Below are 142,383 nucleotides of genomic sequence, written 5' to 3' on the forward strand. Positions count from 1 at the left end.
GTCCTCCAGCTTGCTGTTATTTCCATTAATGTCATCCAAGATGTTGCTGAAGTGGCTGGTAAGAATTTCTAGAACAAAGTGCCATTTTGTTTTGGCTACCTCTCTTTTTCCTGTTGTAACTATATAGGCACGAACCTGCCTTTGTGCAGACGGGCACTACCTGAGTAGGGACCAAGACGCAGGGAGCCAGGACGACTGAACTGCTGGGAGACTGAGGTGCAAAGAGCACGTAAGGGCTGCGTGTCTTTGTTTAAATGGCAGTGGGGTCAGTCAGTTGCTGCTGAGCTGCTGCACTCACAGCTACACTCACAGCCAGGCACTTCACCTTAGTAGTCAGCCTCTGTAAAAGCAAAAGCTGAGCTCAAAGCTCTTTGCTCTTAACAGCACTATGGGCTGGAGGCACCCCAGGCCTCCACGCAGCCCCGTACGCAGCCACTCCTCCCCTGCTGCGGAGGTGTAAGTTCTTCTTGAGAGGTATTTTTTCCCCCTATAAATTTCCCAGCTCAGTCACCTTCTGCCTGGGCAGGTCTGTACATCCCACACCCAAACTCCACCACCCTTTCTCCAGTTCTCCGGCTTTTTTCATGGTCACAGGATTTTAAACTTTGCATCAGGCCCAGTCCTACTGTGAACAGCTGTAGCAGACTGAAGATGCCATGTACATGCTGTCTGTTGTTACAGACAGAGCTGAGAGGATTTTTTTCCCCTGAGGATGTGTAACTTTGCCCAGAGCTGCAGCTTTGGACAGTGTGAAAACACCAGCCCTGGGAAGGGAAGGCTGGCTGCCCGACAGGCTGCTTTTGTGCTCAAATTGGGAAACCTGATCCTACACCCTGGTGATGGTGACAGCAGAGGACTCTTCTGCCACTCTTCTTCTGCCACTCGGCCACATGGACTTAAGGCAAGACAGTTTGTTTGGTACAGCAAGGCTGGGAAATCCCAGTAACGTGCCAGAAGTTCCTGCCAGATGCTGCACTTCACTGAAACAGGATGCTGTCCTGCTCTAGTCCCTTTGCATTTGGGTGCAGACACTGACAATACTCCACAAAACTGCATGACAAGGTGGTTTTATTTTGGTTCATTAGGATAATCACTAGTAGCATTCTAAATAGTCTTGCATGAACACGGTACATTTAGGGCTGGCATCCTAGTTAAGTTTTTCCATAGTTTCCATTCCAGCATGTTCTTCTGCCAGCAGCGGGAGCTTTGTACTATGGATAGGGCAAAGCTCCTCTGTCTAGTAATTTTAACACACAAATTGCATTAAGTTTATATTGTAGAGAGCATGTGACACGAGTGGCACCTTTACCTACACAGATATGCTGGAACAGGGCACTGCGTGAGAGAGATTCTTAAAATCTACCTCTGCTTCCCTCCCCCTTCACCTCAAACTGCTCAGGCAATCATCGTTTAGCTGGAGGTGTGTGTTTGATTAGCAGACATCGTGTACTGTGATACAGCCAGAACTTCACACCCTCCCCACTCCACCCCCCAAAGTACTCCAGCTGAAGAATCAAGATGTTGCAATTCTTGTTGCGCTTTCTGAAGCAGCACAGACTGGCTCCCTGGAAGCATTTATAAGTACATGCAGGGCTGCAGAAAGCATGCTCTTAATAGCTCCGAAAAAAGCAAAGTAGCTTTGTGCAGCCGCTGGGCAGCCTCATGTAAGTGACACTTCCTGCCACTCCTTCCAAAACAGCGGTTCGCCAGGCAAGAGCCGGCTACAAAGAAAATCGCAGCTGAGTCCAAACTTTCTCAAGAGCACCCGTCTCTGCTGCTTGACATGTCGCAGGTCACAGCCTGAAGAAAAGGTCTTAGTGCTTAAACCCCAAAACTGCAAGAGAAGGGCACAGTATTAACTACACATTGAAAGGAACTCCCTTTGTCAACCCCCATCGGCATTTTTCAGCCAGTATGAGCTAGAAGCTAATTCAACCGCAGGCCAAAACAAACTCGAAGGGGAGAAAGCATGCGAACACCAAAAATTACCTCATGCTGATTAGTTACTTTTCTGCTGTAGCATTCAGCAACACTTTGCTGCCAATTATTTTGGCTTACACAATCAATAAAAATTACTTACGATCATTCAGATCACTTCGTACTTCAAGTACCTCGGGATAATGCTACAGGCAACCCTGAAGCTATTCCTACCTGCCCAAGGTTCCTCCAGCCTGGGTGTAGTACTTGTTATAATCCAAGCGCAGCAGCAGTTGAGCTAAGTCGGAGTTTATCTGATGGTTGCGAACGCTAGAGAGAATCTTGAAGAGCAGTGACGACTGACGACTGAATCCCTGTAAGTCAGAAGAAGTCAGTTGTCAGTTTTGGGCACTCAAGAGCACAAGCCAGCCAGCCTTTCATCTGTGTTCCTGCCTAAACAATCCTTTAACAGCCTAAAGAAAATAACTGCTGCAAAGAAGTGATGCTTGTGGTCCAGTGTGAGGTAAGCTGTCAGCCGCAAGCATTACTAGGTGTTCGGTATCCAAAAGGAGGGGGACCACCCCGACAGGTAGCCACCCCCTTCCTGTTCCAATAGGGTTATTTCTGCGTATCTGCCCCTATTCCTCCTCTCTGTGCACACAGAGTTTTCTACTCGGGAAGAGCTAATTAATTAAAATCATTGCAAGCACTTGCATAGGAGGTCTTGGCTCAAACTTGCTCTGGTTCTGCAGCTGCTAAAGCCAAGACGGCTGCTCCGGCAAATGCTTGCATGGAAACAGTCACCTTCACCAAAATGCTGAGTTGCGCAGCTCCCCGCTCATCTAGTGGGCCCAGGTTCTGACTGACCAGGGAACAAAAACTATGGCAGAGATCCAGGATTTCATTTAAGCAGTGGAAAACCTGCAGAGGATAAAAAGTACAAGATGGCTGTTTAAACAGAGTCCAAACCCAGAGAAAGGTGTTGTTAGTACCTGAAAAGTTGAGGCGTTCATAATGAAGATGTTGCTGATAACATTTCCCAATCAGGATGTTAAGGCACCTGTAGCATTTTTATAAGGTTTTCTACAGAGAAAGGACGTAAATGTTATGCTGCACCCCACCTCCAGCCTTTTGCAGATATTACTGGGGAAGCAGTGATTGGCATAAGCCACCCACCCAGGCAGACGTCGAACGCTGGCTCCCCTACGCAACCAGCAGGCCCTTCGGCACTGAGGGGGAAGAATAAAGCACAGCACGAGCTGGGGGTCAAGGCCTCGGTTTCGCTGTTCTCAAAAACTTGGGATTTCTTTTGTATCAGTTGGTGAAGGTAACTTGCTTTCGAGAGTTGTTAAGCAAGCCCAGATGCCTCAGACATAACTACTGGCACACTTAAAAGTTCCAGAGTGGGTAATGAGCATTCTGCCACCTTTATGCTACAGCCTTGGAGACTGAGGAAAATAACGGAACAGCCAAGACGTGCGGTATCACTGCGTCTCATCGATACCAACCTTCTTCGGGAATATTTTTGTGAAGCTCCATGGTTAATAAAAATACTGGCAACACTGTAACATATTTTTTACTAAAACAACAATAAGAAAAGATCCTTAAAGTCCACTCAGGAATATCTCAGCTATTTTTATTCTCTAAGGTACAAGAGGGAATTTTTCCTAATCTAATGCTTTTCCGAATGAGTCCCTCAGGAATACAGTTCCCAGTACTACGCTAATTAGTAGTTCTTTAATAAATTGCCTGTGAGAAAAACAGCAACAAAATTTAAGATAATAAGCTTAACTGAACACTGGAATAATCTTGATTTAAAACTGGCAGGAACGCAGCATCCACACTCACTGACTGTATATTAAATGATCTTAATTCAATTATCTCTTCTAGTTTATACCTGCTTTATTCCTAGAATTGTGATTTCTGCTCTGCAGGAGATTATCACCGATCTGTTTTAGAAGAGACGGTTTGTCCTAGCTGTTGAAAAAGGTGTGTTTCTCAGGGTGGCTTGGAGAATTTGTAGAAAGAGATGAAACCAAGACCTACTTACGGGTTTTAGGAGGATGAAAGACTGAGCCAACAGATTACTTAAGAAATGATCATGAGCCAATCGTATACTCTCAAAATCCCGCGTGGCATTTATCTGCTGCAGAAGTTGTGAGAACTGAGATTCCAGTACATCCACCTGATGGATACGTAAAGAAATTTCATTACTGTCTTGAGGAATGGGAGTACTTCCAAACAGCCAGAAGTTTTGTGTAAGAAACTTTCCTTATTGCTACTCTTCCATTAAAGGTGGAAGATCACCTTCTGTCTGCCTGCTGAATGGGGAATTATATACAACAGTAGTACATAACGTGGGGTAGCGGGGACAATTTTTGATGCTTAAGTATTAAGTAGAAAGAGAAATAGTCGCTTTCTTTAACTACTGAAAAAGCATATAGCTAGCACATAAACAAAGGTCTTTGCCTGTAGCCATAGTCACCTCTGAATTTTACACTGGGAGCTACTATCTGGAGTCTGAGGGCAGAGGCCACAGTGCAAAAGCTCAGCCAGGTCACTGCAGCATCCCAGAAGCCAGGCCCCCGGTCCCGCTGCTATGGCTACAGTGACCCCGCATTCTCACAAACCCACGCTACTAGTAACTAACCGGTGTTTAAACTTGAAAAGTATTTTTTACTTCAAATGGTCAGAATATGGCTTCAGTTCTTAAAAACACCCCAAAAACCAAAACCCCAAACAACTTGTCACTTAACTCAAACTGGAATTGACTTAAAGCGACAAGGGAAGAAGCCAGGATGGGATCTTAATGCTGCTACTTCAGAGATGACTATGGCTTCTCACTAATGTTTCGTAGCACTAGAGACACAAAACTCCTGCATTTCCAGTAACACTCACTGATTCACAAGCCCCAAAACTTAATTGTAGCACTAAGCCTGGGAACTCAGAGAAAGTTCTAGACTCATTCCAAAGAAAATCCTGATTTCCTTAAAGCACAAAGAATCTCAGCCCTGAAAGACAGGACTTGGAGTGCTCCCTCCATGCACTTCTGCTGGTTCCTGATAACTGATACACTTCACCTTTCTCTATAATCCTGACCTGCAGATAATACTGAAGATTGTCCACAAGGAAGGCCATGTGGTCCCTCAGACGCCACTTGATGGCATCCGTTCTGTTCGATTTCAGGTGTTTGCGTTGCATCTGGAGAGCCCAGCAGTGCTGCAGCTCAGCCTGGACTCGTCGCACACTCAGCAGGTATTTGAACACAACATTGTACCTACAGTCAAAAAACCACAAAGCTGTTTAAGATTAAAACCTTCCTTGGGTGCACATACTGGAAAACCTTAACAACCCAAGACGGGAAAAAGGGAGAGGAGACGGCAGCCTGCCAACAGGTAGGGTAGGTCAGGTGGTGGCCTATCTCAGGGTAACATATTTCTGCTTGTAACTGACCTAAAAAATAAAAAGTTAATTTCACCACAAGGAGGGAAGAGCTGACAATGTTTTGTCAGAATAGCACTGTTCCTAAATAGCGCCGGTCTGTCAGCATCCTGCAGGTCTAACTGTCATCACAAGCGCCCTCAGTATCAGTAAGTGTGAAGAGTCATTTTAAAGTTCAAGGGGCAAGAAGTAGGGCTCTACCTTTCTCTCCATAGAGAGGAAAAAAAACCCCAACACACTAGTGAGTGCCTGCGGTCAGGGAGCCTACAGATAAATATACAGAGACCATACCTAGTACTTACTTCTCCAGAACAGCAGGAGTGAAGAGAATATGCAGTGGCCATTGAACCTTGTAAGAAAGGCCCAGAGCTGCCCACCCAGATGCAGGGGCTTCACGTGGGGATAACTCTCGGGAAGGCCCGTCACGAGTCTGGGATGCATCTGAAAACAAACGAGGTGCTGAGTTAAGTCGTCTTCTCAGTCAAGACAACCACAGCAAAGAAGAAAAGGGGGAAAAACAGAGTAAGAAGAGCCAATGCAGGCTAGACCATCGCATAAGGCTGCAAAGGGACAATGGTAATTTTTCTTGAACTTCAGAGAAGGGTGAGCAATAGGACATGAAAACAAGGTCATCACCTCCCCTCTTAACTCACTACTAAATACGCAAGTAGATACCTTTATGCTCCTTTCCATGATACTCAATGGTTAAGTGAAGCAGAGGAAGAAGGTTGTCATCATCTAACAGCACCTTATGAGCAGACTGCTGAAATGCAACGTTGACATCTGACAACGAGAGAGCACAGATATCAGGACAAGATGCTGCAGCTAGTGCTGATCTTATACCCATTAATTATTTATGTTTGGCCATAAAAGACAACCCCGACATGCTATTTACACTCGTTTCATTTCATTGCAGTTTCAAATATGGAGAGAAACCTGCCACCTGAAAGTTCCTGAGGTGTTATTTTCACCCACTCTGTGAGACATGCTAATTCACAAGCACTGCTCTTTCAAAACTGACGACAACATCTAGAGGATGACAGAGCTTTTCTGTACTGGACGTGGCTAAGCACCTCCCTGCTATACCACAGCGAGGACAGTTTGTAAGTGAATAAGCAACACTCACCGTGCTCAGTTACAGCTGTAGGTGGTGTTTTTAGCATGTGTTGTGCAGTGTCAATGAAGGCCTGAAACAGCTCACCTCTTCCCAAAAGGTAAAAGTCTTTTATAATCTGTGGAGATAAGTTTTTTGTATATAAGCATATGAAAAACTAAGCAGAATTCCTATCTGATAGCATCCATTTTTATTATTGCTTGGACAACTGCCATTTCAAAACACAGCTGCAGAGCTCTGAATTTCACCCAGTGCCCAAAAAGTCTACGCTGCTTTTGCTTCAAGATGCAAACTACAAAGCCACATACACAAACCCCTCTAACTCTGTCTCTACTAAATTTATCACACTCTGCTCATTCTTGAAACCTAGGAAATGAAAACAGCTTTACCTAAAAGAATAAAGCACAGAATCTAAGACAGTACAGTATTTAATGGGAAAGAGCCATTAAAAAAAAAGAAAAAATATTAAGCTAGCAGTTACGTTACCTTCAGTTGTCCTAGTAAATCTGATTCCTCCACCATCAGTTTCCAAAGATGCTAGTGAGGAAACAATAACCAAACAGGTTTATCTAAACCCATTCAGTGAGAACAGCAGCTGTCTTAAAATACTTGTGACGCACACAAAAAAGCACCTACATAAAATGCTATACAAAGCACAAGAGAATGCACTAGGAGTCTGTGCGTAGGCAGCCCATGCTAATAGTTAGAACACTCTTGATGCACACCAGACCAGCAAGAAACTCTTAGAAACATTAAGATCCGTAGCAAAAAATAACCAAATTCTTAGGAAATCAGTTCCACCCCAGCTCTGTTTTCACTTTTCTAACCTCCTCATCTTCTCAGGTTCCATACCTCTCCCACCTCAAACGAAAAAAAGATTTAAAATTGCCAAAGCAAACAATCTGCCCAGTGAGACGCCATCTATTATGCTGAAAGCACGATAAAGAGTTCTTAAGTAATTTCAAGTGAAATTAAAAAACACATGACATTTCCCTTCTTTCCCCCATGAAAGCCCACAGCATTTGTAAATGTCCTTTTGTCACTGCAGCTTGGGGTAACATGAAGCTTTGAGCCCCATAAGAACATGAAAGCTACCTGCAACGTTCACATGCTTGTTCAATCGTCGATGCTGAAGAGCCCCCTCCTCCTCCCAGCCCTTCACAAAACTGAAGGGGCTCCTCAGCCTGCGTAGCCATGACCCTTCCGAGGATCCTCACCTCAGCAACGGTGCTCCGTATCCAGTCAACCACTGACTCAAAGTCCACCAGACTAAAGAGCGGCTGCTGCTTGAGCCGGTGTAGCTCTGCTGCAAAAGTGTCCTCCTGGTTTTTTAGGATGGAGCCTGTGCAGTGAGAGGAGTGTTCTGGTCAATAAAAAGAAATGCCTTTTGGAGAAGCGCAGACCCCTTGCAGCACAGTGGGGCAGAAAGGCTGTCCCCGCAGCACCGCCTCAGGTCTGGCAAGGAATGCGAGGCTGAGGAGGCCTCAAAGTACAAGTACCAAGGTACAAGACTACTACTGCTAGTACAGTTACGGTACAGACACTTGCCATGGCAGTGCTGTGGTATGAGTAAAAACCCAAGTATTTTCTGTGTAAATGACAGCCACTAACAGCCCCCTTCCTAGGGCTGAGCTACATCTTTGAACCCACAACTTCTGTGCCACGTTAACCAGTTGGTTTGGTTCTCCACCCACCCAGCCCCTTTCAAATCAATCCCACTGCTTGAACTTGGGAATTATTTTTTTTTTAAACCAACTAAGCTAGACAAATTCCTTTTCACCTCACCTCTGCTAAAGCAAGCAAATAGTCTAATTCAATGGTCCTTTGTTCTCTGCAGTGTCCCTTGAGTCATTTGAGTACTTTTGCATAGACAAGCAAGATAAAGCCACCACCACAGTCCTCCCCAATGGTGGAGGAATAAATTTCCAAAACCATCTCCAATGTAAACTTATCTCTCAAAGAGAACCACCAGCTGGAATTCTCTCTCTTGCTTGTCTTAAAGGCTCCATCTTGATCACTTGTCTTCCGCAGCCACCTTTGAGACCACTTTACAATGAATCTCTTATGTTTGTGGATGTGTTTTAATCCTACGACACCATTCTGCAATGCAACACTCAGAGCAAGATGTGCCTTGTGTCTGTCTGCACCCTTCGGGGGCAGGGATACAAACTGAAAAGAAAACACGACCTTCGCAATCGCTTTATTTATCCAGAGCAAATCACATAGTGACTTCTTGCTGGAAACCTGGAGACTATGTTTGGAAAGTGCTATTATCTACTCATCCTCTTCTTATACCGCTCCTTGGAAACAAACAGAACACTGGGACCACTGCTCTGCCCTGGCAAAACCATCCGTATGGTCTGAAGAATATCAGCCAATAGTCAGCAACTGTTGAGGAATAAGTTAACACAGGCTTTTGGAAAAGATACTTTTCAGGCACTCACAACTGAGCAAAGGCCACAAGAAAGACATTCCTTACCTTTTCTGGTCAAGTTAACATTTTGGTTCTCAAACATCTGTACAGATTCTCCCACAAAAAGGATTTTCTCAGCAACTCGCACAGGAATGTATGAAGGCAGCATTTCTACTCGCAGAGAAAACTGTTTTAGAGATGGAGCTAACATGTTCTCCTCCTCAATCAAGCGCTGTCAGAGACCCCGGGGGAAAAGAAATCAAACAAAAAAAAGTGTGAGAAAACCAGATAGAAAAAGCGTATAAAGGGTGATGTGGTGTGTGTGGGAGGGGGAATCCAAGTACACTGGAAGTAAGCAGAAAGGCAGCAAACCTGATCTGCCTCATTTAAGTAAGCCTGCAAATTTCTTTATAATTCTGGTACACTAGATCTCCCTAGAGAAGATGTTGCTTCCATCAGAGAGGGGAGCAGAAGCAGGAAAAGGAGAAGCTAAACCTTTGTGGAATAGCAGCAAATTGGCTCTCCCAAAGGATAATGTTACATCAGCAAAAGAAATTTTTGTTGCAACTGCATTACATTAGGTTTTTTGCAGCCGTAACAATGTTAACAGCATTACCAAAAATAGCCATTTGCTACACCCATTCCTGTACATTTTAACACTGCTATAACGCTTGTGATACAGGCCAAATGTAAATACATCCACCGGCAAGCAAATAGGTTAAAGAGCTGAAGGCCTGGTAGCATAAATGAGGCAATTTTCTCAGTTCCTGCAAAAGGTGTTTAAAGCAATGCAGTAAGATCTTTTAGTTGAATATATTAATAAAGAACTCCAAGTACAGAGGCAAGATTTTCCTTCAGAGAAGCAATACTGATTATTTAATTTGGCTCTCTTGTTACTGGAGAATTAGGTTCCTTATTCCATAATCCAAAAAGCACCGCACTAACAAATCTGTGAGAACATTTGCCATCTACAGAATTCTTCATTTTAATAGGAGAGTTCATTGCAAGTTTGTATACTGATGTTAGAACCTCAGCAATTCTTAAGATCCTTCTGACACTTTTAGTTGAGGAAATACCCAAGTATTTTATCCATCTGTCCCATCAACACTCAGGATTTCTTACTTTACTCTCTGACTGAAGAATTGCCAATACTGTTAATCAATAGTACTGAAGAAGAGAGTTTATTAGGCTGTCTTGGTGCCTACATTTTCCACCATGGATCTAGAAGACTTGCCAGTATTCACATTCTTCCTATATCCCATACAGTGAAATAATAGATTTTTCACTGTCTTTTAAAGTTTCCCTTGGTTTTGCCTGTGTGTAGCCTGTCCTCAGCAGAGACTGTCTGCACAGGGTACTTCATGAGTGTGCAACACAGGCTGTTTCAGGGGTGAATCTTCTGCCTGTTCACAGCAAAGCTGCATGCAGCACACTAACACCACGGGTACCCAGGAAATGTTTTCTTGCAGTAAACTAGAGCGTGAATTTACAGAGTTGCAGTTGCTCCTCACTGCTCCCTGATGCAGACACTATTCAGATGCACGAAGTGAGGGAGATTACTCCACTGAGGAAGATGCTCTGCACGAGGGCACTATAGTGGGACGCCATCTACATGAGGAGTTACGGCTGGCAGGTTGCTCCCTTGCTTAACTTAGCATCCTGCGCGTGGTCTTAGCAGCCTCTTGAGTCCCACAGAGCACATTTTTCCCCAGTAATGTCAGTGCTATTATCCTGTTGGGTAACGTTTGCACAACAGATGGTTGTGCAAGAAAGGTACCTGACCCGGCTGCCAACAGAAAGGGTGCAAATCAGGTCCACGCCCAAGCTCCCCACACCCTTTCCCTGACAACTGCTCACACTACCACCAATGCCTACGTGGAGCAGATCACAGTGGTGACCGAGTCAGTAAGAGCAGGGTGAGTACAGCACTGCCAGTCACTTGGCATCAGGTTATGGATTCCACCCACAGGGCTTTCTGCCCCGAGATTATCCAACTGTGCCAAACCGTATGTCTCTGTCCTTTATGCCTAGCTGCAACCTATTACAATATTCTGTTGATTCTCACCCTTCAAGGTCCCAGTGTACATCCAGTCCAGCACAGCTTGCACTGAAGCAGAAGACAATACATTTCTTCTTTAGTTCCCTAAGGACCAAAGGATGCCAAGCTACAACTTGCAGTCTTACCAGGTCCTGCAGTTCTCGTAGCTGTTTTCCTGTAAGTCCTCCAATTCCTAGGTCATCGTCATCTTCCTCAGGTTGGCTAGGGACATTCCCAGAAGACGGGCCCTGTTTGATAAAGAACTCTTCATGCTGGTCTAGCAGCAATCCATGCAGCATCCAGGCAGAGAGCTGCTTATACATGACTCCATGACACACAGCCAGAATCCTGAGGTCAAGAGAAACAAGGGCCTTTGCACACAGCAATCAAAACCTCATCATACATCACTCTGGAAAGTCCAGTTAGTCAGCCAGACAACGTGGCAAGTGCTAAATGGCTAATGTGGAATTTTATAATTTTTTTTTTTCTTTTTAAACACAGTAAGGTAGACCAGCTTTGTTTTGCAAAGCTAAACAAACATATCCTCTGAATATGTGACTTCTCCATAGAGATCTGCTAGCATACCAGAATTACAAGTAAGTTTGCGGTACCTTCCCAGTCCTGCTGTTTCTACTCAATTACCGTTTCAGCATGAACACAAGTTATCTCTTAGGTAGTCTTGACTTTCTCCCCAAGGACATACAGACCTAGTAACATTCACCCAGGCACACTTATCCTTTTGAAGGATCAAAAAAACAGTAACAGGTCTACCATATGCAAAACGGTTCAAGTAGACCTCAGAAGAAAACACTGGGTCTGAACTTCCCTCAGGCCCAAGTCTCCGAAGTCCAGAGAAAGCCTGAATCCCTGCCATCAGCCTGCTTTAGATAAACATTGGGGACTTTGACAGTTTTCCTTGCATAGACTCTCCTACTTTTATATCACACAAGCCTGTCTTCCATGCACTCTTTTCACAAGTAAGATGCATACTCTGACACTAACTCCAGTTACTACAAAAGAATGAAGTAATAGTAGCTTTACAGTATCTACGTACTTTTCCAGAGCACTGCGAACAGGAGGCAACCCCCCACAGCTATGTTTGTGGACTGTCTCTAATATCTGACATCCATGAATCTGCAGAAAAAACCCATGGTTAGACTAGGTCTGTTATTTGGATCTTTACTGACCTTTTCAGACATTTAAACACTACGCTAACAAGAAAATGCTGTAACAAGCTGCAGAAGTCTTACAGAAAGAACGATGTAATGTACATAATGTAATGAAGAAAGAGGCCTTCTATGTCTGTCTCTACACACAAGCTTCTCTCAAAAATTTCCCTTAACAAAAAGCAAGCTTCTCTGGATTCTGAAAACATTAGCTTCTGCCTTTTTTTTTTTTTCTTTCTTCTTGCGACAGTGGGAGAAAACACACAGAAAAGAGGAAATTCCAACCAGCAGCAGCTCATACCATGAAATATATTGTGATTATAAAATGCAAATCATCAAAGATCATGCTGATAATGCAAAAGTCAAATCCAGTGTAAATGGATTTGCAAAATAGTTACTCAGTACTTACAGTAGTACTAGAGGAATAGGGCACCTGTTACTGAAAACACATTCTTTTCTAGTATTAAAGGTCTGGGATGGGGTCAGAAAGAACTTTATCAGCTCAAGAGGAAACTTGTTAAGAGAAACTACCTACAATGTTACTACTGTACCTTCTGAGTCTTGATCTGCTCAACCATGACCATCACAGAGGGGAAGAGTAACTGAAACTGCAGAACAAGGAGCAAAATATTGCATTAGGTTGCTATGAAGGGAGAGAGAAACTATACATGAGTAAATGCGGACAACAGCTGATTACATTAATTTAATGAAACTATCATCTGACTTTCCCCACAAATTAGAAACATGACATGAAAATCTCTAGGAAGTCTGTCCTCCCTCCATCGGACCAAGATGCCTGAAGTTACTGTATTGCAGCTGCAGTTCAGGCTAAACACAGACAGTGAGGAAGATGTGAGGGTCAAGGTGGAGGACCTAAGCTTTGTGTCAAAGTGCAAGTGTAGACTCAAGGAGCGATAAGAGTAACCAAAGAGCACAGAGAAAGAATACTACCTGTTCATTAATATGACATACCTGGTCCAAGGAGTAATTAACATGTGAGATGGAAAGATGTGGGTCAGCCAGAAACTGAAAGAACAACAAAGCAATTACTGAAAATTAAAATAAGGTATGGATAAGTAAAAAAGCACGTTTGGGTCTATATTCCAAACCTTTAGTTCCCACAGCTTCCCCCTGCCACCCCCCCACACACACACATTTTTGGGCTGTCCCCCATTTTAGGCTGTAACAACCACTGGATGGTGACAGTACCCAAGACAGGACAGCTGTTAATCTAGCAGAGATCAATCAAAACCTTTACAACTGAAAACAGAAATCACAACAGTTTAAGACAGCACTGGGCTCTGAGGCAGATGGGGCACCTACGGAATTGAAGGCAGAGGGAACATAATACTTATTAGGATGAAGAATCATTTCAGTGGCACCTCAGAGGAATATTTTGGAAAATATTCCTGATGTGGAAAGCAGAGTACCTTGTCTTCTCTTTAGCTACTACTACTTAGCCTATTAATTCCAGAAATTACAACTTTCCACAATCTGCCAGCGGCTGGACCGCCTCTTGATCCAAGTCTCTCTCTTTTACCTCTTGTTCTAGGTCAAGTAGTGCCTGTCGATATGGCTGCAGCACTGAATCGAGACCTGTGCAGAAGGCTCGCAAATAAATGCCATGTAATCCACTCTGGTTTTGCTGAGATGGATGATGGTCCTGAAACCAAACAGTAAGATCTATGTCAGCTCCCCCCAGCGCAGGTCAGAAAAGTAACTGAGTTTCTGTGCAGTGTTATACCAGCAGCCAGTGGTCCAAACATGCTGGAACGCACCTTAGCCCACCAGAAAGTGCCCAGAAAACACCCAACAAACCCAGAAGTTTGGCACAAGGAGGGTTACTTGTGCAGAGTTATATTTGGCTCTTCTGTGGACCATGCAAGTGCTGGGAATCACTGGTAACTTCAGTACTTCTTTGTACCTACGCCATGCCTCTTGGATCTCAACACTTGCCCCAAGGAGGGTTTACTACATCACAGGGATGTGCATCCTATACACCTCACAAACCCTGCCCAGCCTGCAGTGACCAGAAATTATTGCAGCATGCTTCCCCAAGAATGAGATTTTATATTTGGCTCATTTTTTGCCGTGCTGCACCCTCCCTTGTTTGCAGCACACAGAGCTTTCTGGAGCTCTGCTGGGGAATCGCACCTCTCTGTGCTAGTGCGGGTAAGCGCTGCAGGACACCCGTGTGCCGGGGTGCGCTGAGCAGCCGGGCGGCCCGACCAGCCGGGTGCCCGGTGTGCTCTGCCCAGGACACGCAGCGGCCCCACCTGCTGCTGTACGTGGCCCGTGTACTGCTCCACGAACTCGGCGAAGCGAATGTAGTCGGTACCGAGGCGGCAGAGCCGGTTGAGGACGCTGGTCTCGCTGGGGTGTAGGAACGGCAGCTCCTGAGACACCTGAGGGGGAAACGGTGGTGAGGGGGGGCCGGACACAGGGACGGCGCTGAGGGGGGCGGACGGCGGTGAAGGGACGGACACACAGACGGCGGGACACGAGCGGCGGAGAGGGGACGCGGGCGGCGGGCCGGGCCGGGCCGGTGGTGAGGCGGGGGTCCTGGGCTGGGCCGGGCCGGGCCGGTGGTGAGGCGGGGGTCCTGGGCTGGGCCGGACCGGTGGTGAGGCGGGGGTCCCGGGCCGTACCTGCAGGCCGCCGCGCTTGCTCCAGGTGAAGGCCGCCCCCGGGTACCCGCTCAGCGCCAGCAGCAGCTCGTGGATCATCCTGCCGCGCGCCGCCGCGCGGGCTGCTGGGAGGGCGCAAGGGCCGCCGGGAAGGGCGCGCGCCCCCTGCGGGAGCGGCGGCGGGCCGGGCCCTGCGGCGGCGGCGGGCAGGGCCGGGCTGCTGGAAGAGTCACCGGGAGCGGCCGAGCGGACCGCGCTGTGAGCGGGGCCCAGCCCCGGGCCGCTCCTGGGCCCTGTTGGCCTGGCGTGCTGCGGGGGACGGCTGCGGTGCTGGCCGGTGCGGGCCCGCCCTGCCAGGACAGGGGCACACCTGCAGCCTTCTGCGCTGATCTGTCGGTTTGGTATTCCTTACCAGGTTTCTTTAGCAGTTTCTCGTGTTACTTGTCAGTGTGTTGTCGATGCCAGCTTTACCTTTCCCCATTTATTAGATGTTGCTTTCCTTCACTTTCTCTCTTAACCCAGGCAATATTTTAATCAAAACTGCCCACTTTCAAAATTGTGGCGTTATCTGGTAAGCTGTGTTTTATCAATCATTTTGTTTTCTTTTTCCTTCCTTTGACAGTGCTTTTCTTCACGTTCATTTTTACTCTTCCTCATTTTGAAGAAATTAGCATGAAGTACCATGTACCAGATATCTGCTAACTGTCCATTTTAAGTTTATGTTTGGTTTGTGATCAGCTTGTCACAATGAGGTCTGAAACATAGGAAGAACTTCTGTTACATTCTTACCGGGCTGATTAAGTTCCTAGTACTTTGCCTCATTTTCTAAAGAATTTTTTCTTTTGATAGTCTGTCCGACATGTGCATTTGCTTTCTGCAGCATCTTTTATGTGTAACTCAGGAGCCCCAACAGTATCGTTCAGTCATGCATCAGTGTAATAAAACAATCCTCTTTATATTGACAAAGCTTCTATTGTCTGAATAAAGACAGAGGAATTTGGCTAGGCGCTTGTTCATCACTGACATAGATATCACAGCGTACAGCTGGGCCAGGAAAGCTATGTGCCATTCCTGCTTTTGGGAAGCTAGTTTTGAGGTTTAGCGCTGTTGGCTGCAGTCTGCAGTGCTGAAGTCAGTGGCAGTCCTTCCCTTGCGTGTAAAAGGCTTTGGTCTGAGCCTGTGCTGCTGGCCAAAAGTTCTGTGCTAACAGGTGGGCTTTAATTAAAGCTGAATTTAAATACTACTTTCAGTAGGTCATAAAGCTAAGCGTGCTGTAGGTGGCTTATAGGTAGTTAAATATGTAGTGATTGCTTAATTATGGACCCAAAAATATGGAGTCTGTAAAGACTAAATGCTTAAGTCAGTGGTATCTTTGTACACTACTATTAATGTAATGTTTTTATTAACACAAATACATATTACCTTGAAGAGCTTCAGCCAGAGTTTTTTATGAGTGTGATAAGTATTTTATTTTTCTTATCAGGATGGGCCTTATAGGAAAGAGTAAGTTTATGAGATTTTTTTGGAGGTAGGATTGTGAGACTGCAAAAAATATTACAGGATTTTTAGGGGGAACAAAGCCAGTTCTGCATTCCACAATCTACATATAAACATTATTTTAAATGTCTCTTTGTTATATAACTGCAAAGTGGCCACATGTGAAGTAATGCAAATAAATGTTAATAATTACTACTATAACTTTGTTATAAAACCTTTTGTTTTGTAATTTATGTCTGGCACTCACTTAAGTAGTTATTTCTCTAACTTGAACTGTGACACGTAACTCTTGTAATCAACAAAAACATCTTTCACTTAGTCTCCCTTCATACCGACCTGTTAAATTTATGTAAATATACTTTTTCATGGACTCACAGAATCATTGAGGGTCAAAGGGACCTCTGGAAGTCTCCAGCTGAACCTCGCTTCCTTCACGCGGGGTCAGCTGGAGTGGGTTGTGCAGGACTGTAGTTAGGTGAGCAGTATCGTGAAGGACAGAGACTCCACTGCTTTTCTGGGCAACCTTCCTTAGGTGTTAGACCATCCTTAGAGCAGAAACATTTCTGCTTATGTTTAAGTGGACTTTCATGAATTTCAGTGCATTGCTTCTTGTCCTGTCCTCTCTCAGCCTCTCCTGTCAGGTGCTCCATACCCTTAATCAGTTGCTGTAGTGCTTCACTGAACTTGTTCTGTTATGTCCATGTCTTCCTTGCACTGAGGAAGCTGGAATTGGACCCAATGAGGTTTCACCAGCACTGGGAAGAGGGGAAGGATTGCCTCCCTTACCTGTTGGTGATGCTTTTCCTAATAGAGGCTATTGGTCTACCTAATTACTTAATTTGTGCTTAAGCAGTAAAGGTATGTCCTGGCAGTGAAATTCACAGGACTAATTGATACGGACATGTGGTGGCATCTTTAGTACCCTGATTCTTGAAGAAGAACCAGGCAAAGCAACGGTAATAGGTGAGCTTAACATGCACGGAGGGGAATGGAACTTTCCAGGCACAATTACTTCCTACAGCAGTGCTGCTGAACGTTGCTGTTGTTGTGTGCTGATGTTTTGTGGCACCCTGCTTCAAACGGGGGCTGACATTTCAGGTGGGATACCCTGGCGTGGCCAGCAGAGTTGTTTAGATGGGAAGGGCACACCTGAGTCCAGCAGGGCCAGGTTGTGCTGCTGAGGGGGCTGACGCCGCGTGGGAGCCCAGCAGGAGCAGAGGGTCTGGCCCAGCAGGGTCTGTGGAAGGGGGCCTGAGCCGACCGGCTGGGCAGAGGCTTGGGGGTGTTCTGCTGATCGGAAACCGAGCAAAAAGGAGTTCCATGTCTAATAGAAGAAGAAATGCAGTTTATTATATTACGATGTAATAAGGGGAAATAGCATGCAGTGTGATAAAAGGAAGCTGTACAAGTTATTATGGAGGACACGGTAACAGAGCAACAGGAGCAACATGTCGAATCCTTCCTGCAGAGGGTTACAGGGACCGAGACGAGGCAACACCAGCAACGACGGCCCCCATGCCACCGCCCGAGCCCACCCTTGGGCCGGGAGCCCCACTGCAGCCGGCACCAGGGTCTGTCGGTAATGGGGAAGCTCCCATGGCGCGACCACCCGCCACGGAGCCCCCTGGCCCGGTCCCGCAGCTCGCCCGCCTTTGCGCTCGGGGAAGGACGCAACAGCTCAGGCACCGAGGGGACGCAAACCTTGACGTTGGTGGTGTCCCACCGCGAGGCCCCGCCGCATGGGACTTGGGGGGCTCAGGGTGACCCCCCTGCTCTGCCAGTTTGGCCTTGAGCTGCCGGAGCTGCCCGCCGGGGTGGCGCGGCCCTGACCAAGGCCGGGGGCTCCGCAGCAGCGACTTACTGAAGCCACGTGAAGTTACCGCGCGGTCGGGCGGCGCTCGTGCGGTGGGTGGGGGCCAGGGCCCGGCGGGGTGTCACGGGTGGGCGCGGGGCGGGGCGCGGGCCCCCGCGTGGGGCGGGGCGGGGCAGCGCGCGCGGCGGCTCCGCCCCCGCCACACCCGCAGCGGCAGGAAGGGGAACGGCCGCAGCCGCGCCCAGCTCCCGGCCGGTCCCGGCCCAGCGCAGCGCCATGGCGGCGGAGGAGGCGGTGGACGGGCTGGCCATGTCCCGGCCCCACTATGGCTGTGAGTACCGGGGGAACACGCGCGGCCGCCCAGCCGCCGCCCCGCCCGCCGCCGCCCGTGCCCCCTCAGGGGCCGGCGCTGAGGGGCGGCCGCGGCGCCTCGGCTCTGGGCGCCGGCCCGCGGGGGCGGTGGGCCCCGCCGTGCCTCTCTCCCGCCGCGGGGCGGGCGCCGTGAGGCGCGGGGGCTCCCGCCCGAGCCCCCCCTCCCTCGCCGGGCGCTGGCAGCGAGCAGGGGGGCGGCCATCGCCTCTCCCGCCGTCGCCTGCCGCGGGCGGGCTCGGTGCCTCGCCCAAGATGTCCGCCGCGGGCGGGGCGGGGGGAGCCGGGGGGGGGTCGCCGCCTTCTTCCCTCCCGCCTGTTTCCGCGGCGACCCCGGGCTTAGCGGGCGGCCCCGCCCCTGTCACACGCCTGCGGCGCGGCGGGGGCGGCTCGGGGCGGGGGGGTGGGCTCGCCCGGGGGTACCTGGGCAGCACCCGGGGGCGGGCGGGGAGCGGGGCGGGGGTGCCCCCTCCCGGGCGGGCTCGGCTCGTGTCGCTGCGGGGGCGTTGGGGCGCGGGGGAAGACGCCTTTGGGGCGGCGGGCCGGCCTCGCGGGGACCCTCGGCCGCGTGATCCAAGGTGGCCCTCGGCCCCCGGAGCTGTCGCTGACGCCCCGTTGCCGGCAGGGTTGGTGGAGGGCACGGCGGGTGTCAGCTCCCCGTTGCCGAGTGTGCGGAGACGTTTCCTATTAGTCGAGTTGGTCCGTAAAACCTACGAAGTTGTTGGTTGGTTTTGTGGGTTTTTTGACACGAGAGCGTGGATGCGGTGTCTAGCAGTGAGGGTGGAAAGAGAGGGTTTTATCACTGAGGCTTTAAACACGCCGAATCTGGAAGGTTGAGGCTCGTAGCCCTATGTAGGTCCTCAGCTTGGTTCAAAGATGACGCACAGGTTGCGGTTCCGAATGATTCCCTTCAGATGAAGATGGAAACACTACTCACAGTCCTCAAGATTCACTATAAAGACATGAAGGGACTGTGTGATGTGAATATATATTGTTGTCCTGCCTTAATCTTTTGACTACCAAAATTGGAGGATAGATGGAGGGACATGTGGTCGCACATGTGCTTTTGAGGAAGAGGAAGGCAAAGCTAGAAGAAAATAAGAAAATGAAGGACTGTGTCTAAGAAGATGGAAGAAGTTGGATCAGTCAAATTGACAAATTGGAAGGAGGGAAGATGGCAAGTTTATGTGACAAGGAAGGAAGGCTAAAGAGACGAGGTGTCTTCTATTGCTTGCAAAGAATAGGTATATTTCATCCTTCATTTTTCTGAATGAAATAAAACCTGTGATAAGCTTCTGTGGGAAAGGTTAGATCTGGTTTTTGGTGTGCCTGTTCAGTTACATTCAATTTTCAACCACCTGAGAATGTGTTTTGCCTCTTTGCAGCTGTCTTGGATAATGAGAGGTTAACAGCAGAGGAAATGGATGAAAGAAGACGCCAGAATGTTGCCTATGAATACCTTTGTCATCTGGAGGAAGCAAAGAGGTAAGAATAAGTAGTTTTGAAACTGCCCGTGCTTTTAAAAGAAGTTGCGACACTTGGTAGTGGGAATAATTTGGATGCAGCTTACCTCTTGTCTGTGTTTCCCAGTAGCTATAGAGATTCATTTTGAAAAACAGAAACCCAAACAAAAATCCCCACAAAAGTGACTGATCCCCGGTGTGCTTATCTAACCTGTTCTTACAGACTTCTTCTGACAAGGACTCCAGAGCTCTAGTGCTCCCGTATTCCTATCACTGGATGGGTTCTCCCTATTAACTAACTTGTGTATGTCTTGGTGCAACGTTGCCTTGCTACTTACCAAGAGACATGAAGAAGGGGTTATTCCTTTTATCTTAATTGCAACCTTTTACAAATTCAAATTGTAACAGTGTATTTCCCTTGCGCTTACCTTCTCTTAGGCTGAAAACCAAATTCTCGTTTATTTCTCTGTGCATCCTGTTTAACAGTTCTCTAGTACGTTTGCCTGGATTGTTCTGACTTCTCTCTGCTCACTCTGTGTCTTTCTGAAAGTGCACTGCCAAAACAGAGAAGAATCGTTCAACGGGGCATTAACATGCGTACTTACAAAAGCACAAGGATTATTTTGAGTACCCCGATAGATATGCTACTATCCTACATTGTGGCATGCTATCTACATTTTTGTAACGGTGTGATGTAGTAGAGTTTTGCTGAGTTGCTGTCCTTTGCCTTGAAGGTGTGCTGCCTTCACTTGATCCTGCCACATTTGATTATTCCTGGTCTTTGTTAAATATTTTGAAATAATTTTTATCTTGTTCTTGTCCATGTGTGTAGCTTTTGTGTCATCTCCATGTTTAATAAGCATGTAAGCATGCTGTGTTTCTTCATTCAGTTAATGGAAGTATGATCAGAACACAGTAGATGCTATATATGGAAAAAGAACCAATACTAACAATGAATGCATGAAGACTTACTGTTGATATTTTTTCAATATTTTTCAATCTTTTTGCAAATATTCAATCCTGTATGTTGTACATGGGGGGATAGGAATGAGGCAGACCAGTTTGTCTACTCCTTCCCTTCAGCTGGGTCTTTTCATGCCTTTGTATAAATGGAATATTTTACTTGAAATTTCAAAATGTTTTTTTGAAGCTGAGATTGAGACCAAAGATACATTATTGAGATATAATACATAATATGAGAGTAAATTAAAAAAGAGGTCAGGTAATGTTTGTATTGGTGACTCCCTTTGCCCCCAGCACTTCTGAAAGTTAAGGGTAATGTTTTGGGTTGCATTTTGTAATTAGTTGGGAAATGGATTATGAGCTTAGAGTTTCCTTGTTTCTGCGAAGATCTGTGCAAACTAGCGAATGTGTATGCCACAGAAAATAACTTCTGGAGCAGCAGGAAAGTACAGAACATTCATAAAAAATTGATCCGAGTAGTCAACGGCATGTTTTGTCATGGCTCACTGAATACTTCAATCTGTCTTTGTCCTTATATAGATGACATGGATTAAGAGCAAGAAAACTTTCTCTTCCATGGGCTGGGTGATGAATTTGGGATAAATCTGTGTAAGTCTTCCCTGGCAAGACAGATGGGTTCTACTGTAGTGATTTCATTGAGTGGGAAATGCTGCATTTGTGCAAGTTCACTACTGTCAGAGTATAAAGGAAGAATTAATTCCAGGATTTCAGTAGTTTATGCTGCCTTACCAGGAACGTAGTATGTATTTTTGAAGTGGCATCGAGCACCCGGTTTATGCTATAGTCTTTTAGGTGCTTCATAACAATTGTCACTACTATGGATCCACAGAGGCTGCTCAGTTATTAGCAGATAATAATTTTCTGTACATATGGATTTGGATGAGTTTTGAAGTAGTGAGAAAGATCTGACTATATGTCAAAGTAACTCCTTCCCTTTGAATCCAAAGGCTTTAGGAGAAAATGCTGGGTGACGGGGAGAGATGAGTTGCGCTGTAGTCGCTGTCCGTGCTTGAAGGAGCCCTAGGTCCATCACTTGTGGACTCTTTCTGTCACTGGCATCAGAGTACATGCTTTCTGAGGTGCTTGTCTGTTCAATTCCATGTCAGATTTGCAAAAAAAAATCAGGCAAAAATGCCTTACACAGCAACAGCTTTAATATTTTGAATTAAGCTCTTTCTTAATCATGGAGACTTACTCTTTAGACAAATAATTTTTGACTCTTAAGTTTCTTGGCCATCTTACCTTTGCTTCCAAGTGTTGCATTGGTATTGATGAGACTGAGTGGCTGGGCATTTGATTTTGCTGCACCTTGTCAGAACGAAGATACTTTTTTTTTTTTTTTTTTCTCCTCGCTGTTTGGTCTTGGGATGAGCCTTCAGATGTTTCAGTTAATGCCTAGTGGTTGCCAGTATATTTTGTGATGAATGAAGCAACAGCTGTGTTGCTCAAAATGCATGTAGTGGTGTTACAGCCTTCCTCGTATCTGCCTTGGCAGTTGGAGCGTGTTAAGTGGAAGGTCTGCTTGGAGAGCTTCAAATACCCTTTTTCCAACCCTCAACCTATGTTTGCTCAGTGGCCTCCAGGCTGCTTATTCCTACGTGTGTGGGAATTCCTGACTCCTATAGCTGAACCCATACCACTTTCCATAAGAGTTAAAGATTAAGTGACCAGAAGGAGAGGACCAGATGCCTTAGTTTAATAATTAAGATATAGAAGTGAGAGTAGAAAAGCTTGAGTTCATGGTCTACTCCCAAGAATTTTTTTTTTCCTCGCTGAGTAGTCTTTTTGTAAATTGTCCTTTAAATTTCTTTTGTTATTACTAGTACAGCCTGAAAGAGGGCCCTTGGCAGCATTGTTGGAAAGGAGTTTAACAAAAAACACTAAACCAGAACTGTAAGAGATCATTATACTTGAAATTTATGTCCTTGGTCTGAGATTTTCTGTGTTTGACTTCTTTGCCGGTGGTGTAACTGAGGTATAACGTGTGAATTGGATGCTGCAGCATTTTGCTTGTGCTGTTGCTAACAGTGCCTCAGAACTATGGGCGTGGACCGGAGGGTTTATAATCTTTCTTCACAGTAAGAGGTTTTCAGAATGGAGGTTGTATCTGTAAGGAGAGGAGGACCTAGGAGCAGAGAAGGTTATCTGGTGTGCCCTGTGTCACACTCTCAGAAGCTGAAAAGGTGAGTGTTGTAAAGTTGACGGCAGCTGGGGCAGGGCGTGAGGCAGCTGAAGAACAGCTCTTGGTGGTCCCCCTCTTCCCCCTGTAGCCATATTATCGTATTATTTTGTAATATTGCATTCAAACACTGTAGTTGATACTCACTTTTTCTAGAACTTAAAGGCCCGTGAAATGATGTGAATAATAACATGCTGATTTACATTGCGTCAGCAGTGTCAGAGGCTTGCTATCCCTTTAACCAAGCAACATAGGAATCTAGAAGCAGAAATGATTTTGTTTCATAAATGTTAAAATAAGGTAAGATGAAAATTGGCTAGCACCCCATGTCATGCTGAAATGAAAAATCCAGAAAAGCCTTGATTTCTGAACCGTGTGGTATAACAGTGCGTATGCAGTAGCTTTGAGTATTTCATGAAGTTGTTCGGAGTACCTGTCTGCTAAGGAGCAAACATCAGAGGTGTTGTCAGAAGAATAGCAATAACTTGTATGTACTTAATGGTATTCCAGCCTGTCTTGCTTTTTCTTGAGCTGTCACTGTTGCTCCGTTGTTATTTAGCAGTTTTTGACTTCAGCTACTGATGTGCAAGAGTCTGGTGAAACAGGCATTATTCTTGGTAGCTGGAGAAGGGGAGGCAGAGCGTGCAACTAAGTTGCTCAAGATCATGAAAGAGATTGAAATGAAAATTGGAGCTAAAATGGAGATTGTGAGTAGAGGGGCTCCTGTACTATGCTTGGACCAGATACTTCAATCTTGAATAAAAACGGCTTTATGAATAAGTGTTGTGTAATATTTCAAGTTTGGTGTTTTGTGTGTGTGTTTGGTGGTTGTGATTCTTTTTCCTTCCCTGCCCCCGTCTCAATCACAGCAATCTATACAGAAAAGCTGTGGCAGCGCAGATAAAACTGTAAGTGGTAGTCTGTTCTGTTGTAACATGGCAGCTTGTGCTCGTAGAAGGGTAAGGGTGTACTTATGCAGAACAGAAGAAGCCCAAAAGAACTTTTTGTGATCCTTATCTAACTGGTGCACTATAATATTATTCATCTGTGTTGTGTGATAGCCTTTTTTCCTACGTGGGCTACTTATTGGGGTATTGTGGCACTTTCATGATGAAATCGGCATTTTTCCATTTGGAAAAGGCTTTTTCAAGCTTTGTCTTTCAATGTGGAATATTTTAAGTTCTCCAAGTTGGAAACTACAACTTTGTTGCCTCTTTCTCTTGTTTCCTTATCTGGCTTGCTGGGTGATGGGACCATGCTTTTCCCCTGGGATAGCAGGAAATACTTTCCTTCTGGGTTATGCCCTAGCATGGTGTAAGCATTTTAGTGCCCAGATTACGTGGCTTCCAGTAAGCGTGTAACTTCCATTGTGCCTGAGCAGTGCATTTCTTGTATGCATCAGGGTGGAATCTGACCATAGGGGGTTTTTCTTTCTTTCTTTTTTTTTTTCCCCTCTTTTTTGGGGTTTCTTGTAGGTGATGCTTCCTATTGAACAAGCAAAGGGTGCTGCTTGCTCTTTGTTGCTGATTTAATCTGTTCAGGTTTGAAGTATACTATGATTTTGTAGCAATCCCCTTCTTTCTGATAGATTAGAAGATGGCTTAGTGTAAACTGATGATACCATTGAGAGAAATTACTATTTTGTGTCTGTGTGGTAAAGTCTGAAGTATTTCCCATTGGTTGCTTTTCTATAAGAATTACTTTCCTCTGTCCCTCATGCATGCGCTCTCTCTTTAAAGTGGGGAGGAGTTTTTTTTGACAGGAATAACTTGTCTGTGTCTTTAAGCAAAAAATAAACTGAAATTGTTTACTGGAGACCCAGTTAAATTTTGTTTCCTAAATGAAATCTAGTGTTTAAATTAAAAAATCTGGTCTTCATCTTTCTGGGTTTTCAATTCCAGCTTCTGGTTTGAAATGGGTATCATTGTCTCTTGGAATTTGGTGTAGTCATCCAAGATCTGCTTAAACAGGTTTCTTATCTTTAGAGGTGTAGGGTGCCCAGAAGAAAGAAGAGGAAGAATTATAGAGGACCCCACTTTTTGGACAGATTGCACACATTTAGAGTTAGTGCTGGATGGGATGCTCTGTAGAGCTTATTCTGTGAGTAACTGTAATGCTGGATCATCAGTGTCTGTAAAGGTGTAGGTATCAGTTGTTGAAGGAGCTCTTGTTTGAAGACAGAAGTAGTGCACTACGGCTCAAATCTCCCTGTGAGGCAAATGTGATAGTTGCTCTATTACACAGAATTAGTCTCAAGAGGTGACTTCATTGCAAATCACAGATTTGTTTCAGAAAGGCAACAAACTGCGTTGATTCCATTATCTTATTAACCTGAACTTGGAAAAATTAAGGTAGCTTAGTTAAAATATGAGCTTCTTAAGAACAGGGCTGCAATAGAGCGCTAAGTACCAGTAGGGTACTTAGAGAAAAGCAGGATTAGGCTTTCTCACTTACTTTTGTACAGTTCTCAGTGTGCCTTAAATAAGCAAATCGTGTGCAGAATATCTTATTTAAATCCTGCTTACATCAATCTGCAAATTAGATACAGGCAAGTTTCCTGTGGGTTTTGAAGCTTAGAGTTAGTGCGCTACCTCTTGGAGGATTCTGAGGGTGAAGTGCTAATAGCAGTTTGTGGAGTACAACCTAGGGGGTGTAAACCAGAGCTGCAGTTGAAGAATTTAAATTTTGTTTGTATTGTAAATCTTGAGACAGCAAGAATTGTAATGCGACTCTGGATTACCTCAAATAAACCCAAAACAATCCTCACCTTTCTTTTTTTGTCTGAGCTCATTCATTTTTTCCTTTCTTTTCTATTTTCTTTTTTCTTCATGTCTTGCTTTCTCTCCTCAAACCTGACTTTGTAGGATGGGGTTTCTTTCAGCTTTTTTTCTATTTGCATTCATATTCTAATGTCCAGGGTGTATGCAGCACAGCTACAGTTTAGTGTCCTTCAGTGACTTATGGGCAATTAATTGTATTACCTCAGAAGCATAGAAATTATTGCAACTTTGCAAATAACAGGAAAAGATAATGCAGTGGATCTTAAACTGTTCACAGGCTAGGTATGAAACATATTCTGTAGTTATGATATGTGAAAGCTCTTTTGCCTTAGTGGCTCAGCCTGCGTCTAGATTTAACCCGTCAGATCATAGTGGTCCCCTCCTAATAATTGCTGGTCAGTATTGCATGCTGGAAAAGATCTAAAGATGGAATTGATTATGTTTAGAAAACATCTGCAGTAATTTAGTTAGTATCCTGTAGTGGAGAAGCTAAGAAAGAGTTCCTCTTACTGATGAGGTCTTCAGACTTCGATGGGAGGCAATCTGAGACCTTTGAATGGCGTCTGTCTGGTTTGACCATGTTTTATTTCAAATATATAACTCCTCTTTGGAGTTGTTCTGTTTTTATTTTCTAACTTTAGAATGAGGCTTGCTTTTTTTTGTTTTGTTTGTGAAACCATCTGTAATATTGAAGTATAATTGGATTTTTACAGTTGCAGAGTCAAGAGAGAAATAAGCTCATTCACGAATTGATGTATTTGTAGATATATTTGTATGTCAGGAGTCTTAATATATTCATGTATAATCCAAGTCACAGTATCACAGGAACTGGCATTTGGCTGAAAATGATTTACAGAATTCCCACCCAAAGTGACCCCTCTAGATCAGCTGAGTGGGTGGGAAGGTCACTAACTGACATAGCAGAACTTCTACGTGGCATAACCAGGGTTCCTCTTTTTATTCTAGTCTCATCAAGAGTTTTTTGGGTTTTTTTATTTCCTTGTATTTCCATTTTATTCCCACTTGTAAATTGGGTCACGTACTGTTTTTTGGGTTGGTTATTAGTTTGCTGGGGGTCTCGTGTGTGTGGTGTTTTGATTTCTGCTTCTGCGAGATATGGTGCAGGTCTCGTGTTAGATTGTAACCCAGAAATAGGTAACACTTTGTTAGAAACAGTTGTAAGTTGAAGTAGTTGCGTTTTAGCTCTCAGCACTTCATCTGGGGCTTCTTATCAGCTCCTGTTTGGACTTGACAAGGTATTTCTCTACAGTTCCTGTACTGTTTCATTGATGACCTCATGCAGCTGGCAGGGAGTGGCTGTCTGGACTGGAAGTGTCTTGGAATGCACGTTCAGAACTATATTTTTCTAAGAAGTGGGTGGAGGGAGGTGGGGGGAGGAGGACAGTGGTGGAGTACCACCATTCTTGCCTCACGCTGAATACTTTTTTTTTTAAATTTTTATGACTCACTGGAAATATTAATGAAAGGCAGGCCAGGAGGAGAGAAACAGCTGTTTGCACAGAATTCAATTCCTAGACCAGGATTTTGCTGTTTGGACGGTGGTTTCTGAAGGAATATTGTATGTAATGCAGGAAGAGAGCAGCCCAAAATAACCAAAGCAAGTAGTTGTCATGTAACGGTTCTTGACTATGGGGTACTGTGGAGTGCTGCTTATAACCCTTAATTACAAGAAAACGACTTAGTTTGGAGGTGATAACTTTAGTGATATTATACCTTCCAAGCATTTAAGCCTATTCAGTTTCCAATGGTAGGTGATCAAGGCAGTTAGCTTTGGCAACACAATGGTTCATTTTGCCTCGAAAACTATTTTTGCATACCTGATAAGTTCCTCACAGATACGTGCTTGGTACTCATCTGAAAGCTCTTCTTTTTGGCAAATGTAGCAAATGTGATAGGAACCCTATCAGCAAGAGCAAATACTAAGGTAATTTGTACCAGTTGTTGGCAGGTTTGCAGTGGAACTTTTACTTTTTAATTTTATTTATTTATTTCTTTACTTTTATGGAGGTGGGGGGAAAGGATTTCACTGCCAGAATATTATTATGGTCTTTGGTTCAAGCTGCATGTTGCCAGAGAGGGTGCATCAATCATCGGGGAAAAATCTGGCTTATGTTACTTGCTAATCCTTTTCTTTTTGGTATCTTTGAACTGAAAATGTCTCTGTGGATGATGAGAATCTTCTGGGACCTTTTACCTGTGGGCAGCACTTGTTTTTCTAGCTCTTTGCTTGAGAGACAGAGTCTTTTCCTGCACAAACTGTAGTGAAATGCTTTTGAATTTCCACCTACTTCTCTAGAACAGAACACTCCTGATGTGACAAGTTATCTTACTTTGTTGTTGTTTCCTCTCTGAGAGATCATCTTTTATCTTGGGCGATTTGTTTGGGGCTTTTTTTGTGTGTGTGTGTGTTCAGAGGTGGTAGAATGAGTTATTTTAGAGAGAAGTGTGTGTTTGGGATTTTTGCATGGCTGTCTAATGCCCGTGCTCAGGTGAATTGGATAAAGGATTGAGGCTGTCTGCACATTTTCTCGTCTGATCCTCTGTAAGAATGAGTGTCAAGTCTGCTATGTAACTTAACTAAAACCGTTTGAAATTCACATATAGAGGGAATAATCTGCTGGAGTATGAGATCCCTCTTCTTTCAATAAAATGAATAGTATGATTTGCCCCCAAAATGCCATACCTGTGGTGTTGGCAATACTTAGCAGTGCAAAAGCCTTTAAGCCAGAGCTTCGTCCATTCTTTCAGATGGCAAATGCAGGCACCGTGAGGGGTGCTGCCCTTTTGCTCTGGCTGCTTTTTCCTCTGCTGTGGTACAGCTGCAGCCATGCATATTTTGCTTGGCACACCTGTAGGGATTGCAATAGCAGGGCTAACTGGATGTGAATGGAAATGTCTAGATGCGGAGGTACCCTGTGCGATGGGGGAAGGGCTGTTGGAATGACTGGTGTTTACAAGTGCCCGGCTAGCAGCTAGTCATCAAGACCCCAGAATGTTTGTGTTCGGTTTCACGAGACACCCTTTGGAGACAGAGCACAGTGAGCAAATCCTGGTGAGTCATGGAGGTGGCACAGGACAGAGGTAGTCATCACTGCCAGCTACAAACGCCTGTGAAAAGGCCCATCTGTAACGTGTTAAATCTGCATGTGGTTGCTAGCTGAGGAAGAGCCCAGGAGATGAGGAGAACTTGACAAACAGCATCCATCTGTTGCCCTCCGTGTCAGGGCAAAAGATCCTGGACCTCCTAATGCTTGTTGTTGAGCTGGGTGTAATGGCCTGCTGCTGGGTGGACAGCCTGAACGTCCTCCTGGTTGCCTGATGGCTGGACAGACTTCTTGGGCACTAAATGCTTTGTGGTGCGTGAGACTGAGTGAAACCTGGTTGGTTTTCAGTTTTTGTCAAGTACAATCAGCTTGCTCCTTCTATAAGGTCTGGCATGTTTTGCTGTGTCATTGGTACGCGGGTATAACTGCACCTCCTACACGCCTGCCACCTTTACAGCTTCAATAGACACTGGTTATAGACCTAAGTGGAATTCCAGACCTTTTTGTTTTCTGGGGCAGTGACAAAGATTTCAATTTCCCTTTCAGCTCAAAGCTGTTTGAGTTGAAATTGAGAGTGCTGCTTTTGATGGAGAACTAGAGAAGAGAATTATAAACCAGTGGACAGTCAAAATGTGCTTTAGGGAACAGATCTTGCTCATTAGAATATTTCAAATTACCGTTCTGATTGTTTTGTGGTAATTGCTAGTGTAATTTTAATAGCTGTAAAAGTACCTGACTTAACACGTCATACCGATTTGAGCAAAGCCCTGTGTGTTCACAGGTGTGATTTCAGCTTTACCTGCTTTAGAAGACTTTAAGGGGCTGATCTTGAACACTGAGTCTCTTGATGATGGTCTTGTTTTCCAGGTTGTTGATTGTTAAACCATTGCGGAAGCCAACTTGCCTCCCCTTTCCCCCGGTGGATTTGAATATGTTCTTTGAAGAGTGGAATTCTAAATAAGTATTGTTGGTGCCTTCCTTTAGCTTGGACACCTGCTGCCTGGATGTGCTGGTGTCCCTCAGCCCGATTTTGTGAGCCCTGTTTTTGCAGGGTGAGTTGTCGGGCAAAAGGTGGTCATGTTTGCAGTTCTGTCTGTCGGTGCAGGGTACTAGACAAGATGGGGAAAACCAGTTACACAAATCCTGACCCCGAGGGTGAGCGAACCTGGTGGGGAGCTGGGAAAGGGAGACGGCTTCTCTCCCTTGAGGTTTTGTTGTTCTGACTGGAATGCTTGGTATTCTGAAAATCTGTGCGCGGTGTAATTTCTCATTTTTGTAGTATGAACTGAGCAGCTGGATAGCAGTGTTTGCTGGCTCGTTTCCAGCTTCTATTGGCGGTGGTACTGAATATACTGCTGAAACGCAGTTTGACAGAGGGTTCTGCCCTCTTCTCCTTGCAGTTTTTCTACAATCTACCAGATTCTTGCCAAATTTTCCTGTTACAGCAGCCGCATGAATAGATGTTATCGCAACCTCTATTGCTTAAGGAAGATGAATCATTTACTGTGTCAGAAATCCTTTGAAGCAAACTACTCTTTACTAAAATAAAAGTCCTTTTCAGCACAGGGACAGGTAAGTTATTTAAAGGTCCTTGTTTTTCAAAATGTAGGTATCCAGGAATTGTGAAACTAGCTAATTAACCGCCAAAACCTGAAGCATATGAATGTTTTGGGGTTTCTACTGTTGCAGTTTTTTATTCTGGCTTTGAGAGGTCAGGTGCAAATTTTCCACTTATTTTCTTGAGGATAAAACTGTTGTTCTGCCTTTTGCTTACCCTCCAGACTACTGAAAGGAGAAGAGAGAAAGTGTTTCAGTCTTTCCCCAGGCACTCTATAAAGTATTAAAAAAGCCCATACCTCAGCCTTTTTTTTTTTTTTTTTTTTTTTTTTTTTTTTTTTTTTGGGACCCAGCCCAGACTGGATGACTGTGTGACTCTACGCATCAGTGATGGAGTTAGGCCATAAAGGTATCAAATGCTGATACTTTTTTTTTTTTTTTTTTTTTGAGGCTCCAGGTACTGAGAGGTCAGGCAGTATCTAAGTAGATTGTTCCAATTGATTAAAGTTTGTGTGATTTCCAGTACTTTTTTCTGCTTTAGCTTCTAGCTGTTGCTTCTTACCGTCTTTGGCTAGTGGAGACTCCTACTCTTGCCAATACTCTTATCTGTATTGGTACTAGTTAAGAGTGATTAAATATTCTCTAATAGCCAGTTTGCTGACCTGGCAAAAATAATCTGTCCTTTTCCTTTGGATGGCAGGTGGGGACAATCTTAGTTGGGCGACTGGGCTGAATCTGCTTGCTGAGACACAAGGGCCTCCAGGATGCCAGGGAAACAGCTGGAGTCTGTTGCTGCAGTCAGAGAAAGAGATTTATCTTTTGTAGGTGTGCCTTGATATGGCCACTTTTATCTCCATGCAGTTTTAGATTTATCATCTGTGCCTAGACACTTATGCCTGTTCTTGCTTCCTGCTAGTTTATTACTCTGGTCAGGTGGCTGTCTCTCTTTGGTTTCCCCTTGAGTTTCCTTTTCCCAGTACATCAAATTCAAGCTTGTTTTTGTTTTCAGTGCATGTCATAGGTAATAATTTTTTCCCTACTACTTTCACTTGGCCAAAGACAGTAGCTTTGGTCAATTCACGTTCTGTATCTTCCTCCTGAAGATTTCTTTTACCTCCAGCTGGTGTAAAACTTCTGCCTTTCCCTCTATTTAATGCCTTCTGCAGCAGTGTCTACAATCCTTCACTAGATTTCAGAGTGCCAAAGTAGGTTTTTTTCTTTTTGCTTTTTGGAGTATGCTTTCTTTGTCCAGTGCTCACCTTTGGGTTTTTTGTGTGTTGCATGTGTTATGGCATGTTGGGGGCTGTCTGGGGCAGGGATGGCTTGGACAATAATGGGCTGAAGCACAGTGAATGGCTTGTGCATAATCGGGGTTTCTGTGTACCACAGTAAATAGTAATTCCTTTGTCTGGCTGCTCTGGAGGACCACTTTATGAAGGGGTATTAAAGAGGACTCTTTTTCTTGTTGTGGTGGGTTGACCTTGGCTGGCTGCCATGTGCCCACCAAGCTGCTGCTCTCGTTCCCTCCCCTTGACTGTACAGGGGGAGAGAGCATAAGACAGAAGACTGCTGGGTCAAGATAAGGACCGGGAGAGATCACTCAGCAAGTACCATCATGGGCAAAACAGACTTGGGAAAACTGATTTAATTTATTCCCAATTGAGTCAGAGTAGGATAATGAGCAATAAGAACAAACCTTAAATCGCCTTCCCCTTATCCTTCCTGTCTTCCATCGCCTCAACTTCACTCCCGACTGCTCTGTCTCCTTCTCGTGTGGTGCAGGGGAATGGAGTTGTGGTCAGTTCATTAGGTGTTGTCTCTGCCCATCCTTCCTCCTCGTGCTCTTGTTCCTCTCCAGCGTGGCGTCCCTCCCGCAGGAGGTAGCTCTTCAAAAACTTCTCCAATGTGGTTCCTTCCCACAGGCTGCAGTTCTTCACAAACTGCTCCAGTGTGGGCCCTTTCCACAGGGTGCAGTCCTTCAAAGTGGACTGCTCCAGCCTGGGTCCCTTGCAGAGCCACAGCTCCTGCCAGCAAACCTGCTCCAGCCTGGGCTCCTCTTTCCATGGGGCCACAGGTCCTGCCAGGAGCCAGTTCCAGCGTGGGCTGCCCACGGGGTCACAGCCTCCTTCGGGCATCTCCCTGCTCTGGTGTGGGATCCTCTACAAACTGCAGGTATATGTATATGCTATTCCACTGCTAACCTCCATGGGGTGAGGGGCACAGCCTGCCTCACCATGGTCTTCACCACAGGCTGCAGGGAATCTCTGCTCCGGTGCCTGGAGCACCTCCTGCCTCTCCTGCACTGACCTGGGCGCCTGCGGGGCTGTGGCTCTCATATATTCTCCTCTCTCCGAGCTGCTGTTGCACAGCATATTTTTCCCCTTTCTTAAACACATTATCCCAGAGGTGCGACCAGAGTCACTGCCAGGCTCAGCCTTGGCCCGCGGTGGGTCCATCTTGGAGCTGGCTGGAACTGGCTCTGTCTGACATGGGGGCAGCTTCTGACACCTTGTCACAGAAGCCACCCCTGTAGACCCCCCGCCACCAAAACCTCACCATGCAAACCCAATACACCTGTGCAGACATAAGCGTGCCGTGTGAGGACACTTGGGCTTTTCCTGGCTGGAGGGGAGATTAAGGCTTGTACCAGGCCTGCCTGTACCGGTTAAGAAAAGCTCTCTCAATGCTAAAGAAGTTGTTTGCATGTGTCCTTGATATGTGGTGTGTTTATGTGGCGTTGCCCTGCTTGGATACACAGGGGTTATCTCGCCTTAGAGTGCTAAAAGCAAAATGGGAGAAGAGAGGTTGGATTCTGTTGGATGTGTGTTGTCTGTGTCTGGAGCAGTGCTGGCACTTGGCTGTTCCTCTTCCGAATTCCTGCAGCGTGCGAGTGAGGGTGCAGCTTCAAGGTTTGCATCCTGCGAGCTGGCTGTCAGTATCTGGGTGAGGTCTAAGACCATGTGGCTCATGGTTAAGGGAAAGAAAGAAGTATGTTAGTTTACAAAAAACTTCTTTTAAAAGACCTTCTTGAAAATTACCTTCTGTTTTGTAATTGATTGCAGTATATAGAATGCGATCGGTTTGGAATGTTTTGTTCAGTCTTGTAAATGGTAGAGACATGAGAGGGAAAAAGTGCAAGAAAGCTTATTTTATTTAAGTCCATGAGAAGAATGAGGATTTTTCAGTTAAGGAGGAAAAAAAAAAAAAAAAAGCTCACACAGAGCAATAGCTTCAAAGATCTAAAAAGTGAAATGTTATTTAAAAAGATGTTCTTGCAGGTTAATAGCTGATCTTCACTGATTACTACAGGAGGTGGGAACTGGCGTACATAAGTACTTCTGAATGTTTTGCTAGATATCCATAGGCATTTCTGGTTATGAGTCTGATTTAGGTTGCCTAAAACCTGTCTGTTCATTGATTATAGTTAGTACGACTTTTTCCTGAGTGTTAAAGCAAAACATTCAAGTCCTGTGTACTTTCTGTGTGTGAGATACAGCTAGTGAAAGCAAATCTAAGGCCCGTTTTTATGCATTGTAATAGTTTTGGAATTCCCAAATACATTTTTGCACATTAGATAAACTCACAAACATGGCATTCATAAACTACTTTGAAAATAAAAGTTCCATCAATTAACACATGCTATGTACAGTCACGTAGGTAAGTATGAATAGATACAGCCATATTTAGCTGAGCAGTCGGTTACCTCGTTTCATAAAAGGCTGTTGATTTGCATCTCTCTTACCGGGCTTTGTCAGAGACCGGGTGTGGGGCTGTGTGGGGTGGGAGCTTCTGGCCTGACACCACGAACAGGCATCGGGCAGCTGTGGCCTGTGCCTGCCTTGGTGATCGCTTCCTGTGGTAAATATGGCTGAGGTGGCTGGAAGGCAGCAGCAACAGCTGTGCTCACCAGATTGCTAGACTGGATAGTCATAAAGTGCAGGCAGATGCTATCAAAAAAAAAAAAAAAATAGAAAGGGAACAGAAGTGAGCGTAGAGCAGTTGCCTAGTGGAGATGCAGATGATCCTGCAGCAGTTTGGGAGGCTTGAATTTTCTAAAGCTATTTGTCCCTGCCCCTTTCTGGCATTTGGTTGGTATGCTTTCACCTCTATTTTGTAACTTTCGTTGTGCATTTGGGAATGTGGTGACTCTGTGTGTGTGTGTGGATAAAATCCTAAGGAGAGATTCTCCCCCCCCCGCCCAGTTCTCTGTGGGCAGGAAAATACTAAGTTATAGTAAGTGCTTGGGTATGCCACCTGCCTGGCTAGTTTTGGCTGCCTGTCTGGTGTATTTTGGTGTGAGAAAAGAGCAGGGAGCCAAGAGTGAAGGCTGTTACGTGGTGGTAGCTGTACTGTTTAGATGAAGTAAAACTTTGGTAATCTTCGCTAGCTAGTTTGGAGGTGTAAGCAATAAACTCTTGCAGGGACCTTTTACTTCAAGGGCAGTAAGCAAAAAGGTTTCTTGTTCTGATAAATGAAGTGGGAGAATGCATTGCTGTAGGTCCAGCTTGGAATTACAGAGGTTTATTTGAAGACACGGTGTACTCTGGGGCTTCTCAGTCTTTCTGTAGGTGATTGTGTTTAAAGAACTGTGTTAGTTTCCAGTGAGGTACCAGTATCCCCAGGGATCTTGGCCTTGATGTTCTGGGGTTAGCTCATTTAACCATCACTTGGAGGCCTGCTCTTCCAGGAGCTTGTATAGAATCCCAGCCTGACGTGCAGCATTGGGTGAAAGGATCCTGGTGTTTGTGCATCGCAGTTCCATGCCCTTCCTAACGACTTGTCTCTACTTAAAATCAGGATAGCTGTTTCCTTAGGGAGTATGTTGGCAGTCCCTTAGCTGACTGCTTGCTGGGCACGTTTGGAGTAGGAGCCTCTCTGAGGTTGACAGGATGTCACTTCAGCAGCGGGATGAGCTGTAAGGCTCTCGCTGCTTAGAATCTTTTTTTTTTTCTGAGCTGTGTTTTTTAGCATGGAGTACTGTCAATCACTCTTTCTTTGAGCTATACTCATTCAGGATTTACAAATACAAGTTTGTAATCTTGGACACCATGAATGCTGTATCTTTAACAGGCTGAAGGAGTCCAGTGTGCTCTCTGACCTCTGTTTGCACAGCAAAGGACACCTGTACTGTTTATGTTGACACACAGGTGTTTGTTACACATGGTATTGGACTCTTAAGAACCTTCTCAAGAGTGCCAGTAATCATTGTGCTGTGAATACCTTCCAAGAGTATAAATGAGTTGGGTGTTTTTGAGAAAGACCTTTGAAGCTTTTTTTTTTTGTCAGCAGTTTTGTTGCTAAACACTACATGTAGCTTTTGCACAGCTTCCAAGTTCCAACCACAGTTAATGGTTGAGCAGCTCTTCAGTCCCTTTTCTGACAGCAGCCAGGTGCCTCTCCACGTCCCGGTGCAGGCTGAGCAGTGCTGCCTGGAGTTGCCTACATTTTAGATGTTAGGGGGTGAACGCTTGAAAGGGGAAGGAACTGGAAATAACTCTTGAAGTTCTTCATGGCATTTTCAGTACATCCATTCAAATCGCATCATTTCTTTTCTGTTTAATTTTGGGTATTGTGAGATTAGAAGTGAAGAGCGTAAGATGCACTTTCTGTCTGTATAGGGATATAGCAGCAGGCAATGGGTGAATACCCATAGGGTTGCTTTGAAAGCACAAAAAGATCACCTTGTTTCAAGAATTTGTACCCACCGTGTGAGCATGCACGTGGAGATCACCTCTTGAGGCTGTGTTTGAAGAGCAATCTTGGGCAAATAGCCTGCCTATTTCATGGTTTTGAGAAGATGTGTAAGACAGTAACTGTGCATAAGACTGTCTGTGTTAGCAGAGCACAAGTCTAGGCAGGCTTGCTTTGCTCATTAAAATATATTGGTATAGTATACAGACAGCGTTACAAAGAGTGGAGGATAAATATCATACATGCCTGGAAAGAGAATCAAGCTCTGTGTCCCTCCAGTCCACCTCTAGACCTCCTTCAGGAGATAAAGCATATTCAGCCTCCTTGAAGGAGGAGACAACACCCTTCTGAGATGGAGTTGGTAGGGGACCACTAGAAGCAAGCAAGGGCTGTGGCACTGACATGCTGGCAAAGAGAAGATTCCCGTGATTCTGGCCCGTGATCAAGAACTCTGTGGCTAGTGCTCCCAAACCAGAGGCTCAGAATTTTGCGTTGAGGTTCACTTTGCAGCTTTCCTGCTAATGAAATTGCTGAGGTGTGCAATAAGCAGAATGTGTTGTGGTCCTGTGGACAGCTGCGCTTCAGCCAACACTTGGTATTGGTAGCAGACTCTGATACGAAGGGTATTGGTTATCCTTTAGCGTGATGTTAGTGTTATGTACTTTATCTTAGAGTTCTTAATGGCTACCAGTACTGAAGTACTCTTGAGGCCGACATGGTGGAAGCGACCACTGGGTGCAGACCTGGATGGCGTGTTGGGCTGCAGTCTGGTCTCAGAGTTGAAAATGTCACTGGCTAGGTCTGTGTGTGAAAGGAAGAGCCGTTGTCTTGAAGCTCTAGGCCAGCTGAATGTTAGAAAAAGTTATTTCTGGCCTCTGCAAGTGACTAACTTTATCTTGAAATTACTACTACTTAGTAATGATCAAGAAGTGAGCTTTCCTCGTTGCTTGATAAGGGTTACTTTGTTTTTATTTTTGACTGTTAATGCCTTCTGTGTTTTCTATGTCATGTTCTGTTTTGGTTTTTTGCTGGAACAAAACTGGGAGCCTTGTCATGAAGCGAGCAGCGTTGCTTGCAGGGTTTGTCCAGTTTTTTTATTGTCTGCTCTGCTATTTTTGTTTATTAAATTGAGTATTGTTGCAACAGTTTCTGGGGAGATGGGTTGCTAGTTCTTCTTCCTCAGACTTATCTATAATCAGTTTGCGAGGAAAAGAGTGACTTTTTCTTTCTTTCCCCTATTTTTTTCCATTGTCTCGGAGTTAGCCAGGCTTCTGACATTTTCACAAGTGTGAGAGCAAAATGTGTGATCGATGTTAAGTTTCCCCTGTGTCTAAACTCCAGTTCTGGTTAAAACTGGTTTATGATAAAAGTCTGAAGATGGATTACTTGAGCCTGGCTGCCTGGTGGTACCTGATGTTATGTTTTTGGTGTTGTGTCTTCTCCAGGAAGGCCTGGCTCTAAATGGCAGCTGGTGGTAGCAGCTGCATGTAGATATTCAAGGATCCTTTTTCTAGGAGGGTGATCTGTATTTTGCGGTTGTAGGACTGATTAGAAAGGTGCAATGATCACTTTGAAATAGCTTCAGTAAAATTGGAGAGTCCAACATTACCTATGCAGTCATGTGATTAAATTTGAGTGAAGAACTGATTCTGCGTTAAAAATTCTCTTCTGTGTGCTGGCAAGAGGGAGGGAAGGTTTTGGAAACTGCTGCAGTAGCAAAAAAGAATTGAAGGTTTCTGTGGAAAGCGTATTGATGGCAAGTTGTTCTGATGCCTTATGTCTGAAGGGAGCAGAGGTTGCTGCCCATCAACCAGGTGTCCCCCCCTAATTGCCACGAGACGTGAGAAGTGCTTTCCTCTTGTTCGTCTGGAAATTCTGCATTGATTTCTGCCTTTTAAGGATGACAGGTGTTAATTTTAATATGAGTATGTGAGCTTTTAAATGTAAAAGGTACTGCGTAATGCTTTCTGGAAACGTGGCTTTGTCCTCTGGCCTAGCAAATGGTTAAGCAATGCCGCACCAAGCCAGAGCATTATTGTATGTAAATTGCCTTAGTTTTGTAGTTATATTAACACCCACTTAGGAACCTGTTGAAACAGGTATGAGTACATTGAGACAGCTTATGTTCTAATTATGGGCTATTTATCTTACTTTATGGAGATGCTTAAACGGAACGCCTCTATGGCCTTCAGTAAGGTATTAAATGATGTGGTTGCATGTCCCTTCTACTTTCATTTTAGGTCTTCCTGGGTTGAACAAAGTGGGTGGGTTTTTTTGTTGCTCCAGTAAGTCTCTTGGCAGGGTATTATGAACCCTGTTGCTAGCATTTGGACTCTTCCAGGGTTGGAGTAGCTTGGTCCTCTCAGGAGTCTGGTTGTAATGATCTAAGGCATGGAAGTGACGTTACAGAAAGCTCTTGCCCCACTGAGGAGGAATGGGCAAAAGGGGGCTTGTTCAGGTGGGAAAGCGTTGGGCTACATCACGAGAGGTTCCTTCCAGCCTCAGAGATTCTGTGAAGTTTGGGTTGAGGCAGCACAGTCAAAGTCACAAAACAATGTATGTATATCACATTATAAAGGAAAGTATGGTACTAAGACTCGTACTATAGGAGACTGTTGAGAAGCTTGCAGGAAAGCTAATTCTTTCCTGGCTAAACTGGGCTCAAAGTAACAACTTCCTATACACGCAAACACACTTTTTCAAGTTCAAAATTGTTATTTACTGTTTAAGTGCACTATACCTGAAGTACTAAATATAAGGTCTATGAGACTTTCTGAGGTTATTACTACTATTTTCACTTGAACTAGAGGGACTGAGCATCTTTTGTCTTGTGGAAGCTTCTCTAATATGGTTATTTTGATTTGTATCTTATTTGGAACTCCTCTGACATGTAGCCCCTGCCATCTATGACTTGTACGTGTCCTGAGTTGATGCCTTCTGTGCTCCCGTCCCTTTACTGCATAGAACTTGTAAGCTGTTCACATTGAGTACTGAACTCCTGTCAGAACTTGCTGAACTGGTTTGCTTTCTGTAACTTGTGCTTTGACTCAGTTCCTTACTCCCTTAACATGTCCTTCGGGTTGTATTTGTTTTCTGTACCTTACAGGCTTTGCATAAACAGTCTTCCTATTTTTTCCCTGAGTTAGATGGCAAGGTGGGAGAGAACATGGCTGCACATCATCTGGTGGCTAACTGGTGACTTTCTCATATGTGAATGGAGGGCCACGAAGATGATCAGGCTGCTGGAGAACCTGCCCTGTGAGGAATCACTGAGAGAGTTAGGTCTTTTCACCCTGGAGAAGAGAAGGCTCAGGGGCACCTCATCATAGCTTTCCAGTACTTAAAGGGCAGCTACAAAGAGGATAAAGGCACGCTCTTCACAGGGAGCCATGTGGAGAGGATGAGGGGCAGTGGGTGTAAGTTGCACTGGGAGAGTTTTCATCTTGATACAAGAAAGAAATTTTTTGCAGTGGCATCAACCACTGTAACAACCTCCCCAGGGATGTGGTAGAGTCCCCATCGCTGCAGGGTTTCAATGTGTAACTGGACAGGGTGCTAGGTAATCTCACCTAGGCTCCCTTTTCCATGGGAGCTTGGCCCAGATGATCTTTCAATGTCCCTTCCAACATGGGCTGTTCTGTGATTCTGTAAATAAACCAGGCAGTGACTGTAATTATTACTTCCAGTTAGTCAGGTGCTATCAAACAGCGTATAAATCAGTCCTCTGATGTTTCACAGCTGTTTCGGAAAGTGAGTAGAACCCACAAAGAGTGTGTGAGACTTGAGGCTTAGAAATGTCATTTTTATATACCTTTCCAAATAATTTTAGGTGCTTCTCCAGAATATGAAAGGATACTTTTTGATTTCTGCAGAGTATCCACTTTTTTTTTTTTTTTTTTTTTTGAGGAGGGGCAGTTTTTCTCCCTCTGTACCTCGCCATGTGGTGTTGCAGTGTCCCACTTTCATCAGTGGTGCTAGGGCCCATTCATTTTTTGTATGGTTTGTCTCAGCCATTCCAGCCAGCTACTTGTTTGCTGATTCAAAGTTTCTGCACACAGAGCCTTTGTAATCTGGACATTCAGAGCAGAGGCTAGAATTGTCATGTTGTACATCTTATGAAGAGTTTTCTGAGACATTAATTTGGAAATTTATTCTGGTTTTGGGGTTTGGGAAAGACTAGAAGTGAGACGGCTGGAGAATGAGAAGCCAGCAGAAGCTGGAAAATCTGGTGTGTTGCCAGTTTCCTGCAGAAACCACTCCCTGCTGTGGGAGGGCTGTCAGCAGGAACATGAAACTGTTTATTGCTGTTGATTTTTGTGAGTGCTGAGAGTTCCTGAGAAATGTGTAGTTTCCCTTTTCTCACCCCCCTCCTTCCAGGCTCTCCTGAAATCTCCACCACTGGGTCTGTTGGAGACATCTGGTTGCTGACCTGTTTCTGTGATTAGTTCCTGTGGCAACCTCATTGAAAAGCTTCGTGGCACCTTTCTCTTGCTTGTGTTAGCTTTTCAAAGGTGTCACCTCTGCTTGGAGCTGCAGAGAAGCCAAGTGAGAGGAAAATGTTTTCCTGGGCAGAGGGGGTGGGTCTTAAAACTGAGAAGTTGTTTGCATTCAGATGGAAGAATCAGTAGAACAGAGGTAGGTTTGGGGATTGTAGCAGTGGCTGATTGTAGGTACTTTGTGATGAGCAGCTATGGAATGTGAGTGTTTCTTTTGAAGTAACTTCACATTCTTCTGTGTTATCTGGAGAGGAATGCAGATATTGAAAACAATCTGAATAACCAAGGAAATGGGTGAAATCCAGTTGTTTGTAAAACCTCTACTGAATCATGAGTATTCCCTCAACAATGAAGCTTTAAGAATAACTGTCTGCTGCAGAATCCACAGATAGGAAAGCAGCATCAGGGATTAGATCTTTAAAAAAACCCTCAGAAGTGCAAGAGGGATGAATTAAAAATCTGAGGACTTCACGCTGTATTTGCTCTACAGTCACTTTTTAGATGCTCTTGGATGTAGGCATTGGAATCGTTACAGCTGATCTTAACTTGCACTAAGAGAAAAGACCATTTGAGGATTAGTGGCAGCTGAGCAAAATAGATGTGTTTGAATTGTACCTTTAGGCAAATACAGAGTTAGTGCAAAGAAGAAAGCACTAGTGTTATGCCTTTTTTTGTGGCTTTAAGAACACTGGCTTGTTTATCTTAAAAGGCAGATAGATGGATGGCCACTTTGCACTATGAGACCACTGTATACTAACATTTTGAGTAGGGAGAGATGGAGTAGTAACATATTCAGACATGAGAACTTGACTGGCATTCCCCTTGAGTTTGAATAGTGAAGACATACATTCATCTGAAACGTATGTTTTTGCCAAGCCATCAGTTGATGCTAATAGGCATGAAAACGGAGGAGCTGTGGTAGGGTAACAGCTCTGTAGTAGGTTAAATAAAGTGAACCTTAGAGAGAGAGTTGAAACTGAATACAGATAAGATGGTTGAGATTGTCTAAAACTGCATATTTGCACTAGCTAAAGTTATCTTTCTTTTGACTGTTAAAATACTGCAGCCTGTGAGATTTTTCATTTTCACTAACAGCTACCTGTCTTCTATAATTAGAAATGGAGTTTACTGCCTTCTCAGAAGAGATGAAAAACTGGCCACAGTGAATTTGAACACGTCTCATATCTGTTGTGTACTGCTAGAGTGTTCTGTATTTGAGAACAAGACTAAACTGTGCAAAAATATCCACAGAATGCAAATTAAGTTTTATGTTTATAATACTTCTTTTCTAAATTACTGTAAAGAAATGATCATATTTTATTGTTCAGTTCAAAAAGATTGGTTACTCACTTGGTCATCTTCTTGGATATTGCAGGTTAAATAATTCTTAGTGCTTTCCATTGAGCCTTGCATGCTGGGCTGAAAATTGGTGGTGCAGAAGCCGATTCATGTGTAGGTCATACACTCCTGCCTTAGATTTGGTGCTTTTTATCAGAAAAGGTGGAACAGGCTGATTACAATCTGCTACCAAAGGACTGTCAGAGCACCAAGCTGCATCTCAGACTTTTATTTCAACAAACTGAATGCACTGCATTGTTCAGGCTTCTCACTGTGAAGTTTTATCGTAGCTAATCACAGATTTCTTTCCTATCTTATTCCTGCTCTCTAGTTTGAAAAAATGCAGACCACAGTGACAAGGTTAGTCTCATCAGAGTTGTATACAAAAGAACAGTAGTGCCTGCCTTTACTGTTCCCCTTTGTATACACCCCATCATAATATTAATTCTTACAGCTTTAAACTTTTAATTCATTGTGTGCTGTACTCATTACGCATTTTTCAGTGCCACAGTTGTCTTCTAGGATACAGTTCCCAGTCTGTAGAAAATCTAGATCAATGACCTAATATTTAACCACGTCTAAAGCCTAGATTATTTGAACAGTCCTGTTACTCAGGCTGTGACCACCTGTGTGCTAATTATGGGTTACAGTTATTCTAATATTGGTGTAATTCTCTAATTCTCTGATTTTGAAGCCTCAGTTTTTGTATTTACTTCCTGGAGAACTGAAAGAGGGGGGCATAGCATGTATTTATGCCAAAATCCATTAGAAACAGCACTAGTCAATGAATCCCCATGAAAACACTGCTTGGAGTAGTCTTAGTTCTTAGTACATATGAGCTGGTTTTTGTATGTATGTACAGTGCTTGATTTTAATCAGAATATTAGGAGGCATGAAACCTCACACCTTGCAGATGTGAAATGTCTGCAGCTCTGGTTGGTCAACAGAGCCACATAGCTTTCCCGACTGTTTTACAGGACTGATTCCTGTGAAATTGTGTTAATTACTACAGTTACACACCCAGTACGGTGTTTTCCTGTTATTTTTGGATTCATGTGAAGCTAAATAGTTTACAGTTAGGCATGCATCTGAAACAGTATTGAGAATATTAAAATTCTGTTCATTGGGTGCAAGCAGGATCCTCTACTTGCCTGTCTTTAAGATAGTCCCAGTAATGTGGACTTACCATCCCCATGAGCCAAATCATTGCCCTTGCTCTGTTTCATGATATGGGCTACTGCTGTTCTGGGCCACTTTTCTGCGATCTTCACTGATCCAAGGCTCACCTGTCCTGCAAGAGCTGTAGAGCTCTGTCACAAGCGAGGTGTGATCTAGGGAAGACGCGTTACAAAGCGGCCCACGGCCGAGCAGCTCCCTTTTTCAGACAACAGCACAGCCAGGGAGCATGTCGTCTTTGGAGGACGGTGTGTAGCTGAGCTTGCATTATACAGCCTCAGGTAGGAGAAATACCAGGGTGCACCTCTGGTCGGAGAACAGTGACTTTTCAAATTACATGCTGCTGTAATCTTTGTTTTTGTCAGGAGGATATGTGACACCATTAAATGAGATGGAAGGAAATAATAATAATAATAATGAGATAAGGGAAGATCTGTTAGGAGGAGAGGAATGCCTGTTCTGGTTCCCCCTCCGCCCTCATGTTTAAAATGTAGAGTAGGGCGGGAGAAAATATATAGGTCAGAAAGGTACACTTGATAACAATGCTGTAGGGCCTCTCTACGAGATCAGCTAAAAGAGCTTGAGTAAGTGGTAGTGTCATGAAATAACTAGCGAATACTTAGTGAGAGTAGCCTGTACTCAAGAGGAAGATTTAAATTAGTTTAAAGGACAGGTTGGCCACTGTATCTAGACCAGTACCAGCTAAATCATGGGCTGATGGAGAAACACATATGGTGAGACGGTATCTTAATTACATGTGAAACTCTGGCTGCTGAGCTCTGTACTTAATATTTTGTCTGAAGTGTTACTGACTAGCATCTTAATCACACAGATTGCGTGGTAGTGCTATACCCACTTTCAGCCCCTAGTGCTAAGCAAATAGTAGGCTAGAATATGACAGCAGTAGCAGTATGAAACTTGTTAAGCGTGGAGTTCTGTTCACAAATTGAAAATACACGCATGTGACCAAGTTTGTTGTTCTTGCTCTTCCAGATGGATGGAGGCCTGTCTGAGTGAGGAGCTGCCTCCCACAACAGAGCTGGAAGAAGGATTGAGAAATGGAGTCTACCTGGCCAAACTTGGAAACTTCTTCTCCCCTAAAGTAGTTTCTGTGAAGAAAATCTATGATAGGGAACAGACTAGATACAAGGTGAGAGCTGTTGGCCATAGATACTACTTTAGGTAGACATCTAAAATAGGAAAATGTGCACATAGAGGTACAGTGTGCAAATAAGCAGAAAGTTAGTTTATAATAGTATTACCTGAGAAACTCCACCTTTACTCTAGAACAATGATTAAGTGAGAGGGGGTGGGCTCTTGGCTTTATATCTGGGCATGCACTCATGTGAACTTGTTGTAAACAATCAATATAATTGTACATAGAAGACTTCTGACCTCTTTTCTGTAAGAGTACCGTTTTCATTATCCATCTTAATGAACCTCCCTGCCATTCTTGGCAGCTGTGGTATTTTATTTCTTACTGCTCTCATCGTTGTTGCCTATTTTTATTTTAGGCAACTGGTCTCCACTTCCGGCACACAGATAACGTAATCCAGTGGCTGAATGCCATGGCTGAGATTGGTCTCCCCAAGGTAATTTCTATGTCGTACGTGCAGATAAATAATCTTAGAAAAACCTTACGTTCCATGGAAGCATTTTCTGTTGCACAAAAATCAGCAGACTTCCTCTAGTTAATTCTTCATTTTCTAGATTGACATCCCTATAGAAATTCTCTCCTAAAACTTGCTGAAAGTTTTCATTCTGCTATATGTGTGAGTGTGATTAGGAGCAAAATAACTCCTCCTCCTGTACCGTATCCTTAATGTCACTAATCTTGCATAACATCTGCGTTACATAGTTCTTGCCAGGCATTCTTTTGAGCAGTATCTGAGCTACAGTTTGATTGTGGAAGCTTTTTTAGAAATCTATGCTAAAAGAAGCAACACAACAGAAAATAGTGTTATCTATTTCTTCGGATTTCTCTATGAAACTTTCACATCAAGTTGAAACATTCCTGGTGTAGCTTAATCAAATATAAATTACTGGCTTCACTAGGGGAATGTCCAGATAAACTCCTCTGAGCTAATCAACACTGTTGCCTAAAAATATCTGGAAGTGGGGTAGTGCTGATAGTAAAGTTGCATACATGGATAGTAAGTAATTTTTTTTAACATGTTTTTTATTTTTTTTTGTAGGCTGTGTTATGCTTAGCCTCTCCAAAACCAACATTGCGTAGTTTAATCTGATGTATGTTTTGTTTGCATACAGGCTTGCAAATTGAACGCTTTATTCTTGGCAAAGATTTTGAAATAATTTGTTGAGATTTACTAGTTGCGCCTTGCTGGGATTTATGATGATTTTACAGGAACAAATTTAGGATTAGGAGATGCTGAAATACACTGTTAAGGTTGTTAGGTGAAAATAAATGAGGAGGTAGCTAGACAGCGAGAGTTGTAAGTGTCAGGTATGAGCCAAGATTTTCAGGTCTAAGTGAGTTTTGAGGGGGAGATAAATGTGTGAGGATATGTTAAAGAAACTGGGCTGGGATCCAGTACATTGACAAAGAGGTACTGGTGGTTTAAGTATTTTCCCATGCAGCAGAGCCAGGGAACTGATACTGTGGAATTGTGAGGGTCCTTCACTTGCTCTTGCCTTTACAGAAAGAGCAATGCTATTTTCTGCTCATTGGCAACAGCAACGTATCCTCCCAGTGACTAGAACGTAACGTACCTTGTCAGCACTTTCGAATGAATTGACATTTCAATATTAGCCCCTTGTGTTAAACTTTTGACGCGCTTTGCGTTTGAGGCTGTCTGAAAGCTTTTGGGTCCAGCTGCCTGACAGTGTAGTGTGCAGAGCACCTCAGTGCTGGTCTCAGTTTGCCTTTGTCACTGTCTTTTGCTTCTCAACCACATTTAGTCCAAACAAAATCCTCTTTTCTCTGTTCTGTTGCAAGTATTTTTTTTTTTTTTTCATCTCTTGGCTTTCACCAAAGTCCTTGCTAATGCCTCCTGACCCGGTATCTTGGTGGGCACATGGAAGAAGGGGTGTACTCGTCCATGTGTAATAGGACCTGGGCAGGAAAGGGGGCACCCTGGTTTGGGTGGTAGGAGCAAAAGAAAGGACTGGCTGGCACTTCAAGCAGGAGGAATATCGGGCTAGGGCAGAGAAGCTCAGAGAGTTTTGTTCTGCGGGCTGTTTCATTAGTGTGCTGCAGAAGAATTGGGCTTATCACAGTTGTGTGTGAGTGTAATTCAGACTGCTAACTCTGTTTTATCTTTAGATATTCTACCCAGAAACTACAGATATCTATGATCGCAAGAACATGCCACGCTGTATCTATTGTATTCATGCACTCAGGTAAGGCGTGCTAGGCAGAAATCTAATTGCTTCCGATGTCTTTCTGCAAAGCTGAAGGGTGGGAGGGGAGAGAAGTGAACTGAAGGCTGGATGAGGGTGAATTCTCTAGCAAAACAATCTTAGCAGGTCAGAGCAAAGATACGTGAAGCCGGTATTTTGCCTTGGGCAGTGGCCAGATCAGATGCTGAAGGAAAAAGAACCAGTCAAGTATGTTGTGATTACTATAGAAGTGAGCTTGATCCCAGCTTTAGATCTAAAATGAGTTATCTCTGTAGAATAAGTCATTTGGAGTTTATAAAGCAGTGAGGAGTACGCTGCCACGGTCAAAACTAATGCTCCTTTTTGTTCAGGTTACAGCAGAGTTCCTCCCTTGCTGGCAGCTTTCTAATAGCTACTGTAGCTGCTTTATGCCGGGGTTGGCTGGCATATATTCTTGTTACATGTTCTTTGTTATATCCCGGCTGTTCCCGCCCCCCTAGTAGCCTGAATTGTGAGCAATTACCGAGCTTCCCAAGAAAATTGTTTGCCATTGCTGTGATCTTTCTAGATCATAATTAAGAAAAGAAAATGAATTCGTGGAGCAAAATTAATAGATGCAAACAGTCCGAGCAGTTAAGACTGTAGAATTTAATCTGTAATCTTTCATCTAGTAATACTTTTTCCATACATTTTAATTTTTTTTCAATTGCTAACCTTTTTGGCTGAAATGTTCTGTAGCCAAATTTCTCTGCAAAGGCAGCCTCCTCAGGATTTTATCAGTTTAAGTAATTTTATTTTTCAAGGAAAGAAGAGAACTCTGACATGTAAAAATAAATGTGGAAAAGGATATTTTTTTATAAAAAAAAAACTTGTTCTTTTTTCAGGCTTGGTGCTGAAGTATATTCCAGTTAAGAAATAAAGATCTAGAATGAAGTTTTGTTGACAGTCCATAGGTCAGGAGTGTTCCTGCCTGCTGTTTGTGTTCTGTTTTGGGTTTTTTTTTTTTTGGGGGGGAGCTGCTTAGATTTATAGAGATTGGAGATTTATATTTGTCATGTTGAGGTTGTGCTTACCCTCTGTTTTCCTTTCCAATCATGTTAAAACTGAGTTTACCAAAGGAATGTATATTTACTTTATTAATAGTTTATTTTTAATGTTCCTGTATTACCAGATATTTTAACAGAGGGTACCTTTCCACGATCTGTGCTGAGCTGGTATGACAGGCAAAAAGGAGAGGAGTTGCTTCTCGTTCCCCAGCCCCATTTGTCCTGAGCTGTATGGGTTCACCCCTCCCGTGTAGCCATCCTGTTCCTGGTCAGGCTCCAAGTGGATACTTTAACAGCGTTTCAGTAAGCCAGATCAGCTGAGCGAATGCCTTCCCTCTGCTCAGCGCTGGTGAGGCCATGCCTGCAGTGCTGCGTCCAGTTAGTACTGTGCCCAGTTCTGGGCTCCCCAGCATGAGAGGGGCATGGACGTGCTGGAGAGAGCTGGAGGAAGGGTCACTGAGATGATTAATGGACCAGAGCCACTCTCCTGTGAGGAAGGACTGGGAGAGCTGTGACTGTTCAGCATAGAGAGGAGAAGGCTCCAAGGGGCTCTCATCAGTGTGTGCAGCTGTCTGATGGGAGGGTGCAAAGGAGCCGAAGCCAGGCTCCTTTCAGTGGTGCCCCATGACAGCACAAGAGGCAGCTGGCACAAACTGAGCCACAGGAGTGTCCCTCTGAACATCAGAAAACACTTTATTTACTGTGTGGGTGACCAAGGAGTGGCACAAATTGCCTAGAGAAGTTGTGGAGTCTCCTCCCTTGGAGATACTCAAAAGCCATCTGGTCATGATCTTGGTGAACCTGGTCTTTTGTGACCTTGTTTGAGGAGGGAGCTTGAACAAGACAAACTTGAGAGCCCCCTCCTAGCTTCAGCTGTTCTGTAATTCTGTCAAGACTTCAGAGTGGTGGGCCAGTTATTAGTTATGTGCGGCTGAGGGGAGGAGGGGAGTCAGCTCACTCTTTTGGTGATTACGAGGCATTACGTGGGCTTACCTGAGTGGCTTCTTGAATCTGTATCTCCTAAAAATTACCTGTGTCGTTGTCAGAAGCACAGGGAAAAATGACTAGTTCTAATTACTTGCTTATTTTCTGTTCTAGCCTGTACCTGTTCAAACTGGGTCTTGCCCCTCAGATTCAGGATTTATATGGGAAGGTGGACTTCACAGGTAAAAAAAACAGAACCAAAACCCAAACCCAACCAACTGAAACTCCCGCTGATACATATGCTGTCTTTACCTCATATTCTACTAGGTGTTGTATAGATCAGTTAAAGGATGGCTAATGTTGATATCCTAAATGCAAATTAAATTTAAAATTAATGGCTAGTAATTTAAGAAAATTTAAGAAAAAAGGATCGATTTGAGTACTTCTGAGCCAGGCTGTTGGTTTGCTAATCATTAGTTTTGCAAGTAACAGCCTCTTTTTTTGCTGTTGTTGTAAGACATTTAAACCTTGGCTCCATTCCTCTGGGAGAAGTTTTGGTAGATGGTTCTGATCTCGCTTGATTTTAAAGTAGAGGTGCCGTTAGCTGAGTAAGAGTTTGCCAGCTGATCTGCAACAGGAGATTCCAGCACAAAGTATCACATCCACGTGCCACCTCAAGGTTTCAGTTCCTTGATTTTTTGCAAAAGTGTCAAATTCTGCGTTTTGCATTAGTGAGGTTCCCACCTGAGCGCACACATTTCATTTAAAAGGTATATAAACTTCCATTATCCTACAGAACAGTTGTTGATTGCACCTATAAAATGCTAAACTGTCAACTCTTTGAGTTACATGGTATTGTTACATGTAGCAGCAGCATGTCGTGATAGCCTCTATTTGCTTTTCTGGCATAGACTCTCGGGGGGGGGGGGGGGCAGAGGAATGCTGAAATATTACGTGTGCATTTTCCTGACCTGTTGGCAGCTGTAGTTGAGGCATCGCAGAATAGAGTCTGTTTCCAGCTCCTTGTGAGTCACGTGTGGTTTTCTGCTGAGAAAGACTAGAATATTCTCATATGAGAATCGGGGAGAAATGTAGATTTTAGGAAAGTGTGCACAATGTCTATCAGTTCTCATTTATTTTGTTTCACTTACTGAGTTGTAGTCAAAGTATTATTTAAACAGTAATTGTAATTTATTGTGGTTATCAGACATTTTTTTGGCAATAGTTGTTGGTATAGCAGGGCTGATTCCTGGTGTGTTTAAGCCCATATAACACTGTTTTAATGTGTGTTTCAGAGGAGGAAATCAGTAACATGAGGCTTGAACTGGAGAAGTATGGTATTCAGATGCCTGCCTTCAGCAAGATTGGCGGAATTCTTGCAAATGAACTTTCTGTGGACGAAGCAGCATGTAAGAAAAAATGTAGTTTTGTTTTCTGCAATTAAGTCAAACTAGGAGATTAGGTATTTCTTTTTTTAGTGTTAGTTTTAGTGCCCCCTGTTGTAAGACAGTACAGTCCTTTTGATAGGCCTTTTGGAAGACTGGGAAGAGGGTTTTCTTCCTTCCCTTGTGTATTTTTATTCTTTCTGGAGCATGATGATCTAACTAGCTACAGTATCGTGCTAGGAAGTAGGCTGACTTTTTTGTCAAGAGCAAATGATGGATTGAGAGGCATTTTGATAATTCTCTTGCTTCCCAGTATTTCCAGGTAATTCTTCTGCCCTTGCCAATTAAGTTCTCAGTTTTTAACAGAGCTGTTGTGTTTGGGACTAACTGGCACACTGCGACGTGTTTTTCAGTACATGCTGCTGTCATTGCCATTAATGAAGCAATCGACCATCAGGTTCCAGCTGACACTCTTATGGCCATGAAGAACCCTAATGCCATGCTAATAAATCTTGATGATCAACTGGAATCCACTTACCAAGACACACTCTACAGAGCAAAGCAAGACAAGATGGAGAATGCTAAAAACAGGGTAGATCAATTCTTCTTTCAAACCATCTATTTGCATGCATTACAATTTTGTATTGCAGTGTAAACTGTGGAGAATTCACAGAATGTGTGTTACAGTCCCGTGTGTATAGTGTTAGGTGGGTTTACTCCTGGTGGTATTCTGGTGTGTTCCCCAATCTTCCTGTTGTAGAAGATAGCAGCAGTTGGCTGTGTGACTGTTTAGCCATCTGAAATATGGGCCACACGGATGCAGAATTAACGTCGGTCTTTCTATGTTGGCAGTGTTATCCCTGCATTGTCATATGATATAAATATGTTTTCTGAGCAATGAAATGATGAGCAAAACTGACTGATGCTGTCAGAAGGGGGTCAGTGTTGGTTTAGAACGCTGTGTATCAAGTGCCTAGCCATGTGTACTGCTTTCTGTGCTCTGGAGCTCTCCTGTGTGTTCATACAGAGCCATTACATTGAAATAAGGTGTTTCTAGGTTGTCTGTTCCAGAGTATGAGTATATTACTTTATATGTATTTACTTCTAGGGCTTCTTTTTGCTTGTGTAGAAGTAGCCTATCTATGACCTGTCACAACTCTATATAGATACACAGTTATCCTCCCTGACCTTTTCAATGAAACAATCTATAAGAGCAAAGGAAACTGTAGAAACACTAATTACTTTTTATTTCATCTTCAGATTGCCTCTGAAAATTCAGAGAGAGAGAGAGATGTGTATGAAGAACTTTTGACTCAAGCTGAAATTCAGGGAAACATCAATAAAGTGAACAGTAGGTATCATGCTGAAGTAATAGTCTTAATTAAAAGAGTACTGGAAAACAATACCTCTGCTTGTCCTTGCTTTCTGTAGTGCTAACAAAAGTGGAAGGCAGCTGCCCTGTTTTTCTGGGGGTTTTGTGTGTTTGTTTTACTTGGTTTGTTGTTTTTTGGGGGTTGTTTGTTTTTTTTTAACTTCTTATTAGTACATAATTGTAAGCTGAGTTCATTTTGGCTTCTGTTACCCTTCATTTAGGAAATGGATTGTCCGTGTTGCTGCCCACCCCCCAAGTTTTTCAACTTGAGTAATGCATGCTATTTCCCAACTTCAGCCCCTTTTTCAAAGTACTACTTTGCAGTTGACTTTGAGAGCCTTCCATTTGGATTGCATACCTAATTTGCTGTCTATCAGGTCTAAGAGTATTTCTTTTTGAGCAGTAGGTTATATAAACCATGAGACTTCCTCATTTAATGTTTCTCTCAAAACTCTGCTTTACTGTTGCTAGCACATGCAGCCATATCAAAGATTGACCTAGCTTTGGAACAAGGAGATGCTTTAGCACTGTATGAAGCTATGGCAACACCAGCCCTGGGACTCCGAGGATTGCTACGTGAAAATTGTGACTGGTATTTCAAGCAGTTTTTGAGTGACAGACAACAGAAACAGGAGGTATGGAAAAGTCTAGATTACCCTGATCCAGGAGGTTTTCCCCCTGCCCCCCTTTACCATACCACTGCATACTAATCACTTGCTAATTACCTGCTTACAGTTTAGTGTTGGTTTGAAAAAGTTAACACTAGTAGAGAGAAGCATACAGTAAGCATGTATATCATTTAGTTTTCATCTCTGCATATGAAAGGCCAATATAATGCTTGTATGTATGTATATATAATTACTTTCACCAAACCTTAAAATACTAACTCACATTTGTATAGAACCATTGTAATATAGGTGTGTCATCCCTCTCATTTTACTATTATCAGTGCCCAAATGTGGATATTTGTGTTGCAGAAACACCTGTCAGAGAAGCATACGCTACTTCCACTGTGCAGAATACCACTGTACACTATTTGTAGACGTGCTTGGGGACATAGTTTAGTTGTGGACTGGGCAGTGTTGGGTTTATGGTTGGACTTGATCTTAAGAGCCTTTTCCAACCTAAATGATTCTATAACTAAGGTTAACCATAGTTTCTCATTTCAAACAGAAAAAGGAAGCATACAAGAGGTGGATGGAAGCAGGGTCAGGTGTCTCGGGAGGAAGACTTACCCCTTAGCAGAGGAGGATCAAATTAGGGACCATTGAAACAACTTGGACAAGGGAGCTGGTGGGCTGCTGTCGTGGGTGCTGAGGGAGCTGGTCTGTGTGATTGTGAGGCCACTCTAGGCAGCCTCTAAAAGTTGAGGGAGACTGGGGGAAGTTCCTGAGGACTTGAGCGTGAATGCCACCCCAATGTCTTGAAGGGCAAGGGGAATCTAGGGAATTATAGGTCTGTCAGTCTCGCCTCAGTCTCTGGGAGGATGATGGAGCAAATAATCCTGGAAGCAATCAACAAACATACAAAGGACAGGAAAGCGGTTAGGAGTGCTCAGTGTTGGGTATTTGAAGGGGCAGTGATGCTTGACCAATGAAACAGCCTTCTGCAATGAGATGACTGGCTTGGTAGATGAGAGGAAAGCAACGGATGTATATCTTGACTTCAGCAAGGCTTTTGACGCTGCATCCCATAATATACTCAGACAAACTGCTGAGGCATGGGCGAAGTGGACAGCGAGGTAGGCTGAAAACTAGCTAACTGCCAGGCTCAAAGGGTTGTGATCAGCTGTGTGATGTCCAGCTGGAGGCCAGTCACTAGTGCTGTACCCCTAGGATTGGTACCGGGGCCAGTACTAGTTAACAACCCACTAATGGCTGTAAAATGGGACGGAGTGTACCCTTTGTACGTTTGCAGATTGTACGAAACAGGGAGGAGCAGTGAATACACCAGCAGGTGGTTGTGCTGCTACTCAGAGGCACCTCAACAGCTGGAGGAATAGGCCATTAAGAATCTCACCAAGTTCAACAAAGACAAATGCTAAGCCCCATACTTGGGAAAGGAATCACCTCACGCACAAGTATGGACTGGGGATACACTGGCTGGAAGGCAGCTTTGCAAAGGAGGATAATGGGTCCTGGTGGACAATGACTTGACCAAGAGCCAGGAATATACCCTTGGGGTAGAGGAAGCCAGCAGTGTCCTGGGACGCCTTAGGAAGAACGTTGTCAGCAGGCTGAAGGAGGTGATCCTCTCCCCTCTACTTGATGCTGGTGAAGACCACCGCTGGAGTACTGCTCCCAGTTCTGAGGCTCTGCAGGACAAGAGACACGGACATACTGCAGCGAGTCTAGTGAGGGCTGAGAAACTGATTAAGGGCTCAGAGCATCTGACGTGTTGAGAGAGGCTGAGAAGGCTGGGGTTCCGCATGAATGATGCGAGCTGAGGGGTGTGTGTTGCTGTTAGTCCCTTCTGTGAGGGTACAAGGACTTCCACAGCGCACGGCCCTGCAGCTGTTGTTATTAAGAAGATTTGTCACTTGTCTCTGAAGAAAGATCTTCACAAGCTGTGTTTCTTTGGACCTACAATTAAGACAAAATTGGAAAAGTGGGGACTTCTTAAAAACGTCCTGCCAAGCTTCAGCATGGCAGAAACTCTCCATAGCTGCCCAGAGGTGTCTCTAGGGAAGATTTTTACCAGTTTTTTTAGGAGCCACAAAAAACAAGTTCAGCCATTTTCTAAACTACAAAGTCAGATTGCATGTGTTTCCAGAACGGTCTTGTTACATAAATGTGGTCTGTTGGTGCTTTTGGAGAATTATCATCTTTACCGTGTAAAGGTGTAAAATGGAACATCACTGTGTCACTTCATGGCAAACTATGCAAGTACTAATTTCACTCTAGCATGCAGCTCATGTACAGGCAGCCTTTTCCAACAAAATTGTCTCCTTTGTCTTAAATGTGTTGTAATTCTGGAAGCTGGGTCTTTAATTGCTGTGTTCATGGGACTGCACTTCTAATACCGTAAAAGCTATCAGGCTGTACGCATACGGCCTTTCACCATATGAGTGGAGAATCTGGTTTGTCTTCCTCATGTGTGCGGTGTCCTTTGCAGAAGCTATGTGGCATTAAGAGTGTTTTAAGGAAGAGCTGTTTTTTGTTGATTTTTTTTCTTTCATTTTCTTTTCATTGAGCTATTTGAAATTAATAAGCTGACATTTTTTGACCCTTGTGGTTTCTTTTTCTCTCAGGCTGGCCTTACAGGTCCTCTGCAGAAGGAAGAGTTGCAGCTGGGAGTGGATGCTGCTAACAGGGCAGCGCAACAGTATCAGCAAAGTAAGGATCAGCAGAAATTATTGCAGCAAAGTGACCATGAATGTCATCAAAAGGATGAGACAGCACAATATTTGGGTCTATGTGGGGATACGTGAGGTCTCTCTCAAGCTGTTGTGAATTTTCTCGAAGTACTTCACAGCTGCCAAGAACATTAAAGAGAGGCAGTTGCCCTGTTTATTTGTAGTGTATTTTATCCTTCTCTTAAAATACTGCTGGAGATAAGAGCATATAATTTGAAATACTAAGAATTGTGGAGCTTTTGCGTCCACCTTGAATAACATCTTATTCTAGGATGCTTATGTGATTTTTTTTTTTTTTGTGCTGTGGAGCTGTAAAGGAAATCTGGATTGCTCCATGAGGTGTGAAAGCTAGGTTACCAGCTGACCATTGACGCAAACCTTACTTGGTTTGAGCTACAGAACCTTTAAGTGTTTCTGAATATCAGGTAGCAAATAAAATGCAGATCATAATGGCTGTTTATTTTTGATGGATGCTTCTGACACCATGCAGAACTCTTTTCTCTTTTCTATTTTTTTTTTTTTTTTCCTGGAGAAGAATGTTCAGTTCTGGCTGTGCAGGAGCAACTAGTTCAATTTGTAATAGGTAGAAAGGAGTCTGCTCGAGATCTGGGGAGAGGAGTTTTAGAATACAAGAGGAAAATAGCGAATGCCTAATAACTAGGAGGATACCTTCAACGTACCTTAGTTGTTCAGCATGGAGCTCAGCGTTTGTTTACTTGTGCTATTTTAAAGTTGGCCACTGCATACCCGCTATAGAGTGCTTGTTACTGCCTCAGGCAGGAGAGACGCGGGGTAGATGTGGGCAGGAAGAAAAAGTTGCTACTACTCATCCATCCAAAAACTTGCAATTAGAAGGCTTCTTACTGTCAGAAGACTGAAACTGTGAAACAGTCCTTTGATAACGAGCAAAAAGGTGTATTGGTTTTAAACATGAGCTTTATTTTAAAGAAGGCATTATGTATTTTGGTTGCCTGCAGTAATGGGAGACTAATTGGGGAAGCATGGATCGGAAAGCTTCGCTCATTTCCTGCAACTAAGGGAATTATCCCTTTTCTTGTTAGCTGTCTGATTATTGAGTAGAATAAAAGCGTTCTTGTTACTGGGGACTCGACCGTCTACCTTCCTCATTCTTTATGCTACCTCTTTGAACTTCTAGGGCTGGCAGCAGTAGCCAGAATTAATTCTGCAATTCGAATGGGTGATGCTGAGAAGACTGTGGCAGAACTGATGAATCCAGAGGCCCAGTTACCAGAGGTTTATGTATTTGCTGCAGACCTTTACCAAAGGGAGCTGGCCACCTTGCAGCAGCAGAGCCCTGAAGTAAGGACCATGTTCTCTCTTATTTCTGGAAGCTGGTATGGATCACTGGGTCTACCTTGTCTGTTTTGTTAAATATCTCTCTGCAACAAACCTGTCTTGAATCTTCTTAGAACTGCTTTGGTGTTCAGTCTGTTCTGACGTGAAGTTTGATCCCTGAATCTTGAGCTACTTGGCCCTGTAAGATTCTACTTCAATCTTTTACTTGGTGTTCTACCTTTCTTTATGGTTCTCATCTTTCTGCTTCTGTGTCATAAAGGTTGTCCCTTTGCTTTCTTACATGTCTGTTCTGACAACTGTTCTGTGTTGTGTGCAACAATAGGTTGTAAAGAACGCATGGAATTAATTTGTTGTCCTCTTCTGTTGCAGGGTAACCTCACTCATCCAGAATTATCTGTTGCTGTAGAGATGCTGTCTTCTGTGGCCCTGATTAATAGGGCTTTGGATTCAGGGGATGTGAATACAGTGTGGAAACAGCTGAGCAGTCCTGTCACAGGGCTTACAAACATTGAGGATGAGAACTCTCAGAGGTGGATATTTCAAGAAGTCATGTCTGTCCTTGATGTTGTTTACATTCTGTGACTTTCTGAACCTTTTTTCCCCACTTCACATTCTTTCTACGTTATTTCTTACAGTATTGATCCAATCTCTGTTGGCTCTCCCATCTTGTTTTTGCGATTACTGTTCTTGCTCGTCTGATTTCTGTGCTGTCTCTCAACGCTTTCTCACCGATTTCACATTAAAGCCGTGTTGCGATGCCATTAGGTTGTTGTTGGTACTACGCCAGCTCACCCACCACGTTCTTTGCCCTGGATTCTCGTTCAGTGTTATAGTGCTTTTGTCTATTTGACAATTTTGCCTGTTTTGTTGATGCGTCTCTTTGGACTGTTTCACATTTGGGCTGACCATCCTGCATGCAGCCTTTGCTCTTTCTTTTCCTCCTTTCTTTCACATTTGTTCTAGTTTCAACCCTTGTGTTACCTCTTACACTTTGTGTACAATTTTCGTGTTGTGTGTCCCTGGCCAGCTTGTTGCAATGTGATGTATGTTGGTTTTGGGTTTTGTTCTTTGACAGATACATCGATGATTTGATGAAGCTGAAAGCTCAAGCACGTGCAGAAGGAAATGAATTCATCACATGGAATGATATCCAGTCATGTGTTGATCGTGTGAACATAGCTGTGCATGAAGAACATGAAAGTAAGTTTTTCTGCTTGTTCATGCTAGGCTGATCCCAGCTCATAAGGAGTGATAAAACAAGGTGTATGTTGATGCACAAAGTTACTGTTTGACTTGTAGTTGTGTCATACATTAGATATCTAAGAAGATCTTAGTTATGAGCAGGACTTGGTGGTCTGTAGTACAAAAGGCATTGACAGCGGGACCGCTAATGGCGATCAGGCAGTCAGGAGTGTTCATGGCATTGAAATCAGTATCTCCAAACACGTGATTAGTCCTTCTAATGCAAATTTGAACCACTTTTGGCTGACAAAACGCGTTGTCTGCTGTCAGTGCCTAGGACTAATCTAGAACACTTTCTAATTTTGCTTCAATCCCTCAAATTTAATGAAAACTAATATTAGCAAAATCACTGAATTAATTTTAGCCTAGTCTTGGAGTACTCCGTCCTCCTTCCTAATTTGCTGTATTCAGTAGAATTTACTTTTCTTAAAGTCCGTTCTCTCTTTGGCTGCAATCTCTGCTCCTTTCAGGTTTTCCTCTTCTCTCTTTGTGGTTCTTCTGGTTCTGCATTGTTTTTAATTTCTGTTTTTTAGTAGTGTTATGTTAGTAAGTGTCTTTTAGCGGTGGAAATGATGAAAACTTAAGTAAAACAGAAAATTGGAGTAATTCTTTTTTCTCTAAGACATTATTAGTTGAATTAAAATCCACAGTAGAGATAGAGGAGTCCTTGAAAACAGCACAATTAAGCAAACCTATTCTTAGGTAGGTCCTTGTGAGGTTCTCTGTCAGGTGGTTTAATTTTTATTAATTTTTTTTCAGTTTCGTTAAGGGATCGTTGTTTTTGGCTATGACCAGTGCTGAAACCTCCTGCATATGGCAGGTAGCATGATGTTTACTTCCAAGCCATCTTTGTAATGTTTAGCTCAAAGCCTTGCATCGTAAGATGGAAGAGATTTGTCACAAATGTGGAGGTGATGATGAAGTTTATATTGTACACTGAGACAAACAAGTGTCTTCTACCACTTCTTGTTGTGTTCCACCTTGAAAAGAGCTTATACTCTAGAGAGGGTTACATTTTAATTTAGAGCCTGCTATCTTGATTAACTTTGTTTCCTGGATCTCCAAATAGACATTGGGTTTCCTGTTCGGGTCAGGTGAGCAGATTTGTTGAAACCACACAAACACACACCGAGATGCTAGCTTCATGTATCTCTTCTGTGTAAGAGGTCACAGCAGAAGTCTGAAAGTTTGTGTAGTCCCAATACCCTTTCTTATAATGCTTCTTATACTGTAAAAAAAGGTGCAGAAAATCCTGTAATGAGATAAGTTGTTCTCATGAGGAATTTCTTAATTAGTTGGTCTGCTTCATATCTGCCCTTATGCAAGGACACCTTTTATCTCCTGAACAAGTTAAATGAGTCTGAGAAGGTCCTCAAGGTATACAAGCATAGAGTTTTTAATTTCCTTTATCCTTGTAAATAGTTTCAAATTAAAAAAAGCTGTCTAGTGAGGAACTGGAACATACTGCTGTTCCATGGAGTAGTCTTGCCATGCCCGTATTGGCAATCTAGTCAGAGACAATTACTGCTTCGATTCTGTGCCCTTTCCTAAGTCTTAACAGTTACCATATCTGCTTTTTGACAGAAACTATGCCACCATTTTAGTGATCCTAGTCCTTGCAGTGTCCTCCACTACATTTTTCACTTACCTCTAATCAATCCAAATACTACCTCTTTCCTAAGAAGTTCTGGTTTTCATGTGAACTTTTGTTTTGTATTCTTTCCTGCCTAGAAAAGTCACAGTCTCCAGATACATCAACTGAAATTGGAAATCCCCACGCTGGTCTCCTTACTTGCTTTTATCTAAAAGATCTTGTTCTGCACTGGTCAAACCAGATTTTAATTGATCCTTCTTTAAGCAGGGAACTGAACCAGATGACTTGTAGGGTCCATCTCAACCTAAGCTATTTTGTGGTTTGCAGGAGATGGTTGCTGTATGTAGGGCCATGTGTGAGGTAGACTCTGCATTTAGCGAACTATATTTTTGTTTGTTTTTATTTAGCTGAATGGTAAATTTTACTGTGCTTGAATAGCATCCACATCTCTGATAATACGGCTAATACTACATATGTTTAATAAAAGAGTTTTCTAAAATATGAAGAGACTGTATTTTTAAATGGTATTCCATGCAAATCTTTAGCTTCATGTGATTTCTTTCTAGAGTAGCCAGAACTTTGGAAAACTATAACCTGTGAACTCTGGCCATTTGGTCTTTGATAATTCTCTCCTAGTGGCTCTGAGCTGGATGTCTGAGGACTCAGTTCTGTCCCTGCCTGTAGTCTCCCTGATTTTATTAAATTTTTTTTATTGCAATGCTCAGGCATTATGATTACTATTAAGATGGAGAAAAAGTCTTACTTTCTTTATGGGTAAATAACATTTTCTGTTAAACATATTGCAGTTCTCAGCTGATACTTGGTTTAGGAAGGGCTAACTGCATTTTTCTTCTGAAACAATGCTTATGATTATTGTTGACCAGAAATGGAATTTTGTATTTCTCCCACTACATCTTCGTCCCTAGGGATTTTGGCAATTGGTCTTATCAATGAAGCTCTGGATGAAGGGGACAGCAAAAAGACTATTCAAGCCTTGCAGATTCCTGCAGCAAAATTGGAGGGTGTAGCCCCAAAGGTAGCACAGCATTACCAGGATACACTACTTCGAGCCAAGCGAGAGAAAGCACAGGTGAGTGCAATTAAATGCACCTCTTGAAAAATCTTTACGTCTGTGTAACTGGCTTGTTACTGGTCCTCAAAGCAGGGAATCAAAACTGGAAGTGGAGAGCTGGACATTCTGCATACCATCAACTGATCTTACCCAATGAGTTTGAATCTTTCTATACTAGAGAAAGATTTGCAGCCAGACCGTATTAATCTTCATGAACTGCAGAGATGGGTACAAGGATATTAACTGCACGAGATGACTTTTTACAGCTAATCCCAGGTCCAGAATGAGATACATATATTTGTGCTAAGAAATAATATGCCTCATCTGTTTCTGCAGGGAGACCACATTCATTCTAGGAGTTCTGAACTTCTGACTGTTTCCTGCAAGCTTAAGTTGGGTTTTTTTTGTATTTTATTGTTATTGTAGGCATAATTTTATATGGTAAAAAGAAAGTTCCTGAAAGTGAAAAATCTGTGATAAGTTAGAAAAAAGAAATGAAGCAAAATACATGCTACTAGCAAAACATACTGATGCCTGTTGTTTACCCAGTGACACTTTCATTGGTAATGATTTTTTTGAGCCTTAGTTGTCTGTCTTATTAGCCGGGAACTTCTACCTACTTGTACATAGTTGCCGCTTTCACTAACTGACTAAATGTGAAGATGAAGATGGGGAGAGGAAGAGCAAGTCTCATCTTCCAGGTTTAGGAGAGAGGATGAGAGTGCGCGTGTTTGAGTAGTGTGGGCGGGATACTGATATTTTTACTTGTTTTATTCTCATCTATTTACAGAGTAGCAGACATCTGCTTTCAGTGGTTTGAGGGTGGTTTGTGGGTTTTTGTGTGCTGTGGAGCTCATTGCTCTAATACTAACGCAAAATTTTGCACAATTGTGTTGACAGGATAGCAGTAGCTGAAAACTGTATGAGTTTCTGATGAAAATCATTAAGCAGCTTCCCCCCAAGGGCCCTGAAAGGGTTAATGTTCATCAGGAACCCATTTTGTGCTGAAGCATTTCCTCCCGCTGAGTCAGAATGAAATAATGAACTCTTTTTAGTGTGCGCTTAAGCTTGTGCCAGCCCATGCTGGTAACTTCTGAGCTGGCGTGAAATGGCCTTATTTAGGCATATGTTGGTTTTGGGGCTGCTCCCGGCAGCGTGGCAGCACTGTCGGGGATCGAGAGATTGTATTATAAAGTAACACTGTGGGGAAAATAGTCACTATCTGAAGTCAGCTGTTACTAACTAGTGATTTCCATACTTCGGGGCTGAGAGGGATTGTAGTTCACCACAAGATGTTGTTCAGTTGCTTATGTGAATGGGGAGTGCTGTATGATGCATATTTTTTCGTGTGGTGAGTAGAGAGAGGAAAAACCCAGTAAATCCTGTAGTATGTTTCGCTGTGTGTGCCTTCCAGAAAGCCTGGAATGGTAAATCTGTAGAAAAGCACGGGATGGTTTCAGTACTCTTGGGGTTGACTTCTGGTGGAGATTGCAGTAGAGGAAATTTTCTTTGATTATTCTCCCCCACTTAGAAAACACAGTTTTGCTGTTGCTGGTACTTTTGTGGGACTGATGAAACCTGCCCATGAGAGGCACGTTGGCCTCCTGAATGAGATCCATTAAACGTGCCACTTGACCCTCCCAAATAGTGGGAAAAACGTGGAGGGCATGTAAGGAAATGTTCATTTTCAGCCTGGCCCTAAAGCTCTCGAACACTGTAAATAGTGGCTCTTTTGTGCAGCGTGATTATTATTCCATACCAAAAGTAAATGTTTCCTGTGTTGCCTTTGTGCGACCGGAGTTGTCGGAGGGGTGGCAGTTGCGTCTTACCATTTCTTTCAGTAGTTACCTACAGGAAGCAACAGTGGGTGGGGAGAAGCTGTGCTTGGCAACTGCTGGGTCATTGTTCTTTATGTATATTTTTGGACTTGCTAAACACTTGTCTACTTTCCTCTTCTCAAATTTCCGTGTGTAACGATAGTTGATTGATTTTCTTCAAATCCCAGCCAAAATAACAGGACACTGTATGAGTGCTGCTCCTTGACGAGCAATCTGTTAAAACAAAAACTTAAAATCAGTTTTGCCTGCTGTGTGTACACCCAGCCCAGTATGAACGATGCTTTTTGGTTTGCTGGGTTGTACAGGCCTGTGAACTTCCCTGGGCAGACACAAGAACAGCCTGATGTGACAATCATTACCTGAGAGTTTTTAGCTTCTGCATACAGATGTGCATCAGCAGGTTTTTGTTCTCTTTGTAGCTGCGTTCTCTCGAAGGATTAACTTGTGTTCCTAGAAAGTCATGTCCTTTTAGCAAGTCCAGCTTTAGGACTACCTGGTACCAAGTCCTTGGCCTTGTGCTCTCTTTGCTTATCAGAGTGACTCCCATTGACAGAATTTCTTCTTCGTTCCGTTTTCTGGAAAGAGTTTTTGACTGGGAGGAGGTACCGAGCCTAGTAATGCCATAGTAGTCTGCAAATCACCAGTGCACACGCTGTCCTTGTCTTGGAGTCAGTTAGAAAGACCAAAATGCTTCTTATTCCCTCTGATAAGCAAAATCACTGTATAGTCCGTTGTTGAGTATGGGTTATTCTACTTTGCAAAAATAGTGATACTTTTCTCCTCATGCTGTGTATATTTTTCTCATCATATTCTCTTCAGGACACACAGGATGAAACAGCTGTGCTTTGGCTAGATGAAATTCAGGATGGGATTCATAGGGCTAACAAGGACACAGAGGAGTCGGAGAGATGTAAGTATTGTCACACCATGTTGCAATTAATCCCCATTATCAACTAAATACTGGTTACTTAAGGAAAGGTTGGGAGCCTGAAATGTCATGTAAATGTGGCAAAGGGAATCCAATGCACTTATGTGCTTCTAGGGTAGTAATTTTTCTTTCAAGAGTGAGTGTCAGATTCTTCAAATATTAATTTCTTATCTTTGGGGAGGTTATGCCATTTTTGCAGTTTTGTGTGTGACCATATTACTTCATTGGGCAAATCTCTTCTCAAATTGTTTGTCATTTGCAACTGATGGTGCGTGCCTGTGGGTGGTTAGTTAGCTATGAGAACATTCACATGCAGAATTTAAATGGTGTTTTCCAGTGCGCATTATCTTTTGTTTGTGTGGCACGCTGTCTTGTCTGGGTGCTATTATTTCTAGACTAGCTTGCATGTTTTTCAAATGCAGACAATAATGCACATCAATACTCACCTTTGCTCCTTAGCGTGCTTTGCAGATGGACTGGCTCACCCATCATTACATCCCAGTTTATATAATGATGTCATTTCTGTCTCCAGAAACAACGAAGTAATTGCTACTCTTTGCTTAACTTGAGGTTTTTTGGTTTGTTTTTGTGCGGGGTTTTGGTGTGTAGTGTTGGGTTTTTTTGTTGTTGTTCCTGACAGAAGCTTTCTGTTTAAGAAAACACGAGGGTTTTTAAAGTAGTCTGATATATTCTAATGGCCTGTTTTCTGCATATGCTGTTTGTTTGCTTGGTACTGCATGCTTCAGAGAGCTTGTTTTTATATACTTTTAAAATACGATATTGTTCTCTTTGCATGTGTTCTACATCTCTAATTTTCTGTTACATTCAACATTTACACCTGCTTGCTTTGCTTGATTTGTACAGTATTAGTAAACTGATTGTTTTCTCTCTTTATATTCACGTTATAATTTTTCTTGATTCTGTTTCTTCATCTCTGGTGTGCTGATAAAATGTCTTACTTCCCACTTTCAAAACCTTTTAATTTGACATTAGGCTGATGCTTAGAGTTAGTCAAAGATGCACAGTCAGTCCCTTCTGATTTTGCTTTGAACAGACAACCATACTGGAAACTGAAAAGTTTCATCTGAGTCTGGAATCTGGTGCCTTCTGAAACAGGCTGTCCAAAGAGACTACAGAATCTCTGTCCTTTGAGATTTTCCAAACTCTGTCAAAGTCCTGAAGCTAGCGCAGCTTTGGGAAAGGGATTGGACTAGATTGCCCTCCAACATGAGTTCTTAATGAATCTGTGTATCAGATATGCAGAGTTTCTGGCATGGTTAACTCCTCTTGTCCTTTCTCTGTTTGTGCACAAGTGAGCTTGCTTTTAAATTCATGCCTTGTCCATTTGTATTCTTTATCTGTAGCTGTTTTAGAAGAGACAAAAATCAAAAAGTTCACAAAAAGCTTTCTTTCAAAAGACACGATGCGTTTGTGTCAGAGCCCGTTTCAGTTGTTTTTAACGACATTATTTGGTCAGAGAATTGCCTTGTCAACTGCCTTAAAAAAAAATAAAAATGTGAGGGAGTAGGTCAGAGCGTTACCTGCCTGTCTTACTGTCTGTTCCCAGCAGTACCAGTGCCATTTTTTCACCATTTTCCTACCCACTGCACACTTTGGCAAAGCAGCAGCTTGAATGTCATGCCAAGGAACATTGGCCAAAAGCAGGATTAATGTATGTGCCCTTAAACCTGAATAAGGTCTTCAGACACCCTTATCTGTCCATGTATGAACACACATTTTTGCCGTCTTACCCAGTGCTGAAAGTGACTGTATTTTGCGTTTGCTCTGTCAGTGCGATTCCTGTGCTTTGTGAACGTGTCTAGTTGAGTTGCATTTCTGGAGTAGCCCTGCAATGATATGTTGCTGTTGCTCTCTTCCTCTGCCCCCTGTCTTTCCCCAGTCAGGTTTCTGACTTGGTTGCAAACTTCTCCATACTTCTTTTTCACTAGGGATGGATGGCACTAGTTGTCGAAAAGGCCACTTTTGAGTTGTGACTGTCCCTGCCAGAGGGAACTGCCTTAAGGAATGTCAGAGGAGAGCTAAAATTTATTGAGAAATATTGGTGGTAGATCAGCATCACAGGGGGACTTGGGGCACACAAGTGATGTGTTGTCAGGTGCAGTACCACCTGTGGCTGGACACTCCATACTGGATAGGCCTTTATACTACAAGTTGTCTGATGTTTTTTATTTATATTTTGTATTTATAGACACTTAAATGTTTGTGTATGTACACACGGAGGAACTGTAAGTGTGTGTTCCTGTTGCCTTGCTCTGTTCTGTCATTTTGTGTTTACTGTGAATTACTGAGCCCCTGAATGCCAAGATAACCTGGTTCCTTATGTTATTAAAGTCTCCTTAGGAATTCTGGCCATTAACGAAGCGGTAGACCATGGTGTTGTTAGCCAGACCCTGAGTGCCTTGCGTTCACCTGATGTTGGGCTGTATGGAGTCACTCCAGAATGTGCCGAGACGTATCAGCGAGAGCTGTCAGAAGTCAAGAGAAGAAAAATGGCAGCAGGTAAACCTCAAGTAGCTAACTGTTAGTGAAATAAATTCAGGATTATTGCATGTGGAATCAGTACCAGAGGTAAAAAAAGCCTCTGGGGAGGAGTCTTGTGTTACAGGTGGCAATTGTGGATGCTTTGTGAACTAAGGCTTTAAAAAAAGTGAATAGTAGAACATTCTCTGCTTGTAGAATGTGTTGTGTTTAGGTAGTTCTTGCATGACACCATTAGGGGCTTGGAAACAACATTCCTCCTCTTGCTTAGAGAAAGGAGTATCTGTATGTGTGGATTTCCTAGTTGTAACGTTTGTTTGTGGGAAAGATAAGACGCTTGTGTGGTTTGGAGACTTACACTGCAGTTTCTGCTCTTAGGGGGCAACGGCAGTGAATGGGTGAAACACTGGGTGAGAGGAGGCTATCATTATTATCATAACCTGCGGACCAAAGAGGGAGGATGGGATGAACCAGCGGAATTTGTGCAAAATGATACACAGCTGTCACGGGAGGAGATACAGGTAGGATAGATAATGCATGCTCTTTCTCTGAAAAGTTGATGTTCCTGTCGTTCCTATCCTTAATGCAGCTCTGAGAGAATGCCTCAATGTTAGTCATGTTAACAAGCTTAGTAACTCATTACACTGGGCATCATCAGATTGTGCGTGTCAAAACTCCTTGTCCCAATTAGAAAAATTTGTCCTGTTGGTAAAAAGGGTACAGGGCCATGGTGTGCTGTTTATTGAAAGACAAACTCTAAGTCTCTTAATATGGAAGGCTGATGTAACATCCTGTTTCTTGGATCTCCATTCTCTTTCTGGCTCTTCTTCGTACCATGATACTAATTCAGAGCACCATATCTGGAGTCACTGCAGCATACAACCGAGAGCAGCTCTGGCTGGCCAATGAGAACCTAATTACGAAGCTTCAGGCTTGCTGTCGAGGATATCTTGTTCGCCAGGAATTCAACTCAAGAATGAATTTTTTGAAGAAACAAGTCCCAGCAATTACTTGCATTCAGGTAGTGATATTCTTTAATTATGTTTTAAACTTGTACCCTGCAGTTGTTTTCAGTACGCAAGCTCATTGACAGTTTTTGTTCAGTTCAGTTACAGCGCAGTTGTTTTCACATGATTTTACAAAATATCTGAAGGCATTTCCATCTCCCAAAGAGTTTTGGTTTATTATTTATTTTCCATGTCATATACAATCAATAACGTCTTCTCAGGCAGAATTGGAGAGAGAAAAACTTAATCTGAGGAAGCTTTACCTATAATTTTATTACCAGATTCAGTGTGTTGTGAATAGGGCAATATGAAGTGTGCCGTATGTCTTCATGGTGGTAATACCATGTGATGCGATTCCTCCAGAACTGAAGACAATCATAGAATCGTTTAGGTTGGAAAAGAGCTTTAAGGTCATAGAGTCCATCCGTTAACCCAGCACTGCCAAGTCCATCGCTAAACCACGTCTACATATCTGTTAAATCCCTCCAGGGCTGGTGACTCAACCCCTTCCCCGGGCAGCCTGGTCCAGTGCTTGACAACTCTTTCAGAAAAGAAATCTTTCCTCATATCCGATCTAAACCTCCTCAAGTTGCACCAGAGCCATTTCCTCTTGTCCTATCACTTGTTACTTGGGAGAAGAGACAACCCCACCTGCCTACAGCCTTCTTCCAGGCAGCTGTAGAGAGCGATAAGGTCCCCCTGGGCCTCCTTTTCTCCAGGCCGAACACCTCCAGTTCCCTCAGCTGCTGCTCATAGGACTGGTGCTCCAGCCCCTTCCCCAGCTCCGTTGCCCATCTCTGGACACGCTCCAGCACCTCAGTGTCTGTCTTGTAGCGAGGGGCTCAGAACTGGACCCAGGATTTGAGATGCAGCCTCAACCAGTGCCCAGTACAGGGGGACAGTCACTGCCCTGGTCCTGCTGGCCACACCATTTCTGATACAAGCCAGGATGCTGTTGGCCGCCTTGGCTACCTGGATGCGCTGCCGGCTCATGTTCAGCTGGTTCCTGACCAGCACCCCCAGGTCCTTTCCAGCTCCTCTGCCCCAGCCTGCAGTGCTGTGAGGCTGGTGTGACCCATGGGCAGGACCCAGCACTGGGCCTTGTTGAACCTCGTACGGTGGCCTGGGCCATCGGTCCAGCCTGCCCAGGTCCCCCTGCAGAGCTGCCTGCCCTCCGGCAGGTCAGCACTCCCACCCAGCTGGGTGTCACCTGCAGACCGAGGGTGCGCTTGGTCCCCTTGTCCTGACCTGAACCCTGGGGAGCACCAGGTGTGATCGGCTGCCAGCGGGATGTGACTCCGCTCCCCACCGCTCCTTGGGCTCACCCGTCCAGGCGGTGTTACCCAGCGGACAGAACGCCTGTCCGAGCCATGAGCAGCCCGTTTCTCCAGCAGAATGCTGTGGGAACCACTGGCAAAAGCTTTACTGAAGCCTGGGTAGTCAACATGCGCGGCCTTTCCCTCATCCACTACACGGGTCACCTTGTCAGAGGAGATCGGGTTGGTCAGGCAGGACCTGCCTTTCATGACCCTACGCTGGCTGGGCCAGAGCCCCTGGTTGTCCTGCACGTGCCGCGTGACGGCACTCAAGGCGATGGGCTCCATGACCGTCCCTGGCACCGAGGTCAGGCTGCCGGGGCTGCAGTTCCCCAGATCCTCCTTGTGGCCCTTCTTGTGGCTGGGCATCACGTTTGCTGACTCCAGCCAGCTGAAGGACCTCCCAGGTCAGCCAGGGCTGCTGAGAAATGATTGCAAGTGTCCTGGTGAGCGCTTCCACTGCTCCCTCGGTTCGCCTGGGTGGATCCATCCCGCCCCATGGGCTTGTGTGTGTCAGGGTGGTGTAGAGGCCGCGGACCATTTCCCCTTGGATTACGGGGGCTTCCTGCTCCCCCTCCCTGTCTTCCAGCTCAGGGGGCTGGGCACCCCGAGAACAACTGAGGCAAAGGTGGCATTAAGTACCTCAGCCCTTTCCTTATCCTTTGTCACCACGTTTCCCCCCACATCCAATAAAGGATGGAGGTTCTCCTTGGCCCTCCTTCTGTTGCTAATGTATTTACAGAACCTTTTTTGTTGTTGTCTTTTAAGGCAGTAGCCAGATTAAGTTGTAGTTGGGCTTTGGACCTTCTGATTTTCTCCCTGCATAACCTCATGGCATCCTTGTAGTCTAGAAGTCATAAAATCTTTTTTCCGGAGTTCCAGAAACAACATGATTTTCAGTATTCCTGAGTAAGATTATTCTTCTCTTCAGATTTGTCCAGGGATTTGGAGGATTGAGGACCTGAAAGAGATGGTGGGGTAATTCAGCATGAGGTTTGGTGCATTTGCAGGATAGCAATGAAAAAAATCTTTCTCCGGTGTTGTAACTGAAATGTGTGCAAATTAAATAGATGCTTTGCACCCTATTACCACTTCATTATTTGAGCTCTGTGTGTGTGTGTTTGTTTCTGCCTAAGTAGCATGCATTCTGTGTGTATATTTGAAAAAAAAACACAACAAAACCCCCAAAATGACTCCCAGCCTATTCAAAGTAACACTCCCTTCAAGTGTAGTCCAAACTCTTGCCTAACTTCTGTTCCAAGCACCAGTAGCAGCAAGTCTGCGCTGAAGGCTTATAAAGTTACATCACTGTTCTCGCCAGCAGCAGCATCTAACACATAATCCTCATGTAGAACAGTTTCTGTCAGCTTGACTGTTTAGTTACATCCTTCGGCTCCAGCTGTGCCTCGGAAGGCCCAGGCTCTTCACGGAGGTCGTTCCTGTCTCTCACGAGTACAGCTGGTGAAGTAGTTCATGCTTCACACTATTTCATGAATAAGATAAGCATGTCTCCCTCACCTTTTACATGGCCAGAAGGGAAGTTGGAAGCTGAAAAGCAGAAAGAAGCTCAGATTTGTAATTACTTCTGTTTAATTAGAAAAATGTGCCTTTCTGTTTTCAGTCCCAGTGGCGTGGCTACAAGCAGAGGAAGGCATATCAAATCCGTTTGGATTACCTGCGAGCGCAAAAGGATCAAGTAGTTAAGGTAGTGAAGGCTCTGTGATGAGTTTTTTGGTAGACCTTTTGGGTAAAGAACTTTGTTGGAAAGGTTTTTATCTGAGTATTTTGGTTACCCTTCTATAGATTCAATCAATGACGAGGATGTATCAAGCCAGAAGACGTTACAGAGATCGCCTGCAGTATTTCAGAAACCATGTAAGAGGCTATCTTGTTAAATTAATTTAATACCCGACTTTTGTACTCTTTCCAGAATGAGGTCAAGTGCTTATTTTATTCTGATTTTTTTTTTTTAATCCTAGATAAATGATGTTATAAAAATTCAAGCCTTTATCCGAGCAAACAAAGCACGAGAAGACTATAAAACCCTCAGTAAGTATTCCCAAGAGGATAAAACTGATGTGCCTCGAATCTCCATTTGCCAGGGAAGTTGCTAGTGTGATGTATAACATCAGGACAGTTTTGAAGAGCGATCGGGATGAAGTTGGTAGGACAGCGTGGAGAGTAGGTGGTTCTTGAGGCTGAAGGAAAAATTGATTCCAGCTGTTGCTTTTGCTGCTGAAAAATTGAGCTGTAGCTTTGCAGTTAACTTTGGTGGTGTGGACTACCCTAGGCTGATACTGACTTTGCTCTTTACTATTTGTTTCTCTCATGATTTACTTAAAACAAGAAATCCAAAATGTCAGAAGCTGTTCAGACATTGTGGTGCTGATTTTATTCTGGTTGCTCCTTGATCATAGAATCATTTAGTTTGGAAAAGATCTTTCAGATCATAGAGTCCAGCCATAAACCTAACAGTGCCAAGTCTGCCACATGTGCTGTTTAAACATAGATAGATAAGGCATGTATTCACTTCTGTTTCCCATCCCCTGATGTTTTCTTACCTATTTTTAGTTAATGCTGAAAACCCACCTATGGCTGTAGTTCGGAAATTTGTCCACTTGCTCGATCAGAGTGACCAAGATTTTCAGGAGGAGCTTGAGCTAATGAAACTGCGTGAGGAAGTTGTAACCTTGATCCGATCCAATCAGCAACTGGAAAATGACCTCAATCTCATGGACATCAAAATTGGTCTCCTGGTGAAAAACAAAATTACATTGCAGGTAGGAAATGTGCTGATGGAAGAGCAACTACAGATTGAGCTGAGCCCAGCAGTAGTTAACATGGAAAGTTCCTGGCCTTGGATGTCAGTTGCTCAGGTCCAGTGGAAAATGTTGCCTCAGACTTCCAGATTTTACTCCCAGTATGTTTTTACTCCATGCCACTAATTTAGTATGTATCTCCCTAGAAGGAAAGCTGTAGTAGGGGGAGAAACAAGACCTGAAGCTAAGAGAGATAAACAGATATCAGACTGTCTTGACCTGATGAATGCAACAGATTGTGTGTTTGGAGGCTTTGAGGTTAAACAAGTGACAGTGCCACACAAGCTTGCAGCAAGGGGGATGATTTTGGAGGCAGCAGATGTGCTTGTGCCACTTGGTGTTAGTTGGTTAAAGGAGGCCCCCTCTATCGCTTGTCTGACATGATTAATTTCACAAAAAAAAAGCTCTTGCTGATACAGCATTGCCTTTTGTTCAAGCTGAAGTTTGGGTAAGCTTTTCATTTGGTCCTGGATGGTATGACGCTAGGCTCCTCCCAGTGTAAAATCTCAGTTGGTGTGAAATTAATCTTGAAAGGAAGCTGCAGCTTTTGGGCTGCTGCCTGCAGTGAAAAGTGCTGTTGCTGTCAGAGTATGTAGAAGTAGTGAGCTAGTTGAGTATGAAACAGGATTTATAGGTTTTAAGTCCAATTTAAAAAGGAAAACATTTTCAAGCATCTTCAGGATGCTACCAGCTCTGGTAGTAATTGCTGCCAAGAGTGACTCATTTCTAGGGTTTCAGGCAAATTCAGGAAGTCAAGGACAAAGCAGAACATGTACTTCCAATCAGAGAAATCACTGTCATAGCAAATACTGCTTCACTTTAATAGCCCCAGACATATCTTGACCCTGCCTTTCCACGTGCAAGAGAAGTGCAACTGTTTTCCACTATTGCCTGTTATAAAATACTTAGGGGAAACTGTCCCTTTTCTTTCTTTCTAGGATGTCGTTTCTCATAGCAAAAAGCTTACCAAGAAGAACAAGGAACAGCTGTCTGACATGATGATGCTGAACAAACAAAGGGGAGGTTTGAAAGCTTTGAGCAAAGAGAAGAGAGAAAAGCTGGAAGCCTATCAGCATCTCTTCTACTTACTTCAGGTAAGCAGCTTCTAACGCTGCTCGGTGACCTCTTGCCATAGAGGCTTGTATGTCTTGGCACAGTCTTTGCTTGTGTACTGTAGTTTTGAGCCACCATAGTTCTTAGCGATGTCGTGTGTAAACATGCACACTAAATAATTTTTCTTGTTGTTGTAGACTAACCCAACCTACTTGGCCAAGCTGATCTTTCAGATGCCTCAAAACAAATCCACAAAGTTCATGGATTCCGTCATCTTCACGCTGTATAATTATGCTTCCAATCAAAGAGAGGAATACCTGTTGTTGCGGCTTTTTCAAACGGCATTGCAGGAAGAGATCAAGTACGTGGTAGCATACAGCATGTTCTTGCTGTGGAATCAGTTTTGGCAATGTCTGAAATTGAGGCATTTTTCATGTTACATCTCTTGCTAATATGCAGATAATGCTAACCTGTCCCTTCATTGTCCTCTTCCCATATCATACCTGTTCTTCATGTAGTCTATAAAGGAAGATTTAAGTATATCCATTGAGGACAAGGGCTTTTAACTTCAGTCAAGATTTCACTGCTCAGCATGGCAGCTGCTTTTAATCTGCTGCAGAGTCATTCTAAAATTCAGTCTAATTTCAATTCTCCAGTGTCTGGTTATAAACACCTCCAACAAACTGCAAACTCAGGCTTTACAAGCCAGGGAGAGAGCTAATGCTAAGCGCTCTAAGTTTTCAAAAGCTGTTGTGGAGGCCAAAACAGAGAGGCTTTATTGTTTGGAGTTTCTGTTTCCTCTCAGTTAGGGAATCCGGCTGTCCTCAGGCATGCTTTGTTTGAGGTGGCCCTTAGAGCTCGGTGTTACAGGACTTCACTTCTTCACAGTGCAAGAGCTGCACAACTGGCTGTGAAGAAGAACGCACAAAAAATTTTTTGAGGAACTACTCTTCAAGCATTCTCTGGAATGCTTGTGAAGCATGAAGGTGGTATATGCCCTGAAACATATTATAACCTCTAAAAGACACTTCCCTCCCCGCCGCTCCCCACCCCCCCCCCCTGTAAATTCATGCCTGGAATAATAGTCCAGGGAAATGTAGATATTTTGTTCTCTGCCACTGTATTTCACATAGGAGTATACTAGGAGTGGCTTTTGTTGTCTGTTTGCTTCTTTTTTTATCGTAAATACTGGAAGAAACCTACTATTATTTTTCTTCTCTACATAAACCATGCTCTGCTTGCTCTATATGTTTTAATTGTGCTCTCAAATAGAGTGTTCAATTGCATTTGCATTGATTGTTGTCAAGATGACTACTGGCAAGTTGCATTGGAATTCCCCAACAGAGGTCATAAGTTTCTTGCCTCATGCGTCCTGAGAAGTGTTCCAGTATTGTTCTTACACAATGTTGTAGTTTACTGCTGTATTGAGATTTTAGTACAAATCCATCATCTGTTTTGTGAGGGTGATGCTCTATAAGAGTTTGTTTTATGCAGAGAAGTGTATCTAAAGCTGACAGAATTATGCATACCTCATATTTCATACAGATTCTTTCTTCTTCAGATCAAAAGTAGACCAAATACAGGAAATTGTGACTGGGAATCCTACTGTTATTAAAATGGTGGTAAGTTTCAACCGTGGTGCCCGTGGTCAGAATGCTCTGAGGCAAATCTTGGCACCAGTTGTGAAGGAAATCATCGATGACAAATCACTCAATATCAAAACTGACCCAGTGGATATTTACAAGTCTTGGGTTAACCAGATGGAGTCTCAAACTGGCGAGGCCAGGTATGGGAACCATTACTACTGTGTTTTTCTAAAGTTGCTTGGCTGCTTTGCACGGCTCAGTTAATCATTCCAAACCATCCTTGGCTTCACTATGTGCATCTGTCCAACTGATACCGGCCTTCCCATCCCCTCAAGATGGCTTTCATCTGAGAGTTCTAAAGATCAGGTTCTGGCAATGGTGTTGAGGTTATTGAAAGGGGATCTCATTAGGAGATGGAAGAAGAAATGGTCTTTGGTGTTTGCCTGTGTTGACTTAATAATTAGCTATGAGATGCCCTCTAACCTAAAAGAAATCATGATAAGAAGTAGTGCTTGGGAATCTGTTCCGTGTCAGTCTCTGTTCATGTCTTACATAGCTTATGCAAATTTAGGTGTTCTTTGCAAGCCAACAAAACCTCTTTTTCTGGATGAGAAGCATGACATTGCAGTTCTTTTAGTCCTAAATTCTTTCTAATTAGTATGAGCCACTGATGACAGTTGAATTGTGCTGGATGGTTTTCTGCCATTCTGGTTTCTTTTTCTTCCAGTGCATGTGATTTGCTGGAACCTGAGGTTTCTGTTGTCTTGGTTGTGGTTTTTAATATACTTAAAAAAACAAACCACAAAAAAAAAAAACAAAAACCCACCATACAGTTGGAGTGAGTTTCCCCCTTCAAAGCGGTCTGCAGTCATATCTTTCCCTATGCCTGGTTCAAAATTCTGGACATGTTAAAAATGCAGGTGAAGATAGGTGTTGAGGTCCTTCTCTTTATGTGAGATTTAGGAGACGCTTTTATGAATTATCTGCTTCATCTGTCTGTCTGAGCTGGAATACTGTGCAGCAATTTCAGCTGATGGAGAAAATGTAACTACTCATTTGGCACTGCTTCTGGCCAATAGCATGCTACATCGATTTTTATGGATACTGTTCTGTCCAAGCTTTTATCTTCTTAATGTTCAAATATGTAGGTTGCTTTTTCAGAAATTTATTTGCAGCCTGAAGTATCGCTACCTGTCAGGGATTGCACTTTTTTGCCTGATGTGTATGTATGCATACTGTAAAAAAGATACAGTTTCGAATTAGATGGGCCTTTTCTGACAGTGGCCGTTGCAAGGGAGAGTAGAGGAGAAGTAAAAGCAAGAAGTCTTCAGCTCTTCCAGTGCCTAAAAAGTTAACTGAAGGCAGTGCACAGCTCTTGACAGCCAAGTGAATGTATACTTGTTTCCATGTCAAGCTAGAAATCCTTGAGGTATGCTGGCATGAGGAATACTCACCTTCGCGTTTGACTTTTTCTAATAGCAAACTGCCCTACGACGTTACACCTGAACAAGCTCTAAATCACGAAGAAGTGAGGACGCGCCTGGATGCCTCAATCAGAAACATGAGGACAGTGACAGACAAGTTCCTGTCTGCCATTGTTAGTTCAGTGGACAAAATCCCGTGAGTCTGGTGTACCACAGTATTATCCCTGAGAAGTTGTTGTTAGGTTCATGCTAGCAGCAGTCTTATTTGCCCTTTTCTTTCTCTCAAAGTTATGGAATGCGTTTCATTGCCAAGGTACTAAAAGACTCCCTGCATGACAAGTTCCCTGATGCTGGTGAGGATGAGCTGCTGAAGGTGAGGATCTGGACACCTTTGTGAATAATCGTCAGCCAAATTGGCTGTGGCAAGCACATCTCATTCTTCTAGTTTGTTGGGTGTATGTGTGAACAGGACTGCATGTAAGCCTAGATAAAGCTTATTTATTCTATGGATAGTAAGTGTTTCACATTGGGCTTTTGATTGTTAGCTTCATATACATCACCTGAGATGTAATACGTGGTTCGGAAGGAGGTATCCTGTTGCTTCTGCTTTGCTTTTAATATCTTGGGCATTTGGTCCTTTAGGTGTCTTGACTTGGGGTACTCTTGCTCCTAGAAGGTAAACCTGGGTTTTGCTGGTATGATCACAGCCAGCTGCTCCTTTCTTAAAGAGACAATGTCAAGTTAAAAAGTTTGTATGCAAAATTCTGATGTTCCTAATTCCCCTGTCTGTAACACTCCGACAGCAACGTGCAGTGAGTCACTTCCCAGGATGTCTAGTCAGTTCTGTATTTTGCATTTCTATAGGCTTGGAGAATCAAAAGGATCCTAATAGTAGGTATTGTCAGATGAGCATAGCTTTGGGGTTTCCTTTGCAATTTCTGTTTTTACAGCTTTTGGTAAGGCCTTTGTGTCCATGAATGTTTTACTTGTTAATAAAACAAAGTTTGGATCTTAGAATACTTGACAACGTCTCTTTAAACTTCTCTGCCTCTGCTTCATTACAAAATAATTACAAATCTGAATGCTGTTTTCTTCTCTCTTCTAGTTCTGTGCTTTCCCATTCTGAGACATCGATTCTTTCTATGCAGGTGAATTAATTTCTTCCATCTATAATTATAGGTGGAAAACTGCGGTTTTGGTTAATCCTCGTGGAAACAATGTAACTGTCCACATGAAAGTCAAAACTGCAGTTGCGTGCAATGACTACTTGTAGATTATAATATTATTTTTTTAGCAACCAAAGCTATCCATATAATATACTGTTCTTTTCCCGCTGCAAATTTGAAAGTTATTGATACAGTTTCTTTCACAGATGTATTTTATTGTTACTGGTAGTAAACAGCTTTGGCTGTTGTCACCCCACAACACAATCTGAGAATACAGCAGAGGCTTGTGTGAAACAGTTGTCAAAAACATGACCTCACTGAGAGCAGTTAATAATTTCTGGGGCTGCTCGGCAGCGGCTAGCTTTTTTCTCACTGTTTGTTCCCGATCTCTTCCGTGCGTTTAAGTCACGTGGTGAGCAGGCGAAGCCAAGGTTCGGTGACCTGGCCCTCTGCAAATTTCTGTGAAGCACCAGAAAATACTAGGGCACGCGGCGTGAGAACTGTCGCTTTACATCAGCATGTTGGGTTAATTCCTTTTCATTGCTGGAATTACTTTTTGCAAAATCTCAAATACAGGTTAGAAGTATATTTGTGAGCATATGGATAATGTGACCTTTTTTTGTTCTTTGAAGTTTGTTGCTGCTCACATTTGACTAGGTAAATTGTATTTTGAAGGGTCAAATGCTACTTGTCTTCTGTGCTTCTGATTTTCTTACCTCTGGATTAAATGGTTTCTTGGTTACTCTTGCTAACTGGGGGTCTGTGCCTGAAAATGTTGCTGGCTTACTGGAGAATTACTCTGAAAGAGAAAAGGGCTTTGGAGAAGGAATGGAAAGTAGTTTCCTCAGGTTAACTCCTTTGTGTGCCATGCTTCCTCACCATTTTTGCTTTGTTGGAGATGGCAGCCGATTCTGCACACTTTCCTAAGAATTAGCTCTTGTTCCGTATTGAAACTGCGTTACCAGGTTCCTCTATACCATGATCGTTCTGCCCTCTGTTAGACTAACTCGGTTACACTTAATTCTCCTGATAGTTTGTCTCATGCTGATACAAGTAGTCTGTTGGTAACCTGTAATATCTCCTGTCTGTATGTCTTTTCAAGTTCAAGTTTTACATCTTTATGCATAGGAATACCTGCTGCTGTAGTGTCCTGTGACTAGTAGTGCTCAGTCTTCCCTCTTTGTGTTGACTATCCTATTGCATTTGAATGATTTTAATTATTTTTTTTTTTTTTACACTGTAGAGTCTTGGGGATAGTATGTGCTTGCATACAGCGGCACATCAGAACCTTTGTCTTGGAAGGGGCCTCTCGCTTACAAGAAAATAATTTGTCAAAGCACAGTCAGAGTAGTTTCAATAAAATTCAGTTGGGTCCTATACCATTGTTTCTTAATGCGTTTCTTCTCTACTCAACTTTTCCCAGATTGTTGGCAACTTACTGTATTATCGCTACATGAATCCAGCCATTGTCGCACCAGATGCGTTTGACATCATTGATCTCTCAGCTGGAGGCCAGCTGACCACGGACCAGCGCCGAAACCTTGGCTCCATTGCAAAGATGTTGCAGCACGCGGCGTCCAATAAGATGTTCATGGGAGACAACGCGCACTTAAGCATCATTAATGAATACCTATCGCAGTCATACCAGAAATTCAGGTAGAAGACCGTAGCTAATTAGGAAGTTTGGCAGGGGGTAGCATTACAGTAAAAAGGAAAAGTTATGAATGTTAAGTATGATAGATTCTCTCTCTGTCAAATATGCAGTCTGTAGAGATTGCACTGCAGACTGCTGTATCAATGACAATGGCAGCTATTTATGAACGATACGTTATATGTTAATGAGATTGTGAAGTCAAGTATTTTGACTTGGGGATTTCTAGAATAAAAGTTGCTTTTGCATGTGTTTATTGTGATACTTCAGAGATGGACAACTAGAATGGGCATACATTCTTCTGTCCTATATGAACCTGGCTCCACATGAAAATCCAGTGGTGCTCAAGTATAAAGCAGGTTGGTGGTCAGCTGTTCGTATAGCTGAAGCGAGTTTTTGTTCAAAATTGTCATCCAGTGATTTCTGGGAGCAAGGAGTGTTACTGTAGGGGGGGCAGGAGGATGTGTGAACAAGATGGCTGGAGCCTTAGACCAGTCCTGTGAATGCTGAAAATGAGCCAATGTCAACGTGGCCAGTACCAATAATTGAATTTACTGGATTACTTCTGACGTGTTAAACTCAAGCTGACAAGCTGTAGTGTGCTCTGTTGTACCATAGTTTGAAGGAGAGAGACTACGCTGGGGATTGTCACGGGGAGTTAATGCTTTTCATACATATGTGACTCGGAGTCATACTGATTCTTCTTTCCTCTTTTTTTTCTGCAGACGTTTTTTTCAGGCTGCCTGTGAGGTTCCTGAATTGCAGGATAAATTTAATATTGATGAATATTCTGACTTGGTGACTCTCACTAAACCAGTTATTTATATTTCTATTGGTGAAATCATCAATACACACACTGTAAGTATACATTGCTCACAGTTGCTCCTTATAAGCAGTGCTTACAAAGAAAATGCTGCTTCTGGCTGAAATGCAAAGTTACCAAATACAGGGCTGAACGTTGTCTTTTGATCGTAGTGTGCCAGAGCTCATCGGTGTTTACAATTAAGTAATTTGCTTTTGGCTTCTCTTAGGTTTCTTTTGAAAGTATTTGAGCCTGTAATAATGGCACAGCTTTAAATGTTAATATTGCTGCTTTGGAGTTCAGTGAAATAAGATCTTTTTCTAAAAGATACCTGCTCAAAGTAATGTAATTTTACTGTCTAGAAAAGGATGTATGATTAACAACTTAAATGTTCTTTCTGTTCATCTAGTTGCTCTTAGACCATCAAGATGCAATTGCTCCTGAGCACAACGATCCAATTCACGAGCTGCTGGACGATCTCGGAGAGGTTCCTACGATTGAGTCCTTAATAGGTGGTCTAGTTTATTGTACTCTTAAGAAATATGTACTCTTAAGAAATTAAATGAATTATCTAAGGAAGCATCACAGGTGATTTGGGAAAACGTGCTCTAAAAAGCAGCAGCAGATTGTTCCAGTGTGTTCTCTCTGACTGCAGAATTTGTTACCCTGAAAAAACCAGAGCTGCTTTCTCTTCTCCCCACCCACCTCACCTCACCCTGCTTGAGACGTTTCTAGAAGACAAAGGGATATTTTGACATGTTTTCTGTGTTCTATTACACTGGAGCCGTTTCTCTGTGTGTGCCTGTGTCTGTCCCAACTTATTTGCAAGGTGGGGTGTGGAAGCGAATGGATATGGTTTTTGGAGAGGATGCTTTGACAGCAAAATGCTTATCTTGAAGTCACTTGAAACCTTTATAAAGGAACGATTGCTGGCATGTTTTCCTCTGAGCACTGGCAAAAACGTGAACGTAAGAAGTGCTATCTGAGCCAATCTAGACCTTGAGTTTAACTAGAACTTACCCTCCTTCCCCATTTCATTTCTCCTATGCGTGGAGAAATGTGGTTATTATGTCAGAGTTTAATCTTGCTGCAGCCCTTTAAAAAAAGAGTGTTGGGAGGGAAACATCCTAACAGCTGTTCCGATGAAAGTTCAGACGCAGTTAGAGCAAGAACGTTTCCTTTTGACAGGATAATCTTGCTTTGTTCATAGAAGATTGCGGTTGCTAACAAGGGCTTCGCTCTTAGCTTGGGAAATTTGTTCTAATGAGGACATAGACATAAAAACATGGTCATATTTTTATTTATAAAGTATTTTTGGCAGGTCAGCTACTCTGTATCTCAGCATCTTAGTCTCTACTGAGAAGCTTTGAATACACAGTGATCTTTAAGGCATATGAACCAGTGATTTTGTGGTGCCTTTCTCACCGGTGCATTCTCTCAGTTTTATGAAGAAAAAGACTGTAACATTCTCAAGATGATGTTTTTAAAAGCTGGTTTTGATTTTTAAAGTGCCCTTTTGACAGTTTAGGAAACAGTGTAGTTTTTCTGTGGTCTCTTACATAGGAAAAAATGTCAAAGCTCTAGCAGTCAAGAATGTAAAGAATACAATTTATTCTATAAACTCTTTTCTGTTTGGCAGGGGAAGGGTCTGGCAATGTTAATGACCCCAACAGGGAAATGCTAGCAAAGACTGAGGTTTCTCTCACACTCACTAATAAATTTGATGTTCCTGGTGATGAGAATGCAGAGATGGATGCGAGGACAATTCTGTTGAAGTAAGTATGGGGTAACTACCTGGTATGTTTCTCAAGAGAACAAGGAACCTGCGTTTTCACAGTTAATCTGCATGTGAAAATAAGAGAATCAAAGTGTAGTTTAAACAAGTGGTGGACTGTTACTTCAAATACACTGACCTTGTAGAGCCATGTCCTTTCAATGCTGCAGCTGTTGAATTTGTTCCTGTCAGTTCTTTGTCACTGCTGAATTTGTCATTTTTTAAAAGTCTGTCTTGGATAGTTCTGGAGGGGAAAACTACCAGAAAAGAAAACTTTCTAAAAGTGAACAAGTGCAACAACAGCAGTTGGATTTGCCTGCATGTGAATAATTTGTAAAGATAATCTTAAATAATCTGTAGCGTTCATCACAATCGGGGTTTAACTCTGAAGTCTATTAACATAGAATTTAGATGAATCAGTATTTGTCTGGCCTATATAATGCCCTCTGTAAATGTTTTCAGTAGAACACGTGTGAAATACGGAAATTTTAAGGGTAACTAAATGTGAAAAACACAATGTTGCTAAGCTTGCTTGCTTACCAAAATCAGTTTCTTTACACAACTTTTATGTGGATTATGTCTGTATCCTGACGGTGAAGTGGGAGATGATGGTAACTCATGATACTCCCCCTGTAGCTTTCCCCTGTCTGTGGGAAATACCTCCTTAGGGTATTTCTGCTGTTGCTGCTCTCCTTTTTTGGTTTATGGCGTGGTCACCTTTTCTTTGCACTCGCTGGCCCCCAAACCTGACTCTTAATAGATGACAACTAATAGCCTTTTTGGGAAATAGAGGTGTTACCAGCCTAATGGAAAGGGAGAAATGGGCAGTCAGAGATTTAATTATTGCTGGACTCTTTATTCCAGAGGACGACTTAGTAATAATACTGCCTCTTGGCCAGTTTTGGCCTTTCCCGGTTGCTGAGGTGTGTAGAGCAGCTACCTGACATTCAGATGCGTATTTCCCTGCTGTGGTGCATTGCTGCTGCTGCTCAGGCGCTAGACAGTTTGACCGAGAATTCTTTGGGTCAGCTTACACTTGGCCTAGATGGACCAGTGACCTCCCAGAAGAAAAATCTTGTCTCCAAAAATAACTTTGTCTGGGCTTCTCAAAAGATAGGTCAGTATTTCCCTGCCCACCAGCAGGAGGTGATGCTGATTTCAAAAGCAGAGATTTACCAGAGGTGCTGGTAGTCATCTGAGTTGTGGATGATGAGGAAGGTGCATGCGTAGTGCGCTTTGTGTGATGCCAGAAATAATTCCAGCCTGACTGCAAAGTACTGAAGGTGCTATTTGGTTTCATTGTGTGGCTCAGAGATAGAATTGCCTTGGAAGTGGGCACTGGCTGCGACTAAATCAGAGCTGAGATCAAGGAATGACCCTGTCTATCACCAGATTGGAGTCGGGGGTCTGCTTTGGCTCTGTTACTGTTCAAATAGTCCTGTGGAGTTTCTTGATACCTGTTACAAAGCACTGAAGTGCACTTAGGTGGATAATATTACAGACTTTTTCTGGCTGCACAAATTCACTGTTGCTGCTACCTGCTTTACCTTTCTCCTTGGAGTTGCAGGTTCTGCAGTCCACGTGGCAGTGCTGGGGCTGCCTTGGAATATACAGGGTAACGTCCTTGCTGTTTGGGGGGGGGTAATGGGGAGCAAATCCTGTGTATTATGTAGGTGAACCTTTCAGGGAACTACTTTCTGATAACACATTGTCAAAGTGAAGTGCTTCTCAGGGTTATGGTCTGGTCTAGCCTATGACTACCTGAGCGGGCATCCGGATGATCGGACTTTAGATAAATCGGTAACATTAGTGTTATTTCAGAATAGAACAGTATTGAACATCTTTCAGTTTAAAGTTTTTTCTTCTATTCTTGATTTATTTACAGCACAAAACGTTTAATTGTTGATGTAATCCGCTTCCAACCAGGGGAGACACTGTCTGAAATCTTGGAAACTCCAGCTACCTCGGAGCAAGTACGAAGTTTTTACCTGCATTCCTTTTAGACTAGGAAGTTGTCATCTGTCTAGATATATGTGGGTGTACTTGGGAATCTGCATTTATGTATTGCAGTTGAAGCAGTCTCCACTGATGCTGGAGCAGTGTGCAATGATTATGAGGAGGGAATATAGTAGAAATAAACTGTATGTGTGAATCTTGCTGCTCTGGTAGTTGCTAGAAACCGTTTATCTAGAAAATGGTTTTAAATGGCATGTAGGCTTCTGCCAGTTCCCCTACATGGAACGTGTTCATCAAACATGGATTCATTTGAGTTAGCACAGGAATGACCAAGGAAAACTTTTTATCCTATGTTATGCCAAAGATCAGACAGTCTCTTTCTGGTTCTTTTGTCACCTTAAAACCAATCCGTTAATGAATTCGTAACTTTTTGTTTTCTTTCTCTAGGAAGTGGAGCATCAAAGAGCAATGCAGAAACGAGCCATTCGAGATGCTAAAACTCCCGATAAGATGAAAAAATCTGTGTCTGTAAAGGAAGATGGCAACTTAAATCTTCAAGAAAAAAAAGATAAAATCAAGATAGGCCTGAAAAAGTTGACAGAACTGGGGACAGTGAATGCCAAAAATAAATACCAGGAGCTAATCAATGACATCGCGAAGGTATGCCATCAGTCGTTTCCTGGTATTCACAGCAGAGTTTTCCCATGGTTTGGGGCGTTGTGAAACTGGCGTGAGTTTTCAGGAGGAGTAAGTTTTGTGGTAGCTGATTTACAGACACAAAGCCTACCTTTTGCCACAGTGTTTCCACCTCTTGGCATTTGGGAGGTCCTTTGTTTTTATAGGACATTTATGTTTTCTCAAATGACTGTGTTGCCAGAATCTCAGGTGTTTAAGGAAAGGTGTTAAAGCTTGGAGGGGAAGTCTTGATGTATGATGTTTTTTTTCACTGTTCCTTTTCACTAATTTAAATAGCACCTCTACAGACTTATTCACATGAGGAAGTATTACCCATAACTTAAAGATGTCCTAACCGTTATTTTCATTTAAATGTACCCATTCAGGAATAACTAAATGATAAAGGAGGGAGCTGACAAAAACTTGCAAACGTGATCTAATGCTGTTGCACATTGCTTCAGTGATAATGTGTTTTATATCTGGTTTACCAAAAAACTATTTGGGAAATGTTATGTATGTAGAGTGAATAAATAATTGCCTTTAGGGGTCAGATTAGAATGGATCGTGCTGTCATTAATATGTATCAAAAATGAAAATAGAAGTCAACTTGAACATGTGATATTCTTTGTTCAGGTGGATGCTTAAATGTGGCTGACAGCAAAGAAAGATAAGGCAGTCTGAGTGCAGCTGTGGTTACAGTGCTTGATTTGTAAGGTACCTTTCCTACCCAGCGGTGGCAAAAATTGCTACCTTCCCTTAGATCAGGTGCTGCCGGTGCCTGCTCTAGCCATCGCAACTAGGACAGCGTTGATGTTCAAGAAAGCAACGAAAGGTTCAAATGAACTGCTGTGTAGAGTTGGTTAGTTCCAAAAATAGTCAACACAGAGAAGTGGTGATGCTTAAACTCGGGCAAGTGCAACTGAGGGCTCCAGCTTGTAGCATAAAGCAAGACTAAGCAAAATCAAATGGTGTGTTTGAAATACTGTGCTTTGGGTTTGAGCAACTGGAGAGCTCGAACAACTGTTAAGTCTCTGCCTGTCTTCCTCTGTGGTGTAGGATATCCGAAATCAGCGTAGATACCGTCAGAGGAGAAAGGCAGAGCTGGTGAAGCTGCAGCAGACGTACAGTGCCTTGAACTCCAAAGCTACTTTTTATGGGGAACAAGTGGATTATTACAAAAGCTACATCAAAACCTGCTTGGATAACCTGGCCAGCAAGGGCAAGTATGTATCTCAGAACCATGCCATGGCCCTAGAAGTGCATCTTATAGAAAGCACGTGTTGCTAAGAAGAATCGTAATGCCGTCTGCTCAAAGCTCCTTGGCCATGCTCTTTGCTGCAGTGCTGATGTGGGAAAGGATCTCTGCAGTGGTGCGAAAATACAGGGAGAGGGCAGTACCCCAAATGGGGTCAAAAAGACGTGCTTGAAAGAATTTTGGTCCCTCTAGGAGAGGGGAGTGTAGAGCGTCCAGTGGGAATGAAGCAGGTTGCCCAGATAATGCACATACTGCTCAGTCAGTCCGTTCTGTCACCCTTTCTAGGAGCAGAGAATGAAAACTACAGCAAAAGCACTGATCACAAGTTGTCCTCCTTTTATCCCAAATAGAGCCAGTTGTAGTGCAAGACAATTCAGATTTCGGGGGAGGAGGGAGGAGGAGTGTTGTCTTCCCCGGTGTGATGTGGGAAGAGCAGCTGCCAGTGAAAAACCGAGGCAAGAAAGGTGTTGAGTAATCTCAGCCTTCTCCATGCCAGTTGTCACCAGATCCCCTTTTGCCTAATGAGAGATGGTACTGCTTTCTGTGAAGTACCATGTGGTTATGTTTTGGGGATTGTTGGTGGTGGTTTCTCTTTTTTTTTTTTTCTTCTCCTGTAGCATAAGTTATTGGTGAATAGTTGAAAATGAAAGATCAGAGCTGAGCTACAAGTGCTTTGTAGATGATGTATTTCTAATAGTGAGTTTATCTATCAGCTGTGTTAGTCACAGCTAATTAGCTATACTGGTGCTATCCCTTCATCCAAATAGGATTAAATGTTTGCTGTCTGAAATGTCTTTGCTTGTTTGACTGATCATCTGGGTGTGGGTTTGGGTGTTTTTTTTTTCCCCAGAGTGTCTAAGAAACCTCGGGAGATGAAAGGCAAAAACAGTAAAAAGATTTCTCTAAAATATACAGCAGCTCGACTCCATGAGAAGGGAGTGCTTTTAGAGATTGAAGACCTGCAAAGTAACCAGTGAGTATCTTTTTTTTAAACTCTCTAGAGCTAAAATAACCTTCTTGGAGGAAAAGAGGTCGAATTCTTGTCTGTCTTTGAACTAGTATATGTGCTGGCAATTGAGGAACGGAAGCTTGAGATTTGTTTGAGATTGTGACAGTTGTCTTGTGGTTTTGTTCTTGGAATTCAGCATTGTTGGTAGACTTAGCTATTAAAGCTGATTGTTTTGGCAGTCTAGGCATAGTGGTCACTTTTCAAGTTCTCTCTTTTTTTTTTTTTTCCCCCCTCTTTTTTCTGGGTAAAGTGAAGCAGGTCTTTGACAGAGAAGTGTAATGGGATTTAAACACGACATCTTTATACCCCCCATTCCTCTTGTCACCCCTGCACTCATGGAAGGGTACCTCCCTGGGTGAATTGCTACTACGGTTAATAGCTCTCACTGTTAAAAAACCCCAAAATCCTAGCTTGAGTTTGTCCAGCTGCAGTTTGCTAGCCTTGAGAACCTGGTATATCTTCCGTGCAATATGGAGAAGTTGCCTGTTACTAGAATCTTTTTCCAACCCTGAACCATATTTTGTACTTTGCACACTAAACAAGGCGTGGATGTGCAGCACTAAAGTAGGCTGTTTAGACTGCACAGGCTAAATTACTGTATTGCCTACTACACTTGTGTGAAGGTGTGATACCAGGCGCAGAATCTGTTAGGCTTCCATTCAGTGTTGTATTGAGTCTGCTTGGCTTTTACATTCTCATTCCAAATGGGAATATAGAATAAAGAGTTAAGAACAGAATTCTTAGAAATTTATCTTCAGATTTCACCTTGTATGTCCTCTCTCTGTTTCAGTAGGAATTAAATGTTCAGTAATGAACTGTGGTTTTTCATTTCTTGAATTTCATAGGTTTAAAAACGTGATATTTGAAATCAGTCCAACAGAAGAAGTAGGAGATTTCGAGGTAAAAGCAAAGTTCATGGGAGTACAGATGGAAACCTTTATGTTACATTATCAGGTAAGAACTGTCCTATTTAATAGTGGCATGTAAATTCCACTTAACAGACTCTTCATGAAAATAACAATTACGTTTTCTGCTTGAATGGTCTGAGAAACGCACTCCAAACCAACTCATTTGTTGCAGGCAAAACAGATGCAATGTAAATGGGGGATTCAGACTACTTTTGTTTCTTTACTAACGAAAGCGTGATGTCAGTCTGTGTTCTTAGTTACACTCACATGTACACACACCGAATGAAAGCTGCGTTTTCAACAACTCCCTGCTACAGCAGAAAGATCAGGAGTCTGTGGTAGCGGTCAGCTGGCCTTGGGTGTGGTGGCTTCAGCTGGTCATTGTGTGTTGGTGGTATTTCCGCCACCCTACGCTTACAGTTCCTTTTAGCCGTACAGTTCTTAGGAGTCCTCAGCCTTTACTTAGGCCAGACTACTAGAACAGGCATACTGACTGACCTTCTCCCAGAGAATTCCCCCTTCTTCCTCCTGTGCCAGTACCATTATGCCTGGCCTCTGTGTCCCCTTCTTCTGCCTTGGTCCCTACCCATCCCCCACCCAAGTTGGGCATCATTAAGTTTGTTAATCAGGGATGCCTTGTGGGTGTCAAAACAGGTTGTGTGCAGGAGCACCTTGCATTGCGTTAAGTCCGTGCCACTTAGCTGGCTACCTCCCGCACGCTGTTTGTGTGTGCCGAGGGCTCCCCGAGCTCATTCTGGCACTAATCTATCAGAGCTGGTCATGAACTTTGTGGTTCATGGGGCTGCCCGAGGCTGCTCACTCCTCAGGCGTGCGTGGCCATGCCACTATGCCTTCGTAGCGCTGCTTTGCAGAAAAAGAGGTGTTCCGACAGGACAGCAACAAGGGAGCTGCCATTGGTCATCCAAGTGTAGCATTAACAGTGGCATCAGTTAAAAAGACTTGCATTTCTATTGCCAGAATTTTTACAGAAAGCAGGAGAAATAGCTTTATGATTGTTCACTCCAGCATCACCCAGGCTAGACAGCTGAGGAGCCATGTTCAGAGTTGGGAACATAGGCAGTGTTGCCCTGCAGTAGCGCTACCTGAATGCTGCCTTCAAAGTGTATTGTTCAAGAGTGGGCTGCTGAGAGAAATTAATTGCTGAGAGACATCGGTGAGCGTGTCTCGGGCTCTGTCAGGTGCATTGCTGACAGCAGCACAGTGTAACTAGAAATACTGCCCGCAGAAACGCCTGAGAGACTGAACGGGCATGGTGCACACAGTCCTAAACAGAGATGCTGTTTCTGCCTCTGCCCTAGTGCGCAGTGCTCTAAACCACCCCACTGACACATACGGCCACCAAGATTTTTATAAAGTGACACTGGAATGTTGTAGCGTTTCATGGGTACGTGATACAATTAGGCACATAGGAGACCCCTTCTAAATGTTACCACAACTTTATGGCTGCTGTGCAAATGAAGACCCTCGAGGTGGCTAGATCTGAAATTTGGCTTTCTTAGAACTGTCTTCTATTTCTGCCTTCTTGTAAATTTTTTTAAATAATCACAGGTTAAAATTTTAAGATCTTAAATGCCTTAGTGTGACTGCATTTTTCATGCAGTACAAGTGGATCTTTAACAAGTCTCTCATTATCTTATGCCATGTACTTTGTGATAGATACTCCTCAAAAACCTGCTGTACCACAAGGTTTTATATATTCTCTATAAGCTCTAGAGTATTCCTTGCTCATAAAGTTATTCTCTTTGGCAGGATCTTTTGCAGCTGCAGTATGAAGGCGTCGCAGTCATGAAGTTGTTTGACAGAGCAAAAGTGAATGTCAACCTTCTGATCTTTCTTCTGAATAAGAAGTTTTATGGGAAGTAACCAACCTCTGCCAGCCAGTCTGTGAGAGGGGAGATGAATAGAAACCTGCACATACAACTTCTAATGACGTAGCTATGTATCAGTATATGCCCATGCTGTGCTAAAATATATCAAATGTATCATGAAGGAGGACTAAGAACCTCTTGTGAATTGACAACCCTGATTGAATTTGCAGGGAGTTGGTTTCTTGTTTATTTATGATCTTTATCTTCAGCTTTGAAGGTCCCCTGAAAAGCAGTTAACTTAGAATGTATTTTTACATGGCGCTGGGGATTAAACTAATAAGAGTATACTTAGGGTATCTGGATGCTTTATTTGCCTAATTGTGTGCTTTGTGAGGCTTGAATTCTTGTTGCCTGTGCAAAGAGAAAGCCGGCACTGCACAGCTGTTGGTTTGCCTCTTCCTGAAAGCAAAACAGTGTTGCAGATTGTACCCGCATTCCAATTAATCTCTAACAGCAATGACCAGAATAAATAATGGTCAAGGTCCAGGTTAGCCCTTTGTTTGCGAGCTTGCGGTGGTGGTGGCAGCTGATTCCCAGGACAGAGCTGCTATGGTCTGGGCAATCAGTAAGCGTCATAAATGGTTGCTGAACTGTTCGTGATTATGTACTATAGCCACGCAGAACAGCTTTAGTGTCTCATTTCTCTTGATTTTTTTTTTTTTTTTTTTTTTTGGTTTATCACACTGTAGTAATTTACAGATGGCCTCTTAAATAGAGGAACCGTGGAATGTATCTACTAGTGCTTACAGATGAAGAGGCCTTTTGGGGACGGGGAGGGAAACTTAAAAAAATTCTTGATATGTTAACTTTTAATGTTGCTTGCAAAGCATTTGAAATGTAAAAATAACGTTTTTTCAGTTTAGAGCAATGTTCTATATATCTGTATCTGATGCAATAAATGTTAGGCTCTGCCTGCAGACTTGTCAAAGGAAGAAGACTATCTTAAATAGGCTAGCTTTTAAAAAGTTAAATTTTTCTAGCTATGCTCAAGTTCCTGTTTCTTCTACTACTTTGTTGGGTTTTTTTTTTACCATGGTGGTGGTGCTGGCTATTCTGCTATATCAAATAAAAATGCAGAGACTCTTTTTAAAACAAAACAAAACAAAAAAACTACCAGACAAACCAAAAAACCTGACCTTTAAATTCATCGGTTGCTCCAGCTTTCCCCCCCGTTTTTTTTCTTAACATTTTTAGTTTTTAAAAAAGGAATATTAAAAAATAACTCTTAATTGCAAATTTCAAGTTATTCGTAAGTCAGTTGTGTTATTTGTTCAGATTACTGAGTTTAATTGAACTTTTTCTCTGATTCACACTGAAATAGTTATTTCAGCTTGGATCTTTTTTTCTCATGAAAGACACTTGTAGCTTTTGAAACAGCTACATCCCTGAGGATCGCTTTTCTGCAGTTCTCTTGGAAGTGAATATTTAAATCTGCTGGTGTCTAGACTGTATTTAAACATATTTTACTGTTGGTGCATGTGTGGTCCAACGCAATAACAAAAATTACTTACCAAATGCAAGACAAATCTTTATGGTCCAGATCATCTGAAACAGAGATACCTGAGAAATGAATTTCCACTGAAATGTGAAAGAAAGGTCTGAAATGGGATAAGGGTCTTGCCTTGGGGTTTTGTGTGTGGGTTTTTTTGTTTTGGTTGGGGTTTTTTTGCCTGCCTCCGTTTAAGTCCTTCTACAATACAGCAGATTCAAATTCCTTTGATTTAGGGATGATGGGAGTAATGGCAGAACTTTATAAAATGATGGTTAGGAAAATGCAGCTGTACTCTGCTTTTTTACCCCACTGTACTTTTTTTCTTTTATTTTTTTAATGAATACTTTTAATACTTTTCAATGTCTTCCAAATAAATTTCAAATATAACCCAGCTGGGATTCAGGGACAAGGTAATGAGGTGTTAGAGGCCTGTGTAGTACCCGTGGGGAAAGCATCCTTACTACGTGATTTACATTGTTGCCAAAACCCAAACAAACAACAAATCAGTTATGTGAAAATAATCTTAAGAGGAGAAAGAGTCTACTCATTTTAGCTGAGCAAACCATGGAGTTTTTTTTTTTTTTTTTTTTTAAGGAAAAGCTTTATTAAAAGATCCAATCTCAGCATGTAATTATATGTATTTTATAATTTATTGGTGGTTTAGCTTTGCTTACTCTATTACACCAGTGTATTTACCATTGGAGTAGCTACAATTACAAAGTCTGTCTTCTTTCTTTCCTGGTAAAATTTCTAGCTCACATTGAAGTAAAAAGTCCTTTGTCCGCAGGGGTGTTGTGTGAGGTCCTGCTGGCAGGCAGCAGGGTCAGGCTGCACCAGGGAATCACCAGGCCTCCAGAGCTCTCCCACCCCCTCCACGACTCGGTCCCTGCCCCTCTCATGCCTGCGGGGATGGCCGGGGTGTGAAGAACCGCAAAGGATGACCTAGCACAGCTAGGGCTGGAGGTGGGGACCTGACCCGACTGCACCCCCCGCCCTGGGGACCTCCCTGTAGCCATGTAGCACCTGAAGGGCCCCACACCTCCCACCCTGGTAGGGCAAGCACAAGTCAGACTTTGATGGTGCCTTACTTGCAGTTAACGGAACTGTCTTTTGATTCAGCTTAGGTAAGCAGCAAGGGCCTCATAGGTACTCCTGCAACCTGCCTGGCCTCCACAGGCCTTGCGCTGCACTTCTTGGGGATCTCAGAGCCATTTGCTGTGGCGCTACATGGTCCTGGTACCCCCCGACTTCCCCAACCCCTGCCCCAGAGCGGGTAACCCCCGTCTCAAAACTCTGCCTGGCCACCAGACCCTGCCCTAGTGCCCCTGAATGCCTCTAAGCCTGCTCCCGGGGCTGAAACACCCCAAACCCCGCCTCAGGCTCTCCAGTGCCCGCTTCCAAACATTCCCAAATCCTACCCCAGGGCCCGAAATAGCCCGCCAGGGGGTCGCCCCACGGAGCCCCGAGCGGCTCCCCGCGGGCGAGACACGCTGGCGGCGGCACCGGTACCGGGGGAAGTCGCACCTTACGGCCTGTCCGTCCCCCACGACGCCGGAAGTGCCCGTCAGTCCTCCGGAGGTCGCACTAACCGCAGCGGCCGGAGCCGGGGCTGGGCACCGCGCACGCGCGTCTGGCCGCCTCACTGCCGCCCCCTGGCGCCGGGGCGCGGAGCCGCAGACCAGCGCTGCCAGCGCGCGGGCCCCTCCGTCCCGCCCGCCCCGCCCGCGCGTGCGCCCCGCGCCCAGCAACATGGAGGCGCGCGGGGAGCGGGCCGCGGCGGCGGCGGGTGAGGGCCGGGGGTGCGGGGGAGGCCGGCGGGCCCCCGGGCGGGCGTGGGGGGCTCCTTCCCGCCCCGTGCCCCGGGGGGGGGGGCGGCTCGAGGAGCTTCAGCCGACCGCTGCGGCAGGCCGCGGTCCGCTGGTGGCGAGCGGGATGAGGGCGCGGGGGTGCCGAGGGCTGAGGCGAGGGAGGCGGGCGGGAGCGGACCGCCCCGCGGCGGGGGCTCGGCGCCTCCTCAGAGCCCCCCCGGGCCTGCCCGGGCCCCGCTCGCACCCTGCCGCTGCCCCCAGCCGCATCCCCCCCGCCCCCGGCCCGGCCGTGAGGCGGCAGCCGGGCCCCGGGTGTGTCTGCGGGAGCCCCGCGGCAGGACGGGCTCCGGCCGGGCCGCGCTGCGCCGGTAACGGCCACTTGTGCTCCTTTGTCCCTGCAGGGGCCGTGCTGAGGGGCCGCGGGCCGGCCCTGCCCTGGGGGTGCCGCGGGCTGCGCCGCCGCAGGCTGGCGGGGGATGGCGCTGCCCGGCCTCGCTGCCCCCGCGGCCGGGGCGGGGGGGGGACCGGGGGCACGGCCCGGCTGCGGGCCGGAGCCGCCACCCCTGGAGCTGGGCAGGCCCCAGCAGGGGAAGGACTAGAAATCCAAGGCCATCTGGCTGGCAGCTGCCTCCCACTGCAGCACCATAGACCCTGCTCCCCCGGGTGAGGAGCCATCCGTCCTGGTAGCCCGCGGCAGGCCAGGCCGCCAGCGTGCGCAGCAGAGTCTGTGTGTGTGACCCAGAGCGCAGGGGAGCGAGGTTACGTGTCTAGGAGGCCTTGTCTCCTAAGAGTTGACACCCAAAGTTTTCTTAGGTGGACATCCAAGCGACCAGCGTTGCAAAAGAGAAAGGGATGAGAGAACGAGAAAGAAGCGTCTGAACTGTCAAATTCTCACAGCAGTGCCAAAAGTTGAGAGCTGTGATGAGTCCCTGGGGCCCTGTCTCCCCTCTTGTGCTTCCTGGGCCCTCCCTGCCCCTTCCCTGGCCCCTTCTCTTTCCTGTGCTGCTGTGATTTTGTGTGTGTGGTGGGTTGACCCTGGCTGGACCAAAGCTGCTCTTATCACTTCCCCTCCTTAGCTGGATGAGGGAAAAGCTCATGAGCTGAGGTAAGGGTGGGGAGATCACTTGGCAATTACCATCATGGGCAAGACAGACTCAATTCGGGGGAAATTAGTTGGATTTATCAGCAGTCAAATCAATGTAGAATAATGAGAAGTAAAACCAAATCTTGAAAACACCTTCCCCCAGCCCTCACTTCTGTCAGGCTTAACCTTACTCCCAATTTCCCTGTCTCCTCCCCTCAGGGGATGGGGAATGGCAGTTGTGGTCAGTTCATCACATGTAATTTCTTCTTCCTCAGGGGGACGACCCCTCACACTTTTCCCCGGCTCCGGCATGGGTCCCTTCCAGAGGGTGCCATCTTTAGGAACAGAGTGCTCCAGCCTGGATCCCTTGCAGAGCCACAGCTCCTGCCAGCAAACCTGCTCCAGCCTGGGCTTCTCTCTCCATGGGGTCACAAGTCCTGTCAGAAGCCAGTTCCAGCGTGGGCTGCCCACGGGGTCACAGCCTCCTTCGGGCATCTCCCTGCTCTGGTGTGGGATCCTCTACAAACTGCAGGTATATGTATATGCTATTCCGCTGCTAACCTCCATGGGGTGAGGGGCACAGCCTGCCTCACCATGGTCTTCACCACAGGCTGCAGGGAATCTCTGCTCCGGTGCCTGGAGCACCTCCTGCCTCTCCTGCACTGACCTGGGCGCCTGCGGGGCTGTGGCTCTCACAAATTCTCACTCCTCTGTCCAGATGCAATTGCTTTTGCGCAGTAACTTTTCCCCTTCTTAAATATGTTGTCACAGGGGCGCTACCACTGTTGATAATGGGCTCAGCCTCGGCCAGCAGTGGGTCTGTTCTGGAGCTGGCTGGCATTGGCTCTGTCTGACACAGGGGAAGCTCTAGCAGGTTCCTACAGAAGCCACCTCTGTAGCTGCTCAGCTACCAAAACCTTGCCACACAAACACAATACATTTTGCTTCCCTGTACGTCTCCTCTCTATTCTTCTGTCCTGCTCCCTCTATCTCTCGTTCTGTTGCCCTTTTTCTTTTACTCTCTCTGCTTTTATCCTGCTCCCTCTCCTTCCTTTTCTTCATCCTTCATCTCTGTCCTGCAGCCCATTGCTGCTTTTCCCTTTACATCTCTGTCCTGATCTGTAGGGGTGTCTTTTTTTTTTTTTCCCTGCAATTTCTTTGGCCTGTTCTGTGGTGTTCTTTTCCTCTCTGTGCCTGTACATGCTACTCTGTGTTCCTTCCTTCATATCTATCTCCTTCCTTCTGTTCTTTCTTTCTCTATCCTTTGTCTTGCTCAGTGTCGCTGTTTTTATTTCCTTTCTGTATCTCACTATCCCTTTTCTCCTTCCTATTTATCTCTTACTCTCTCTGACTCTGTGCTGCTCCCTGGCCCTATTATTTATTGCTTCACATCTTTGTCACTCTCTGTCCCTGTTTTCTCTCATGGTCCACTTCTCTGTTGCTGTCATTTGCTCTCTGTGCCAGTGTCCTGCTCCTGTCTGTCTCTTAACGCAGTATTCCGTGTTCTGGCTTCCTCACCTGTTTTTTGTATTGCTCTGTCCTTTTTCCTCTCTCTCTCCAGTTCCTGGGCCCTGTTTTTCAATTTTGTCCTTCCTGGTCCTGTGCCATGTTGTGATTTCATTTCTTGCACTGTCTCTCCTTGTATGGCTCCCTGCCAGGTTTTTTTAATTTTTCCCTAATCTGTCTTGTAGCCCATTGCTGTTTTTTCTTGCACTGTGTCTCTCTGTCCGTCTCCCTGTCCCCATCTTTATTTATTTCATTTTTCCCTCTCTGCCCTGTATACATGTCACTCTTTAGGTTTTCATTCTCCAGTGCCTCTCTGTAGATTGCTTCTAATCCCGTTTTTTGACTCCTCCCTCTGTCCTGTGGCCTATTGCAATTTGTTCTTTCTCTGCCTCTCCTTTCTTCAGCTTTTGGTCCCTATTTTACAGTTTCTCCCCCTTGGCTCTGTATCCTGTCTTTCCTAATCTCTCTGTCTGGCTCCTTGTGCCCATTCTGTAATTCCTCCCTCTTTGCCCTACGGCCTGTTGCTATTTTTGTGTTCTCTATCCTGCTCTCTGTCCCGAGTCTTTAATCACTCCCTCTGTACCCTGTAGCAGTTTTTTCCCTGCCCTTTCTCCATTGCACTCTGGCTCCCTGTCCCTAACTTTTAATTATTTCCTCACTGCCCTGTGGCCTGTTGCTATCTTCCCTTTCTCTGTCTCTTTCTGTAAAGCTCCCGGTCCCTCTGTTTTTAAAATTCCTCCCTTTCTGTCCTCGAGTCCATTGTGGTTCTTCCTTTCTCCATCTCTCTGTGGCTGGCTCCTGCTCCCTGTTCTTCAGTTTCTTTTTCCATCTCTGTCTGGCTCTGGATCCCAATTTTTTAGTGCCGCCTTCTCTGCCATGTAGCCTGTCTTTCTTTCCCCCTTACCCTTTATCAATCTCTCCCTCCACACCTCTGGCTCCCTGCCACTATGTTTTAATTCCTCCCTCTCTGCCCTCTAGGTGTTGCTGTACTTCCTGTGTGTGTCACGCCTGGACTGGCTTCTCTACCCTGTCTTTCCATTCCTACATCTTGTCCCTGTAGCCTGTTGCTATAATTTTCTTTCACTGTCTCTCTGTCTCTCTTTGGCTCTGGCTCCCTGCTTTTTCTTCCTCCCTCTCTCTGTCCTGTTGCCCCTGGCTGTTTTTTCTTGCTCCATCTGTCTCTGCCTGGCTCTGGCTCCCTATGTTTTCATTGCTCCTTCTCTGTCCTGTAGCCCATTAATATTTTTCTTTCTCTGGCTCTCTTTGTCTGGCTCACTGTCCCTGTTGTTCAGTTTCTTCCTTCTCAGCTCTGTAACATGTCACGATTCTCTTTTCTTTCTCCGTCTCTCCTTTCCCAGCTCTCCGTCCCTCACTTTTAGTCCGCCTCCCTTTCTCCGTCTCACTCTTTCTTGCTTTCTATCTCGATATTTTACTTCCTCCCTCTCTGCTGCATAGCCCGTCACTTTTTACTTTTTTCCATCTCTTTATGTCCATCTCACTGCCCCCATTTTCTAGTTCTTCCTCTCCGCCCTGTACCCTGTTGCTATTTTTGTTTTCCTCTGCCCCTCTCTGTCTGGCACCCTGTCCCGAGTTTTTAGTTCCTTCCTCTAACCCCTGTAGCCTCTCTGGATTTTTCCCTTGGTCTCTCTCTCTCTGTCTGGCTCCTCCATGTTTTAGTCCCACCTTCTCTGTCCTATAGCACCACGCTACTTTGTTTTTCTACATCTGTTTGTGTCCGGCTCCCTGCTGCTGGTTTTCCTCCCTTTTCGTCTTATAGCCCATTGCTGTTTTTATTGTGCGTCGTCCCGTCCCGTGCCCCCCCCCCCCCCCCGTTTATCCAGTTTTTATATATGCCTGAATATCTGATACCCTTGATGGGAAGTGATTTATTGAGGTAAATTAGATGCACAGATAACTTTTAATAATGTAGAAGTGCAACTACTAATACCTGAACTGAAACTGTGGAAGTGAGAATTTTTATTTTATGGAACACACAAAAAACAGAGGAAGAAATGCCTGCAGGAGCAGGAGATGCAGTAACACCCTTGGTATGGGCTAGTGGAATGCCAGGTTGGTCTAAATTGGCAGAACCAGCAAAAGTTGTTCTAAAATCTGGACCTAAACCAGTAAGACAAAACCAGTATCCTATTAGGTGGGAGACTAGAAAGGGATTGGAAGAATTAAGAACGAAATTTTTGAATTACAGATTGTTGGATAGAGTGTGAATCAATATAACACCTTGATATTGCCAGCGAAACAGCAAAATGGCAAGGAGTGTAGATTAGTTCAGGATTTAAGAGCTGTGAATCGGATTGTTCAAGATACCCACCTAGTAGTGCCTAACCCGTATAGCTTGCTGACACGCTTGAAGAGGAGGCATAAGTGGTTTACTGTACTTGATCTAAAGGATGCTTTTTTTCTGCATACCTCTAGACAAAGAGACAGGCAATATTCGCCTTTGAATGGGAAAGCCCCACCACTGGACGCAAAGCACAGCTTACCTGAACAGTGCTACCTGAAGAGTTCAAAACCAGTCCAACAAAATTTGGCAACCAGTTGGCAAAAGAGCTGGAATTATGGAAGAAGGAAAACCCCAAAGGAACAAAACTGCAGTATGTAGATGACATTTTGTTGGCTGCAGAGACCCAGGGAGAGTGCATGCAGTTTCTACATGCCTGTTGAGTTTCTTAGGACAAGGAGGATATCATGTATCAAAAAGCAAAGCTCAGGTGGGAAAAGAGACTGTGATTTATTTAGGTTTTGAGATTTCACAAGGACGATGGAGACCAGGAGCCAACAGGAAAGAAGCGATCTGCCAGACTCCGGGAGCAAGAACTGTACGGGAGCTCAGAGCGTGTTTGGTTATGGTTGAGTGGTGCAGACTGTAGATTCTCAACTATGGACTATTGGTAAAACCCCTTTATGAAACCTTGAAGGGGTCAAAAGAGAACCAGCTGCTATGGACCCCTGAATGCCAAATAGCCTTTAAGGGCTTAAAAAAGGCTCTGATGTCAGCATCTGCATTGAGGCTGCCCAATTTCTCTAAGCCCTTTGAGCTATTTGTATATGAGCAACACCACCTTGCCCTCGTGTGCTGACTCAAAGACTGGGAACATGGAGAAGAGCTGTGGGGTATTTCTCCAAACAATTGGACAATGTAAGTAAAGGATGGCCAGGATGTTTGCGTGCTGTAGCTGTTCTTTTAATCCAAGTTAGAAAATCAACAATAGGACAAAGAATCATGGTGTATGTTCTGCATATGGTGATTTCTGTCTTGGAGCAAAACGGGGGGGCATTGGCTGTCTCCAGGCTGCCTGCTTAAATATCTCCTGGTATCGGTTGACACCTCCTGAGGGTGGCTGGAAGCTTTCCCCTGTTGCACCAACAAAGCCAGGGAAGTCACTAAGCTATTACTCAAAGCAATAGTACCAAGGTTTGGGGTACTGATGGGAATGTCCTCTGATCCAGGCCTGCATTTTGTGGCAGATTTTGTCCAGCAGTTAAGTAAAACCCGTGGTATCAAGTGGGATTTACATACCCCATGGAGGCCTCAGTCAAGCAGGAAGGTAGAAAGACTGAATCAAACCCTGAAACAGCAGATCAGTAAAATATGTCAAGAATCTTTAAAGTGTCCACGAGTCCTCCCACTAGCCCTTTTGAGAATCAGAATACCACCAATGTCAAGGAGTAAAATTAGCCTTTTAGAGGTGTTCTATAGAAATCCATACCAAGTGCCACTGATTCCAGGGGAATTACATGTAAAGGGAAAAAAGGATTTAAAGTTAGATCTGATTTCTCTAGGGAAAATCCTTGTGGCTCTCCAACAACACATTGTTTTGACAGGGCCACTCACATTGGACACTCCTATCCATCAGTATCGACCAGGAGACTATGTGTGTATAAAACCATGGAACTCCAAACCTCTGCAAGAAAAACAGAAAGGACCCTTTCAGGTACTCCTGACAACCTGCACTGCAATCAAGGTAGGAGGAATCGAGTCCTGGAATTATTACACCGAAGTAAAACCAGCATCAGTGCTGCTGACAGAAGAACCTCAGTGGAAGGACATTTCGGCAGATAAAGATCCAAAAATCAATGTGACTGTTAGTTGACAAACTGAAAGTGTTTTGGTTGGGATAGCCATGATGTTCACCAACTGCTTAGCACGTCAGGGGACTAGTCATGACAACCTTTATGAGGAAGTGAAGATATAATTAGCCAAGAAACTCAATGTAACAAATGGTTGGATGTGTTCACAGGTAATGTTAGGGAGAACAGGATTCTCCTATGACCCTGTTCCTCTGGGGCAGCCAGGGTACTCTGTCTTAATGAAGTAGGATAACTTAATGATACTACAGCAAGAAAATATTACCAAGGTGGACTTACTAGCTTCTAATTGTACATTAGAAAAAGATAATAGTGTGATCTCAAGAGGTTGGCCTATGCAAAGATATCCCTTAAGAATAGGGGAGAGACCAAAAGCCATCAATTTAGGAAAAGCAAAAGACTGGTTGCTCTGCTGCAATATGACAAAGAATACTTCCACACCACGTTTTCAAGCCAGAAATAGTAAGTGTAGGTATTACATTTCTTCTACACAGAACGCCCCTGTACCATTCATCTTTTCAAATGGAACATCGAGCAGAACCTGATAGCTTTCAAACTCTATTTGGGGTCTGTTACAAAATAATACAATAGCTTGGGAAGGTAACTTTAATGGTACAGATTGGATTTGTGGGAAAAAGGTGTATTGATGGTTGCCTGGGGGATGGTACAGGTCTTGCTTTCTAGGCTTATTGATGCCTCCATTTAGAGTATTACAGCAACTCCCAACAGGACAACCACGCTGGAGGAGAGAGGTAAATTTGAAAAACAGGCCTGTGGTATCAGAAGGGCAAAGGTTCTTCTTTACACTATGCCCTACGTGTGCAGCTGCGTCCTATGGAACTAAGATAAATCGACTCCACAGTTTGATAGAAGAAGTAGCTACTGATACCATTAAAGTATTGAACAGTACATCGTATGAAATGGCCCAAAATAGAATGGCGAATGTACAAAATCATATGGCTGTAATTATGTGCGAGCTAGTCAAGGAGGATCTTGTGCTCTTCTAGGACAAGAATGTTGTACATCTATAAATGATGGATTTGAGACACAGCAGAAAGGGATAAACTCAATTGAGAGGGCAGTGGAAGAGTAGGAAAGGCAAAAGGAGTCCTCTTCGTCGTGGTGGAGTTGGTTGACTTCATGGCTACCAAACCTGACTTAGGTAAACAAATTATTTGTAACAGTTATAGTCATGGTTGTTAAATATATTTTGTGCTGTATCATTCTTCAGTGCCTACCTTTACTTGTGTCGTGTTGTACCCAGTTGTGCATACTTGAGAGTCAAAAATGTCATCAGAATTGTGCAATTTAGGTGAGACTCCCAAAGAAGTCTCAAAGGGGGAAACTTGCAGGTTGAAGTCACTGATATGTAAATATGTGCTCAAAACTCGAAATGTTTAGCAATGCTTAAGGGATACAATAACTACTAACCTTGAGAAGGAGGGCCTGGCACGTTAGCAAGGAAGGTATGGATGGACGTATGGTCAGACGCAGTTGGAAAACATTCGAGTGAGGAAGTTCTGGCTGCAAGAGAAGACAAGCTGATAAGGTGCTGCAGTCCACAGAAAAGAGCTGGAAGTAGGACAAAGGTAATTGTGGGGTGCGGGGAAAGATCTTGGGGAGGGGCTGGTGGGGTGCTGGGGAAGCATGAGAAGCTGTGATGTTGGCATTTGTGGCCCAGTAGAGCTGAGAATGTGCTGGGGCATGATCCTGAAGTGCTTAAGCGTGAGGTCAGCTTTCTACTTGTGAATGGTTCCACTGAGCTGACTAGTCTGAAACTCATAGAAACTGACTCCCCAAATTACTTGCCACATCGGTGCTATAGAAATCGAAAGAAAAAATAATGAAGCACATCTTCAAATAAAAATTCCGAGGAAGCATGTATTCAAAAAATACCTGGAAATACTTATTTAATGGGAATACATTTAAGAAGGTACTGAAAACAGTGTGCCCAGATAACCCGTTAATGGGATCTGAAGCCATTGCGTGTTGCTAACTCGCTATGTTTTCCTGTTTAGAACGCTGTTTTTCCTTCATCTCCTTCATGCTGTGTCTTTATATCCAGGATTGGGTCATCAGAAATTAAGCCCCCATCCTTCTCTGTAAGTATATGTAGATAATTCACTGGTAACAGAAACAGTTCTAGGTAGCAAAACTTCTGCCCTAGCTTGCGTGCTCAGGGGAGGAGAGCATACTCTCTTTTTATTGTGACAAGTGAGTAGTACAGTGGGACTCTGAAGGGGCCTGCTGGGGGCTCCAGCAGTTCATGGTAGTAACATGGGACAAATTATTTTTGCAATACTGAAGGGAAAGTTGGTTTACATTAGGGGTTGTGGAAATACAAGGTTCTCCAAAAAGCGTAGGTGTCAGTACACTTTGCTAATGTTAGGCAAGTTGCTTGAGACACGTGGAAAGGAAAGTTTTGATTAATGAGTTGAGAAGCACTCTGGTTTTAAGAAAAAGAAAACCTTGATTCTTCTGATAACTGGAAAAGATTCCAGCTGGTCACAAGTGCTACTGCCTATAGAATATAAGCTTTGGGAAGAGTCAGTAAAGGGAATTATGAAGAACATAAGCAGGATACTCTTCCAGATTACTAACATGCATATGTTTAGTTAATTGGAATATTGTAAGCATAAATATTTAAGCGATTTGTTAGAATTCAGTCCTTGTGTGCATATCTGCTGAGACCTGGCAACAGACTTCTGGTGCTAATTCAGTGTGGTTTAAAAATTTGGTCTTGTCGATATTAAATCATAATGATGTGTATGTTATTCTGAGATATAAGAGGACTTTCAGATCCTAGGCTTTCTCTTTTCCTGTTGATGAAATGGTTCATCTCCTAGAGCTGTTAAATACTGCTGTTTACAGGTTTGTAGCTTTGGTCGTTCATGCTGTGGAAGGAGAAAGGCATTCTCACTTTCCCCTAGAAGTGTGTCTGTGTATTGAAGTCCATCTGATCTTTTTATTTGTAGATTTGGATTCTAATTACATATAAATTACATATAAAGAGTTCTGGCTGTACAAATTCTTGTTTGCTAGATGTCCATCAGGCTTGTATAGAAGAATGATACCCACATCAACTGAATACCTTGCTGTCTGGGAATCAAAAAGAGGTCTAGTTTTCATTCTGGAATAATAGTACCATGGGATTTCTCTTTCTGTCTCATATTGACAGTTCTAGTTTTATTAAATCTGTTCCAGTGTTAGCCAAGAGAGAATTCCCTCATCTAATTTATGTGAAACAATATTGCTTAAGTCCAGGATGCTTGCAGAGAAATCCCAAGCTGAAAGCTTATGCCTATAAACATACTGTTTCAACCCCTCACCCTTCAAAATGGATGTTAACAACTGTATTAGTATTCTAATTCATCTCAGAGGAAGTTTTTTCTATGACACTTCAAATTCCTGCCCAAGTGGTTTTTGTTTCTGTGGTATTGGAGGAAGAGAAATAAACTGCTTGGACTGGGGGAAAGAGATGCAGGAAGTTTGTCAGAAGTGCAAGCCAGCTGGATGGCTGGGTCCAGGAGGGTGAAAAGCTCTGGAAAATTAATCCAACAGCTTTCCTGGAAAGGACTGTGGCTTTTTTAGCGTGAATGTTGTATATGCTCTGAAACAGCAGTACACGTGCCGTTTTCCTTGTGTGTAAGTATGGGTTACGGAGGGTGTTGACATTGTCCTCAGAAGATTGCAGTTCTCTTAAAACACTTTACAGAAGTAAGGCATCTGCTCCTGTAGAAGAAATCTAGCTGTGTGCCAGCCTGTGGCTCTCAAGCACATGCTATGAACTTGATAATGCAGGAGGGAAAGGTGTCATTTTTTTTTCTGCTTGCTAGCATTAATAATGAGTGGCCCTGACATATGTAAATGTACAGTCAAATTCTATTTACAACCCATTATTTTCTGAAAAAGGTGAGTAAGAATTACCTTCTACCCTCACCCTATTAAAAATCTGCTAAGGGACTTCACAGGATAAGGACAGCAGGGGTAAGAGGATACAGGAATAGAACTTGCATTTATTTTTGAGGTTAATACTCACCTACTGCCAGTGCAGAAATGGTTGAGTTTTTAGCCTTATTAAGTTTGGATTCAGACCTGCAAATTCCATACGTTCTTCAAGCACTTTTGAACAGAGAAAACAGCAAATGTGAAAATGGAGTTCCAGCTGCACCCTAGTTTCAGGACTTCAAGTTATGTGGTAAGTGTGCATTTCCAGATGCCTGAAGTACCTATCACCCAAGGAAAAGAACCCATTTTCTGCTGAGGGAAGAAGTGCCCTCTAATGATAAGTCTTTGTACCTCAGAATGAGATAAAGCCTTAGTGGGAGCCAGAGCTGGAGTGCTTCTGTCTGGAAAATTAAGTCAATTCCCTGGGTTTGTTCCAAGTAGATGGTAATTTCTTGGTTTTCTGTGGTTTTGTTAGGTTTTTTTTAAATTATTTTTCTTTTTTGTTTCATGCAGATACATCATCCTTTTCCTACTATGCTTTGAAGGCTGGTCAGGCTGGAAGCGGTATAGCAAGCACTCTTGTGTTACAAGGGGCTGCTCGCTTGACAAATAAAACATGAATTTAGTTTGCATGTCTTTGAAGTTGTCGTTCTGACGGCAAGGAATGGCTGTGATAAAGGTTTCTAGTTGGCTAAAGCTGATTCTGCGTGTTGGCTGATAGGCAAAATCAGCACAGTTGACTTCGTTCCTAGCTTTCTAACTAGCAGGAGCTGTGAATACGTAAATCCGTGTAACAAAAGCTTTGTTGGTATAGTTTATATAGTTTACTTCACATAGTACTGTATCTTTGCAGCACTGATTTTCATTTGGGGAGCCTGCAACAGCTTCGCACTTGAGCAGCACTGCCAGCTCTCTGGAGCTTGAGCGTCTGCAGCATGGTGGTAGCTGTTTCACTGTGATCTTACTCCAGCCAAGGACATCCCTGCCTAACTGTGAGCCTTCACTAACTCATCAAAATAGTAGAAAATTAGCCAGCTTTTCTCTTGCTGAAAGTTTTCTGAATTTTGTGAATTGGCTGGGCTCATGTAGAGGTCTGGCAAGCACTGGGGTTCATGCGAAGTGAGCAGAAGATCAGAGAGGAGAGAAAGGGGAGCAGGAACTCCTTTCTGGAGGTATCTTGCTTGCATTCTGGTTTACTGTTTTGTGAAACTGTACACTAAAATGATGTGGGAGGACAGGCTATAGAGAGCCATCACCTTTGCAGCATCTAAAGTTGTCAGTAAATACATGAAAATCTAAATCTAGTTCCTGACTTCATGTTGTTGCCTGTATGTTTTCCTGTCCTGCTTTTCTGTCCCTCTCTTTCCCTCTTCATTTGTGCTAAGCTGTTGCAGCTTAAAAGCAGCTACAATTGACTAAGTGCCTCTGCTGACAAAGATTTTTCCTATAAAGTTTTTTTTCCTCGGCAAATGTCACTGGGGGGAGTAGTGAATTTGGAAGAGGTCCACAACTACTGCAACTGAAGTGTTTAGAAAAGGCAAAACTATGGAAATAAGTGTTTTATATTATCTTGTTTTCTTTGAAATGGGGGCAACAACTCAATCCAGCAACAGTGCCATTCCCTCTGGTACCAGTTTCCAGCTAGATGCTGACAAAACAAACTGAAGGTATAAAATCAAGACTGCTTAATTGGGGGTGGGAGGGGAAGAGGGGCAAGGGGCAAGATCATGTTACTGATAAAAGAAAATGCACAAAATAACGAATGCTGCCTGGCTTTTTACCTTGGGGTATGTGTTCAACTGCAGAAAGAATGTTTATGGAAGAATATGTTGTGCTGTTTAAGCATGCTTCAAAGAACATATCGTTTCTTACCTTGTAGAAATTCCTCCTAATGGAATTCACTGCCAAGCATCTTAGGCTCTTTTTCTTTTCTTTTTTTTTTTTTTTTTTTTTTTTTTTTAAGACCATAAGTCAGTAGAACTGATGTATATTACCCATGGGCCAGTTTGTACAGGGATAGCTTAATCTGGGCACGTCCTTACCTTGAATTGAAAGTCTGTTGTATTTAATGGGGTGTTAACTCAGTTTATTCTCTGGGATTTCTGCAGTAATTTTATTGCCTGCAAAAGAAGCAATTTGAAGCCAGATGAAGTGTAGGTATACTCTGTAACATACCTGCTGAGCTTGGCAATGATGCCTGGACATGCTTGCCTTATTTTGCTGTTTATATATTTTCTCATCGCATCTTTTGCATCTCTCTTCCTGGTAGTCCTGCTTTGAGTTTGAGGATTGTCTGCCCTCTTTCAGGAAACAGATCTATACGTACTGTGGTTGGTCTGTTTCCAAATCTGGTAGCCCACCTTGGACTAACGCAGCCTTTTCATTTCTGCAGGTTGTCATGGACATAACCGCAGGCAGAATTTGGTCTCTACATCTTCCCCAACTCTGACTTAATCTTTGTTCCTTCTCACCTTCAGTCCTGGCCTCCCCTGTGACTCTTCGCTGCTGGATTTTGCTCTTTGGCTTGTATGGAGTCATTCATTTGGTGTTTTCTGTATCTTTCTGAATCCTTTTGATGTTGTATAACTTCCTCTTTTCATGTCAGTGACTGCAGAAGGAATTCCATAATCCTCTTTAGAAAGCAACTGTTACACAGGTGCAATGTTGCTTTGGTACCAACCAGCAATACTCAGTGTTACATGGTATTTCATGGACAAGTGCTGTCTAGGCATTCAGTTTTTAGTTAAACTGTGCTGTAGACTAGTATCTACCAAGGTTTATCACACTCTTTGCTTTTCCTGTCTTGTTTTGTCCTGATTCAGTCCTATACAACAAGAAGAGATTGTGCCAAATATGCTTGTCGGTACTGCCAAGAATAAGAATAATGGTGGATTCTGAAGTCAGTTTTTGCTAATAAGGCTGTTCGGTAGTTGAGTTCAATGGTGTAGCAGAACCTACAGTGAATTACAAGCTGAAGACGATAATGTTAAAGAAATGGGTTCTTCTAATGCTGAAGCACCGGTAGGACAAAGACAGAGGGGGAAATCAAAGACAAAGAACAAAAATAAAGTTCAAGTTGACTAACTGTGCAGTGTGACACTTTTATAAAGACTTTTTTCAGATGCAGCTGGTCTGCAAGGGAGAATGGCGTAGGTCAGCATCCATGCCTTAGGGCACAAAGCTGAATTGTTTAGTCCTCTTACATACGTGGTCTTACTTCATGGTAAGAGTACAGACAACAGTTTCATGAACATTAAAAACCATTTGGATGTTGCTAAATTACTAGGTGTATGTGTTCAGTATGAACGAGACACACAATGTCACTTCTGTTGAACTAGCCTGAATACATTCTGTGGCATTTATGCTGGTTATAGAAGACAGACAGCACTAACTTCATCAGAAACTCTTCTGGAGCACAACTATTAAGAAGTATCAGGTCGGTTTGTCTCAGTTCAGTTGTCGTGTGGTTTTGACATTTTTGATCTAGTAGTAGATACTTCACAACTAGATCAACTGTTTTGTAGAGCCAAAGCTTCAGAAGAAAGTTTGGGCCCCCTTGAAATTAATGAAAATTTAGTCACTGAATTTGCTGGAGCCAGGATTTCATCTGTAGTCTTGCAACTGGCTCTGCAGCTTTTCCTAGGCTCATCCAGTATCCCCAGTCCTGCAATACAGCTTCACAGGCGAATCTGCATGGTGCTTCTCTGAAGAAAAATCAAAGGGGAACTCCTGCCATGCATTACAAGACTGAAAACCGAATACATTTCTTCAGCTAAAATATCAGAGCTCGTTCACATATAATGGGGTCACTGTTTCTCTGCTGATGTTCTCATGTTATTGATACTTAACTAGCTGGGTCCCAATTTGGCTATAAAATATCAGCACTTTAAAAACCTAGCAATGAGAGTTTCAGATCACAGAAATGTCAGTCCTGTCACTTAGAAACACTTGTTGCTTTTCATCACTGCTGCTACTTTTTGTTAATGATAGGAAATTTCAAGTTGATTCTGAAGTTCTCTAATAGTAAATTGCCTGAATCCACTATTTCCCTATCCAGAGCCAAGGCTTTTTCACATCACAGGGTATCTGTTGAGAGGAAGGTGTCCTTGGGGTGGGGTGGAGGGACGGAGCCTGGATCCAGATAATTGGAGTTCAGTTCCCAGGCTCTGAGATAGACTTTCTCTGTGTGACACATACTATTTCTGTCTTGTGGTCTGGTCAATGTCCTAGTGAAAGGTACTCGGGTACTTTAGTGATGAGGATGATAAAAGAACTGATGTAGACAGAATTCTTGGGCAGGTCATTTGTTTTTCTCTGCTTCAGTTCTTCATTGTGCAAGTGAAACGAGTAAACATCATCCATTTAGACTGAGAGAAAAGATTGCCTGAAAAAAAATGGCTGTGTCTTGTCTATGTGTCAGCAGTGTCCAGGAAACACCACTGTGATCTGAATAGGAATCTATAGGCATTGTTCTGTTAAATTATTTACCTCCAGTGATAGTTTCGGATATGGTTACAAAGATTAGGGATTGGAAATAGTAATTTCTTGTTGGCTTTGTAATTATTTTTAATTAGTATTTAAGGTAGACTTGTGATATTTCTATATCATAAAAATGATCTGATATATCGTAATCCAATCTATATCATATCCGATCTATATCATAAAATGATTCGATATTAAAATCAATTTCCATACAGTCTTTTGTAATCTAACTGTATCAGTTTAGAAACTGATTTTTAAGTGTACTAATGAGCCCTGTCTGGGTTCATTGTCTACAGAGACTGCATAGTATATAACACCATCACAAAAAATTTGTTTCTGAAGATCCTAAATTCACCACTCTCCACAATCTAGATCTTCTTTTCGCTGGAGTACTTGAGTCTCTTCTGAATTTCAGTCTTGCTCCCCACTCAGATCAGGGTGAAGGGCGTTTTTTAAGATTTAAAACAAATGACAGGCTGCTGCAAGGGGTTTAACGGCGGAGGGATGGATGCCGAGTACTGTTTCAGCTAAGGAAAGAGTGGTACTGCCAGGAAACTTGCGCTGTGATTAGGAGCTGGTCGTCATGCTGGGAGGATGGAGCTCTGTACAGAATAAAAGTAGTCAGTCAAAATGGCCTTTTCCCACCTTTTCCTTTCGACACAAGGAGGAAGTCACAGGTGAGAAATCTTGTTTTGTTAACCTGGTCTGAGGTTGGGAGAAGAGGAGAGAACAGGATAAAACAGATCAGATTTAGGCTTCAGTGGTAGATCTAGAGCTGGCTCAGTTCCTGGCCGTGAGGGGAAGGTTTCTGTCAGGTCCAGATCTCCCAGGAGATGTTGTTTGAGCTTCTGTGATGAGAAGGTTCAGAGCTAGTGTCAGTCTGGATGGTTTACTAGTTTAAATGTCTGGTTTTGGGAGGTATGTTCTCAAGCAAAGGCTTCTAAATATAAAATAGTCTTGTGAAGTTTTCATCCTATGAATATTCACTTGTTGGATTTACATTTTGTTTTTCATCTCTGAGCTTCTAGAACAGAGCCTTACAGAGAGGACAACCTTCCCATCTGTCTGAATAAGCTCTCTGACGGGAGAATTTTGCAAAACCAGTATGTTGTTGTTTAGTATATCTGTACCCTTCAGTTAATTTCTTTCAGAACACTTTGAAGACCCAGCCATTGTCACATGCAGGCTCTAATAATCTGGGACTTGAGCAGAATTTTGATCTCCTGTGCACCCTTGAATGTGTTGACTGAAGTGGTGGAGGTGCAGGTGGAACTGATGATACAATTTTGCCTTGAGAGACTAATGTTATTTGGGTAGCTGTTCTCAGTACGGGAAATTCTTGATGAACTTGGGAGAGAGCAAACACATCTGTCACATGCTTGTTAGGCATCTGGAGCGGATGCTTTGGAACTACAGGGAGGACCATCTGTTAGGCTGGAGGATTATCATTAGAGCTTACAGAGATACCTGCCTTCTCTGTCTAGGTGTGCTCACCGTGGTTCCTGACCTCTTCTGAGAGCAGTAGCTATTGCTGTCAGTCCTCTGCTTTCATATGCACTGCAATCATTCGAAAAAGAATGAAATACATAAATAAGGGTATGCATTCTTCACAACCACCCTCACAATACTCTTGGATGCTTGATTGCTTCTAGGCAGAGGGATTTGTTATACCATTCTCATTTACTTCCTTTTTCTAGCCATGTATCAAGTTTTTTCCTAATCCAGCTTCATACGGTGGCTAATGGAACAGAATTGATGCAATTGCTCCAAAAAAAGGCTTTCAGCCAGTAGATTCTAATTAAAGCAACCTTCTTTTTTTTTTTTTCAGAAGAGAGAAAAAAAAATCCTTCAAAGAGCTGACTTTCTTTATATCAGATGAGTGTATATGCAATAATTTGCCAGCCTGATGGAGACAGAAGTTGAAATATGCTTGGAGCAGGTATATTCAACCATATGTAAGTGCTGGCACTACCTGGAGCTTATTTCTCCCACAAGGTGATATTTCTACCGTGTAATCTTGTTGTTTCCTGCTGTAGGCATTATTAGGGAGAATGTGTCAGAAAAATTGTCAAAATGGCTTTCTGTCAGAAGATTCCATTTTAGTTATGCCCGTGGGAAAAAATGCATAAATTTCGTTGAAAATTCATAGTTCTTGGATTCGACCAGTTTGAGTTTCAGGGGCAAGTCCATATGCCCAACTGCAGAGGCACTTGCATTTAAAATTCCTACCCTCAGGTTCTCCAGGGAGATGGTTTCTTTGATCTTACCCGCTTCTTCCATGTGCTTAGTTGCCTAAGCAGAGATGGAGGAGGGGAGCTTTTCCTAGCAGAGCTCTGCTTCCAGGAAAAAAACCCCAACAGCCTACCACACCTATAACAATTATTATTAAAAATAACCAATTAATTTCACTTGTGTGGTAGGTTCTCACTGACCAAAGCTAGGTGCTACCATGAAAACATTGGGAAGGGGTCTGGGCTGTAGTTAAGGAGCTGTGCTGCCATGATGTGACACGGATTGCTCATGGTGCTGGCTGGGTCTAATCTGGTGGTGGTGGGAATTACCTTATCTCTAAACCCCATCTCCCTTCCAAATCCGCCTGTAGTGTCAGACTGAGAAATCAGTGCTTAGGAGAACAAAGAATCATTACAAATGCAGCTCCTACTCCAAGTGCCAGGAGCATATATTTTTTTTTTAAACTTCCTTCTGTATTAGTGAATCTACTTAACGAGCCTTACCGAGGTAACTCATTGCCTGACCCACAGCCATCCCCAGGAGGAGAGGGGGGCGGAATGAATGAATTGCAGCTAATACTAGCCTCAAGACCTGGTGAAAAGACATGGTGGATAAGTGTGCAGGAGGCTTGATACATGAGAATCTCTGATTTTCTTCCCTCTCTAGCTGTCCCTGTGCTTCAGTACGGCTTTGTAATTACTTTCCTTTACTCTCCTAAAGACTCTTACTCCCCACTTGGAGCATTTAGGCTGTCTATTCATGGGGAACCATTCCCTAGCACTCCCTACAGAGCCCAGTAAATTATATTCCTGAAAATCCTTCCTATCCAACATTCTGTAGTTTAAAAAAAACACACAACCCTTTCTCTGTCTCTCCTTTTCCTCCTGATCCCTTGCACCTGAGCTGGCTGTATCTGTGAAGCTCCAAAGCCTGTAAGTGATGCTGTTTGCCTCTGAGTCAGAGAGGCTTTTAAATCTGGGTGTAAAATGAGACTCCTACAGCAGTAAACAGAGCGATCATATACCTCCTTTGAAGTTACCATTTAAATAACCTCCAGGGCTTTACTAATGCGGGAAGCAAGCAAGAGGAAATAATTCCCTTCTTCTCCCCCCTCCTGCTCCCCTCGCCAAAGCAGGGAAAATGAAAATGAATTCCCTGGCAGAGGAGGCACTCTGGTTTTTAAGGGATTGCACAAGAGATGAACAGCTCTCACTTGCAGTTTAGTTAATGAGTCAGCACATACTCATTCATGGACACAATTTATTAACCCATAAACACTGCAGATGATGGTGTTATCACTGTGATAAAGTAATTTTAATTTGCTGTATAATTTATAAGGTAGCTGCTGCATCAGAGGGAAGCCTGTGTCTGCTCCTGTGTCCAGGTCCTGTCTTGATGCTAGGGAGGGAAGGGAAGATCAGGGAAACAAAAAGGAGGGGTCTGGCTGCAGACCATGTTTTGCTGGTTTCCCACCCCTGTGGTTCCTGGTGCTGCTAATTCATGAAAAGGTGGATGTGTGTTCTCAGGCCTCCAGCTCTGAATTGATGCTTGGATTTTTCCTGAAGGCAGGCAGACACATAGCAAGAGCACAAGTGAGCATGCATGACATCTGACAGCACTGGAGGCAAGTTCAATGATGTGCTGGAATGGGAGGTCGTCCTGTGCTGAATGGGATGCCGTAGTGTTGGATGGCAGCATTACAGCCTCTTGAGGTTATAGTAGGGTCTCCTCTGTGGGCTGGTGGCATATGGCTACCAACTGTGAGCATAGTATAGCCTTCTGAGACGTTCCAAGTTAGTGTGTGCTGCAGTGATATCATGGGACAGCTTTCTAGTGAAGGAGCAGTTTACCGGGTCCTGGAGGGACTGGGAACTGAGGAACCTGGAGAAGTAGCACTCTTACTTGCTTGGATATTACTTGTTTGCCAGGTAGGTTAACTAGTCAATACCTGAATGAGTTCATTCCTTTGTTAAGTGATTTATTAAATAGTAAGATTTGTTCAAATTCTTAAATAGGCTTTATTAGTGCAGCTTATTAACTGGAGAATGCCCTAAAGACAGCTTAAGTCTGAAGCTTACCAAGCTGTCTGAGGTCAGTTTCTTCTGGGATCAAAGACGCAATGCTCATGGATTCCTGCGTTTTCAGATTGCTCTTAATCAAGTGTTTGGGGCTTACCTTTCATAAGGAGAAGTATGTGGTTGCTGAACATGTTACTAGCCAGTCCTTGACCTAACTGGAAACGTGGGGAGTTTCCAAGGTGATTATACCTACACATACACTAATCATAATTTGCTCCTTAATCTAGAAGTATCTGCCTCTATGTCTGTGTTTATGTCAAGTTGCTGAACAGCTTGATTAGGGGCTTCAAATAAACTATGTAATTATGCCATAGATACTCCTGATGCATATGCTATTTTCATTAAGTTATCACCACCCATTGTTGTAGTGGAATAACATTTAACAGGCTGCTGTTAGAACCGGAGCTCTGTTGTGCTAGATGTTGTATGGCCATGTAGCAAGCTGCAACCTGTCCTGGAGAGGTTACAGCTTTACTGTACTGTAGTACAGTGGCTCGTTGTAACACCCTTACGGGCATTAGTGCCCAAAGTAGTTTCATGGTGGAAATAGCCAAGCAGACCTCTTAACCTGTGAAGGCAGCAGTGTTCCTGAATTTACCTTTGTCCGTATTCTTCCAGCATTATCAGTGCTGAGGCTTGTTAGAATTTTAGGAAATGATAGCTTCAAGCATGCTTGGAACCAGCCACTTCTTTCTCAGTGAGTCCTCCTGATCGTCAAAGAGTAGAACCAGGCCATCCTCTTTCACATCAGCAGCATGGGCTTCTGTTTTGTCAAGTGCATTTTATTGCAAGCTGAATTCTTTCCCAGCTTTTTGCACTTTGACAGATTCCCTTGACCTTGCGCCAATCGATGATGAATTGTTCAAGTTCCCGTCGAAAACACTGCAGAAGCCAGCGGAATGCCAGCCTTACTTTGTAGTACATTAAGTCAAAATATTTTAAGCCTAGGACTGTTGGGTACGATTCTATTTCAATCTGCTCCTTTAGATTAAAAAGCTGCTAAAAGCTTCAGCTTGTCTTGATGCATCTGCTGCTTCATGACCAATGAGTGGCATGTCCAGGACTGGAGGCTGTGGGTAGGAGGATGATACTTTGTGATAAATGTATCTGATGGCGCTTTGTGTTAAGAAAGGTTTTTTAAAAGCCTTCTACAGCAAATGATCAATCTGTTGGAGAGACTGCTGAAATAGCATCTAGCACTCCTTTGACTTTGAGGAACAAATAAAATCTAAAAAGACCATAGACCTCTAACATATGCAGAGTCACTTTTTGCTTATGCCTCTTTCTTGCCTTCCCCTCTGCTGTGCTGTTACTGTGTTAGATTTGCTATAACTGCAGAATTATCATTCTGTAATACGTTATGTATCAGATCTGTTATTAATTCTGTAGCACTTCTTACAGTTTTGTGGCTATATGATTAAATCTGCTAAAGCATTTATACAAAAAAACTATAAAATAACAGATTATTGTTATTTTTCACCTGCCCTGCATTCAATTTTCAGTGTCAAAGGTTCAATGAGCCAGATTCTGTGGTGATGGGAATCAATGGTGGTAGAGTTAATCGATTTGAATTTAGTGGTATGAGAATATGAGAGTTTCCTGAATAAACTGGAAGGCTGGAAACATGCTCAAAGACATAGTTGGTAGAATCAGTCTGTAAAAACTTGGAAATTATGAAAAAGCATAAATATCAGGCTTCTTGCTGTCAGACTACTGTCATCTGTCGCAGCAGCAGTGGTAGGAGAGGTGTAGAGGCTACAAAAGGCAACTCAGAATTCTGGAAATGGCTGGTGGAATTTAGAACTGGTTTTAGCTCGTGTGAAATTTTGGGTCTGAGGCCAAGCAGTGCTTCTGGAATTTGAGGTTGACCTGTGGCTAGAATTAAAGGGCTTGAATTTGGTTTAGTTTAAATCTGAGGCTGAACTTAGTTGACATCTGCTGGTTGGGATTCTGGGAAATCACAGGAAGCTTCACTGACTGACATGAAATTGTTTTCAAATACTGGTGAGAAATGGAATACATTTGAGTCATGTTCCAACAATAAAACGAGAACCCAAACTGGCGATGCTTGGGTCTGACCTCAACACCCTCATTTCTTCTGTGTTCTGGAACCTGGGAGGGGGTGGGCAGGGACAGAGAAGAGAAAAAGATGTCTGGTAAATAGAAATTCAATTGGTTTAATATACCGACTATTTTTCTGCGGTCTGACTGGAGCCTCTTATTAACAATCTGATGGCACTTCTAAACGGGGAGAGCGGCTCCCTTGGTGGGGGCAATCTGCAATCATACGCCAACATTGCTTTTGACATATTTATGACTCCAATAAAATCTCCCATCTGGTATATTTTAAAATAAAATTGAAAATTTATCACTTTCCTTTAGTTGGTTTGTCGTTCTCCCTGAGAGAAGATAGCCAGGCTGCGATTATTGCATCGGCAGCCTGTCAGCTGAGGTTAGGCTGAGGTGTGATTTAAATTTCAATACTTTCCACATTACAGCTGTCTGGGGTGGGAAATTACAAGGAGAAAAGCAGAGAGTCTGTTATTTTTATTCATTAGTCTCTCCTGATTTGTTTTGTTTTTCTTTTGCTTAGCTCTGCTCACCATGTTGGGCACCTGGGGAAAAAAGATACTCCCCGGTTTTCTAGATTTCCACAACCTTTGTTTGGTCAGAGGCGCTTGGGAGGGGGTGCCGTGGGACCTGAGTGCTGCCTCCCCTTTTCTCTGCCACTGGGCTGGGCTGTCACGGCAGGAGGAGACCCTTCTCCATACCTGGTACCGTGCAGGTTTATAGAGCCTGTCCTGAAAGGACTGTAACTTCTGGCAGGGTGGTGCTAAAGGAGCAGTGTCGCTTCAGATTTCCCTGAGGGACCGAGGGAGAGAGATGTGAATGGCATTTCGTGTCATGTAACATGGGCAGCTGTATCTAAGTAAGTCTAGATTTCATCGTGGCAGAGAGAAATACGCATTTCTGGAAGCAGGAGCAAACACGCTGTGGGTGTGCCTGGCTCTTTGTAAGCCTTTATGATGACTTTGGGTCAGGCACTTTTAAACAGTCTGCAACAGATGAAATGAATCACCTGGCACAGGATTTATTTGTGTGTCCGTAGCTGAAGTGGGTCTGGAATGGGAAGCAGCTGAAGCTGAGCCTGGTGCTAGAGCTGTGTGCCAGAGCCTGGCCAGCAGCGGGTCCCCGGGCTTTCACCATTAGCCTGTAGTGTAGTAGCCTAACTACTAGTTAGGGCAGAAACTGTGCAATAAGTAAATAACTGTGTGAATAAGGTGCTGCCTCACAAAACTGTGTGCAAATTTTTCTGAAGTGGAAGACTGTCTCTAGGCCTTATGGTGCCCAGGCATGCAGCAGTGCATTCTGCCTCATGCTTTTGATTAGTATTGGAGTCCTGCCTGGCTGGCTGGGCTGGCGTTGCCCACTGAAGCGTTTCATTAGGTGCATTTGTTTCTGTTTAGATACTTGATCATCTGACTGTAAAATTATCAGAGGCTTTGTCTGGGCAGTATAGGGGAGTTAAATGCCTTTCTCCTCTACCTCCTGCTTCATTGCTCAGATAGTGACTCGAGCTACAGCTGAACTTGTGACTGATGTGCTCTGCTGTAGTTGTCCAGGTGGTGAGACTGGAGGGCACAGGGGTGGTTAGGGTGCCCGTGTGAAGGTTGCAGTAGTTCACTCCCCCATAAGCTGGAATCCTCAGTCCCTGAGTCAGGGGAAAGAATAGGAGAATTGCAAATGCACCTCCAAATGGTCTCTTGGCTGGTGCAGCAGTGTGGCCGTCCTGACATGGGAGCTTATGTAGGTGTGGGCTAGCTCTGGGGATTTACATCCAGCAATGCAGGTGCTTACTCTGGGAGAAGATTAAATTATGCGCATGGTTTATGAACTACAGGTATCAAACCTACCCGGGGGGCTAGTGGTGACCTCAGGCCCACTGTGCTGTGTGCTATGGTGTGCTCCGAACTACAGGGTAAGATGCAACCCCTGGTGCATTAGGCTTATGAAATGCGGCATTCATTTAAGATATATGATTTTCTATGGAGTGCATATAAAACTTCTATGCATGAGTTGTATTCGCGTTTTTGTGCAGTGTGTTTCTCATTTCTGCAGGGTGCATTTTGGGCTCCTTATGTGCAATGGGTGTTTGTTCTTCTGATATGTATTTGTGCAGGTGAACATATGGTTAAGGATCTGCCTGTGTGCATTTGAGCACAACGTTATTGTATGGGTAAGTCTTTTGGGAATACTGTGTTTGCTTATGGTGGTGTGCTTTCACCAGTGTACATTTTGTACACATGCAGTGTATATGTGTGTCATTCCATTTGATTGTTCTGTTTTCCTGTTTTCTGGACTGAAAAATTAAGGGTGGTTTTTTGAGCGCATCAGATGCATTATTTCCTTCCACAGCTATTGTACGTTTGCTAACATCAATTTTATTCTAAATGGCTATGCAGGTGCAGTTCTTGATTTGGTAGACCTAGATCTTCGTTACATAGAATGAATGCCTGTGTTCTTTGCATGCTCAACGTATGTATACTCCCTCAGTACGCATGCCCTTGTCTATAGAAACAAGATGTACTTTGCACTGAAAACAACTTGTACCTACCTTATGTGCTGTGTGTGTTTGCAAGGGTGGGGTTTACAGCATGTGTGCACAGCATGTAGTAAAAGTGAGGTTTATATCTAAAAAGTGTGGTTTATGTCTAAAAAGCAGTGTGCTCAGTTTTATATGTGTGCAGTGTAAGCACGTATTTTCCTGCATTTGCTGGCAGAGTTACAGAAGCGTTGAGTCTTCATATTGTTAAAATAACAGAAGAGTTGTCCACATATTTTCTGCTTCTTAAAAACGTTTCCAGCTTCCATGGTTTAGTCTGTCCAAGTGATATATGTCAAAACATCAGGAAGGATATTTAAGTAGTTATGTCAGTGGAATGGAACAAAGTTATGAGTTAATGCTTTTCTGATGCTATATAAAAGGGAGAATGGTGAAGAAGAGCCACAAGTGAAATAGAAAATGAACAAGATCAACCAAGATAAAGTCAGGAGGTTTGTTGTTAAATTGGACACATCTACAGCAAAAGAATTCACGTGACTGTATTTCTGTTTTATGCCATCCTATGATCATACCGTCCTGTCCCAGATCTCACACCCTCTAGGGTCGGTCCCCATGAACCAGGAAGGATGATGCAGCCCTCCTGACCTTGTTGCTTCCCCTTGGCTGTCCTGTTCAGGTGCTTTGAAACTAAGTCAAGGCTTCATTATCCCACCATTTCTTTTCAATGACATTTTAAAAGACCTGACACAGAGTAGGAATGATTGAAGCGCCTGCTGCTTTTCTCTGTAATTATTCAGTTTCCTTGTTGGGACTGAAATTATTGCCCTGTGAGAGTGCGATGTCCCTGTTACCATGTAAGAACTAGCCAAGCACAAACCTGCCTGGCTACAGCTAGCACCATTCCACATGTTCAGGTATAAAAATGATTTTCCTTGGCTGCTGGGCTGTACTGTGGAGTATGTGACCCAGACTAGAGTGCTGGAGCTGGAGGGAAGGCGGTGTGTGGCTGGAGGGAGGGCAGCATGCTTTGGCAAGGCTGGGAAGAGGAGAGAGGAGGAGCACAGTGAAAGGAGATGGGCAGAGAGTGGGGATGACAGGAGGCAGGGAATGCTGAATGTTGGGACAGTGCCCTAAAGACAAGGATAGGAGGGACACAGCACAGCTTTGGGAACAGGGAACGGTGAAGGGAGGGCTGGCACACCTGTGAGTGCCCTGTCGGGATGGCTGGGCAGTGTTGGACCAGGCTTGGGGATGTCTCCAACCTGCAGGGTCAGTGCACCAACCTGAGCAGCAAAGAAGCTCCATGCACAGTCGGGGGGGGAGGCAGTGGCGTGATAGCAGACTGCTAGGAGATGATAACAAGCGGCTTATCTCCTCTTCTTTGTGTGTGTCTCTTAATGGTAACAGTAGTACAGGGAAACAAGGGAATATGGTAATTAGTCTTCAGACTGCCTTTGCTATGGGTTGCCCAGCTGAAGGCCTTGCCTGTAGCCTGTGGTAGGAGTAGGAGAACAGAGCCAGGAGGATGAAGGAACAAATACAGAAAAATGAAGAATGGGTTGAAGTCAGAGGAATAAAGTGATGGTTGCGGGAAAGTCTCAATTATGGAGTGCCTTCTGCAGTGCTTGCTTTTTAGAAGCTGTTCGAGGAGTGTGTGCAGCCCTTGCCAAGGGAAACTAGATCTGGAGAGAGGAGGAAACACAAAAAAATAGGAACAGTTGAAGCTTTCTCAGCCTTTTAACAAAAGGCAGGAGTGTGCCAGGCTGGTATGAGACACCAGAGGGAGCTGACGGGGATAGTCCTGTAGGTATTTGTTGGCCAGCTGCTATTTTGTCTTCGGATCCTGAAGAGCCAACAACTAACTAGCACTGAGGCTCAAGGACTGTCCCTCTGCAGTCTGTTTGAGTTCCCCACCTCCACCTGGACTGTCGATTCACCTCCAGGATGGATGCTGGTGTGCTAGGGGATGTGCAAGGAGAAAGAAGGAGGGATTAGGCTGAAGATGCAGTAAGTGACTTTCACACTTGGAGGACTCGGAGGCTCTCTGTGATGTGGAAGGAGGCACAAAGAGGTTCCGTGTAGCCTCTGGGGTGTGTGGGTACACCATGTCTCAGCTATGGGGTTTTCATGGGGCTCGGCTCGCATCCCAGCTGCCCGACCTTTGCTTCCCGCTTTCCTCGGCAGCATGTGCTGCCTCTCCCCTGCCCCCTCTCCCTCCAGTTCCTTGCGACAGGCTTACAAATCCTGGGACCCCTGCTGCTGGAATGGCATTTTGGCCTAGCTGGGACTGTTCACAAGCACAGAATGTGGAGACAGATGCTGTCTCCAAAGCCTCAGGAGAGCTGAGAAGGGTTATTTTTCATGTGATGCCTTTGGAGAATGCTGTGGGAAGAGGTCAGGGGACAGACGGGGAACGAGTAGGTCACATACACATCGGTTTAGGGCACCACAACAACATTTTCTTTTAAGATCTCGGAGCCTGCTTTGTAAAAATAAGCCCCTCTCACTGAGCTGCCTGGGAAAGAGCAGGGGCCGGCCTGCTGCCAGCGGGTGTGCTTCGCGTGCCTCTGGGCTTGTTCGCTTGCCTTGGCATTTGCTGTGTCTCGGTGTCCCTGTGAACCAGACAGATCCCTCAAACAGTGCGCAGCATTTTAAAAAGCCTCTTTGCTTACTGCTTTGACCTTTGTAATACAAGGAGAAATTCTGTAAGAGCAGGGGCTCGCCACCTGCACCTGACACAGCTGGCTGGCTTTTAGCGGGGTCTGGGAGCAGCGCTGCAGGATTCCGTAGTCCATCTCTATGGCACCGTGCTGGGTCTGTGGGCAGAAAGCTCAGTCCTGAACAGCTATTTGACCTTTGGTTTTGCACGTTATCTTTGCTCCTTTAAATTGGGGTGGGGGGAAGCAGTCTAACAAAGATTGTCCTTTTTCCTTTCTTCCTCCCCGATTCACACATACTATAGATATCAGCCTGGGGGGGGGGGGGGGGGGGGAGTGTGTGAGGGAACGGGAAGCAGGAGGGTGAGGTGGCAAGTCATTTACATTGGAAATGTAAGCTGAATGTGCATTTCCCTACTCTGCTGCCATCAATCACTCAGATTTCCTGTGTGCCACGGAATAGAGGAGTGGAGCTTGCTTGCCTCCTACTTCCCCTGGGAATGGAAACGCTCATTTGTTTCACTGCCTGGAAATGCTGATCACTCAAAACGTTTATTGTTTCAGAAACACATGTGGTTCTGAAACTGAACTTTTCAGCTTCCTCTTATCTGGTCTTCAGAAGTGTCTTCAGATGTCCTGCAGACCTGGGGAATTATCTGCTGGTGCTTTAGCACAGTCAGGGATGTGAAAGTGCTGCTGCAGTGGCACAGAAAAGCCCATGACCAGCTGAGCAGATGCTTTACTGCAAAGCACTGGCAAATATCATCTGTTCCCCATCAAACCCATTGCTTGTTCCTGCGATCTAGCACCTGAGCACCTGATCCGGTGAGGTGAGGTTTTTCAGAGGCCCAAGTCCTGCTTGTAATTGGAAACCTTTTAGTGACTGTTTTATGGGGCTAAAAAACCTGTTGAGAGAAAATTGTAGTGGGAAATTATATGGAATAGACAGATCAGCTTGTGTTCACCATTTAGCTCCATTGGAAGGGACGGGGACAGTATTAGAAACAGTGTGGGACTTAGGGATGGAAAAAGAAGAAAAACAAATAAAAAGGAGTAGTAGGACAAACAGGAAAGTGAATGAAAACTCAGTCTCTATAGCAAATAACGGAAATAAAATAAGTATGGAGGAATGCGGGTAGCCTTGCCTACTGAAGAGGTACAGTAGAAAATGCCCAGCTGTGTATTTATGTACCTTGTGATAATGCTACAGTCTGGCATACTTCTGCTGGTTTTAGATGGTATCTGGTCTCCGATTAAGAAACATCATCCTCATTTAACAATCTTGTTCGCCAAATTCTTGTTCTGCAGAGGAAGTGCTGACTTAATTCCTACATGGGGCCACGCAGGCTATGGACAGTTTGGATTCATGGATGACCAAAGGGATGGGGCACTATAAAACCCTGTGTGACTTCAGCAGCCCTTGTTTGGTTATGGCATGGTGTCTCTGAAGCTTCTGTGGTGTGGCTGGGACTGGGATGTTGCTAGTGTTCAGTTCAGTTGCTGTAGTAAAAAGGCTGATGAGGCACTGTGTCCTTGGAGCATGTCCACAGCCAGGAAACTTCTCCTGGCTGTGGGGGACTGGAGCCCGGTTCCCTGGGGGTGTGAGCTCAGCAGCTCTTGTGGGCTGAGCCACTGTGGCGCTGGGCAGTAACTCACAGGGGAGACCCAAGGGCTGGAAGGCAAAGCTGCTGAAGACTCAATAGGCAGAGCTCTTCCCTCTGTTGAAGTGGGAGCTGAGCCACACAGACACATCCCTCCATAATTACCTACTAGTTACTTATAGTTCATGTTTGGTAACCGCCGGCATTTTCATTTGTTGTCCATGCGTCCCAACGTGCAAGGCTAGAATCCGTGCAATGAAACCTGGTATTGCACCGATGCTTGCAGCCCCCAAGAAGCAACAATGTGTTTGCCTCTAGAATGAGGCGTGTTTGCCCACGTGCCCATGTATCAGGCATGTACAGGTGTCGTGACCATGCAGATGGGAACAGTGTTCATTGCTGTGACTCCATCTCGGTCCTGCTTGCCCAGGAAAGGTTGCGTGCGGGACTGCATGCACGTAAAAGCCCAGAAAGCTGCGTTATTAGCCACTCTGTTCAAGACCGATGAGAGGAGATCTGAGGTGTTCTGTAGTGGTTTGGTGTTCTGAATTTGGATGACAAAACATCATGAGGGAGAAAAATCCTGGCTGTGGCCCGTATTAAGCAAGAGAGACCCTTAGCGGTCACCCACAGAAAAACAGTGGTGCTGAGTTCAGCGCTGCGCGAATGGTTTGTTTTCTTTGCCATTTGCTCATTTCGCACCCGAAGTCATGTAATGGTTTTAACTCTAGAAATAAAAGAGCTTCGGTTTCAAGTGTGTTAACTGCAGTGAGTAGTTTCACTTTTTCTTTGTTTCTTAGTGATCCAGTTTGAAATGGGGTGGTGTTTTGTAAAACTTGACACATTTTCAATCCCTATTGATGGCCATTTATCGGTGTATTTCATTGAAATAGCTGCCTTATTCTGAGAAGTTGCTACTTCAAATCTTCTTGTAAATCTGTTTCACCTGCTCTTGTGCTTCCAGCCAGCCACACTGGCTGCCTCTTCTCCCTTGCTCCCCACCAGCCCAGTGTCTAGGTTTAACTGAGTTTGGTGAATACCTTTAGCTGAGTTGATGCTGCAATACCCTCACCCACGTTGCTGGCAAATGCACAGATAATTTGCTTTCTCCTGTAGGAGTTATTTCTGTGTAATTGGTCTCTTTGCTGTGGCTGGCAGCGGGATCAGCGCAGCCATGCAGTGGGTATGTTCTGGCCCTGCAGCAGCACCACCTCCCAGTCCCAGCAGGGATGCTGACACACGTGGGCTGCCCTGTGCTTTTGCCTCTGACAGCTGTTTGTGAGAACAGCTTCCCTAGAATTGCCTCGGGTAGCAGCCAGCTGCAGGAGAATCATCCCAGCTCCCGTGCTCTTCGTGGGGTTTGACGCTGTCATTTCAGGGGTCAGGGACTGCTGCTTTCCAGGGGATCTGTTGTAGCTTGATGAACGGCAGGCTGTGAATGGGAAAAAGGTGGGCTGGACATAAATGGGCTTGGTTTTGGTAAGTCATTTTGGGTAAATCACATGGGGATGTGCAAAACAAGGATAATGATCTGACTCACCTTTCAAAGAGCTTAGAGAGCTCAGCTGAGCAGTGTTTTGAAAGAGCTGTGCTCTGTTAGAGTGGTACTGCCTTGGTCTGCTGCCCCCCAGCTCCAGCAAAGGCAGACTCCCTCAGGACGCCGGCAGCAGGGTTTCTGTTGGTCTAGTAGGGAGCACAGCAATATATCGCAGGGCTCTCCCTTATCTTCTGTCTCTGCCAGTGATGCTCAGCAGCGGTACACAAAGTTACCACAAAATCACCATCGCTGTCATTAGGTTGCTGTGTGTAATCACTACTCAGCATGTTCACTGAGTCAGCTCTTTCCTGGTTGCCACTGGTACAGCTGACTGATCAAAACTAAAATGATCCTGAAAAAAACTAGAAAGCTGAGATTTCTTTCCAGCCCAAATTCCCTTCCACATTGTTTTTATCTGTCAGTGCTAGAAGTAGTAAATTTTCTGAGGTCACGAGCTGTTACTGCATCAAGAAAAGCTGTAAATGACGCTGCATACAAACAGGTGATGGACAGATGGGCTTAGAAGAGCCATGGGATCCCAAACAGCTTCTCTGTAGCTGGATAAAGCATTCCAGTAGAGACCAGCCCTTAAAGTTATCACCTTGATCACTGCTGGAGCTTTTCACAGAGCTTCCAGCTCTTGCATCTTTAGGAGACAATGTGTGTAAAGCAAGTGGTGGTTGTTTCTTTAAGGCCCCCCTCCACTGCTCCTCTCCTGAAATTCCTGCTGACACAGATTTTCCTGTGTTGCTCGGTTTCAGTGCACCTGCTTTTATAAACTAGGCTGTGCAGGGTTTGCTCAAGCTGAGCTTGTATATGATAACAGAAGCAGCACCCAAAAGCATATTCATAGGCTGAGAGGAGTCGTTAGTATGCAAAGCGAAGCCTGAACTTGAGCATCTCCACAGGTGACCCACAGAAACCAGTCGCGAAGTGAAGATACGCCTTTTGGTAAAGGTCAGATCAACTGACATAGGAAACTGCAGGGGTATTTGAGAGAGGTAGGAGTCGAACAGGAGGCTTTCCTATCAGATCTAGGTAGTCGGTCTGCCCATGTATGGTTATTATTGTCTTAGATACTCAGTGTGAACCTGCCTATCTACCTGCGTATGCTAAAGGCATTGCACACAGGTTCAATATCACTGCAGACAAGCCGACTTGAAATGTGACTTACCATGTTATGTTCTACTCGAGCCTCCAGGACAAGCTGCCTTGTCTTTACTCTTGCTTTAACCTGAGCTAACTAACTTGGGTTAGTCAGCCTGCATTAAGAACACAGTTCCTTTTTGGTTTTTTTTTTCTCTCTCTCTTTTTTTTTTTTTTTTTAAACCCATTTCTGTGTCACCAGAAGGACTTAAAGATGGGTAGGAAGGCTTTTGTGGTCAAGTGTCAGGAAGCTGGAGTGTGCCAGGTGGGAACTGGTAGAGGGAGCTGTGTAGGAAGCTGGCAAATTGCTGAGGAAGCCTTAGAACACTGGGGCAGCAAGGTCCGCTGTGTGTGCGCGTGTACCTTCAGCCTTTTGTAGTTGTGATGAAAAACAGAGTCGTGTGAAGTGTTCCTGTGGCAGCTTGTTACGCCATGCTGCTTGCCTGGAGAAGGGAGTTACTTGGTCAGAAGGGTAGGTACAGATGAGTTTATATCTAACTTCTGAAATGTAGATGTGATCCCTGGCAAGATCTTCTTCCTCCCAGCTTTCTGTGTGGCAGACCTCCCAAAATGCACTGCCTGGCACATTACTGATGCCATTCTGTGTTCTTGGCTGTTCCCCATGGTTTAGGGGCTGTGGCACAGTCCCTAATCTTCCCCAGTGTGCTTATGCAAGCGGGGCTTAAAAGGCTCGGGCAAGGCCAACGCGATTCAGGAAAAAGCTGAATTGCTCCCCAGGCCTTGTGAACTGATAAATAACATGTGGTGAGGTTCAAAGTTATATTGCAGGGAAGGCAGGGTTCCTTGGAGTCTGGGTGGGGGCTAATCAATGTACATTCATCATTAATTTATACATGTAAGGGGGTTTTGGAGTAGAGTTGTCATGCTGGTTTTGATAATGCTAACTCTATCCACCCTGCCAGCTGCTGCAATGTCGTGGTAGTTTCTGTTGCTGCATGCAGAATTATGGTGCTTTTGTGGCAATATTATGTTCCCTGAATAGAGCCCCACAGAGCAATTTGCTTCATCCTTACAAACCCATCCAAATAACTGGCAGTGCCTTACAAATACAAAACAATTGAGAAAATAAATGTATTATACTGTACATCTGTGACAAAACAATGCTTTCATGTGCGAAGAGAGAAATGTGTTTGTTTAACTTACAGTCTCCCATTTGGAAATAAATGCATTCATTTAAATCAAAATGGGACGTTCTTCACTATTACAGTATTTTGCATGCCAGATGTAAGAAATATGCTGTTTGAAGAGCAGACTAAAAACTTGGAGTGGTTGATATTACCGAAAGCCAGCACATGCGTGTTTGTTCTAGACACTGTCTCTCTTCCTGCAGGGTGTCCTCTACACTGGAGTGGGAATCTCCTGGCATTGCGTGTGAGGGGTCTATGTACAAAAGATTTGGAGTGTGCTCCTCCCCTGTGTCTGATCTGGCATCCTGTGTGCCCACAGGAAAGCCTGCTTTTCACCTGGGTTGTATTCGGAGAGTGCAATCAGTTGCCACACATCAGAACTTTGCATTGCCATGACCATGAGGCAGGTGGATTCCCTGCAAGAGCTGCAGCAGTCCGAAAGATCATTTCCAGTTTTTGTGTGTTAAAGAAATGTTAGCTCCCTTTATATGCAGCAGTAGAAGTGTTAGGTGGGGGAAATGTAATCAATAAAATACAGGTTGAGTGTTCCAATATTTGTTTTAAAAAATGTGCCACATCTTGTAATTTTCATCCTTTTACATGGTCGCTTTCTTGTAATGAAAGTCTTCTGCATTTCAGTGTACACATGAGCTTAATATCATCAAGCCAAGTTTGTTCTGGAAGTTAACATTTGCATTTTTGAAAGCAGCAGACTAATCCAGAGCAAAACCAGATGGGAATGTACTTTAATATGGCACATTACCAGCTGTTTGCCAGTAGGTGTGAGCATTCTCAAAAAGGTGCTGAAATTTTGATTTTCGTAGTTTTCCATGACTCTGCAAACTTAATAAAACAAAAATGAAGATCACTGCTACCAGTTGTACACTGGAATTCCACTGTGCCACCAGGAGGGACCTTGACAGGCTGGGCAGGTGGGGCTGTGTGACCTCATGAAGTTCAGCAAGGCCAAGTGCAAGGTCCTGCGTGTGGGTCAGGGCGATCCCAGCACGGGGCGGGCTGGGCAGGGAGTGGGTTGGGAGCAGCCCTGGGGAGAAGGACGTGGGGGTGCTGGTGGGGGGGAAGCTCAGCAGGGCCCAGCAAGGTGCACTCGCCCCCGGCCAGCTGGGTCCTGGGCCGCATCCCAAGCGGCGTGGCTGGTGGGTCGGGGTCATTCCCCCCCCCCGTGCTCTGGTGAGACCCCCCCTGCAGCACCACATTCGGCGCCGGGGCCCCCAGCGCAGGAGGGATGCGGACCCGCTGGAGCGACCTGGAGGAGGGTGTGAAGGTGATCGGGGGGCTGGAGCCCCTCTCCTGTGGGGACAGGGCGAGAGGGTTGGGGCTGTTCAGCCTGGGGAAGAGACGGCTCCAGGAGACCTTCCAGCACCTCCCAGCACCCAAGGGGGCGACAGGAAAGCCGGGGAGGGGCGTTTTACAAGGGTAGCGATAGGACAAGGGGCAAACTGAAAGAGGATGGATTTCGATTAGATATTAGGAGTAAATCCTTCCCCGTGAGGGCGGCGAGGCGCTGGCACAGGCTGCCCGGAGAGGCTGTGGGTGCCCCATCCCTGGCAGTGCCCAAGGCCAGGCAGGATGGGGCTGGGGGCAGCCTGGGCTGGGGGGGGTGTCCCTGCCCCTGGCACGGGTGGGACTTGGGTGGTCTTTAAGGTCCCTTCCAACCCAAACCGTTCTGTGATTCTATGACATGATTATTAGAAGGAAAAATAGCAAGAAAAGAATATGTACATCTGAGCTTTTCTAACCTGATTTTTTAATAATAATGTTTAGACTGCATTGTAGGCTCATTATTCTTCCTTAATTGAGATAACTGCTCCTATTATATAGATGAGAAGGAAAGAGTTAGGAGTTCTGGCCTCTGCCGATGTTGGCAGACACACTCTGTCGTGTAATGGTATTTTTCATGTGTAGTATCAGGTCTGTGTAACCACGTGATTATAGTCGTGCTTTAGTAGCTGGAGGGCCACAAGTGATGAGAATCACAATTCAGCAAATCTAGTATTAATAAATACTCTTTAGTTCAGTTTGAAAGCATCGTTGCCTGCATCTTCTCTGTTTGAAGTGTTGTATCTGTCTTATATAGCCAGCCAGCCAGAGGACTTGTTATGCTATACCCAGGAGGAAACATGTCACGTTTCTGAGAGCCAGCACCTATGTGTTGACTGATTGACCAACAGGGCTATGCAGCAAGGGTGCTTTAGCCTGGCTCTGTTTTTCCTCTGGATTGATTAATCAAATACTTCAAACAATTGGTGTAGTTGTGATTAATGTCAACTGCATAGCTAATTACCCAGGAGATTAAAATGGCTCTCCGTTTAAAAAAAACCACCACAAACCTGTAAATGAGTTATTTACTCCGCTCACCTTTCTAACCTTGTTATGCTTGTAAATGAATAGAAATATTGATCTTGGAACTGATTTTGGTGTTAACCATCTCACATCAGTTTAATTAGGGGTTTCAGGGTAACCCTGTGAGCTCCTTTTGACCAAGCACACACTTGTTCTGTTTTGCCTTTGTGTAAGCTGTGAGCGGGGGCTGAGAGGGGCCATTGGGGCATAAGTGACCTGCGGGGTTTGTCGGGCTTCCCTGCACCAGCCGCCGTGCTGGGCCCGAGCCACCGCTGGCCCCCTGCGGCGGTGCCACCTTCACCGGCGCTCTCGGTAGCAGGCTGCGCCACCCAGTGGCTGTTACTGGTAAAACAATCTTCTCCTTCCTCCGCCAGCCGTTTCCTTCCGTTAGCTTCGAGTCACATCTTATTTTGCCGTGTTCTCAGTCTGTGAGCACGTCCCCCCTCCCCAGTTTACAAACTACATTTTAATGATATCCCTGGTTGCTGTAACGGGTTTTTCCACCATGACAGCACAATGGCAGAAGCTACAGATCTGCTAATAAAGATGCGTGCTACGTTCACCACCATGGGACAGAGACCTGAAGGCTTCCCTTAAGTAGTCGGTTCAACACCTTCAGCCTTTCCCTCATCCACTACACGGGTCACCTTGTCAGAGGAGATCGGGTTGGTCAGGCAGGACCTGCCTTTCATGACCCTACGCTGGCTGGGCCAGAGCCCCTGGTTGTCCGTCACGTGCCGCGTGACGGCACTCAAGGCGATGGGCTCCATGACCGTCCCTGGCACCGAGGTCAGGCTGCCGGGGCTGCAGTTCCCCAGATCCTCCTTGTGGCCCTTCTTGTGGCTGGGCATCACGTTTGCTGACTCCAGCCAGCTGAAGGACCTCCCAGGTCAGCCAGGGCTGCTGAGGAATGATTGCAAGTGTCCTGGTGAGCGCTTCCACTGCTCCCTCGGTTCGCCTGGGTGGATCCATCCCGCCCCATGGGCTTGTGTGTGTCAGGGTGGTGTAGAGGCCGCGGACCATTTCCCCTTGGATTACGGGGGCTTCCTGCTCCCCCTCCCTGTCTTCCAGCTCAGGGGGCTGGGCACCCCGAGAACAACTGAGGCAAAGGTGGCATTAAGTACCTCAGCCCTTTCCTTATCCTTTGTCACCACGTTTCCCCCCACATCCAATAAAGGATGGAGGTTCTCCTTGGCCCTCCTTCTGTTGCTAATGTATTTACAGAACCTTTTTTGTTGTTGTCTTTTAAGGCAGTAGCCAGATTAAGTTGTAGTTGGGCTTTGGACCTTCTGATTTTCTCCCTGCATAACCTCATGGCATCCTTGTAATCCTCCTGAGTTGCCTGCTCCTTCCAAAGTTCATAAATACCCCTTTTTCCCCTGACTTCCAGCCAAAGCTCTGTTCAGCCGGGCCTGTGTTGTTCCCTGCTGGCTTGTCTTTCAGCACATGGGGATGGCCTGCTCATGTGCCTTTAAGAACTCCTTCTTGAAGGATGTCCAGCCTTCCTGGACCCCTTGGCCCTTCAGGACTGCCTCCCAAGGGACTCTGTCAGCCTGGCTCCTACGCAGGCCAAAGTGCCCTCCAGTGCAAGGCAGCCATTCTGCTGACCCCCCTCCTTACTTCTCTGAGAACCGAAAACTCTTTATCATTTTTTGATGGCTATGCCCGAGATGGCCTCCAACCATCACATCACACACAGATCCTCTGTTCACAACAATAGGTGCCGTGGGGCACCTTCCTCGCTGGGTCCCTCACTAGCTGTGTCAGGAAGGTCTCATCCATGCACTCCGGGAGCCTCCTGGACTGCTTCCTCTCTGCTGGATTGTATTTCCAGCAGACGTCTGGTAAGTTGAAGTCCCCTGTGAGAACAAGGGCTAGCGACAGTGAGACTTCTCCCTGCTGCTTATAGAATATTTTGTCTGACTCTTCATCCTGGTGGGTGGTCTGTAACAGGCTCCAACCATGGTATCTGCCTTGCTGGACATCCCCCTGATTCTTACTAATAAACAATATCGTCACCATCATTAAGCTTTAGATAATCAAACCACTCCCGAACAGACAGGGCTATCCCACCGCCTCTCCTTCCTTGCCTGTCCCTTCTGAAGAGTTTATAGCCATCCATTGCAGCACTCCTCTTGTGTGAGCCATCCCACTATGTTTCCATGGTGGCAACTATATCATAGTTTTCCTGCTGCACAATGGCTTCCAGCTCCTCCTGTTTGTTGTCCATGCTGCAGGCACTGGTGTAGATGCGTTTCAGCTGGGATGTTGATCTCACCGCCTTTTTGTGGGGAGAAGCCATAATTCCTACGTGACCATTCTCAGGTGCTTCTGTGGTTTCTACACATCAATGACCCTTGTGTCTTCGCTGCCACATGGATCTCCATCCCCTGCCTCCACTGAGGTGGCAGACCGAAGGCCCTTGCTAGCGCATCATCTCTCAAGCGTTGGTGTACCACCCCCAGCCTGACCTCTAGCGAGCCTGGGTTTACCCCTTTCCCGCTGCAAATCTAGTTTAAAGCTCTTTCAGTGAGCTCTGCTAACTCCTTTGCCTCTTTGAGGCAGATGTCATCCATCTGTTGCCTGTAGGCCTGGTGTCATGTGGACTGACCCATGAACAAAACCCCCAAAATTCTGCTGGTGACACCAGGCTTGGAGCCAGGTATTGATGTGCTGGCTCCTCTTGTTTCTTCTGTCATCATTCCCTGCAGCTGGAAGGACTGAGGAGAACATGACTTGTGCTCCTGATAGCCAGTCGTCCCCCTGAAGTCTCTCTTGATTGCCCTTGGACTTCTTCATTGCTTCCTACCTGAAAAACCAGTAATGGATAGTAATCTGTGGGCCGTACCAGGGTGGGAAGCTTTCTCTTCGCATCTTTAACCCATGCCCCAGGGAGGCAGCAGACTGCCCGAAGGAACGGGTCTGGTCTGCGAGTTGGTCCTTCTGTTCCCCTCTGAAGGGACCTGGCAATGGCAATGACCTGGCTTGTTCTCTTCACGGAAGCAGTTTTGATGCAGGGCATAGGGTGACTTACCCTCGGCGACACCTCCATGCTAGACGAACCATCGTCCTTGTTGTGGTTGGGTTCCGCTTGCAGAGCCTCGTGCCTGTGAGGTGAGGGCACCTGGGCAGGTGGGGTGGTTGCAGAGGGGATGCGCCTGCTGTGCCAGGCAGGAACTTGTCGCCATTGACCCCTATTCCTTAAGTCACTGTGTTCAACCAGGCAGTGAGAGGATGGGGAATTTTGTTTTCAGTATTTGTTTTCAGTCCGATGAGAGCGTGAGTCAGATGTGCTCCTTGGCTCTGAAGTCATACTGTTTGTGTCAAGCTGTAGAGGCTCCTGTTTGCCCTGTGAGCTGTCATGTGGCTCATGGAGAGCCCAAATGGTGGCTCCCACATTTCCTTCTCTCACTTTTCTCTTTGTTTCCTGAAACTGAGGTTTTTCAAGGAAAACACGACAATGTAGCCAGCAGACATCATCTGTGTGTCGTGGGGCTTGTCTCAGCTCTTCCTCTGTGACACAAGCTGATGGTCTTTGAGCGTGTTGGATGGCGACTGTCAGGAACAGCCTTTCAGAAATGCAGTACCAGCCCTCAAGTCCTAAATCATGTCTCATGTTCAAGTTAATGTAACCTTCTCCTTGCCATCAGTGAAAGCTGGGTATAACAGCAGCCAGTGCTTGATCCAGTAGGGTTTGGTCCATTCACGTGGCTTTCTCACATACTTGGGTCTGTTCCACTGGCTGCTTTGCAGCAGGCTCCATTGTCCGTCCTTGCCCAGATAGAAGTGGTCCCAGTTGGTGCTGAAAGATCCAAATTTTCTTCTTTTTTCAGCAAGAGGCTCAGTTATATATGCAGCCTTGCGGCTATATGGACTTGGTATGGGCACGGATGGTGCTACGGAGATCAGATGCATGAAGAGTTTGGCTTGTAGTACTCAGTGCCATGGCTTTGTAAGTCATGTGCTGAGCGCCAGAGTGGAGCTAACAAAGTTTGCAATGCCCGTGAACATGTCCAGTGCCAGGTTGGGTGTGCAGGACCTGTTGCTGGAAGGGCAACTGGTTGTGCTCCAACAACCCAGTTCTGATGTGGTCAATGCCAGGTGCCATCATGGGAACTTGGCTGCAGCTCGGTTGCTTGAAAGTTGATATGCTTTCTTGTAGCTTTTGAATGTGGCTGTATGTTCTGGCAGCTGGAGAAAATGGCTTTGAAAAATAATAGCAGCTTTTAAGTCAAATTGATGTCAACATTCACTCCAGGCTACTAGAAGCTAATCAGTTTAAGTTCCTACTTGGCAAATGAGATTTTTGTCTTGCTGGCCTCTCTCTGTAGCCCAGTTCTCTAACTGCTACTTGTTTTTCGCTCTCTCTCTTTTCTTCTAATGTGTCTGGTCAGAGATGTTTGGTTGCTGAGGTGTAGGATCTGATGTGTTTTTGAAGGTACCCGTGCTTGGGCCTCTCTCCTTTTTTATATGATGCCTCTTCTGGGAGCAGAGGATAAAAAAAGGCAAAAGTTGGTGAAGCTTTAGCACCTGCCTTGAGCACAGTTCAGCTGATGAAGACCAGTCACTGCTCTCAGCAAGGCACCTGATTCCAACTGTCATGCTTGGACTGAGACAGGTGGGTAGTGAGGATCCATGGGGGAGCCATTACAGGCTATTCCAAGTGAACAGAAAAAAGGAAAGGAGCAAAGCTGCTTGTGAATAGAGAGAATCAGGAGAGCAAGAGGTAGATGGACGGATGGAATAATGCTGTCTTTGTGAATAAATAACAGCCTCACAGGAGGTGCTCAGGGCAGCAATTTTGCAGGGTTAAAATGAAGGTTAAAGATTACATTTAGGATTAGGATTAGGAAAATCAGGACCCCTAAGGCATGCTCAGTGAGAGCTAAAGATAAAGGCAGAGGCAAAACCAGCTATGTCTGGAGCGATGTCTAGTAATTAGATAGAAGACGTTTATATGTATGATACACTATATCATCTTTTGTGTTAACAGCACCTGCGCATATGGTATCTATTACGTGTTCACATTTCATGTACATTATACATAGTGTTAGCAGATTAGATGTTACAATAAATGCAGTCTAATTCCTTGGATTTACAGAAGTGTTAGAAGCTGTGCCAAGAAAAAGGTTTCCTCTGGCAGCTCTTTACATCAGCTCCTGTATGATGGCAGCTTACACGTGAAGCTTTTCTGTTGCTCTGAGTGACTAGCTGTGAATGCAGCCTTTGCTGAGACCGTAGGTTTGACTGGAGCTCCTCCTGCCTTCCCTTGAACGTTCAGGGGTAGGGCAGACTGTTAGCACGCAATGCAGATGCTGGTGAATGAATAAAGTGGAAAAGGAAGAAAGAAGGAGCTCGTCTTTCTCATCCTTTTCAGAAAGCAGAGGAGGCATTAGCAGCCTCCAGAGGGAGTTTCTCTTCTCAGCTGGTCTCTAGGCATGGGGAACCGATGCCTCAGGGAATCTCTTGCTTGACGTATGAGCCTATTCTACTCTGTTCTGTCGTGGTCCTTCAGAGGGCATTTGTTTCCTGTTTGGTTTGCAAAGATTGGGTTTTCTGTGTGCTAATTTTGTATGAGGACATCAAACCTTGCAAAGGAACCAATGCACCAGAACAAACTCGCTTCCAGCTCTGCTAGGAGTCTGTACGGCACTTCGTCTTGCTCTGCGGTGTGGGGCTGGAGGAATGAGCCGCCCCGTCGGGTTTGAGGCTGATCAGCTGTAACTGCAGTGCCACGTGTGGGGTGTGGGGACCAAATAATGCAGTCATTCCTTCCCACTTCTAAAGCCGCATCAGGTCTGCTATGGTAAGGGTTGACTGAGTTGTTTTGTAAATCTCAGCAATAAAAATGTGTCCACAGTCACCCAAATAATGGAAGGAAAAGATGAGAGCATAAAGTGATTATGCTGGTGAAAGAAAGGAAGACTAGTGGAGTCTGAAAGATGAGAGCAGGTGAGCAATGGGCCTTCTGAAGCAGAACGAAATGCATTATTATTTTTAATGGAAATTCAGAAAAGACTTCGTAGATGCGCTGGGCAGAGGACAAGTAGAGAAATTGCTAATTCTATTTCATGAAGATGGTGGGAGTGAAACTGGCGTTGTTCCGCTGCTCAGGCAAATGGATGTGGCAGCTGGAAAGGACTATCTGGCCAGGGATGGGAGGAACCTCACATGAGGATTGTACTTCACATCTGCCAGTTTTTCTTCCTGTTTGTGCCACAGAAGTCCATTGTGCTGGTGTGAAGCTCTTGGTTCCCTGCGGAGGGAAGGAGTTGTCCCAGGAATTTCAGTGAGATGCTAATGCCAGGTTCTTGCTGCCCCTCTGGCTTGAGTCTCAAACCTGGCCACACCGCATGTTCTCTCTGGCTCAGTCCCTAACCAACCTTTCTGGCCCGGGCCATTCTCCATGCAGCATCCTGCCAGTATGCTTGAGGCTTTCTGCCCTCAGGAAACTTCCTGCATGTGGGAATAATAGGATCTCTGAAAACTGTGAGCTGAACCATTAATAACATTTTCTCTGAGAGCATTAAGGGAGGAATTGCTGCATAGCAGTTTTGCCACCAGACCCAAATATGTATGGAGGCGTTCTATGTAAGTAGGTTAACTATTTCTTCCAAATTAGAGGTAGCTAAAGCTGTGCTTAGCTTCACACCTGTGAGTTACAGGGAAGGATCTCTTTGTTGATCTGTTGCCATCGCCACGGAGCAGAAGTCCTGAGACTTTCACAGACTCTGAGGTCCACTCTCTCCTTCTTTCTTCTGGGTTGGGTGCCTAAAGCTCCATTCGAAAAATGACAATAATCTGGCTAGAATATGCAATGGTGGTGTCATACAGGACATTTCCATCGTGTTCAATACTCCTTACAAAAATGTTCCCTGTGTCCTATTCCAGAGGCTGTGAGAGAATGTGGCACAGATTTATTTAAAAAAAATTAATAAAAAAAAATTAGTCTGTGTCCATGGGGAGAACATTCCCAAGAAAAGCATTTGCTAAGAAAGAGCATTTACTCTGCTTCAGGCAGAATCAGAAGTAATTAAACATCCCAGTGAAGCTCTGGGAATGGGCACACTTTGGGGAAGAGATTGATCTCTCAGGTAAGAAGAATCTCAAACCTGAGAATAAATCATTCAGAGTGGTGGTTGGTGGGATTTTGCTATGGCAATGAAGGCAGTGGAGGTAGTTTTACCTTCTTACTGGCTTAAGGCAGGGGAGAAGTGGAACTGATGCTGCTGATGGAGTAGATTCTTCCTGCCTAACCACAGCACCTTCAAGATTTCTGTAGACAGAGATGAAGAGTAATTCTGAGCAGCCTCGCTGGCAGCCCAAGTACATATGGGTGGGATGACTTTGCGCTTTTGGCCAGATGTGTTGTAGGAGGCTGCAGCACCCAGTAGAGTCCTTTGAGTCACTGAGCTCCTTCTCCAGTCACGATGACTGGCCTACCTGGGACACCCTGAGAGCCCTGTGGGGACCTGGAGGGTGTGCAGCATGTGCTACAGCAGTGCCCAGTGACTGGCGTAGACTGGCTGTGCTGGGAGCTGTGCTAACCCCCTCTTGGATTTGCAGGGAAGGAAGTTTGAATGTGGGATCCTCAAGGCAGTGAGTTATTCAGATGATCAGCAAAGAATTAAGGAGTCAGAAATACCAGACATCATCTGGAAAGAGGGTGATATGGGCAGGAAAGAGCTGCCCCAGCCTTTGGACACACCCCCAGTTTCAACAACAGTTTGGCTGGTTAAATGAAGGGCAGTGTCATGGGATGGGGAAAGGGATGCGAGATGAAATATTTGAGAGGAGGGGGAAGGAGGGGTAATGTCTATGACCAGGGCTGGAGCAGAAATCCAGAGATTGGCCATGGCTATGGGGTTTGAGCCTGGAAATACCAAGAGCTTTGGTAGTAGGAGCAGACGGCTGCAGGTAGAGGCTCAGTGGGAGCACGGCTGGGCTGAGCCTGCAGTTCTGTGCATTGGATCTGGGGTCAAATGCAGCATTTTGGTATGATCCAGATCAGTTTCAAAATCTGTGACCCTGAGAATGGGAGAGAGTGCAAATACAGACTTGAAAGACAATTCTAATGCCAACTTAGCTTTTATGCTGCAGTTTTTCTCTGTGTCAGATACTCATTTACAAGGAAGGATGCCTGCCTTTCTGCCATCTTTGTGAAGGCCTTAGCCCTAGTGGTGCTGAGCTGGGGAGTGAGACTTTGAAGCGTGAATTCCATAGAATTGGAAAGCACAGGTCGTCCAGGGGCAGGCACAGCACCTGCCCAAGGCAGGTCTAAGATTGGCTAAGTGGATAATGTAGAGGGATTTAGGTGGTGATAATGGTCTGTGATGGTATTTAATAGCAAATGGTGATAGGGTTTTTATTTCTGGGGGATTTAACCATCCTGGATGCACGACCTTGCATAGAACAAGCTTTCCTAGCGTGAAGTTGTGCTACAAGTTGTGGAGATGCTGAGGACTCCTGAATCCCTGTGCGCAGCTGCCTGCCAGCTAGATGGTACAGGTGCAGGGCAGCACCACTCTCACCTGATGAGAAATGGGTAACAAATAACGTGTCTCAGGGTGCACTTGTGCCAAATCCTCTTTTACTGAGAGGTACCTGTGCCACATGGGCTAACAGTCTGTTGGGCTACATCCTCTCGTTCCGGCTCAGACAGATTTTCCCCATCCACGCCTGTGTAGTTAAATACTGGGCGTTGAGCCTGACCTTTGCCTGGCATTTCAAAGGTCAGTCTGAGCAGTGCCAGCGTCTTCATGAGAGAAGCACTGTGCCCTGGTACAAAAATAGGAGAGTTTTCAAGCTGAAGCCGGATCTTGAGATGACAGGACCAGGCTCATCTCCCTCACAACCCACCGACGTTAAGCATTTGCTTTGTAATAGCCAGTGCCCAAGGCCCGATTTCTGTGCAGCAAGAACAAAAGGAGATAGAGGGTTTAGGATTTACTTCCTCAGTGGCAGCTCATTCTGATCCTTTGTGTGTGTGCTTGTGGAGCGCAGGAATGGAGGGGATGCCACTGCTTCATTCAGTGCTCTAGAAGGCTAATGGACCTTGACAACTGCAGCAAAACATGGAAACTATTAAAAAGGGAGGACTGATTAAAGCCCCAACCATCCCAGCATTCCCCTGGGCTCTTAACCCCGCGTTGGAGCTGAGCAGCCTAGCAATGCCTCCTCCCAGTCTGCACAATTAACATCTCTTGTCACTAATTGATTCCTGTGGTGCTCGCAGGACAATTAGAATTTAAATTGCCTTTTACAAAGGTCATGAAAACATGATAAAAGACGAATCTATTAGGAAGGATCACTCAGGAGTCTCTCTCCTTTTCCGCAGCACTGGCTTTTGGTTATCATACAGACATGAGTGAGGGGAGGCAGGAGAGCGGTTCATGCCTTGGGTTCATTCCTTCTTGTTTGTAGTTCATGGCAGAGGCTCAGCTGTTTGTGACTTGTGAATGTTCTTGCACCGAAGATGGCATTTAAATTTTATACTGCCTCTTTTAGAAGGGTTTTGTGTCCGTATGTGCTATCCCTTGTCTGTCTTTTCTGATAAAAGTTGAAATAGCTGGTTTTGCATTTGAATCTTGAATTCACTGCAAGGGGGGAACCTGTTTGCAGTGGGGAGGGGGAAAGATTTGCCTTCACAGGGCAAAGGTGTCCTAGTACCAGTCTTGTCTTTATTCCTAGAGTGTGGAGTAATGGATTAAAACCTGACATGACTCCCTGCAAAGCAAAGACTGTGAGGGCAAGGGCATCTGGAGCTCTGTCTGCACAAGGATGCGTAAGAGGGTCTGAGTACATTTCTGAGTATTTCTGTGAAATTGTCCTCAATAAAGAGGTCCTAGAAGATAATGCACAAATACAAGTGCATGAAAGCATCGCTTCTAAACCCATGCATGCAGCTTTCCTCATCTGCAGCTGGTACTGTTAGTAATGGCGTTATGACTTTAGAAACCTATGGAAATCATGCCATCACATCTGAGCTGGGTGCAAACCCTGGATACAGGTGCCTGTACCATCGTGGCTTGGCAAACTGTCTGAGTTTTCCCTCCAAAGTAGAATATGGCAGTCTGGGGTGGGCTTCAATGGGGAGCTAGTATTTTGCTGGCAAACAGGAATATTCAAAGTCGTTACAGTTATGGCAACACTCCCCTCTGTCAAGCTCAAACCTCAACAGTGGGAAGAGATTTAAAGCCTTGTGTGTCTGGTTTAAGGCAATGTCCTGTAATTGCAGCGAATCAGCCTGGAATGGGTCTTGGCAGGTTGCCTAATTCATCTGCCTTCTCCAAGGCAGGATCAGCTCTACCTGTATCCCTAACTTGTTATCCAGGAAACTTATCACACAGGTGCCTTTGCTGCAGTGAGGATTGGGATTGGGATGAGGGGCAGTTTGCCCCTTGTAGGATTTAGCACACCTTGTTCTGATGCACCTGGTGCTGCCTCAGAGACGACATTCTGGACTAGCTGTATTTCAGGTCTGGATGCAGAGGAAAGCAGTCTTAAATCCTGTAGTTGTTTCTCTTCTATCACATACGCCCCAAGTGTGGGCTTTGACAGGAAAAACAAAGTTTGAGAACCACTACTGTGGTCCAGAACCAGCCTCATGTAGCTACAGCAGTATTTCATGCTGAGAGAGAAAATCTAGCCAGAATATCCAATTGCCCATCCCATCCTATCCCAGTGGCATTCCCATTATAAAGAAAGCTGGCTGGCTATTTGAGAAACTCGTCCTTTCCAAGTCCTGCCTTTGACTTCTTGCTATTCTGGTTATTGAAATTGATTTTGCACTCCAGGCATGGGATTTTCCATTGCCAAGTTTAATGTCGGAGATAATAGAAATTATGTTTCCACTCGCACATAAATCTCAGGGCTGTTTGTGCTCAGATGACTGGACAGTAAGTACAGGTGAAATTGCTCCTGTGATTGTTTCAGTAAAAATGTATTATTGTTGTAAGGCTTTATAAAGTGTATTTAACTTGTTTGCACATATTTCTAGCGGTCACTGGGTAGTTTATATGTGGGGGTTTTATTAGTATAAATATAAACCTCTAAGCAAGGCAACTGATTTCTCTTCTTGACAGTGTGGTAAATCAGCTGGCTTTGGAAGTAGGCCAGAGGCTGAGCAGCAAGACCACCCGGCAGCTGTGCAGCACCCCTCCGCTCTGCTTGCCCTGCAGGTTTGCGCTTGGGGAAGCCAACCTGTGCAAAAGATCACAGGGATCTCTCTGCTCTTGCCCACCTCCTGATGTGGGGTAAGTGTCCGGCTTTGTACTGACTGCAGCACAGTCTGGTCTGCACTAAATCTTGCCATCATTAGTCAGTGCACACAGGACCTGGCTTTGAAAAGCTTGGGAAAGAATAAGCAAAGGTGAATCTCTTGAGCTTTAAGGGCAAAACAGTCTGCGAAGGTTTCTTCTGCTCCCAAGAGGTGATGGAGATAATGGTGTTAGAGTCGGGGCCACAGGGGTCAGTGACTGGATTGTGGCCTGAAGGCATTTGAGGTCTCTGTGTCCTAACCTGGCAGCTTTTTCTGCTCCCAGGAGGAAGAAGGACTTGTTCCTTTTCCGAGTGTATGATTTCACACTCTGCAAGGATAAAGGAGCAGAAGGAAGGGCTCTGGAGTGATGGAGGGGCCAGAGCCTACATCCACTTCAGCTACGGGCTGCTCTGGCTAGATGTGAATCTGCTCAGCTCTGCAGTCCTGACCTGAGCGACATTCCCGTGATCTGAAAGCCTTGATCAGCTTCCTGAACAGCTCAGTGTAACCCAGCCAGCTGGCTGCCAACCAGCCATGCTGCCATCTGCTGCCCTGCGCCTCTGTTGTGTCTGGGGCTTAGATGCCAAAGATGCTGCCGTAGTTCCTTCCTGAGGGAAGCCCAGACCCTGATAATTCAGGTGTTCTTCAGACAGTATTCTTCCTGCAATAAAGTGCCAGCCTCAAAACAGCCGGGGCATGCTGGGTGGTGACTAGAGCGCTGCAATGAGTGCAGTGTATGTGAGACATTTCTTATGTGGCTTCCTACCCGCCCTGACCCCATATTTTTCTATGCTTCGCACGTCTCGTGTCCTTGGCTCAAGGAATATCATTAGTGTGTGTCAGGTAGTGCCCAGCGTGCAAAAGCCTCAGCTTAAGCTGGTGTTTTAGGTATTGCTGAACAGTTAAAAATTAGTCACTTCGCTTATTTTTGTGCTCGCATGCATTTGACAACGTTGCTTTGCTGTATTACCTTGCTTCCCTCCCAGAGATCTTAACTTTAGCTGGGAGCAAAGGGCTTCAATTTATCTCTTCCTTACCTTGCAGGGGTTTGGTGAAGCTCAGCTAGCAAAAACTTGTAAATTGCTTGGAGATCATTAGAAGAAAAGTGCTGTAGAAGAGCAAAGTATTATTTATTAATGTGCCTCTGTCTTACAGTGCCATAAATATCAAGGTTTTAATTGTGCAGACTTGTAATTTGAGTAACTTCCTGGATCTTTTCTTCTTTTTTTTTTTTTTTTTTTTTCTTCTTTGATTGCCTTGGTAAATAATTTTATGGAGCAGTCACTACACAAAGCGATGCAGGAGTGGGGTTTAAAACCAGGTCTGTCAGGGGTAGAAGGCAATGGAATGCCACAGTATGAGTTTCAGCTTTCCTTTGGCTGCTCTGATCTCTTACGGCCTCAGCCTTATCCTCTGCATCTAATCTTGCTTTTCCTCCGTCCTTGTTTAAAATCTCACCTCTGTTTGTTAGGGGAGTGCACGAAAGAGTCTAACAATGATGAACAGAGACCTTACATTGCAGGGGACTCCAGAGCACTTCATCAGCAGTAACGCAACCATTAATAAATTCTAGCCATGTCTGAAAATTTGCATTATACCCGCTTATGGGCAGGACGTGAACAATGTGGCTGAAGGGCAGAGGAGCAAGAAAATCCTTCCCCTCATCCCAGTAGCTTGGGCTGGCGCAGGGAGGTGTGAGCTGGCAGCGGCCGTGGGGCACGCAGCCTGCCTTGCTCTCCAGACCACGGCAGCAGCTGCCTCTTGCAGCCAGCAGCAGTGAGGCTGGGTGTGAGCTGAGCGTCGTTACCCCAGGAGGAGTCTGACCAGTTAAATACCTCTCGTGAAAGCGCCAAAGTCAGGATTTTTCTCTGCATCTGAGAGCTGTCTCCAGACGGGTGATATTAGGGGCATATCAGCTGCCACCTTGCCCATCCCACCGGGATTGGGCTGGGGTCTTTCAGGTACTTCTCTCTGAGATCGTGAGAAGGCGGCCAGCCTGGTACTGCAGCAGACTGATCCACAGAGGCTGATGTCAGGTGCTGTGCCTGGTAGGATGATATCAAGTGATCCAGAAAGCACGACGTCAAACGCTGTGGTGTGTGGGTTTAACACTGAACCCTTTGTGCAGCGTTTCGAACATGCAATGAGGAAAGGAAATTTCTTCCCTCTCTCTTTCTCCCTCTGCCTGTTCTGTTTTTAATTGCCTCAAAAACATGGCAAGGCTCAGCCTGCTCCTGTTTTCCCAAGTGGATGGGCAGCCAGCTGCTTGCTCGTGCATTTCTAAGCTCTGGGATGGGCTGTTCTAATACATTGTTCGTAGGCCTCTGAGATTACCCCATTTCATACAAAATTCAGCAGAAGCAACAGCAATTGCGTGTGTGTGTTTTTACTCCTTCCCAGCTCTGGCAGATCAACACCGGCTTTAAAATGTTTGTGTTGGCTGTCAGTGAAATATAGAATTGATCTGAAGACTTGCCTTTCTTCTGGGGTAGGAGATATGAATGGCGTAGTGTGCTCTGCTCCATGTCTCCCACGCTGCTCCTTCCCAAATTCTTTGCAGGATTCTGATGGCTGCAACATAACCATGTCGTATCAAACTCAAGGGGGTAACATCCCGTATACATCAGCATTGCAAGGAAACCTTCGGGTAGGGTGACGAGCGTGTCTCCGGGCGGTCCTAGGGTATTCTACCTCGGATGTGGTGATCAGACAATTTCTCTGTGGTCATCGAGAAGGGGAGAATATCTGCTGTTGTGACCTTCACTCTGAGACCATCAGTGAAAGCCCTACTCTTCAAGGAATGGGCTTTCAGTTGGCAGCAGAACTTAAAGCTACATCCAGCTTATCCCTCAGTTGTGACCATCTGCCTTTTTTGCTGCCTCAGACACTCTCACTTCCCATTCAATTAGCAGCATTCCCCAAGGGACTCAATTATGCCACCTGAGAGAGAAGAAGAGGAACAAATGGTCCATGCTTCAAGGGAAAAAAAAGGAGCGTCAAGTCCTAATTCAAGCACGGTGGCAGACGGGTCTTTCCTCATGAGATAGCACTGCCACTTCTGAAGGGAGGAAGTCACTAATATCTGCTGCTGCCGAGACAAGCATGACTTCCCGAGGCTCCGTGGGTAAATGTGAATGCATCTGCAAATGCTGAGGGCCATGAAATGTGCACCAGGGGAAGATCTCCAGCGATGATTGCCCATTACATGGGCAATATCAATCAGGACAAGTCCTAGTGCCTTTAGCAATGCCAACAGTCTTCAGTGCCAGTGAATCATGCACTGTTTTGTTTCAAATATGTGGTTGATACTGAAAAGATGCATTTTAAGCATAAAAGGTCTTTAAAGAGCTGTTGTTTATGCTTACAGAAAGGAGATCCTTGGTTCAAAGATGTAGATGAAATGATATCAAAGTGAAAAAGGCAGAAAACAGCATATTTCTTGACTCTGTGAAGATCTGAGAAGTATTTTGAAACCTAGAGAAAGTCTTTGCAACGGGAAATGTGTTTTCCTCATGCATTTTGGCTGAGATTTCCAAAGATCTTTGCAACGTGACCACAAGCTGGAGCTTAGGGAGATGGCAGTGGAGTGTATGTGTAGGAGCAACAGCAGTTACAGGGCTTCTGCGTTCACTGGGCAAGCTTTGGTGTCACAGGAGGGAGACGTAGCCTGGGCGCTACAGAGGAGGTTGGTGTTCACAAGGATGCCCTCAGGAGCATCTGTAAAGGCAGGGACAATGGCTGGACGTGGGCTGGGCTTTACTGGGGATGTGTCTAGATTTCAAGAGTTGACTGAATGAGTACATCGAACAAACCCTGGTTAACATTCAGGTTCTTGTCTCAGCTCAAGGTCCTCAGCCACAGGAGTGACCTCCGTGGCTGACAGGGGGGTGATGGTTCTGGCTTTGCCTCGGGCCCGGTGCTGAAGGGGTGGCTCAGTGCGGTGGAGATGGAGCCTGGCTGTGCTATATGCGAGGGCCTTGCTTGTGCAAGGCTGGCTAAAGTCCTAGAGCGACTGCCTAGGTGGAGAGCTGGTGTAAACTGGTCAGCAGTGATACCGCCCTGTCCTGCCCAGCCCAGCTCTGAGCAGGCCTGGCATCTCAAAAATGCCTGTAAGGTCAAGCTGGAGTAACTTAAGACTCCTGCTTACTTGGGTTCTACTCCCCACCCTTCAGATGATGGTTGGCAACTGATCCCATGAGTGAGTGGGCTCTGAAGTTATTACGAGACTTTTTAAGGTACTGGGGTGACCTACTTGGTGAAGCCTACCAGGAGCGCTCACGTGGCTGTCTGTGGTCACAACCGGTGCATGGAAGCCAAGAGGCAGCAATTTAACTGGGTTGCTGGTAAAAATATTGACACCCATCAGCGCATTGTTGCACTTGGCTGTTGCTGTTGCTGATGGAAGAGCTGTGGGCAGGCTGAGGAGCCTGGTGGTAAACACCTGCTGTCTGGACTAAGGAGTCCACCAGCATTCCAACTGTGGCTGAACTTAATTCCAGCCCCTTGAGTGTGGCTTAGCGTGGGACTCCCAGCCAGGCCAGTGCTGCAGGCGTACTCGTATTTATGACTGGAATTAATTGCTTTTATGTCAAAGAGCAGATGGAAGAAGGCAAGAGGGAGAAAGAGAAGGGGTTGTGGTACAGTTCTGGTCCAGCTTGAAGAGCTCTGCAAGCCTGTGTGGTTGCTGCTGTGCTCAGCTGAATGCCTGCTGTGGTGGAAGGCAGCAGTGAAGTGGTTAAGATGCATGGGCCTGGGTGCTTCAGAAATCCAGTACGGGAATAACAGGGGCTGTTAAGACTGGGACTAAACTGTGATGACAGGCTTCTGTGGACAAAGGCAGTGGGGAGACTTTAATTTCACCAGTGCTCAGGAATGGAAAAGAAATGAAAGCTGGCACATGATTTTGTTTCCACTTATGAAACACCCATCTGCCTTTTTAAAATTCAATTTATGGGAATGGTGAGTAAGGCTGGGCCAGTTCTTAGCTATTAGATCCATGCCATTAACGTCCCAGCCGCTTCATTGTATCAATAGCATGCACCGAGTGAAGAACATCTCTCATGCAGGATTGGCAGAAATTGATATTAATAAATGGATCTAATATTCTTAAATTTGTATTCCTTCCCAAGACTCGCAGCGACCCCAAAGGGCAGAAGAAATAATAAGTAAAGGCCTAATTCATTATTTATAACCAGGCAAACCAGGGAAGTAACTCTGGGAGATTACCTGGATAATCCAGCATTAGCATCTTGTTTCAGAGATCTTTATTAGGACTCAGGAAAGGCTTCTGGGAGAGCGAAGATGGTACAGTAAATTCATATGCTAGCCTTTGACCCTGCCTACTGCCCTGGCCTTATAATTTACTTTGGGATGCGTATGAGTTTAAGAGAAAGATAAACACACTTGGCTGAAGAGAGAGGAAAGGAGGCTGAAGAGGGGCAGCACCATTTTAAGGGGCTTGGAGTGGATTTCAGAGTCGTCAGCAGAGCTGCCTTTGCAGTCATGCACCACAAACAGCATCCAGCTGCTGTCTCTTGCCTGGTTTATGGGGCCAAATGAATTTTGGGAGGCAGTCCTCAATCTTTTAGACTCTATTTGACAGAGAGGAAAGAATAGTATTGTATCCTTGAGATCAGATTCACACGGTTACTGTTAATGGGGTGCTCTGAGGTTAAAAGACATTAGCTCTTGTAGTCCGGTGTCTGCTCTTTTTTCTCAATGCAGGGAGAGCCTATAGATCTAATGAAAAATTATCACTTTCTTGTCCTGTACATTGTTGCTTTTGTATATGGTATGTGTATGATTTTGCAGAAGGAGGGGACCAGTCGCTGAGCTGCAGGTTGAGAAGTATTGTCCTTACTGGAGTTTTGGTGTTAGGTTTGTTGTTTTTTTTCCTAAAGAGGTTTAGAATGGTCTCAGGTTGCAGGAACGAAACCAGCTAAAAGGTCACAAATAAATTTTTGCAGGAAGATGTAGAAGAGACTACCATGGGACAGATGGTGAGACCCTCCTTCTGACATTCCCAGTCCAGTTTTGCACATGTG

General features: G+C 44.5%; 2 protein-coding genes across 3 annotated transcripts; one reads left to right on the top strand and one right to left on the bottom strand.

Annotated features, from left to right (window-relative positions):
- Window positions 1-1,051: 1,051 nt before the first annotated feature.
- TUBGCP4 (tubulin gamma complex component 4) lies at window positions 1,052-14,866 on the bottom strand. The gene is made up of 18 exons (XM_080395436.1): window positions 14,738-14,866; window positions 14,366-14,494; window positions 13,630-13,752; window positions 13,062-13,115; window positions 12,641-12,697; window positions 11,978-12,057; window positions 11,070-11,271; window positions 8,952-9,117; window positions 7,690-7,814; window positions 6,959-7,009; window positions 6,485-6,590; window positions 6,034-6,141; window positions 5,661-5,799; window positions 5,017-5,194; window positions 3,968-4,102; window positions 2,722-2,838; window positions 2,152-2,291; window positions 1,052-1,834 (listed from the first exon to the last, which is right to left on the bottom strand). The coding sequence occupies exons 1-18, from the start codon at window positions 14,813-14,815 to the stop codon at window positions 1,822-1,824; spliced, it is 2,001 nt and encodes a 666-aa protein (XP_080251562.1). The 5' UTR covers window positions 14,816-14,866; the 3' UTR covers window positions 1,052-1,821.
- Window positions 14,867-18,205: 3,339 nt separating this feature from the next.
- On the top strand, window positions 18,206-87,612 carry IQGAP1 (IQ motif containing GTPase activating protein 1). Of its 2 annotated transcripts, none has more exons than XM_080395435.1 (38): window positions 18,206-18,357; window positions 19,781-19,880; window positions 44,118-44,274; window positions 44,639-44,716; window positions 46,408-46,484; window positions 48,608-48,675; window positions 49,729-49,842; window positions 50,232-50,410; window positions 51,079-51,169; window positions 51,662-51,825; window positions 54,441-54,525; window positions 55,702-55,865; window positions 56,232-56,392; window positions 56,938-57,062; window positions 59,625-59,788; window positions 62,428-62,518; window positions 64,889-65,056; window positions 65,414-65,556; window positions 65,886-66,056; window positions 68,980-69,063; window positions 69,162-69,233; window positions 69,338-69,407; window positions 69,930-70,138; window positions 71,116-71,271; window positions 71,428-71,591; window positions 72,792-73,016; window positions 74,296-74,436; window positions 74,529-74,613; window positions 76,830-77,062; window positions 77,783-77,915; window positions 78,269-78,371; window positions 79,499-79,634; window positions 81,519-81,606; window positions 82,037-82,249; window positions 83,321-83,487; window positions 84,370-84,492; window positions 85,374-85,482; window positions 87,207-87,612. In XM_080395435.1, the coding sequence occupies exons 1-38, from the start codon at window positions 18,303-18,305 to the stop codon at window positions 87,318-87,320; spliced, it is 4,980 nt and encodes a 1,659-aa protein (XP_080251561.1). In that variant the 5' UTR covers window positions 18,206-18,302; the 3' UTR covers window positions 87,321-87,612. The 2 variants fall into 2 exon arrangements, with proteins under 2 accessions (XP_080251561.1, XP_080251560.1); XM_080395434.1 differs by lacking the exon at window positions 18,206-18,357 and adding an exon at window positions 19,621-19,639.
- The last annotated feature ends 54,771 nt before the right edge of the window (window positions 87,613-142,383 follow it).

Source organism: Falco punctatus (genome assembly GCF_963210335.1).
Source record: "Falco punctatus genome assembly, chromosome: 7".
NCBI classification, from domain to species: Eukaryota; Metazoa; Chordata; class Aves; order Falconiformes; family Falconidae; genus Falco; species Falco punctatus.

Excerpts from the sequence above, each read along its gene's own strand:
- TUBGCP4 (XM_080395436.1), bottom strand. The coding sequence starts at position 14,815 with ATGATCCACGAGCTGCTGCTGGCGCTGAGCGGGTACCCGGGGGCGGCC. Across the intron at positions 14,495-14,737 it reads GCAAGCGCGGCGGCCTGCAG|GTGTCTCAGGAGCTGCCGTT; the intron begins GTACGGCCCGGG and ends TTTCCCCCTCAG. Across the intron at positions 6,591-6,958 it reads ATTTACTAGGACAACTGAAG|ATTATAAAAGACTTTTACCT; the intron begins GTAACGTAACTG and ends TTATCTCCACAG.
- IQGAP1 (XM_080395435.1), top strand. The coding sequence starts at position 18,303 with ATGGCGGCGGAGGAGGCGGTGGACGGGCTGGCCATGTCCCGGCCCCAC. Across the intron at positions 51,826-54,440 it reads ACAGACAACAGAAACAGGAG|GCTGGCCTTACAGGTCCTCT; the intron begins GTATGGAAAAGT and ends TTTTTCTCTCAG. Across the intron at positions 62,519-64,888 it reads CACAGAGGAGTCGGAGAGAT|TCTCCTTAGGAATTCTGGCC; the intron begins GTAAGTATTGTC and ends ATGTTATTAAAG.